The 144,179-nt window shown below is 33.4% G+C and overlaps 2 protein-coding genes across 2 annotated transcripts in view; one reads left to right on the forward strand and one right to left on the reverse strand.

The window, feature by feature from the left end:
• Positions 1 to 22,398: 22,398 nt before the first annotated feature.
• Positions 22,399 to 62,014, reverse strand: LOC106718624 (agrin). The gene is made up of 27 exons (XM_045682535.1): positions 61,938 to 62,014; positions 58,447 to 59,303; positions 48,862 to 48,897; positions 44,675 to 44,884; positions 44,217 to 44,426; positions 41,743 to 41,967; positions 40,299 to 40,514; positions 39,616 to 39,837; positions 36,733 to 36,836; positions 36,432 to 36,546; positions 34,868 to 35,107; positions 34,273 to 34,578; positions 33,884 to 34,036; positions 33,475 to 33,750; positions 33,081 to 33,227; positions 32,580 to 32,713; positions 31,725 to 32,025; positions 28,807 to 29,001; positions 26,873 to 27,236; positions 26,519 to 26,731; positions 25,971 to 26,365; positions 25,649 to 25,895; positions 25,274 to 25,438; positions 24,631 to 24,827; positions 23,957 to 24,143; positions 22,973 to 23,337; positions 22,399 to 22,599 (listed from the first exon to the last, which is right to left on the reverse strand). Exons 2-27 carry the CDS (start codon positions 59,240 to 59,242, stop codon positions 22,454 to 22,456), a joined length of 6,165 nt encoding a protein of 2,054 aa, XP_045538491.1. The 5' UTR covers positions 59,243 to 59,303; positions 61,938 to 62,014; the 3' UTR covers positions 22,399 to 22,453.
• Positions 62,015 to 139,909: 77,895 nt separating this feature from the next.
• LOC106718768 (4-coumarate--CoA ligase 1) overlaps positions 139,910 to 144,179 on the forward strand; it is a 4,617-nt gene continuing 347 nt past the window's right edge. The window contains exons 1-9 of the mRNA XM_014512934.2: positions 139,910 to 140,056; positions 140,717 to 140,924; positions 141,582 to 141,797; positions 141,886 to 141,985; positions 142,078 to 142,234; positions 142,300 to 142,445; positions 142,629 to 142,758; positions 143,216 to 143,437; positions 143,698 to 143,868. Of these exons, the coding sequence (XP_014368420.2) occupies positions 139,949 to 140,056; positions 140,717 to 140,924; positions 141,582 to 141,797; positions 141,886 to 141,985; positions 142,078 to 142,234; positions 142,300 to 142,445; positions 142,629 to 142,758; positions 143,216 to 143,437; positions 143,698 to 143,868 (1,458 nt within the window). The 5' untranslated portion in view covers positions 139,910 to 139,948. The remainder of the gene's footprint in view (positions 140,057 to 140,716; positions 140,925 to 141,581; positions 141,798 to 141,885; positions 141,986 to 142,077; positions 142,235 to 142,299; positions 142,446 to 142,628; positions 142,759 to 143,215; positions 143,438 to 143,697; positions 143,869 to 144,179) is intronic.

A 144,179-nucleotide genomic window follows, 5' to 3' on the forward strand; every position in this document is an offset into this window, starting at 1 on the left:
TAAAAAATAACACGATAAAAGGAATGAAAAGAATTTCAAACAGCACCCGTTTATAAATCCGCTATTTAACTCTTTGGTATTATAAAAAGAATGTAATCCATCCGAGTGTAATTTTATTTCAGCCAGCGTTTTAACAACATCCACACCGCAATTCATTTTTAGTGTTGAAAATTAGGAATTTTTGTTTCTTTTTTACGAGCTTACGTCGTTCTGAGCCTGTAAAAAAGTAATATTTAATAAATGAGCTCTTTATGTCTTTTAATTTTGCTAAAGAGAAAGTAAGTATATTATCAACATTTATTTAGTTTCTAATGCGACAAATTTGACCAAAAAATCTCACAACTACTTTATAGGTAAAAAAAATATTTGTGTTATTCTTCCATGAAAAAAAAAAACAATACATACTCGTAGAAAATAGACATTAAGTGTAGCCACTTTATCTATTTTTGAAATTACGTGTGAAAAGAAGGGACCAGCTTATCCACTCGAATCCTTTATGGTAATGTATTAATTTTTTTTCACCATTATTATAAAAAATATTTGTGATGATTCATATTTCTCTCTCTTACCTTATAAGATGAGATAAATAGCAGAAATTACTCTCATAATTGAACTGGCATAGAGTTAGCCATTCTTTGAGAGCTCCACTGCGTCCGAAGCATTTATCACTTGGCAAAAAATCACGGGTTTACTGAGGCGTGGCGTATCCATTTACAGAGAGTTCGTGGTGAGTGAACCATGAAATAATACTCTTAATCTTATCAAACACAGTCATGTAGAGTTCATGACAAAATTCTGAACAGATTTGTTCTCAAGAAACTACGAATATCTCTGAAACAAAATAATGAATATTTATAAGGATAACTATTAGGTTTCTGAGTTTATATCACAAATATGTAATTGTGTATTTTTATTTTAATAAATTACATTGAAGACATTATTTATGTGTAATACTTCTCAAACCATAGTATCATGCTTGGCCGTTAGATGGCGTTCACGTTATAGTCCAAGTCTAGTCCTATTTTCCCAGGCGTAGTGACACGTGCTACCATATCGGCACGTACGGAATGGAATGTGTTCTTAATGGAACTACATTTGATTAACGATCAGTACGACTCTTTAGTATTCAGCTGTAGATATTTGATTTTGACTTAAGATAGCATTTCCTTTTATAAGTTAAAAGACGTTGAAATAGTTATGTCATTTTGGTAAGTCATTAAAAACTTTAATTTTGTTTATGTAATTTTATTTAATGAAAGAAAAAAAAAACTTTTGACAAAACCGTTTACTTTAAAAAATGTGTACCAAAAACGATTAAATAAACATTGAGCATTTTCATAAGTTAAAGGTCAATTTAGAATACTGGAACAAACTTTTTTTTTATTTACTCAGCCCTAGTATACAAAGCTTTCGCTTAAATTGATTTGGCCAACTTTTTCAATTTAACGTTTAAGGATAAATCGCAGTCTCTTATTTGAACATAGAACTAATATAAATTGCCTAAAAGTTAAGTTAAAAATGCCGCGTCCGTAGGTAGGTACTATGTTGTTTGCTTAGCGGTAACTTTTAACATTTTTAAGTTAAGTTTGTCTTAATCTTAGCACAACTTTACGCAAGTTTGTTGGAAAAGTCTGGTAAGCTTGTATGATTATAAAATAACTGAAAACAAATTGAACATTTAATTATACAAAATGTTTATTTTTCAAAATTGTAGTTTGGAATCAAACATTAAGTACGTAGTATTCGTATAATTTATGGGATATTGATATTCCAACTTATTTAATATTTAGTCAATAAAGGAATAGCGAAATATAATAAGGAAGGATTTGGAATTTGGATTCGTAAATTTCTACCAAAATTTGTATATTATGTTCAAACAAGTTATCTCCAATCTTGCTACTTATTCAAAAAATGTTTATTTTAACGGACTTAAAGTATTTATAACAATACTAGCTTTTACCCGCGTCTCCGTCCGCGCGGAATAAAAAAATAGAAAACGGGGTAAAAATTATCCTACGTCCGTCTCCTAGTTCTAAACTATCTCCCCATCAATTTTAAGCTAAATCAGTTCGACCGATCTTGTGTTATAAATAGTGTAACTAACACGACTTTCTTTTATATATATAGATATTAATTATATTATCTAATCTAATCTATGAATTTATGTTACATGTTACGTTATAAGTTAGATTTGGTTTTTAAAAGACAAGTTTTCTAATAACTAAACTCAGCGAATGTATGGTTGACAAAATAAATCTAATTTTCAAAGGATTTGCCATTTCAACTTCAACGAATGAAAAGTTTTGAATGCGGGCTTACTTGTTAATTAACATTTTGATAGCATACAGTGTTACAGAAATTGTAAAATTATTTTAACTATTTACGCGAATATATATGTATTTACCAAAAACCTTGGGTTCGAATCCCGCCATGTACCAATGTATGTAAGGAAAATAACGTGATGCAACCTGCACATATATGTAAAGAAATTCAATGATATGTGTGAAGTCAACCAACACGTACTGGGCCAACGTGGTTGACTATGGCCTACTCACGCCTTACTTGGGGTAGGCTCCGAGCCCCTCAGTGCGGACGTGTAGTGAGCTGATGATGCTGTATTTACCGGTTACGCTAATATCTATATTAAATGCTAACCTTTAAGTTTCAAAGGAATAAAATAAATAAAATCTCTATCCGTCACAATAGGTGGAACTTCTTGATATGGTCTTGAAATATTCGCGAGTAGTGGATTTTTTTTTGTCATTTATAGGACAATGTTCTTAAAATACATTCAATGGATAAGGATAGTCTCTTACACATTCACCCGCTTACTCATTGTTCATTTCATTCCTACGTTCGTTCATTCAGTTGTTCTTCTGGAATTTAAAGAACTTTTACATTATTTTTTATCTATATGAAAACTAGCTGTCGCTTGCGACTTCGTCCGCGCGGAATAAAAAAATCGTAATAAGTAGCCTATGTGTTCTTCCAGCCTATAATCTACATCTGTGCCAAATTTCATCAAGATCCATTGAGCCGTTTCGAAGATACCTTCAAACAAACATCCATCCATCCATCTAAACATTCGCATTTATAATATTAGTAAGATTATTTCTTTACACTTATATGAAAATATTTAATTAAAGCATGCTACATTAACAGTTTTGACCGTGTTTTCCTAGTTTTGATGTTACATCGATGAGAAATTTGCATTAACAAAACACGACGATAAAACACACTGTTCCCTAGAACCCCAGTCAAATTTAAATTAATATGAATACTAAAGTGTTCGTGTAATAGTTACTTCTCACGCAAACATTGCAATTATTTTAAAAATTGAAAATTTATTTGGCAATTTCTTTACAACTTACAGAAAAAAAAGAAAGAAGTTGGACAACAATTATTATCATCGATCTATAGTAGTTTCTATAATATATTTAATATTTAATTAATTTTAATTTATTATTTAATAATAATATTTAATTTGATTAGTATTGTAACTTACACTGTCCTCAGATACATACTATAAAACATGTATTTGTATCTGACTAATATTATAAAAGCGAATGTTTGGATGGGTGGATGGATGTTTGTTTGAACGTATCTCCAGAACGGCTGCATGGATCTCTATGAAATTTGGCATAGATGTAGATCATAGTTTGGAAGAACACATCGGCTACGTATTGTGTTTTTTTCAATTCCGCGCGAACGGAGTCGCGGCCGACAGCTAGTTAATAATAATTAAACAATTACATGCTAACCTAAATTTCATTCCACAAAATATTACTTTCTCATTTTCAAACAGTAGAACACGAAATTTTAAATTAATATCAACACATGGGTGTACTTAGGACTTAATTGTGTGTAACTATTTACGTTTAATTATTTCTGTATTTAGGTTTTATTAAATAAAATATTCAACGTTTGTGGAATATTTGAAACATATATTTCACATATAATTATGTCATGCTCTATTCAAAATAAAAGAAATTATAGATTTACATTTTTGCATTTATAAGACGTTGGCATTTTATGACGAAATTTCTTATCTCAACATTTCACATTTGAGTAATAAAATTTTGAAGAACATTTCATAACGCTATAAGGTGGTCCATATAAAGTAGCTGTTAACAAACTCGTGTCTTATCATCACTAAGGCAACACATCGCGCCTACCTTGTTACCTGCAAACACATTACGACTTATTAGACCACGCCATACTGTAAGACGATCTTCTGTTATATTTTAGGAACGTAAATTCTTTTGCTTATTACGAGATTGAGATATGATGAGAGAGAGAGAGAGAGATTGAATTGAAACATGTTCTGTTCCCTCTCCTTCGCTTTGATTATCATTATTAGATAGATCATTATTAGTGTAAAATTTGCATTTCTTTCTTCGATAGTAATTTTGTTACGTCCTAACAAATTGATTTAGAGAATTTTCCTTTGATTTTATCTATTAAATTAAATGAAATCGAAAATAAATTGTAAGCGAATAAATAGCATAATAATAGTGTAAGTAAAAAAGGTAAAGATATATTTATATTATCGTATAAAATCTGAAATATGAGGTGAAGCAAAGTTTAACTTAATTTATTAAGCAGTGGCCTATTTACTTGTTCGAATATAAAACTTTGTTCAAAAACTAATATCTTCTCACAACTTAGTTTTTATAACGTTTAGCCACATATTAAATAAATGTTAAACTAATCATGTGATGTTTATTAATCTTTTAGAATTACAATTCGACGATCTGTTAGTATCAATACTTTAAGAAATGTATTAAGATTTTAAAAAAAATAGTGGTATATCACTAATCTTTGCGTATTTTCTTTGTCGCTCTGAGATATATATTTTAAGAAATATTGCAGGAAAATCTCTCAAAGTAATTCAAAATAATGTTACCAATTAACCGCCTGTGAAACTGCCCGAGAGCCTCGAGCTTGTTTTCAATCATCCACTTTCAAACTAAAACTTTCTTCCACTGTATTATATTGTGGTTTGTCTCTTATATGTCTAGCTATGGAACAAATTATCAAGTATCTTTTTTTAGAATAAAATAAATACATATATTTATTCATTTAAGTAACGTCCCAGAGATTTAGGTATATTGGTCTTATGGGATGTTTCCTTATGAAAAATTTTGTTCTCTCCGAAAATCAAACTAAATTATAGATATATAGGTATTTAAACGTTGTACTCAGTAATATATTTCTTAAAAATCCAAAATTAATTCTCACGCATTCTTTTTGAGAAGCAAATTTTTAATTTACTACGTGTGTACCTACGCATTTTATGCTCTCAATATATCAAGATAAAGTAAAAGGCTTATGTAAATTCTAGTCAAAGTTAATGCAGACGTTGTGATTCTTAGATCGATATGTAAAGAAGCTTCATAGTAGAAGAGCTGAGTGCCGACGGAAGTGCATTTTAGAGTAGAGAGAAATCAAGCGTCTTTTGGTTCTGACAGATTTTATGCCTTTTGTATACAAAGGATTGTTTTTAAGTACCTAGATATTTTTATGCATATGACATATTAAATAAGCTCTCTGTGATATATAATAATAAATACTGTAGATCGGCTTAACGCACCATCAGCGACTAAAATAGTACATATCTCGGCTTTACACCTTACTGCAGTTAAACAATACATAATTGGTTACAAAGACTAAGTTACACAGCTACGATTACAACTACGGCTGATTATCGCCTTGCCAGTTTCCGCTGTATTTCGATAAGAGAATACAATTCGCTTTTTTTTTTGTTTTTCTTTATTTCATAAAAATAGAATACATTTAAAACTGTAAAGTTAAAATATTTACAGAATTTCTCTGGTGCATATAACTTGTGATAACATCAACAAACGAATAAATCAAATTCATCCCTGATTCTCTATTATTTATTGCCTGTCGATAACAGATAATAGTTCCAGAACGTTCCTTTCAAATGATTTTAGTATTTGTCACTGTGTCAGTTTATTAATGGAACATTTACAAAGCTAGACAAGAGAAATCTAGATTAATTACAATATTTTCAATTGTAATAATGAATTAATGTCAAAACCAATTGAAAATATTGTGGACATTATTTATTATTTCTTTAAACAACAATTTAATCAAGACTAAATAATTACTTACACAATGCATGATGTATTTTGTATGAAATTTACTTATTTACTGATGGTCCGCCTATATTCTATCAAAGCATAAAAAAACAAGGACGATAAAATTAGAATAACGCTGAATTATTTAAATTTCGTCAAAAATACAACAACGAATCTTGTGGTAACATCAAAATGATGGTGTTATTGAATAAAACCTTTAACTTTATTCCTTTCGACCCCTATAATCCTATCTTCAAGGGTCGTCATCCTTTACGAGATGGAAATGTCAAATATTGTATACATTAATTAATCAACAGAAATAGAATGTAACTTCACATATTTGACAGATATTTTCAATTAGTTTTAAAATAACATATAATGTTAGCATAATTTATAAAATTATATGTAAGTATGATATTCAAAATAAATATGTTGTAATTATTTCTGTCCTCCGTAAAGATTTTCTGGTATCTTGGTGTAGGATAAATTACCAAGGCGATGAGATAGTAAAATAAATTAATTAATTTGTAGAAAGCTATGTTTTGCTACGTACGGTAAACATCGATGACGTAGGTAGGGTAAACAATCCAGTTACCGCACCCGACTAACGCTTTGTGTAGCCGAACGTTGTGGACTTTGCAAACACTGTTGCGTAAGGTGGTCCATTGCAAGATTAATCTATCTTACTAACTTCTGGACTGTATCGGGTATACTTAGACTTAGTAATTGCCATACTCAGAGTCGTAACGTTACTAAACAATACCCTTAGTGCAGAAAGTCTTAATAATGACAAGCATTTTAACATCTTTTAAAACTATCTAGAACCCGTAGGAATCCATGTGAAAATTTAAGAGCATCTGAATTATATAAAAATATTATTGCTACGAATTGCTACGACTACCTACGAGTTTGCTACGAGATTAAAAATGATGTAATGATTTAACACAAAGTATTATATTTTTACGGTAAAATCTAAAAACAAAACACGATGATAATAATGACGTAGGAATAAAAATATTATTTATTTCAACAATGACTTTTATAAAGGAATTATTTCACAAGAACAGCTAATTAACATGGAGGCGTGTTTCGAAGCGAGCTGCCTGCTAAGGCAGATAACGTCATTATTGTATGTGTGTGCATGTATGTGGCTCCGACCTACTTATTGTGCAACTAAGTTTGGAACGCGTCGTATAAGGATTGTTTAAAGATAAATAAATACATATTATTATTACAGCAACAATTATTAGAAGGTTTTTAATGATTTTTTGACCGAATTACTTACTGCAGATTACTGCTTACTGAAGATTCTTGCAGTAACACTTGTATTAAACATATCGTAGAATCTGTCTCTTGATGAATTAAAGGGATAATAATATATTATTTTCATACAAATGTTACGGCAGTGTAATTTTACGGTTACTCATTCAATTACGTTAAGAAACTTTTAGCACATTAAATATCTTTTTCTTACAAATCTGAATCTAATTTATGTTCATACATTTTCTATAGAAAACACAAAATTTCTTTGATGCTAATTTTCAAACGAGGCCAAGGAGATTCATTTTTTATTCATAAGTTTTCCGCTTCAAAGCTTACATTTCTGGAATCCAACTCGTTTGTTGTAATTTTCATCAAACTTATTCATATGAAAAGTTAAAAATTTCTTAGCGCATCGTAGTCTAATTTATTGTTTTCGAGTATCATTTTCATACTCATATACTCAGCGGGTTTTAACTAACCTCTGGATCGAGTTCTTTTCGCTGTTTTGATCAGGCTAACGACTACGAAAGACAACCACATAGACGAATAAATTTATTTTTTATTAATGTAAATAGCATAAAATTATTAATTTACTGTAATTAATTTTTAAATAAATTAAATTTTATTTGATCACAAAGACAACAAGTGTAAAAGAAATAGACGCATTGCCAACATTTTTTACAATTAAGTTACAAGCTCAGGAAAATTAATGGACGTGCGAATTGATTCCGCCTAAAACAACACAATCAAGAGATTCCCGTGGAAATCGGATTGATTAATTAAAACCTACGGTTCTATGAATAATAAAACGTTAAAACAACAAACGTTTCAAATTAAAGTCAACGATTTAGTTAATAGAATAAGCAAACTTTGAAAAGTAATTTTTTTGATGGTAATGATTAGTTTTTAGCTTTAATTTTAGTTGTAATTTGTTTAGAATTTTACAAAGCCTCTGAATCTTGTCAATTTAATAATAATGTTTTAAGTAAATTAATTGAATTTCGTAGTAATTTGTCCAAACTTTGCAGCAAAAAACGTGCGTAAATTATTTTGTTTTTTACCTTTGTTGGACTTAACTTTTTTACACGTTCTATTTCTGACTCTAACCCGTATTGTGTTAATTTATGATATATTTTCCTGTAATAATAACTCCAGGGATTCATAGAGTTCGTGTGTACAGTCCGTGAAAAAGTTACAATAAAGTTTTCAGTTTACACATTTTTAATTTATTACGTAATTCGGTAAGATTTATTTGTTTATTTTCGTTCGCATCAATTCCTATGGGATATTTATTTAAACTACGTTCGAAATTGTAAGAGAATTTTTTTCGAAATTATTTATGATTTATGATAAATTGATGATTCAAACCAAGAGCAATTTAACTTTGAGGTTCATAAACTTTGACGGCTTAGATAATATCATTAATGATAACGTATATACTTCAGACTAGTTCTAAACTTAAGAATGTAAGATTGAATTAAAATAAACTTGTTTGAATCGACTTGACTTATGATTTTAATAGATGTTAGATGTTTTTTATTGAACGAACGATTAATGAACATTTAACTTTTTAAATTAAATTAATTTAACTTATTTCATGATTCTTACTATTTATGAATTAAAAATATAAATCGACCAAACAATACTATTGCAAATCTCTTTACGAATTTATCCCGGTAACCGTATAATCCGTAATAGCTGTTGTAACTTTTAATTTTCTTGTTTTAAGAAAAAAAAAATCATACGAGTGTAAGATTTTCTTCTAATAATAATGATTTATCTTGGTCAGTTTCTTTAATCTTACTAATATTGCGAATGTTTGTATGGATGGATAGATGGATGTGTTATAAGGTACCTCCAGAACGGCTCATCGGATCTCGAAGAAATTTGGCATTTATGTACGAGTAAAACATAGTCTAGAAGAACACATATGGTACTAATCAATTTTTTTTACTTAATATCGCGCGGACAGTGTCGCAGGCGACAACTAGTTTGCCTATATTTTCGTGACCTGAATGTTTTACTATCAGATTTCCACTTTGTTTTCTGTCATCTCCAACGCCAAATTCCTTTGTATGAACATATAAAGCAATTTGCACTAATGTTCCGCAAGGAAGTACGATAAGGAAAAATGGAGGAACGTGACAAAGGAAGCGGTATTTTTGTGGCATGTGCTCTAAGATCGTAGCAAAGTTACTTAATTTAATCAATCTCTTAATTTAATATTAATCGTTTATATTTAATTAAATGTGTTATGAATTTATTAATTACATAATCTTAGTTTATCATAAAACAATTAATAAGCTGCAAAATTGTAAAGAAACTGTTACATAAATTATTTTTAAAGTTGAAGAAAAATATACACGTAAGAGTAAAAACAAAAACTATACACAATGACAGTATAATTTCTGCAGAAGGAAAGATTTAGTTGAATTTATAATAAACTAGAATAATATTATGTACTTATTTGAATTTTAACACAAATGTTGGGTATGAGATTGCTACGAATAAAAATTCCGAGCCTTCGTAATTTACATTTTTCTCTTCAACTAAAGTACTTTATTCATTTGAGGGCATAAATGAAGCTTACATGTGTAAATGAACGTTATTAAAATTGAGTTATTTTACTGCTGCAAATTTTACATGAATATTTCAGAGTTGGAAAAGTTTAAAAAGAATTGAACTTAATTTTTTTATACTGACTTCTGACATGTACATTGTATTGTACGATATTGGTCGAATGCAGTACACTTAATTGACACATATCGATGTCTCTATTTTTTCAAAGGGAATGTGAGGCATGGCAATATGTGTATGCAAGATTAACTGCAGTCGAAAGTCACGGTAAGGAATGCTATATACATATTTGGTTTAATGTAATGTTCAAGAAGGAAGAAAGCAAGGAAATTAGGAATCTGTTCATAAGTACTAAGAGAAGGACAGAAAAATTTATCAATGTTTTTTAAAATACAAACAACGATTTTTATTTATGTCGATATAAAAACTAATATGTACAATACATTTTAATATAAAAACAGACTGTAATACTTGTGTAATCAAAAACATGCACACAAATCTCCCTTGTAAAATAAAAACAATACTTTTATGTACATAATATTACCTTTGTAGCTTTGTGCATTACGGAATTCTAAACAATATTCAAATGCACGTGAATTTGGAGTGCGCTGAACGTGAGTGCATTCCGGCGTTGCAAAAACTAATGAAGCGAGACTACACCTGTATAAACTCACAGCTGCATCTCATTCCGACTCGGATTCTTTTAGAATTTATCTTTCATTTATAAACAAAAATATTTAACATCTTTGTAACCTTGCGACAGCTAGCGCTCGCGACTCTGTCCACGCAGAATAAAAAAAAACTTAGTAGCTTACGTGTTTTTCTAGACTGTGTTCTACATCTATGCCAATTTTTATCGCAATTAGGTGAGCCGTTCTGCACATATCTTCTAACAAACATCCCTCTATCTATCTATCCATCCATTAATCCAAACATTCGCATTTATAATATTAGTAAAATTTCCAATTCAATGCTAAGTAATTGCTAAATTGTGAAAATAACTTCTAAAATCGAATGAACATCGCAATGGAATTAACATACATTCAAATCCGGAATATAAGAACATACTCGCGAATTACCCTCTGATCAGTCGGTGTTTTCTTTAATACTTTTTTTAATACTACAGTATTCAATCTACTACGTTGTATCAATTTTCAACATTCTTGTTTTACTACGAAAAAATCCGAATATGTTCTATGCTATCAATATGCCGACAGTCAGGCAAAACAACACATTATTTCCCAGGAGTACTGGAATTGTTTAGGACGGAAGTATGAGGTCGTGTAAGGACTTTGTGACGTAACAGTCACTATTAGAGAACAATTTTTTCCTTGCATATTTGTTGCCAGATCGTTTGAAATCGAAAAACAAACAACCCAGGAACTATAGTTTACAATACCAGCGTTTAATTATACTACGGACTCTCTAGATCTAGTCAAAAAAATATTTTTAACTGTTATAAAACAGAGACTTCAAAGAGTTTTTTTTATATTATTACGAGGCAAACGAACAAGCGGCCATCTGGTTTCACCGAAATAGCGATGCGACCGCGACCCATAGACATCCGCCATTGTAGATACGTTGGCTACCTTTAATCGATGGAGAAGGGTACGTATAGATTTAGAATGCTTATTCCTCCTCCGTCAAATCCTTTCATTTTCTTCTTCTTATCCTTTCCTTACCAGAAAAAGATGAAATGTATATGAAGAATAATCTTAGGCCGTTGTCACAAGCGGTGTGTAACTATCACAACAACAAAAACCTATTAGAGTTCAGAGTTGTTCAACAGAATAAAGTAAATCGTAGGCACATAGAATCCTCTTAGGCTTACCTTGTCACACTAATGAAGCAATTAGTAGGAGAATCACTGCTGTGAGCTCTTTCTTTTATAACACAAACAACACTGTTCACTTAATAGAACTTTCTTATATTTTTATCTAAATAATTGTTTATTTCTAATTGCTTTCTTTTCTTTCTTAATTACTTTTTTGTAACTGCAATGATTATTAAGAGTGTTATCATTATTTTTACATTGGCATTATCCACTAAAGCGGGTTCACTTTATATCAAACAAAGAAAAACCACACCATCATGGTATTCGATATCAAAATTTCCAAATTATCATTTCTAATTCTTGTTCAGTATTACAAAAGTGCAGCGTCCGCTATAACGAAGAATAAAGCAAATTCTTTGCGGCGTGAACCCACACTCACGTTTTCAAATGTAAGCTCTCCTCTACCGCTCAGGGATGCAGATTTTTCAACGGGATTTGAATACTAATTTCGTCTGAACCGGAATTGTGTAAGCTAGCACGAACTTTTCTAGATATGTTACATTAAGAGTTTGCTCGATTCCACAGAAAATTGTTGATTCCAAAGTGCATAAGGATGGTTACTTGAAGGCAACTGCTTATACTTATCATTTATCAATTATTACATAACGTCGTGCTGTGAATTGAATTTAATTTTTTATTAAAGTTTTCTCAGATAACCATACAAATTAAAGATCCGACTCGAAGGATCGACATGTAAGTAATTAAATTATTAATCTTCGAGTCTATAGGACTTTTTGATAATATTATATATATTTAAATGCATAAATTATTAATTAATTTTTAAAATATTTCACAAGAAAGCATCGTGTGTTTTAATAACCTCAAAAAGAAATGAGTGTAGAGTATTAATCGTTAAATGCTAGTGGACCTTTTTAAGAATCAAATGAAATTGCACTATAAATCAAAGCTCTAACCAAAGTTGTCACAGACGTTGTGATTTCTAAAAATCGATATGTAAATGGCCTGACCGCTACGGAAATGCATTCTGCTCGTTACGGTACGTTCAATTTTATGTTCTGTTTCATATTCCTTTAATATAATTTCTATTTCCGAATGGTTAAGTGGTTGTTTGAATTATTTCTGAATATAGAAAAATGTGTCAATTTCTAGTCTGGAAAATTAAGTTGATTCATATAAATGTATAAATACAGTAAAATTTTCAAATGCTATATATTATTACAAATTTTGTGAATTATGAACGTACATATGTTAATTAGTTTCCTAATCTTTTGTCTCAATGATGTTTGCATAAAATTTGTTCGTTTGTGTCTGCTTCACATCTGCATCTACAAATGCGGATGACTTAAGATAGTGATTTCTTTTTTGCGAATTTAGGTAGCCACTTGTTATTTTGTCACCTAAAAAAATTAAAAACTTTATTTCACTATAAGTTTTAAGTGAAAGATAAAATATAAACTATGAACCGCATTCTCAAATGATAAGGAACTCAGCAATAAAATAAAGTTTTAGACTCAGAAATACTGAGTGATTGAAAACAAACTCGGCGCTCAAACAGTTTGTGGATGGTTTAATTGGTTGCATCCTTTGGAGCTATTTCGATTTTAAAACTTTATCCTTTAATATTTTGCATTTGTTTCTTTCAAATCTTCTTTTAATTCTTTAAAAAATATGATTTACACAATACGTGTATTTTATTTCATTCGATGTCATTTATAAAAACGTAAAAAAATTATCGATTGACAACTTCACACACAACATAACATGCTCTAAACTATATATTTTATTATTAAACTAGCTGTGCCCGCGACTTCGTCCGCGTGAAATACTGTTTTCGTTAAGCATTTTTTTTAAGGATTATTATTTTACTTGACCGACGTGCTATGCGTTGATGTATGGATGTAGACATAGAGATAGGTGTGCCGCGACCGCACCAAATGTAGGTGTTTGGTCTCTACCTATCCCTCTGGGTTACGGGCGTGAATTTAGTTGTTGTTGTTGAGGTATTTTATTTAAACTTATAAAAAATTACAACAAAACAAATGGAACTTACAAAATATTCATTTACTCTTATGCATATTTTCATCCCCTATTCCCTTATTATATTGCAACATTAAGGGTAAAACTTTTACAAACTTTAAATGACCTATTTATTAATATCAAATTAGCAGCCTAAAAAAGTTAGAAGTTAGAACCTTATTCTAACTGTAAAAATGACGATACGTCCATACAAATTTCCACCCCTACTTTTACCCCCTTACAAACGCTCTTTCACGTTAAAAATTAATCTTTGTCCTTTCCCAGGCTCTAAGCTAAATATCAGTAAGTATAATAGTAAAACATATTAAACAAAACATTCATTAAAACCTCACATATTGCGAAACAAATTTTCATCCCCTATTGTTATTTAGCACCCTTACGGGTAAAATTTTAACAAAAATCGAAATTCTTACTTATTTATACCAAATTAGCAGCATAAGAAAGAAGTTTCAAGCTTCTTACTGTAAAAATTACGTTACTTCCATACAAATTACCACCCCCACATTCAACCCCTTACAACCCTTTTTTCGCGTTAAAAAGTAGTCTTTGTTCTTTCTCCGGCTCTAAACTAAATATCGGTAAGGGTAACAGCAAAACATATTAAATAAAACATTCACCTAAACCTCACATATTCCCAAACAAATTTTCATCCCCTATTGTTATTTAGCACCCTTCAGGGTAAAATTTTTACAGAAATTGAATTTCATATTTATTTATATCAAATTAGCAGCCGTAGACAGAAGTTTCATGCTTCTAACTGTAAAAATGACGATACTTCCATACAAATTACCACCCCTACTTTCAACCCCTTACAACCCTTTTTTCGCGTTAAAAAATAGACTATGTTCTTTCTGAGGCCCTAGACTAAATATTCGTAAGGGTAACAGCAAAACATACTAAACAAAACATTCACCAAAGTCTAAAATATTCCCAAACAAAATTTCATCCCCTATAGTTATTTAGCACCCTTGAGGGTAACATTTTTACAAAAATTTTATTTCATATTTATTTCTATCAAATTAGCAGCCTTAGAAAGAAATTTCAAGCTTCTAACTGTTAAAATGACAATACTTCCATACAAATTACCACCCCCACTTTTAACCCCTTACAACCCTGTTTTCGCGTTAAAAAGTAGCCTATGTTATTTCTGAGGCTCTAGAATATCTGTGTACCAAATTTCATTTAAATCGGTTCAGTAAACAATAGTAGGCGACACTTCCATACAAACTTTCACCCCCACTTTCAACCCCTTACAACCCCTTTTTCGCGTTAAAATATAGCCTATGTCCATCCTCAGGCTCTAGACTATATGTGTACCAAATTTCATTTAAATCGGTTCAGTAGTTTTGGCGTGAAAGCGAGACAGACAGACAGACAGACAGACAGACAGACAGAGTTACTTTCGCATTTATAATATTAGTAAGGATTGTGGAAATAAATTATACGTACTCTGACTATGAACTTTTTAACTCACTTGATTTTATTCGGAATGTAAAAACATTCAATGTGGGAAACGAATATTGAAAGAAAAACATATGTTAGATATAACTATTTCACTTTGCCACAAGAACTTGAGCTTGCAAAGGGTGTTTTAAATGAAAACTTAGTTGTGGAAACTTTACCGCATCGCAAGTACGGTGAGCAGAACGGTTTAGCCATATTTACAATTTTCCATTCTACTTTTGTATAGTTTCAGGAATGATCAAGGAACATAAAGTTGAAAATTGAGTGACGCAAAATAAGTATTCTTAACCCGTAATAATGATGACTTGGAGAATTATATCCACATTGAGGAATGTACGTTTGCTATCCTTTATATAATTTCATAAAAAATCCAAAATAATATTCATTTAATAAAAGCAATATGGCTCATCGTTTATTGATGACGCTGTAAATCCATTAGTGGATAGATCGCTTATCTGTCGTTAGGTATGCGAGTGCTTTTATAAAAGCATCCAGTTTTATATTAACGCTGAAAATGTTTATGCAAAATTTGCCATTTTCATTTTAATAGATATTAAAATGTTTATTCTAAGGTAAAGTATATGCAATTCCTAGATGAAAGATGAAATTGGAATCAATTATCTTTAAGACGTAGTCACTAATAAGTTTAGCTAAAAGTAGCTTAAGCAAATCCAATTAAATTTAATCCTAACTTCAATTAGTCTTGCGGTATTCAAACACATTTACCTATGTATGTATAATGTATGTTGAAGTTATTTATCAAAGAATATCATACAATAGAAATAGCTAATTGTATATGCCCATTAATATTTATATGTTATGAATAATTGAAAGTGGTGCTTTAAAATGTTTTGTCACCTTTACAAAGAGCACATTTATCCTAAATTATAAAAATGTAAATTTAAAAGATGATATAAGACTATCTTTTTTATATTTATATAATAGTAAAGCGACCGCTGCCCACAGACATCTAAAATTGCAGACATGTTACCTACCTTTAATCAAAGGAGCTATCTTTAATCTACTTCCCCTTCCCATAATTTTCTTTTAAGAAAAGGATGGGAACGTGGACTAAAATTAGGTCTTTTATAATATAAATATTACAATATACATTTAAAAGATTAATTTTAAATTAATGTTTTAACTTAATACGTAGGGGATAACTATTATGTATTATTATGGATAACATTATGAACTTTGCTGGCAACTAACCAACCGCTCTTTTAGACTAAATAATTGTAGACAGGAGATCTAAGATAACTATACTAAAATATAATTGTGTAGTTGCTCCACACTACCGCGATACATACTTAAAATAAAAAGTTAATTATAAACCTAACTTCACACAGACACCAAGTTGATTTCTTTGTTCATTAAAATCTATAAAATCCCAAAGTAGATAGTGCAGAAATAACTAAAAAAAGTGGTTTGAGATATTGTTACGTATATAAGTCAATTTTTCTTATAAAAAGGACGAATAAATCTAATTGGCGTTGGTCTATTTCGGTTATTTACCTCAATGGGCTGGAAATATTAGGGTCCACGAAGAATTTCTCGACCTTAGCTGATAGCATAGCACATTATGCGCTTGGATAATCACAGTTGGGCATACATTTCGATGACTTATCTTATACCAGTTCTAATCTACATTAAATAATTTATTTCAAAAGTAATTCTTCAGATTATTTATTTCAAGTATCCAAATAAAGGAATACACCATTATTAAATGCACACATACAAAATGTTAAGATATTGTTAACGAACACAGTTAGTAGCAATAAATAAAAGCGACCTATTCTCAATCAATTAACTAACTTTCCGCTTTATAGCTCTGCTAACACGCAAATATTTGTGTAGGTGGGGGGCCTCTGACAAAGATAACTACAATAACACAAACCGACTGACTGGGGAGCTCGAGACCTTGCTAGGCAAATGTTAAGCTTTATGCATGATGTAACGGCTTGCAAATTTAGCAAGGCGGATGTTTCCCGTTGGACCGATCGATTGAATGGCTATTTTTCCCATTGGATCGATTGAAATTATGGATTAGATCGTCCAGCATTGCGTAGCGTCGCATCGGTTGAAAACGAAAGAAAATACTTAGTACATTTTTTCCTATTTAAAAAAGTCTAATTTCTCCAAGAAATCTCTCCGGGAAGTATTACATTTCTATAAAATTAATTAAACTGTGTAAATATTGTAAAATTCAGAAATTATAATCCTATAGTAGGAAGGCAAGTAAGGCAAACAGTCTTAGTTTTACATAAAATAGCAAGTAATAATATTTACTTTGAGTGTACAAGTTTCTTCTTCAGTTCAAATGTTTATGTAACATCGGCAAAGGTTCTGGCCTCAATAAATCTTAATCACGTTAATTAAGAACAGATTACAGTTAGCGTTCCCAAGAAATATCCCTCGTCATTCATGACATGGGTACTTGATTGAAGTATGGATAGTAAAAAAATGTGGTTAAATTAAAATAAATAAATAAACGTACCAACTGAAAAAAATCCTAAGTTAACGCTTTATTAAAGCCTTTACTGTATAAATTGCATTGCGGTATAGAATATTATACTTAATTTTATAATAGAAAAAAAAAGATTTGATTGTTTGTTTGCATTCAATAGTCTCTGAAACTATGGAACCGAGTTGAAAATATTCTACCACTGTTAGGAAGCTACACTATCCCCGGGTGCTATAGGCTATGTTTACTATGTTATTATATTATAGTATTATTATTATATTATAGTATTAGCTCTTAATATATACATTAAGTAGAATTTTATTTAAGTCTAAGCTAAATCATAAATATTATACATATTGTCATCCCTAATCTATATATTGTCTTGCTATGTAAACGGTACCAGTAATTGATAATAAATTTTTCATTCAAAATTTATTGATAATGTCGATTTTGATTTCTTATAATGAGATATCTTAAAATATTATTAATTTAATTTACAAATAAAATATTAGTCGAATACACCCGCAACACCAGAAGAGCTAAACATACGTTGCCAACTTTTAAAGGTGTACGCTCTTTTCACAACTGTTTTGTAAGTTGTCGATAGGAAACAAATATTAGGTTACTTTAATGTTTTTTCAATTAGTTTACATTATACTTAATATTAATTATTGATTGTGTTTTGTCTCACTTTTAATAAATATTATTTTTTATTATAAAATCCGTAATTACCGGTATTAAAGGTAACAAAATTTCAATGAATGTGGGTCTCAACATTCGTCTTATATTAAAGTACAGTTATTTTACTCCGGTCACGTATTTTGAAGAAGGAACAAATTTAATTATTTACTTCTAAAAGATGTTGGTGAAATTAAATTAATAAAAACGCCTCAGAAACGTCGAGTCTTCGTTAAGTAAATTGATTTTGACGTATCGTGATATTAAAACAGAATACGAAAAGAATTCTTGTTTTAAGTTTTTTTTTTTAACTTGCAATAAAGAATTAATAGAATGTCCATATATTGACATTTGACTTTAATTTAATAATATGTTATAGAAGTAAATGAAAGTTCAAGAATAAATTATATTATACTTAGATATTTGACATGATTCACATCCAAAATTATCATACCTTGTTTTAGCGAAGTAATTTACTATAATGCATAGTGTTGTGTTATAGTTTTTTTTTAAGTAAATATGGTCACATTCGATTTCCTAATACACAGCTATAACATCTGTGTAGATGATACTATTAGTAAGAAAGCTACTCTATCTGTGTTGATCTCTGTCCATTTTCGTAACGGATCTTTTTTCAGATTGTGTAATGACTACGATTTGCTACGTATCTCATACAAATCTTTACTTACAGTGTCGGAGTAATACGTCAATTTATTTACTCCCAGGCATACGTTGCCAGAATGTTTTTCATTTGGAAACTTTTCAAGTACATAATATTATTTACTCTTTTTAATTACGGATGATCTATCTGTAAGAGGTTTGCAGCCTTGATTTTATTTCGCCTTATGTATTATTGACGAATTGTAGTTATTATTCTTAATCAAATATATTTGAGTTTAAACACAATTGTTCTTATATAATGAGTTTTTTGCGCTTTCAAATGGTAACTAAAGAAAACAATTTCCAATCTATATGAGTTATAGTTTTTGAAAATTGCAAAGAGCGGTGTATACTCGTACAAAGCGAACACGTTCGATACTTTTGAATGCAAATAGATGGCGTTTTATAATAATATGCTAATTATAGAAAAAAAATCCTTCCAATTAACTGATTCCGAGAAATCGTTCTTAAAAAAATCACATAAGTTTTGTAGTCGTATCAAATTTCTATACCCTATCAATCTGTTCCATATAAAATTACGTACAAAAGACTTACTACTAAGAAAAGAATTACCTTGAAATGTTTTTACGAATCCTGATATCTTGTCCCTTCTTTGCTTTTATATAAATGAAATGTGTTTTTCGATTTACTGTGACCTTATCAATACGTATTTACTATTACAATACGTTCGAACGTAGAAAAAAATTACTATTCAACAAAGTAAATTTATGAATTCATTTCCATCGAGAAGAAATCATCATCAGCCTGTATAACCACTACTGAATAGGTCTGATAAAGAAAGATTAAACTGTCTATTAAAATCTGTCGTTCCATATTTATCATTATGTAACAACAGCACTGATCTATATAAATGGACAGGTCATTGCATGAAAATGACAGCTCTTGCTTTGTTCCGACTTAAACGCGCTTGTTCAAGGTCCCGACAGTTAATTTTATCTATATTATTAGTTCGAATACTCATCTCTGCTAGCAACCGCAACCGTAAGCGCCAAAATGGCGTACATCAAATAGGTACAAAATACCACGGTTTATAGCCTGTCCATTAATCAGTAACCAACGACAATATCAGTTATCGTTCTCGATCCATTTTTGCTTATCCAAGGTAGCATTTTTAATGCATTCACTTCATATTTAATAAATCCACGGTTTATAATAGCAATCTAAAAACCTGATTAAACATCTAGAGGGCGATCAATCCATTTTTTGCTTCTTCCTATACAAACTAATTCTTATCAAATTGATCTTGTGGATCGTTAATTGGGTTCGGTTGCAAAGGAATATGAAAATAAATGCACACAATTAAGTACTGCAGTCTCATTTATTTAATCATTTGTTTTTATTTAAACTAATAAAGGTACATCAAAACACACACTGTATAACAGATTGGAAGATATGTTCTAACCCAGTGACGTCACATATTCAGGCGTTGATACGTTATTGCTGTGCCGCTGCTCACGATTGTTATTTGATATGTGGGTATATTGTAAGCACATTCAAATATAAATGTTAATAGTATATTTCCTAATGAATATTAGGGAGTGTAACCTAAGTCTAGTAGAATTGATAGTATCGTCGGAACACGAAGCACTCCTAACACCAATGTAACTCTTAACCCAGTGTAGATAAATATTAATATTGTCATTGTTTATTTTATATTATTTTTTACGTATAATACTTTACAAGAATACTAGACAGCGAGTAAAAAATTAAAAGCTTTCATAAGATTATAATTTTTAAAGCATATGTCTACATAATTCCGAAAGGAAACTAAAGTTTTTAATTTACGTTAACAGCTGTTATTTTTTTTATAAATTGCCAATTATCAAATTATAAATTAGATATTGAGTTATCAATTATTAACACGTTGTTTAATAACTCACAATTAAAGTATGCCACAATTTTTATTCGCTCTGAGCTACGTTTAACTTTAATTACCCTCTTATAATTTACAATATAATTATTTAAATCTTCTACATTCTGAACGATATATAGAATTTGTGGGATCAATCATTCAAACAGTTAAGCGGCCTTATAAAATGTCTACTTCATACTTCTATGTACATATTTACACAAAATGCCGCGGTTTATTGTAAAAAACATACTTCTAACAAATTTTGTAAATAGTCACTCAATTATTTCAATTGTATTAAAGCAGATTGTAATTAATGATTCTCAGAGTAAATAATAATGTTTTTATATATATTATTGCTTTTCAAATCCGTTACCTTTAATAAACATTTTTGATTTTTAAATGGCATTACATTCAAATTTTCATTGTCGAAAACACAAAGTAATTCAGATGATCAGTTCTTTACTTCTTAAAAGAAAAAATACACAGTACTACGATATAACTATGGCACTTTAAAATATAAAATAATGATTCTTATCATAAATTTAATCACACAAAAATATTACAGTATAAATGTAGTAAATTACATCAATATAAAAATATTAAAAAAAAAAACTTCAAAAATTCGTACAGATTTAACCAGGGAATGTTTTGTAGTTAATTAAAACGTAAGGAAATGTAATTTTAAAATTTACATGGAATGTTTCTATTAAAGCACAGTTATTAATAATTTAATGTTTTGGAAATTCATAAAATATGATAATATAAATATTATTAATAATATTGTTATCATGATCCTGCTCACATATTAGGGAACTATCATATAGCAACCATTTCTACGCTTAATAGTAATAATCTAATTTTTTAACATGTAATACAAACTGTTTTGTTTATCTGTACAAATAATTTTATCCAATATTCATTTTAATTATCTGTGTCGTGTGATCCGAGCACTGATTACATATCGTTAAAGCAATTCAAAATCTATATATACAACTAAAACTATCACGTAACATAATATGGCAACAATCTCTTTTGGTTAAAGATATGAATAATCTCTTTGTCCACTAAATTTATCGGGATGGCTAGGTTAAATAATTTTGTAAGTTTCCTGTGAAATATTGGAAATATTGTTGAAATAAAATACTACATGCATGAAAATCTATGTCCAAATAAATAGTGTAGTAAAAGTGTTGCCCGATAAGAACACTACCTTTACAAATGCTGTCACCCGTTTCATTATTTTTGAAACAGCAGAGATAGCAATTTATTCTTATATACGTATTTAGGCAGTGGAAACTCTCAGCTAGACTTAATAACAAATAGTTGTAAATAAATAGCGTTAAATAAAGATATGTAAATTTCTATATAAAGATGTTTCATTACTTATGTCACAGATAGTGATAAATGGAAAAACACTGTCGTTCGTTTACATTTAATTATTTAATGAAAATTGACATATTTTAAATAATCTTCTATGTCCATCGTGTTCGAAAGATTATAAAGTTTAATTTTTAATAATAGAATGAAAATATTTCATGTTAATCACAATGCCTAATTTTTGTTATCGGTCGTATAGGTGTTTGCAGGTTTAAATATCTTCCGCCGGACTTAATGCTTGAAACACATCCGCGTAGACCCGTGTACAGCGCCGCTGGCAACCCTAGCGGCAGGGATGGAGATCCTCCTTAGAAATAAAATAAAAATAAAAGTTTGCATTGTAAGGTATCGTACTAATAGCAACATCACTACCTCAAGAAAATTTTGAACGTTGATCCTTGGAAACACAATCGTTGCAAGAGTTTTAACCGGTAATTGACATACTTAAAAAAAAAGTTTTAGCAGAGCAGATATCTTGTCTACGGAAATTAGAAGTTTTTGCAAATGTGATGGTAAATAAAGCAAACAAAGGTTTAAATAAAACATTTGGCAAAGAAATGAATTTAAACGACTCAAATCGTCTTTTCTTAATACAACAAAGGTTGTTTCGTTTTATTTATATTCCAAAAATAAAATAATGCTGGTAAATAAACAAATGATATTTAGATAAAAAATCATACCTATCCATAGTTTAGGGTTGGCTTTCGAGGGTACCAATAGTGATTGTGAGTACCCTCTCACAGGGGGCGCGTCGTCAACTTGCAACATGGCCAGTCTCTTCCTCCGCCTCACCGTCGCCGTGTGCCACAAACCGTCGTCCACTCTCACTTTCGACTCAACAGATTGAAACCAGTCCTCGTGAGATACCAAATTCATATCCTTGATATCAGTATCCGTGTAAATTAATTGTAATCGCCCTTCAATAAGTCCTAGGCCGATAAAATCCCGCGGTCGAATCCCTATTTTGCGCCTCCATAATAAAAGTCCTGAGTCATTGTATGTCCGGAACTTTATTTCGTATCTAATACCGCGAATATCACGGTTCCTAAAATAATAAAGATAATAAATTATTACGCTTCCACAGTCTCCCTCAGATAGATAAATCTCTAAAAATTAAGCATTAACAAATATAAAAACAAGTTGGCTACAACGCGTGCACAATAATCTAGCATCTCTGCCCGATGATGCAAAAACGTCAAGATTGCACAGTGTGCAAAAAAGTTTAACATAACGAGACTAACGAACACAGTATAACTTTCGTGCTCATTGTACAAACAGAGGTGTATTCGGGGTGGAGAAGCATGTGTACGCGAGTGCTTTGTAATTCGGTCGAGCTTCCGTATTATTGTGCATACGTGCAAAATTGATGAGTGTTAAAATTAGTTCTATTAATGTTTAAGTTTAAAACACATTTACCTAATCTAATTTACAGCACTGTTGTTAAAAATTATAATTAAAGTTATTTCTGGATTCGTCCGTTTTATGTTATCTTATGTCATATCCTTCACCAACGTCTGTGTTAGTTCGCAAGCTAGAAATATAGAGGTAATGTTAAAAAGAAATGTTATATGGTCATAATTTAGTACAGCTAGTAATTTATCAAGATTTAAAATTGTTAAAATTTATCATAGTGTCGTAGAAGTGTCATTATGAACTTATCTCACCTGCGGCTACCTTTACTTCTGTACGAATAATAATCGTTTCCGTCGAACTTAATAGGCGCACCGTCATTTAGCATCTCTACTTTTAATTGCACCTCGCAATTCCTGCCCTGGTACCCATCGCGACAAATGCATTTATACTCATTTAATAACGGGATGCAGGATCCATTGTTCTTGCACGGAGTCAGACCTAATATCATTTATTTGGATGAACACATTTTAATTTAAATTCAAAGCACACTTAAAATATTTATTTCTGTACTACTGTTAATAATTTCTTAGTTTTAATTTTACGCCACGACGCGACATATTTTGATTTTTTGAAAATCGAATCATAAATTTTGTTTTATGAATAAACCTGAAGGTTATAGTTTAAATAAATAAATAAATATAAAGAGCGATTGCAAATGTTTTATATGCGACTAGCTGACGCCCGGGACTCCGTCCGCGCGGAATTGAAAAAAAAAAAAAAAACTTTATAAGTAGCCTATGTGTTCTTCCAGACTATGCTAGATTTCATCGAGATCCGTTTAGCCATTCTAGAGATACCTTCAAACAAACATCCATATCTAAACATTCGCATTTATAATATTTCGAGCGGTATGATTAACATGTGTAAAATGTTCTTCTATTTATTGATTGATTGTTTTTTTTTTTTTAATATGCACATAACTCACCATCTCCGCAAGGAGGTCCAATATACTTGGTAACTCCGCTCGTAGCACAAGGCAGTCTGTACTCATCTTGTACGAGTGCGCATCTTGCTGTATCAGCATTATACAATACGAGAGGACTGCCGTTCACGAAGACCTGTTGCACGGCGCCTATAAAACTGCTGGTCACTCCCGACATTTTATGCGGACGGATGTATGCTCTGAAAAAAGGGCTCAGATTCAAATATCTTTGCGGGTAGGTATAAGATTGATGGCTTCCTAAGTATGCTTCAACCCTTTGTAGCGAGATTTTAACGTAAAAAAGTTACCAAATGAGGCTAATATTTTGTAACTTTTATATGAGATTTTTTTTATAATAAACGCTGTATGGTTAGTTGATTTTCATTAATAAGCTCAATTTTTTGTCAGTGTGTAGATTCACAGGGGTTGACTTTCAATGTCTATGTAATTTTAAGATCTTTTTAAGTGTCCAAGAATTTTAATTATTATCAACATGATAGACATTGCTATCAAAAGAAACAATAATAAATATTGAAAAAATGTCATACATTTTTTAACAGGTCGCTAAACTTAAAGCAATTAAAAATAAATAATTTTTGCAACTATCTAGGATTTTTTGTGTGAATTTCAAATTAGCTTTACTTACGGCAAGGAGCCAATGAACAGAGGTAGAGTCAGTTCTAGGTTAGTGAGTGGCGGTGCTGAGTGCCCTCTCTGAGTGGGATGGTGGTCGAGCTGCAGGCTACCATGCCGACCCATCCGTGTGATCCGCGCCCGGTGCCATCGACCTTTCGTGATCGGCACTGGCGAACTAAGTAAAGCAAAATAAACTTTTAATTAAGGTACAAAAAATAAGCTTCAAATCCCCGCTATTCGTTGTTGCATTACATATTAAACACATTTTGGATGCACTAGTGTTTGTTATAGCTTTCAAAGTTATGAGTTTTTTTTAGGAAATGAATTTCCAGACAATGACAACAGTTTCAATTATTTCAATGATTAAAATAAAGCTATTACTTACGTGATATTCGCGATTCCGCTGCCTAAATTATACCTAAACTGTAGGTAGCCATTAACTAAGTTAATCGCAATAAAATCCCCCTTGGCTTTATTAGACTGGCCCGTGTAGAGCAGCATTCCCGAGAATCGGTTCGTTAAAAACCAAATTTCAATTCGGAACGCTTTGCCCAAGCCTTCGAGCGGTAATAATTCTATGTAGCTTGTCCCATTAAACTGGGGCGACCAGGTTTCCTGTACTACGCTGACGTCTGTAATTAAATTCTTTTTTATAAGATAAGTCAACGATATTTACTTGATAAAGATGTGAATAGAATATTTTGTACCGTTGCTGCAAGTATTTCCATTAGATCCAATTTCGCCTCCAAACAAACAGCGACAGACGTGTCCGCCGTCGGGACCGACGTCGCACAATAGGCCTTCGTCGTGTCCGCAGGGATTTGACTCGCACGGATCTAATCTCTCGTCACAATTGGCTCCTTGAAATCCGATAGGGCAGATACATGTGTATTCAGTCGCCGATCCGGCCGTAGGCTTACACGTAGCTTCGTTCTTACACGGCATACTCATACAAGGGTTAGGTTGGCACTCCCTTACGTTTTCTATAGCCACGACTAATGAGTCCGGTCGGCCCAATTTCTTTGTCACTTGATGACGTATTATTCTCAAGTATTTCACGCAGCCGACAAAGCCGGCTCGGGTGCCGATATTATCGAATACCCTGAATAAAGGCATTCATTACTTTATGACTGTACGTTGAAAGGAAGTAATTAATAACGTTGATCTGATTACTTTCGTGATGAAAATAGACTTTCAACTTAGAATTCTGGGCTACATACATAGTATTACATACATATATATAGAGTTGACTCACCTGGAAAAATTCGTTGGAACGCTGCCAATGAAGGTATCGTCGGCGAGATCTAAGGCTTTCAAGTTGCCACTAGACTGACCCGCGACGTCTTCCATGCCGTCCACTGATAAAATACCGTCGCGATGATATCGCTTAGCTGATACTTTGTGATATTCATTTAGTGTTATTTTTTCGAGAGACGTTAAAATGATTGCTCCATTACCGAGATTGTATCTATACAAACATACGTAAATAACATAACTTTATTAGTTGCTACGATAATATTAACATCAACTACTAAAATACATTATTAGTACGAGTATCTGTATTTAAATGTAACTTCAACTAGGAACCTACTGTATGTGTATTACCTACCTGAATTCTAAGTATCCATTTACTAAAGCCAATGAAACAAAATCCCCAGTACCATCAGGTTTCTGTTGATTGTACAATATGACTCCGTTCTCAGTGAAGGCTTTAAATTCGATATCGATGTTCAACTTATGGTAGGCTTTCAACGGTTTCAATCGAATGTAAGAGGAGCCGTCGAACGAGGGAGTTTCGATGTATGCACTCGTTAAGCCGTCTTTGATAAGCGTTTCACAGTTAGAACCGGTGTAAAGGCTAGTACAGATGCATGTATACGTAGTACCGGGAAGATCAACGCATGTACCGAGGTTGTGACAAGGATCGGACAGACATGCACTGTATTCCTCAGTTGTGTCTTGTATTATTTCTTCTGTAAGAAAATAATTAAATCACAAATTTGCGCTGTCTAAAAGTAGCTTATCTATAATTGTTATAGAGTTTAACATTGTCTATACATGTGAATGTGACAGGTAACAATCATACGCAGTTGTACACTTATGAAATTTTGATTTCATTTCAAAGACATTTCAAAGATTTATAAATAAGTGTAGAAAATAATTAATGATAGAAAATTGTCTAAAAAGCTCTTCCTAACCACAATTTTGTGTTATTTAATTACTCAATCATATAATTTACAAAGCTAAAGAGAGTTTACTCTCTCTTCATTAAAATGGTCGAAATGAAAGTAAACAGTGACATAATTAATTAGCGATACCGAGCAATAGTCACAACATAATTAACATTTGTACTCTGAGCTCAATGTACGTTTCCACCGTCTCGTTGCAAACTACGGACTCTGTTTAAATAACTTCTTGAGCACACGCCAGAATGAAATAGAACCCCTTTTGACTGCCCTATCACGTATATTTAAAAAATACCTTTCTATTTAAAATCTTAAACATCAAACGAAATTGACTTTAGTTAGTCGAAGTTATTTAGTTTTTAGTAAACAATTGTCATAATATAATATGGTACCAAATTCAACCAAGAATAGACTAATAGTACGCATAACTTTTTTATTTTTTTTAGTCATATTATGAAATTAGGTTATTGGGAAATATTGTCTTATATATAAAAAAAATATATTTGTATAAAGTACATGTAGCTAAGAGAAAATAAGTTATGAAAATATAAGAGAGATTTGAGAGAGAAGGCAACGCGCACATGATCGTAATTTTCACCGGATATGGTGTATGAAGTTCTACGCACGTTCCGCGCTACGCACTGCGACACTCCAATGCTACGCACGATTACATATCCATAACTAGTTCACATAATTACTTCAGATTGCATTTCAGTGCATATGCATCAATGAATATGTTTATTTTGTAAATTATGTTTCAAATGCCTGTATAGTTTGGATATAAATACGTACCATTTTTTTATAGTTAAAAAGTAAACTAGCACAGTTGAATTTTTGTACAGTATTAATTTTATCTGACCCTTGGAAATAAAATTACCCTAGCATTTGCACTATTTTATAAGCAAAGATAATATAAACACGACCGCAATTGAATTTGGATTTATATAAAATGACCGAAGAAGTCTATATTCTTCAACTCTATCTAAAATTATATTGTCTCATGTCGATAACGAAAGAAAATACTGATAAATTGTTTCCAATACGAGGTTGAACTGAAGGATACGAGTCTTGAATATAAAAGGATTGTTTTGTGAAGAATTTTTCAGTTATTAAATCGTAAATCTATAAAGTTATATAGTTTTTGAATTACGATCAATGACCGAGTAGCTTATTGTTATGTGACCATATTCGAAAAAGCTAAAATGGTAGGCCATACGGAAGCAATCAACAGAATATGTGCTCGCTGAGGATCGCATCACGCATCTTACGATTTGTAAGGTTTTGATATCTCCTGCTCCGCTCATTCGTATAAATGCAAGTTCCGTGTTACTAAAAATATATTCTATCTACATCTTACCAATGCAAGCTTTCCTATGAACAGTAGGTGTGAACCCAGGACGGCAGACGCAGCCGCCGCGCGCGCAATATGCTCCTGGCAGCACCTCGCAGTCCACATCATCCGTACATAGGTCACCTAGCAGCGCGCCAACCGCGCCCACCGTGTCCTCAGCCCCCACCGCGCCCACTGTCGCCGTAGTCGCTGTTTGCGAACCTAATGTCATTACTGTGCCTTAGTGTTCACACTACGTTACGTACTATAATGCAATGTGAACACTAAGGCACAGTAATGACATACAAAATATCTATCTCGGTTGACAAAAGTACAAATAAAGTATAATAGCTCTTGAAATTCTTGTCGAATTTAATGCCTTGTCATTGATAGAAATAACAGCTTTAATAGCGTATAGCATCAGACCAGATAAGTTTGCTGGACTATATACAATATTTCGTAAGAAAAAAAACGTATATCTTGATGTTGGCGTGCAAAACAAATTTTGAAAACCGACGTACTAATTACAATAGAAGCTTATCGATATAATTTCTACCTGAAAACTTTAACATTTTAGGCAAATTAATATTTTTAAATAAATACTAGCTTTTACCCGCGACTCCGTCCGCGCGAAATAAAAAATAGAAAACGGGGTAAAAATTATGTCCGTTTCCTGGTTCTAAGTTACCTGCCCACCAATTTTCAGTCAAATCCATTCAGCCGTTCTTGAGTTATAAATAGTGTAACTAACAAGAATTTCTTTTATATATATAGATATTGAATCCAAAAGACCACCTCACTTTTTTAAATTTTATTTTAAAATTGAATACGTTTTAAAATTTATTGAAAATATATAAAAACATTTCTATATCAAATTAGCAGATATTAAAACCTCTAAGTACGGTTGGCTTTGCAAATTATCTTACCACCTACTCATCTTCCTATTTTGCTTTCATATTTTATGTTGCAGAGAGATGTTTTATTCCACGATACAAAGTAGCAAGCCGAGCTTCTTAAGCTCTCAACCTTTGAATAATAAAACTAAAAAGTAAATAGTCAACTTTTATGTTAGTAAATAGCTTCTTTACTTCCCACTCTTGGACAAATGTCGGAATTCATTAAGCACTTAATGGGGCGTAGGTTAACTGTCTCCGATGCAAATCCCTTTGATGGTAAAGTACTCGTAGATATTATACGAGGGGAGGTCCAAAAGTTCGCGGAATGAAAGGGTTGTCAATGAAATATAACAATAAATTTATTTTTCCTTTTCAATATAATCACCCTTAAGTCTAATACATTTATTCGATCTATGAATTAATTTTTCTAAACCATCGAAAAAATATTTTTTGTCTTTGGCCTCAAAATGGGCCGAAATTGCCTCCTTCACTTCATTATCGTCGGAAAATTTCCTTCCCCTTAGCTCTTTTTTAAATTTGGAAATAAATAAAAATCGCTAGGAGCCAGGTCTGGACTGTAGGGTGGGTGAACAAGTGGTTCGAACCCATGTGTGTGCAGAGCAGCCATGGCAACTCGGCTCTTGTGAACCGGCGCGTTGTCTTGCAAAAGCAACACACCCTTGGCCAATTTTCCTCGACGTTTTTCTTTAATTGACTCCTTTAACTTTTCTAATATGAGTGCGTAGTATTCTCCGGTTATAGTGGTACCTTTTTCTTTATAATCAATGAGTAATATTCCCTTACAATCCCAAAAAACAGTGGCCATCAACTTTCCCGCCGATTCTGACACCTTGAATTTTTTGGGAGGTGGTGTACCCTTTTTGTGCCATTGCATGGACTCCTGTTTGGACTCAGGTTCAAAGTGATGAACCCATGTTTCATCTCCAGTAACAATCCGCTCCAAAATCTGCACGGGCTCGTCTCCACACAACTCCAAAAAGTGCTTAGACGCGTCGACGCGCTGCTGTTTTTGAAGCGGCGTGAGCATTCTCGGCACCCATCTTGCACTGACTTTTGTCATGCCCAGGTGGTCGTGCAGGATACGCAAAATAGTTGTATCTGATACTCCAACAAATGCAGATAATTGTTTCTTCTTCAAACGTGTGTCTTCGAGTACAAGTTTTTCGACTTTTTCGACGATGTCTGATGTGGTGGCGTCAGCTGGCCGCCCAGAGCGAGAGTCGTCTTCAATTGAATCTCGACCATGTTTAAAAAGACCATGCCACTTATAAACCATTGTTTTACCAGGGCACTGATCTCCATAAACGGCTTCCATTTCATTTAAAATGGTTTGAACGTTTTTTCCTTGCTTGGTAAGGAATTTTATCACAGCGCGATGTTCAATTTTCTCCATAGTTGCAGTTTGCTTCCGGATTGACTTGTTCAGCAGGCGAGTACTCGTAAACGAATGGCACTATAGGGTTGAAATGTTATATATATACTAATTATGAGTGCCCAATTAGTATGACACTAAGCGAGCTACCCTATCCCCACTCCATCCCCTCCATTCCGCGAACTTTTGGACCTCCCCTCGTATATTTAGAAATGTTAGGAGGATTTAAAAGAAGTTTCAATCGTAATCAAAGTAGAATGCAGCAAATAATTTTAGTCTCTGCTAAAGTCGTTTTAACTAAGATTTTTTTTAATTACAATTACAATTTTATTGGTAATATATAAATTACTGGTAAAAATAAAAAATAAATTCAAAATAATAATAATAATAGTAATTAGATAAAATCTATCTTATGATAACAAAATCTCAATATAAACCAAGAAATTGTTAAGAAAAAATAATTTGATTAAAAATGAGCACACAAATTAATATACACTCAACTCATAAGTTACGATAAATTACTTTTACCTCGAGTTGCTCTCATTACGTAACCCAGTTCTTGTAGTTAGCTTCTTAATTCAATTAAACGTAAACCAAAACTCTACAAAAGATTTTATCGCTGTTGATTTGTCGTGAAACAACAATAATTTGCTTACCTTTAAACTTTTGTCCGTTTAGAGAGCTTTCGAAATCACTTGGCGTTTCCTTCCGATTCCAATCGTATTTATTGTAGTATTTGTCGGGGTTAAGTAAGTGCCTTGTCGATTTGGAGGCGGCGCCGTCGTCCTGTTGTGTAAATTGTATCGGTGAGGAGGGTCTAGGCGGGCCCGCGGTGCCTGGCACCTCCGACAGCTTGCAGGGGCCAAACGCCTGGACCACGATGTCATCCTGCGTGCGACACGCTTGCAGCTTGAGGTGGCACTCTGACTCGTACGTTCTTCCATCGCTACCGCATACCTGTTGGTTTTATTGAAAATCGTGACGACGGCGACTTAAGTGCCGATTCGCACGGAATTTGTCGTGGAACTTCATACTAACATTACAGGATACGAATTTTTATTACGGTTAATGTTATATGTTTTAAGAAAATTACCCGGCTAAACGATAGACCTATTTTGAACGTACATTCTGCATAGACGACTTAAATCCATTTTCTTTCTTTATTAGCTAAATTCTTAGAATTAGACGGTAAAATTACAAGTATAATTTGCTAGTAACTGTTTTACATTATCGACATCACTTCGTTATTACTGGAACACGTTTTATGATAAAGAAAAAATTAATTATAAATTAAAATTAACCGGCGACATAACTGAATACTATACCAATTGGTTTGGTACGGCATTTATATAGACTTTAGGTTTAATATATTTTAGTCGCATTATTTTAAGGAATGTCGTTTCATTTTCTGTAATGTTTGATTTTTTTGTTGTTGCTTCTATTGCTTAACATTATGTACCAGGATTTAAAGGGACATAAATGTATGCATATTATAAATGTGGGTAGGTTACCAGCATGTTAGTATCTGTATCAGGGCAGGGCGCAGCAGCACATTCGCAGCGCGCTCCACCCGTGCGCTCCGTGCACACAGCGCCGAAGTAACACGATAGGTCCACACATGACTCTACCACGCCACCTATTTCAGCTAATGAAACATAAAAATGTTATTTTAGGTTATTACTACAGTACAAATAACAGTGTAGTTAGAAACAACGTGATATTATTGCATGTCTAAATTGATAAAGTTGCTAAAAATGCTACCTAGCTCTCGCAGAAAGCAGAGGATCAACTAACTAAGTTTGATTGTGTACCTCAAATTTTGCGTTATTGATTGGAGATACTTGCGATGCTGAATATATAACTTGATAACGGGAAACAAGGACTTTTCACTATCAGGTTTTTGGTACGAGTACAAACAAATCCTACATTGGTCAATCGTTATGTAAGTTTTTGTAATGCCGCATGTATATTTACGTTTGTCCAATGTAACATTTAAGCAATATAATATTTACGATCGGAGCATCCATTGGGTCCGAGGCGACGCCTGTGGTCAGCGCACACGGTGCACTTCTGGCCCTGCACGGCGGGCCGACACACACAGCGCCCCGTCATTTGCTCGCAGTCCTCGCGCACAGACCCGAATGCAGAACATCCACATGCTACAGGGTAAAATATATAAGGAAGTTAAACATTACCCGAATTTTATTTCTTACTAACATCGGAAAGATGGATGACTGTAAGCATATTAAGGAAATTATTTGTATTCCAGAAAGCCTGTGCCAAAGGTTTACTGTTCTTTTTCGCCAGGAAAATAAAGTTAAAAGTCCAATCGTTTCTTGATCTCCGTCTGTTACCTTTTATGATGTAATAAAACTTTGTAAATAATAGTAATGCTTTATTACTTACGTATGCAGCCAGTATGCCCTGAGCCGATGCGCGGCAAGCCCCAATAGCCTGGCTCGCACCTGTCACACTTGAGTCCGCCGACACCGGGCCGGCAGACGCACTGCCCGTCATCATCACAGCGATCGGACACCGAGCCTAGCCGATTGCAGCCGCACGAACTCGTGATAGGACAACCCTCTTCATGAGGACCACTCGCTGAAGTGGTACCGTCCGAACAACAACCGAACTCTGTTTCCGAGCAGTGCAGTATCTTCTTTTCTTCAGGTTTTGTATCATCTAGCGAAAATTACGTTCTCGAAATAATTATACGTTTATCTGATAGGATCCGTATTGCACATGATTGTATCTACATCTCCTGTCTAGGCAGCTGGTCCTAACATAGCGAGGACGAAAACGATTAAGTACTCACTTTTAGGGCAGCATCTTGCAGCCGAGACGGTGATGTGGCAATAGCTTCCAGAGGGACAGTCTTGACGATGAGGTCCGTTACCGCAGTCGATTTCCAGACCAGTGGTGAAGTCAATCATCGCTTTATTGTTGCCGCACGGTCTTACCTCCATACCTAAGACAACAAAAATGGGTTTGGATTGTGATTTATTTAATATTATTTAATTATTTTCTTTATTTTCCTTCTTGAGTAACTTTTTTTGGGTTGCTTTTTAATTTATTAGTGTTAATGTTTATAAATATGGATGTCATGCTATACGTGAGGTGAAGTGGTCATTTTTAAATTGAGATTATTGACTTCATTTAAAAAATGTTAGTGAATTATTTCCCAAGCACACTCTGGAAACTAACCTTTACACAAGTCAAGTGGTCTCAACCTAAGCTCCAGCTGCTTCTGACAGCCTTCCTTCCGCATTGCGCATAAACTAGGGTAAAGTCTAAAGTCAGAGGCGCACACTGGAAAGTATTCATCGTCGGGCGGACATTCGAAAAGGCAAGAACATCGCGGGTAGCCGTCGTCGCCGAGCTCGCAGCTGGCGCCGAAGTCGCAGCGGATGTCTCGGCACACGGACGGGTTAGCGGTGCCCCCCTCCTCCGTCACCCCCGACCGCTCTGTCGACCCTTCCTCTGCCTCTGTAGTGGTCATCGCGGTCGTCGCTACCCACACCAATTCAAATATTTGCGTGTTAGTCGTGCGATAAAGCGGAAAGTTAGTTAATTGATCGAGCTCGGGTCGCTATATTGGAATTACTGCTAACAACTGAGCCCGTTATCACAGCCCGATAGTTAATATTTTGTTCTAATCTATTTGCAGCACTATTAATATCGATTATAGTTTCCAAACAACATAAATTTGTTAGTTGTATTAAAAAGTTAGTTAATAAAGCATACAACGGTATAGTTATTTACGTTCAAAATATTTATGAAAGAATGTCAATATACGCACTCATTGCTATAGGAGGTACAACAGCAAGCCTGTCCTTGCAATCTCCGTAGAATATGACGTGTAGGGTAGTGGGCGGGAGGAGTCCGCAGGCTGCTTTCTGCAGCTCACACTCGTTGGGGTATGTCTGCATGGTGCTGCCACATACCGGCTCGCGCGGCGCGTCCGTACAGTCAGTTGGACACACACACTCTCCAGCCACGCAATGTGCTCCGAAAGAACATTGCACGCCGTCACAAAGAGCTGCAAGGTTTTCCTTCATAAATATCCTTTGCTTAACCTGAATTATTACTATTTGCTACGAAGTATTGAGTGTCATTTTATTTCAACGATACAAAACAAAGAGAAGAAATACAGGGACAGTACGTTAAAATTATAAAAATACACGTAGTTGTTTCCATCAATTAACAACTCAAGCAGTTAATGAAGGATTTATCCATAAAAATTTTCAGAAAATTGGATAACAGAAACATAAATAACAATATTTTAGGAACACCTTTTAAAATTTCGTATCCGTTCTTGTCGTGCACGAGAGATATTACGAAGTTCACTTTTCCACGATGAGGGATAAAAGAAGACATCCGTGAAAATTTAATAACGATTGTTTACCACTTCTCCGCAAAATGAAAGCCTCGCAGAAGCGGTCGATTACCGCCGGACGAGAAACGTGGAATGCTTTTGCCAGAATTAAAATTCATTTTTTGCCGAGACTTACGGAATATGAAATAAGTCGTTAATTAAAAATTTCAAATACAGTCTTTGTTCAAACAATAAAAGATTCATTTGGCAGCATTAATGTTTTGTAATTGTACAGTTTTTACTATTTAATTTAAATCTAGTTTTTAAAAAATTGTTACGAAATCGCAGCTTTATATGGCTGGCTTGTAAAAAAAGTAAGAAAAATGGATTAATAAATTTCGAGTTAAATGTTCAAATGGTAAAATCTATCAAGAGCCGGTAAAATGGATTAATGTTAACTCAATATGTGATCAGGTCAATAAACGAAATAATAAACTTTATAGCGTTCCATTCAAAGCAGTTTCATTTTGTTTTCCGTGTTATCGAATCGATGGCGCTTTTATTAAACAGCCGGCTAGTAATTAAAATTTTGGCCATTCGGCAATACCATAAAGGCTTATTGTTAAGCCAAGCTCTTTCGCTTCATTTTCTTTCTAAATGTTGCCCCGTGAACCTTTTCACTGTCCCTTTTATGATTTGAAAATAACTCGTTAAACGCATGAATATAATTCAATTCGACTCTTAGAAGGTTATTTTCCATTAATGCTCATTTTATTGTATTCTTTTTAATATGGTTATTTTTTATGCTATTTAGCGATAAGAAACTTCAAAAACTTTACCTATTAAATCATCGGTACACGCTAGAAGTTGGTAATAAAAATTTGACCGTTTTTGTATTATTATTTGCTTTTTCCGGCGGTTTCTGTTTAGAGCAACCATTATTTTTTATATGTAATTAACTTAATTCTAATTGTAGCTCTTTAATAAATAAATCGAAGGATATTTAGAAAGCGTTCGTTAGAGATAATGGTTGGATTACATAACTTACCGCAATCACCTCTGTACGCCAGCCGCAAGTCGCTCTGTTCGCGACATGCAGTCGAGTCGAGCTCGCACTGGGACATGTACGTTTGTCCATCCGTACCGCATACAACTTCTGATTCCTGTTGCGAGTTTTAACACGTGTTTAGCTGTTTTTGATCATAAAATAGATGAATGTAGAGATATATAGGAAAAGGAAATACCATTTTCTTTACATCCTATGTCTGTCTTTTAAAAGTAGGTAACACATCTGCAACCTTCTAACTTATTAAAGATGTAATCTATAAATACTTAACTATAATACTGACCAATGCTTCAGTACAGTTGTGGTTGCATCGACAGACAGGCCGTCCAGTATCAGTGTCCAACACGCAGTCGCCTCCTCCGTGGCACAAGATATCAGCACATGTTTCTATCCAAAGAAATTACTTGCTTATGAAAATTATCATTACCTTTTATCTATGTTAATTGCTACTTTATTTTTAACCGACTTCAAAAATATTATGTTATTCAACGAATTGAAATAACTTGCTGGGTTCAGAAAAAAACTAGGTTCAAAATTTTGTTTGATTGTAAGACAATGTTCATTTCTGAGTATTTCTCAAGTTTACGTAAATCGTCGTGGGAATCGAGTAATTTTTAATAAAGCTAGAAACTTTTATATGAACATATTATGTATAAGTTTCGAGTCATTGACCTATGTCACTGTATAATGCACATATAAATAGGGCAGCTTGTAAAGTAGATAAATCTGATTAGAGCGGGGTTACAACGCTAGATTCCATGGCTTTTTCTCGTATACTAGGTGTAAGTATCGTAATCTTTTGCCCTTGGTAATAGCAAACCTAAACAATTTTTATTGCATAACGCAGTTTGCTTTATTTGTTTTAAACAGATCGTAATTAAATTACGTAAAAGAGTTACTAACTTTCTATTATACCATATTTCATAATAGAGTAAAACAAGCAAAAACAAGAAGAAATTATGAAAAGTTCATAAAATCTTTTACTTTGTAATAAAAGTTTAATTTTGCAATGTTTCCAGCAAATACCATAGAAATACTTAATCCGGTACTAACTCCTCTTTGTCCCTTCGACAAGTTACCTACACTCAATACCGTTCAAGTAAAAAGTTGTGCAATATTTAAGATTGGTTTATAAACCTTTTCTTTTAAAGTTAGTTATTACTTAAGTTTTTTTCTGCAACTACAGTACTTTAAATTTGTAGGCTTCTAAAGAAAACGTAGAGGAAACTGGGGAGAAGATTAAAGGATTAAAGATAATATAATAACGACGTAATCATAATTTTATATCTTTCTATTCTAAGAGACATTAAAAACAATTACACTACTGTAGAATCTCGATATCTCGGATGTCAAGGGATATGGGAAAAAATCACATATGAAGTATTTGACAGGGAATTTCTAATAATAATGTCATTTGGTTGTTGGCTAAGTTCGATTTACATATTCTGATTTTTGAAATACTAGTTCTGGAGTATAAATATGTACTAAAATGACTATGCAGAGAATTAACATTTTGTTCGTGTCTAAATCTAATTAATTCGAAATACCGAGTATTTGAGGGTTCATCAGAATGGAACGCAATTTTTTCAACTAACTGATTATTTCGACTTAACAAGGTTCGATGTATAAAGAGATAGAGACTCCACTGTAGTATGAGTAAAGGTCTATTCCTGCAATCTTCTAACAGGAACAGTAGTTATCCCTTTTTTGACTTAATTATTACTAAACTTTTTTGTTTTTATTAAAAAAACATTAAATTTTATAGGCAAATTGCAAAAAGAAATAAATTGAAATTGAGGCTTGCCACGCAAAATTTATACATATGATATTAAAATAAGCATTCTTTATTACGACGCCGGAATTTCGCAAGCATTTTATTGACAACTTTATAAAAGAAAAAGATTTTGCTCACGGAAAATTGATTGCGATTTCTCTTTGAAAAGGAATTTTATAATTGATTTTGTATTCCGTTTATATTTCACCACAGCGGGAATTCTATTTCGTTTCAAGCCGTGAATGTTTTATGACAAAAATCGTGTAGAAGTAAAATTATAATTTTTTGATTGCTTTTTATAAATTATCAGCAGTTGCCCGGGATTTCATCCACGCGGAATTAAAAAAAAGTAATGATAGCTTATGTCATCCGAGATAGTGTATTTTCCCAATAGTGAAAGGATTTTTGAAATCGATTCTATAATTTTGAAGCCTATTCGATGCAAACAAACAAACAGATCTTTCCTCTTTATAATATTAGTATATATACTGCAATAATTCATAACTTTTAATATACATTAAGCATTATTTACAAGTATTTTATTGAAATATTTGATACACAAACAGAGCCCATATAACTACAAAAAAATAACTTAGAAAAACTCTCGATGTCGAAACTGGCCACAAAATTCTATTTCAAATAAATTTTGGCCTATTTGTTTATTAATCATATAAAATATCTGAACAGACAAATGAAGGTCCTTACCGTAAGGGGATACGGGGCCCCCAAAACCTTTGCCTTTAATTTAGGTTACGGTATTGTCATTACACAAGGCCGCAACGCCAACGTAGAAACAACTTTAATTATAGAACCTTTGTATAAACACACTGGCATTAAATATTTGTATCTCAAGACAAGTGACGTTATAATTACTACATACTGTTTCAATTAAAATAAAATAAAAATAAATTTTGGGATAAAGTTCTAATAATGTACATAACACATAATTTTTATTCTGTGACAATAATCTACTAACATGTAAAGTTAGTAGATTAGTAAGTGGTTAGTAAAAGTTTATAATCTAAAATCTATGTTTATTTACATAATTAAAAATCCTTCATGTCACCTTCCCTTCCAGAAAAATTAGCTAATATTGAAAAGATGTCGCATAAAATATCTAGTCCTACGACCTGCGATTCATATTACAATATAATTTATCTGAAAATCGTTCGCCCTTTTAAAATCCATAAGAAAGCAAAATTATTACTACACAAATGAGTTGGTTTATTATTTAATTCGCCTATATAACTTTTTATTGCCCGTTATTTTATTTATTTACATATAATCATTTTGAACAAGATTAATTAACAAGAATGTCGTTTGGAATTTCACACAGCAATATTTGACCTCAGTCAATCGAACATACAAAATAGAACAAATAAAAACACTTACGACAAGTTCCATTGTAGAGCACTTGCAGATCCTGTTCCTTGATATTGGCCTGACAGGCGTGCATACGCATTTTACACTCGCTACCGTACGTGTTGTGATCGGACGCGCACACCGGCGCTAGTGTTGCATCACACACAGGGCAGGAGCACTGCGCGGCGCCACTGCGCGACAGGCACGCGCCCCCCCATGGACAACTTGCGCGTGCGCAGGGATTCTCTACACCTATCACGTACGAAAATACATTAATTTATTTTTCATCATTTCAATAAATATACAAAATATACAAGAGAGATGTTACCAAAATTAATATTAATTCTTAAATAACTATGTTAGAATATCCTATGCAAGTCCACCCAGTAGATCTCTTTATCGTAGGGTACATTAAAAATGAGATAAAAGTTAACTGCACAAGTAAAGTAACTTAAATTGCTGGACACTTTTTAGTCGACCTCAAAAAGAAGGAGGTTATCAATTCGAGATGTATTAGACATACTTACGTTTATGTCCCTACTTAGGCCGAAACCGACTCCAAAATAACAATGATTATACAATATAGACATGTTACAAGAAAAAAGAGAACTTTCTTAAGAGGGTTTTCATGACATTGTTTAGTTACTTTTTAGTGCATTTCGTTTGAGATTGTTTTTTATGAAATCGGCATTTTTTTGTATGCTTGTACTCACCGCAAGGTCCCATGTAAGCGACGCGTATATCCCTATTCTCTAGACAAGATGTACGATCTAGTGAGCAGGGGTTGTCGTAAGTCCGTCCGTCTGTGCCGCACACGGGGCGTACGAAGTCCTCGCAGGGCGCGCCGCACGCACACACCGCCACGCCGTGTGCATCCAGTAAGCAACGTTCGCGTACACCACACTTCACACTCTCGCAAGGGTGTTGAGCTATTTAAAAGAATAAAAATTATTCTGAATTATTTTTCCACTTTAATTACACACCATCTTCATAGAATAGAAAATGTAACATCATTTTTTTTCATGTTATGACTTCCAGAAGAAGTGACAAGTTATTTTAAAAAAAAGTTTTGGTGTTTTACAGATAGACGTGTGAAATGAGAACTCCTTCTGCCTCTTTTACTTTTTCTACATTATTTTTCTTTATTACCGGGTAACTATTGGCAAATCTAATAAAAGTACCTAAGCTAATCGCGTCTGCACCGCTGTAATTAGCTACTAAGTTTATAAATATCTTTAATAATAACATCAAGTTTTTGCTACTTCGGTATTCAATACTATGTGTACAATTTATTAAATGAAAATACGTACCTGCTATAATTTATAGAAGAAAGTGTACGGATAAAATATGATAGTATAACCATCCAGATCATAAGTTAATAACACTACAAAATTGAATTATTTCGCTCCTGTCGCAATTCCTGAGAGATGCGACGCTTCGATGCTCGTGTCCAATTACATTATTTTAGAACAAAATATCACTCGGTACGGACACCAGTAAACGTGCTTTTTACATTTCTCAATAAAGATTTTACATTAAATTAGGCACTTAAAATTGGGACAGCGATCAATTCTCCGCACGTGAGCCTTGATGAGGAAAAGTCTTAATTTACTTATCCGTTCAAAATAAATAGCTGATTGGTTTTAAAATTCATTGGTATTTTCAGAACGTTGTGATTTAAATGCGGACTCTATATTTAATTTACATTGTAAAAGATCGTGGCAGGATTTGTTCGTCGCATGTTGGCATAAATGAATCCACTTCGTCCCTTGTGCGCCGTAAAAGTCGAGTAAAGAAAAAGCTGCGCAAGGAAAATCCTGTGGGTTTTGGCAGATGAGTAAGGATATTAAATATGCGTGACCTAAACTACGCAAGCCGATAGCTTTGAATTCTATTACTCCAGAAATTCTATGGAAACGATAAAATGACGACGATAAAACTTAGTTGTAGTAGTATTATTATATAATTTAGCAGCAAACTGTTGTAATATGTCAATTGAAAAGTATTCTTGTTAATAGGAAATAAGAACGCAATGGACTAGCCTAACGTCACGTCAACACCGCAGCCCAACACCGCTGAACATCGCTGAACATCTACAACACTAGAGACGCAGGAGCGTTGATGTTATTTAAAAGTATAACTTCATTGTTTGCCTACCTGAAGCGCATTCTCCTCTATAAGCTATAGAGAGCTGCTGCCTCGTGCGACAGGACTCTCGTCTTAAAGCGCACTCATTGGGGTAATCCTTGTAGTCGGAGCCGCATAGCGCAGCGCCAGGCCGGGGGGCAAGCTCGCAAGCAGGCCCACATCGGCACACTGGCGTTCTGGATTCATTCAGCTGACAGATACCTCCGTCCGCACATTCGTGATCTTCGCAGGGGTCTGCGTAAAAATCGTGGTGTTACTTAAATCTGAAAAATGCTCGATCGAAAAAATCGATTTATTATATTCAAAAATAGAATACGGCCCTGTACGGATTAAATTAATACGAATATGTTCGAAATTGATTTGTAAAAATAATAGCTATAGTTATAACTATGTAAAAGTCTAAATTCTGAGTGAAAACCTAAACAATAAGAAAAGGAATCAAAATCCAGATAAACTGTATCGTATTGCACAACTATTTACCATGTAGTAAATAATATAGCGCATTGTTATTCAAATTAAAAGTCAATCTGCTTTCAAGAGTTGAGCATAAAGTCTAAACTAGGCTTAGTGGTACAGCGCAATACCGGGGAGCCGGGGACCAAGGACTTAGCATGCCTTACGATACTGAGTCGTTCACTTAATGCCACTAAAGCAGCCAGCCATTCAAAACCAACGCCGCACGCACGACAAAGCAGTTTACTACCGCTCTATTTATTTAATATCACGATAAATAGATTGTACGATATACTCGCATACAAACGATTCCCTAACGCTCGAAGCATTCGTTAATTTTAATTAACATTTGCGACACCTCGTAATCTAATTTAATTACTCATTTCAATACAAAATTACTCTTTGCTAAATTATCTCATTTCATCAAATAAAATTAGAACATGTTAGTAATATTAAGGTCCCTGGATATATCAGTTGCTTACACACGAGTGTATATAAATGTTCTATACGACCCAACATTATTTTATTCTCCTCGTATAATGTATAGTCTCACTAACCTAATTTATCGCAACATGTTTCGGGTTGGAAAAAATATTTTTTCCATGTGCGTAGAAAGTGGTAATTTTATACACGACAAATGTAAGGCATGAAATGAAAATCATTTAATATAAACACAATTGCAAAATACTAAAGTAAAGAGGGCATTTCACAAAGCAAGTTGGAATATACGGGCATTCGGTCTTGTACAAATTTAGTTGAGATCGAATGTTCCGGGACAAGTTCTGTGAAAAGGGTACGGAGGTACTCTATCCGGAGTATATAAAACACAGTAGATTAAATTACATTTATAAAAGAAACAGGATAACAGATTTGTAAAAATAATCTTTTTATATACATGAATGTTCTAATGAAATTCACTTTCAAGTTTTAAACTTTTGTAACCTATGATAAAATAAAGTAAAACCTTAAAGCAAGCGATACTACTCTATTTCTTTTGCTTCACGTTATTCAATAAGTATATTCGTCAATTTCAGGTCTAAGTGTTAAAAACATAAAAATACTCATTTCTGAAATTTAATGTTATTGTATGTAAGTGAACCCATGGTCCAAGCCACTGCCATTTGCGAGTTAAATTCGCACAGGACGTCGTATCACCTTGTCACCAAGTGATGTCAATTAGTGAGGATATAGTGACAAGTTCGTGCACAAATAGGCAACCTGCTTCACTGCGACTCTACCAATGTGTGTAGCAAAAAGTTTATACGGAGTATAAGCAACTTTAAACTTTAAGATTCTAGTTAAAAATTGCAACATTGCTAGAAACTTGTAAATGCGAGGAACGAAAATAACTTTTCATTTTTCACTTTTTTAATAAAAATATAAACGTAATATAATAAACGTAGATAATAATAATTTAGATTAAATTACCTAATGACAATGTCTTAGAAATAAATTACAGATCCGACTATTAATGTTCAAAAATTTGCCGAAAATATAAAAGAAAATGGTGATTTATATGAATTATTTTCATATTTACTAAACACATAAATAAACAGTGAGGGTGAAATAGAAGGCTTCACGGTTTCTTGGGCCTAAGTAACATAGCAATATTTCTGTGCGGCGTCATCTCATACGGACGAAATGAAATGTTGACCCTTTTTGTACTTCGCATCTATTATTAAGGAGCGACCTCTTCTTAACGAGTTCTATTCATGATTCTCAAACTTGGGGTCCAAAGAAACACGGTCAAACGGCCGCTTTAATTAATTCTTGTCATTAAAAGAACGGAGAATAATACTCCGGCGGCTTATTACTTTTGTTTGTAATTTTAAATATACGTCGTTCGTAACGAATTATCTTGAATAACAAATTTTTTAATTTCTTACTTTACTTTTGATTAACTTGATCCCATGTTAAAATTCGGCTATAGATTAAAGAGTATGGTGTATAGAGTTTTGTATCAATTTCTTGTCTTCCAATTTTAAATTTTGTTATTTCTTAATATTTAGGTTTTTTGCATATGGACTCACCGCATTTTCCATGATAACGTATTGTGATGTTCAGTTGGTTGTCGCACGCGTGCTTATCTAGATGGCAGCTGGAAGGGTACTCCCTGCCGTCGCTACCGCAGACAGGCTTGCGTCGCTGGCAACTGCGCGGACATCTGCACTCCGCTTGGCCGTAGGTAACCGTGCACCGCGCACCCAACGGACAAGTTACAGTCGAGCAGGGATCACCGGCTAAAACAATTTCTTTTTATAAATCACGCGCTGGGCAACTGTCACACTCAAAATGCCCAGATGAAAGACCAAGCGAACAGTTCCGGAAAACAAAATTGAAGAAATATATAATTCCCCAAAACAACTCATATTTTGAAAAGGGTCTACGAGAAAAAAAACGTTTTGGAATCTTTGAGCTAGATTTATGGTATAATGTTACTCGAGTTTAGCCTAAATATTTTGTAGAACTCATATTAATAGGTACTCACCACACTCGCCCTCATGCTTAACGCGTAGATTAAGTCTCCTCTCGCAGGCCTCTTTGCGCAAAAAGCAGTGGTTGCGGTAAGTGCGACCCGCCGTTGAGCACACGGGCACCTGCGTCGCGGGGCACGAGACGGGACAAGCGCAGTGCGCGCGCCCGTCCCCTAGGGACACACATTCTGCGCCCCATCGGCAAAATGTCTTCTCGCAAGCTTCTGTAATACACGGATTTCTTAGTATGTATATAACACTTTTCACGCTTTATATTGATAAGTATTTATGCGCACAATGAGTACTTCGGAAACAACATTTTTAATATAAGAAGGTATGTGTTTGATATTTTAAAAGTTTTGATTAAGCAGAATAGGAGACGCAGTTACAGTTAAGTTTGTATGTTTAGCACTGGTTCTGTTATATTATTTTTATATGAAGGACATACAGATTTTTGACCGGAGCAATACCACGACGACACAGAAAACAGGAGTGAAGTGAAAATAATACCGCGTTTCGTTTCATGAACTTGCGTGACTGAGGCCTTATTTTAGTCCTATTTGCCTAAATACCCTTTTCTTTTAAGAACAAAAAGATATCTCTATAGTGTTCTTAATGTAATTAATTACCATCTAGTGTTAATCGATATCACAAGAATTGTCTTTCACAGTAATGCACACAATATTTAGTATTGACTTTTACTTTCCCGAATGTGGGTATAATTTACAAAATGAGAGAACTATGTAGAATATTGAATATTAAAATGTCAATACTGCCCAACTAAGCGCAAAAGCGGTAACTCAAAGAAAGCGAGTTTTGAGATAATTGAAGTTATGTAAAAATAGTTATATATATACTTTATGTATAGTTTTTTTTATTTGTTAAATATTATTTATATATTATATAGGGTGTATTTGTTATCACATTAGTTAAATTATCAAAAATGTATAATAATGTACTTTATTCATGAGATACGGTTACACCGCTTAGTAAACTATAGAATTAAAATTGAGATACCGCTTTTTCGTTAGCTCTTCTCAAACATGTGTGTATACAAAAAGGAATGTATTTTCTATCGAATAAAATATGTATTATTTGAAAAAAAAAAAACAATTAAAGTATATATATAACGTTTTTTTATTATTAAAATTTGAAATTACATAAAAAAATATTTAAAAACAAACGGTTTTTGGAAGGAATTTTAGTAGTCAAAAGTAGGGAGTTCTCTCCAAAAGGACATTCTATTTTGTGGTATTATATTTTGAAAAGATTTCAAAATATTTTCTTTTTTGTTTCTTGAAATTCCTTCCGGAGCAGTTTTCTTTTTTGGTGGAGGCAAGACATGACTTTTTAAAATTTTTTTTCCTATAATGCTAGCAGTAATTGCATTTTGATCGAATCCTGTTTTGTAGGTGATATCAAAACTGCCTCTTTTAACTTCAACTTCAACCATTTCGCTGACATATGGACGCGGTTTAATTCGAGACAGTGCAAAAGTTGTGTATTTATTTAAGAATTTTAGCGATATTTAAATTTGCGGCTGGTTGCCTACGTAATATTAATATACCTCTAACACCCTTAGTGATATATGGTAAAACTGAGATAGAAAAATCTTTCTTAAGGTTTTTTCATACGTTTTGAACAAGATAGTGCTAAATGGCTTAGTCCAGTAGATGCGTATTTTTTAAAGCTATCCGATGGCATAAAAATCAATTTTACGATTTTTTTTGAGATACCGCTTTTGCGCTTAGCAGGGCAGAATACTGGCTTGAAATATGTTCAACATATTTCTAATCACTCTTGTAAAAGTTACGTCTTAAAATGTATCAAGAATATTTTCACTTTTATTACTTTATGTGCTAGTGTATTAATTATAAAATTTATATACTAATGTCATTATTAATGGTATGTAATATTTACTGAGAAAATAACGTATTTAATTAGATTACTTTTAGTAAAATCGTGTTGAAAGTACAAATAGGTCTAATCAACATGTTTTCGCTCTCTTGTAAAAGCTGCGTCGTTGAATGAGCATCGTTCCTCAAACTCCTAAGAATGACACAATTTCCAATTTTCTACCTGGAAAGACGGAATCGTGACTAAATTATTAAGGAGGACTAAAATAAGATGCGAACATCCGCTTTACCGCCGCATTGTGTTGGAGCAGGCTTCGGGGATTACCGATCGCTATCACCTTGTTAAAATTCTAAGCAGAGATTGCGCGAGTCACACGGCCGCGGTTTACTTAAACTTCATTTATAATTTTGTTCTTCATTCAAAAGAGGTTAATTTCGCCGCGCGAAAATTTGTTGCTCAGCGACGAAATTTTAACTTTTATTAAATGTACCATATAGAAGCGATATTGGAAATAGATGAAAGTCCAAAACATGCCAAACCCATGAGAAGTATGTGTCTCTCAAACATTCTAATTGTTAAATCTTATCTGCGTTTCCGAGCATAACCTCCAAATTAATTGTTTGAAAGATTAAAAGGTAATAAATTTTGCTACTTAATCTGTTTCAACATATTTAAAGATGAATGTTATTTCTAACACGTTTTATTTCTAAATTCTGTATTAAATAACTTCACAATATTACTTTCATTTCTCACTTCAAAGCGAGTTGACTCTTGGAAACATGAAATTCTGTTAATGTTTATTACAGTTACCTCTCTAGAAAGAAGATCAAACGTCACGATTTTTGCCGCAAACTCATTTTCTTGACTTTTATATAAAGACGCTTGACGAATCCGCTTAAAGGAAAGAAAGCAGTCGGAAATAACAATTTCGTTAGAAACAAAATGCCAGAATGCGATTCCCCGTAGAAGGCCGAGATAAATGTTAGCAGGAGGGAAGATAAAAATGATGGCGGATGCTTCGTGAATGAAACAAAATTAGGATATTCACCGCGCCCCTTTTTTAGATAGGTACGCGCAAACTGCTTAAATTATCTATAAGCGCCTGTACTAAATTCCTAGTTATACGGGTAAAAGGTACAAAGGAGGCCTCCCTCGCTATGCCGCGTTTATTAAACTCAAAGCTCGCCAAGGATTTTATACAATATTGCCAAAATAAACCTGACAAACGCCAGTGCCGCTTCATAACCGTAGAAGTCGACGTAATTCACAAGTCGTATGAATCACGCCGCACACACTCGCCATTCTATAATTCACCTTCAAATAATATTAAATTTAAAACGTAACAGGTTCTTCCTTTTGAAATATTATACAAGCAAAAGAAAAAGAAATTTTTAATCTTTCTATATTTGTAGTTTATTAAAAAAAACACACACATTGCTCCGATTGTATTATGCGTTTCATATAAAACAAATTAAGTAATGATAAATTTTCAATAACATTTCTACAAATGTAAAGAGTGAATAACAACCACTTAAAATTTGCGATTTCAATTTAAAACAAATTTAGATTATGAATGACTTCAAAAGTTCTAAAGGTAAACAAATTAGAAGTGAGAAATCGCTTCAAATATAATGCACCCTTAGTCTACTGTCCTCAAAAAATAATAGGGTTGAAATAGTAAATCGACTTCGTCTTTATACTTGTTTCGCACGAGGACGGAGCATTGAGTCAGAACAGTGGACAGTACAGTACTAGACGTTTTGCGTTCAAACAATAGTAGTACTGCACTGTTTACTGCTCTGTTTCACTATTCTGCCCTCGTGTGAAACTATTATAAAGGATCTGCCCTTCGAAAGTCACCGACCAAAGCAATTTCACCGGCAACGACGAACTCGGAATGTCAGCCGCAAAATATAAGAGTGTGGATAATAGATAACTTACTCTTGACTTTGAATCAAGCAATTTTGATTACTGTGATTTTGTTTTCGAGGTTGCAGAATTTATTAAAAGTCTGGTAACTTTTATAAATATTTTATCCAAATACTTTTTTGAATTTTAACTCTTATGTGATTGTTTAATTTTAAATCTTTTTATAAATATTTGTTAAACCTAAAGAGAAACAGAACAAGATAATTCAGAAACAGATTAAGTCTTTAATTCTAAAAAATGTAGATTAGATTAGAAAATGAGTTTAATTTTAAACGTTTGTATTTCCTTGTCTTATAAATGTTGAAACATTGCATTTAGTTAATAAATGTTCTAAGAAAATTTACCTAGTAAACATAGATAAATTGTCAGAGACGGCTCTAATTTTAATCCTAATTAATTATACAATGAAATTTACCTTCCGGAGCAGGTGGCCTCGGTTGATAATGTAAATCTGGAACAATAAAGTTATATTATAATTAGTGGATTATGCGTTAATAGCAAAAAACTCTGTGCTCAGTAATGAGGTTCAGAAAAAATAATACATTTAAATAGTAACATACTAGTGCTCAATACATTCTTGAACATTTATACCACTAAATTTTAGTAACTAATCGTTGGTTTCTGAGACCAGAATCCCGATATATCTTTGACAAAACAGAGATAAGAATATTTTGTATACAGGGATTTCGGTCTCGGAAATCAACGAAATTAGAGATGTCAAGACGTGGTCGTCACTTCAGAACCTTTTTAACTCGATTTTTAATGGTCTTTGAAATAAGATTGTTAAAATCAAACGCTCCTTTAGTACCACCACCTAACGGCTGCAGAGGAACAACTGAAAGGCACTTTTATCCATCGCTTACCATACCCTATGTGAAATTAACTAGCTTCATTGCCATATTAATATGATTTAAAATGTATGCGGAAACCTATGTGTGGCTTTCAAAATTTTTTGTTATCTTTGTTTTTACTAACAGAATGAGAGTAATAGCAATATGTTTTATCCATATTGTTAAATTTCTCAAATAATTCCATTTGTTCAACAATAGACGATATTCATTGACATATTTCATATTTATAGCAATAGTCACGTTATTGAATGGACATTTGAATTGTAAATCCGTTTCGATTCGTTATTTCGAGCGCAAACCGCTCTAATCTAATCATCGAACTGGGTTAAATCAAGTCCGCTATAATTTAACTGAAACAGTCAATTTGTTGAGATAGGAAAAACGATTAATTTGCCACTAGTAACTAATTTTAGTTCTGAATTGTAGTTTTGTACGTTCAATTGGAAATTTGAGGAATTTACCGATTATTATTTGATTAGAATAGTTAGGTATTTAGTGTCAAAATGGGAAGGTAGAAACAATGGAATACCACGTTAAATAAATGAATGTTAGATTTTATTGCCCTAAAGTAAGAATTATTTAGTCCATGGCTATTGATCGATAAGTTTATTTCGAATACTTGCTAATTCTATAAATATACGATAACTACATCATCAAAAACGAAATCAGACTTCAACATAAACTACGATGTCTGGTAGTTGAAATACACTCATGAAGGCCAAAAATCACTCTTAATAATTGTTATAGAACAGTTTCCAATACTCGTTGTCCGTTTAGAAGTGTGAAAAAAATAACAAGCACCATTAGCTAATTGGAAATTCCCATAGTACTATAGTGGTTTATGTCAGTGATTGAGTTCGTTGAAATCTGCAAACACGCCAAATCTGGATACCGTATCATTCGAATGTTGCATGTTTCTAATTAAGTACTTTCAGATTGAGCCGAAAATTAACGAGAGTAAAATAAATCTCTACCATTTGTAAAGAAACTCTTTAATTACTTTTTAAGAGTATAATTATAAATAACTAGCTGTCGCCCGCGACTCTATCCGCGCGGCATTAAAAATATAATAAGTAGCATATGTGTTCTTCCATACTATGTTCTACATCTATGTGTTGAGCCATTACGGAGATACCTTCAAACAAACTTTCATCCATCCATCCATCCATCTAAACATATGCATTTATAATTGTACTAAGGTTACATTATAATCAGTATGTTTATTTCAAATTAATGCATAGTTTAAATTGTTCCAATCCAGCAAATTAAACCAGTGTTGGATTACATTTGGATGAAGTATAACAACACTGGAATGCACTGTGCATATTAATATGCGATTATATAAATGTATTTATCTATTTAAAATTATATAAACCGATTTCAAATACATAGAAACACTTGTAAATTGGAAAATCAGACGTTTCCTGGTAATGTAATAATTATAGACTGGAGACTCGGTCCGTAGGTTTATATCCGATTGAACGACTAATTGTCTAATCGATTATTGAACCATGCGATTATTTATTAGAAAAGGCAATGTAGCTTCGATGAAACTAAAATATAACATTTTATATTCCGACTTACTTTGACTTGATGACTATTGAACACATCACGACATCGGATTCTTCACGCTAAGTTCATAATGAGCCTTAAACTAATCTTACTAATGTTATAAATGTGAATATTTAGATAAATGGATGGATGTTTGTTACAAGGTATCTCTAGAACGACTGCATGAATTTCGATGAAATTTTGCATTGATGTGGAACACAGTCTGGTAGAACACATATGCTACTAATTAAGTTTATTTTTTTAATTCCGCGAGGACAAAGTTGTCAATACTCTGGCTTAAGAAACATTGCCGTGGATAATCCTAGAAGATTTAAGTACGGGCTACATGTCCTTGGTGAAAATAATCATGATATTTGATCACCCATGATGATGAATCTTTATGGTGATATACTCGTATTTTTGTTTTAATTATTTCGCTTCGGTGAAAATAACAAACAAATGAATTGCGAATAATTTATAGAATTTTAATAAATAAAAAGCAAACAGAAACAAAAGCATTAAGTGCTTGCGTACACAGAAAAATATATTAAGTAAATATTTATAAGTTTACATGCACTGAATTCGAATGAATAACTTAAAATTTCTTTATGCAATAAACTAAATGAACGAATATGGAAACTTTAACCTAATTATGTTTTTTGTTTTAATAGTCCGTTGAAGTTTCAGTAATAATTATTCATTATGAATACAATTATTTAAAAAAAAAAACAATTTCTAATATTCCCAAGACTTTATTCTAGTTTACTTACATTTCAATTCGGGTAAAAAAGAGCAAAAGCGTCTAAAACGTAGAGAAAACCTTTATTCAAAAGAAGGATATCTGGCGGTGGGAATTAATTTCGCTTAGGTAGGAAAACATTTGGGAATGTGACAGAGGTTACAGCTAATGGTCCCGCGGTTGGGATAATATAAAATACAAGAGGTCCAGTTGTATCGCGGTACTGGCCCCGTGCACAGTATTGTTTTATTGCAAATTGGTTGGACGCAGACCGCGCCTGTCCTTTACATATACGATCCTATTAAACAACGGCCGGGTGACCAGTCACGTGTTAAACGAATCCGTTCTCTGTATGTACTATGTTAGAGAGATATGGGATGACATGTTACTAAACTACAAACTCGATTGAGTATTTCTCAAAAACGTACGAGTACGTAGTTATCGGTGCTACGTGCAATGCCTGCTACATTGCTACGAACTTACTAAGTGCGTTTAGCGTACCTGTTTGTTGTAGTTACTGGCTACATATAACACGAGCAACTACTTTTATTATTGTCTCACTACTATTGTATTATTTTTTTATTTTACAAGGTAACCTTGACTTTCTCGTCTATCGTCGTTGCATTACTTATTCTGTACTTAGAGTAGTTTTTACGATAGAACATGGCTTTTGGCTAAGTTGATCCAAACGGTAATAATAGTTGAATATTCAGTACTCAGTATTTGTTAAGAAAAGAATTTGCTATTATTTATTATGGACATACCTTGTCTAATACTTAAATAAATCTTTGAAAATAATTGTAGATTGAATTATTCAATTTAAAATGTGAGAAATCGGTGTCGTAAATAAAATAACAACGGCATAACAAATTTCACTATAAGAAAAATTGAACTGATCACTCTTGGACCGACTTCAAACAGTACATTAAAATTCTACGGACTTTAAGCGTCTAGAACATCTCATATATTATGCGCTCGAACTAGAATAACTCAACATTTTTTGTTGAAGTTGGATTTTGTTCCGTACAGTATGTACATATTTTATACGAACATTATTTACATTGTATAAATATTTGTTGCAACATGATTTAATACAAATGCAAATTAAATACGTAGAAATACCGATAAATATCATCAACTTCATTCAGTCTTAATATATTAATTGTGACAATGTGATCTATAGTCGTTTTCCTGAAGAAATTTTCTTACAAGGACATCCTTAAATATTTTCTTTTTCCTAGCTTTTATTTGTAAAGTTTAAAGGGAGACAAAAAGAAAATAAAACACGTACGTATTTAAAACGTAAATCTTTATTTTGGTTCTTCGGAATGCTTACAGGAGTAATATTTTATTGCGTAATTTTTTTTAATGAATTAAAAAAAAATAGTTATGGCGATGATAAGGTAAATAGATGTATTTTCATAAACATAATATATTTATAAAATATAATGTGTATACACATCCACATTCTTAATGAAGAAAAAATTATACAAGCAATTAAAATCAAGCAACAATTAAATAGTTCTTACGTCCCTTTTTGTAACGACGTTAGTAGAAAGTTTGCCAAAGTGTCCGGGAACTATATTTCTATATGGTATATATGATTCTTAATACGAGTATATATGTATGTAAAAATATCTTATACCGAAAGAAAAAAAAAACATTTTTTATTTTGATAAAACCTGACATTAAATAGATATCATGTGCAATATCGAAGGAGCGTTTCAATCGAGAATTTCGAGATTAAGTCCGGTAGGATGTAACGTAAGAGGAAACGAGTGAAATCGATTCAGACAACGAATGAAGCTGGGGCTGATGGCGGCGCAACAAATTGAAATTGATATCATCGGTGGGCAGCGGTGGGCAGCGGTGGGCAATGTTGGACAATGTTGGGCAATGGCAGGGTGGTAGCCGGATATTACGAGTGTCAAACCTAATCACGCACTTGGTCGCTATCTGTATGCCTTGTCATCTTCGTGTGCTCATAACAATTTACTGGCAGAATACATGATGTAAGTGCGATGACATTCGTTTTATTTTTCCAACTCGGTTCCAAGAAAAATATTGATAAATAGTTGTATCAAAATAATCGAATTTCTTATTTCAAAGACTTCTGAAGGAGTTTTCAATTTGAATTGAACAAAACCTTTTGTAATTTCAGTACACTCTGAGAGCTGTAACCGTTTGTTTTTAAATCGTCTTTTATTTATGGATTCCTAATCTCGTCAAGATTGATATCAAAATATCTGAACAATCAACTTGATTTCTATACTTTACGAATTACAACTGAGTCAATAACTATTTGCACATTTATATTTTAAAGCGCAAAGACAGCAATTAATTTTAACAGCACTTTACATGTCCAATTACCACTTATGCTGCTTTTTGTAAACGGCCAGGTGGCACTTATTAAAGTAAAAAGCTGCGTGCCGTCCAACCGTTCGTCATTTTCATTATCGTTTTATAAATTATTGCTTCATACACTTTGACTATAGATAGACGGACTAGGCAAAGAGCCGCAGTAGGCTAGAAAAATTTCGACACATAAAGATGACACAGTTGACAGCTAAAGATCACAAACACAAATGTGCATATTATTTTGACACATTTGTGTTTATGAACAAATACTGACTCAATGTTTTTTACCTTTACACATAACACAAGGAAGCAAGTTTAGAACTTATAATTCGTTATTATTTGACAGCGGGGAATACGTGAGTTTGACAGGTCCTGTCTTTTAAAAATCAAAGTTCATACTCAATTATTTGTCAGAGCAGGACACGGCGCGGGGCTTTGCGTGATTCATAAACTTTGACCTACAACCGAACTACTGCCGACATCTGTTGATAATCTAATAATGTTATCGATTTATTGTAAAGACCGCTAACAATTTTATTGAACGAGTCTTAACGATTTTCATTAGATTGTTCATTGTTATTAGCTTAATTTTTTTAAGGGACATTTTACGGATTTTACATTTTGATATTTTGACGTTTGATTGTAATCTTAACTATGTAAAAAATTGCTTTGTACGGATTAAATACATATCACATATTTTACATATATAGAATTTGTCACCATATAAAGTAAATGGTATATGGTATGGTTCTTAGAACATCTCAAAAACAATGGATTAAATAAGGTGAAAAATGCTTACACCAAAAGGTTCGCCCTGGGATATGGAGATTACTTTTCCTTAGTTGAAAAATTCTCTTCAGCTACAGTATAATTCAATGTTTCTTTAGAAGGGAGTAAGTGAGCCTATTTTGTTTGTTAAAAATACTAGTGTATTCTTTTTATTTACTGCTATGAAACTATTCTAAGCAGATTACACACATATTTTCGGAATATGCGACTATGGTAACGAAGTGATACTGCGTGGTGATGATATTTAGATTATATTTTCAAATGTAATATTTAATAACTATAAAAGTAATGCTCAAAAAACGGTCAATCTGCATATGTCGTTAATAAAGAAAGGAGTCCATTAAATTGAAGAAGTACAAGGAATTATTTTATTTCTTACAATAGCTACCATTGTAATGGATAAACCAATTTCTCGTAAAGATTCTTCGTCAAAATTCAATTATTATCTCTTCGAAATTAAAGGAAATGAAAAAATCTCCCTTCAAGAGCCGTGCAAATTCGTTTTACGAATGTAGCCGAAGTAAACGCGGGTCTATATTTTCCAATCTTAAATTCCATAAGAATTTTGCGTTCAAACGGTGTGAAAATTAACCGATCGATTAGCCATTTGCGCTCAGCTTCCAAAGCTAAAATTGAACGTGACTCGTGAATCAGTCCCCAGCCGCCGCCCGGTGGAAATTAATTCTCTTGATAAAAAAAATACAGTGAACGAATCGTTTCGACTTTTCGACAGTCTATAGCACAGGGCTCAAACAACTCTTCACGCTTTTATTCCGTTGTTACAATTCGTTTATTCGTTTAACAGATCTGCATATCGTAACGAATATTGCGTAGCTGGCACAGTTTAAATTAAAACACGTTATTAGATTTGAAAACGCTATTCCTTTTGTTTGCGTTAGCGAAATGTGCTAGCTTATTTCTTCTTTTTAAAGCGGATTTGTACTTCTATTTTTTACGTGTGTTATTTTTACAATTAAAAATTCTCTTTGTTCTTATTCACATTAGTATTTTATTTGCTTAGTTATTTATAAAATTAATTATTGAAAGATACCAATTAATGTAAGAATTAATAATTTTGTGAAGTGAACTCTACCTATTCCTCTGGGTTACGTTCGTGATTTTTTTGTATTAATTTTCAATTGTTATATAAACAAAGAATTTCTATAATAAACGCTCACCAGTCCGAATAATTGATGAGAAGACGATTTTTATAAATAGATGATCCGAGAAATAAGAAAAAGAAGGAAGGAAAATACGTTAAGCAAATATTATATCAAATGGCGACTGAATATAGATTTAAAGATAAGATTATTATAGAAGTGACTGTTGGCCAAATATCTGTTTTACATTCATAAAATATACCACCCAGAAAGCTCTTGCCTAATGCTTGTGTATGTAATATTCCAAACTTGTGTTGCCTTTTCCATTCTAACAATTTACAGGATCATAGCTGAGCCATGTTATAAAATGAAATTATTTATGAAGTAAATGTTAGTAAATTCACGCGTAAATAAAGCGAGTTATGATTATTTTCGCTACAACGTATTTGTATAAAACCCGCGTTATTTCTAGTTACACTTCGACTACTTTTTTGAATGACGCAGACCTATTCTCGGAGTGGAACGTCACTCATTTTTCAATGAAATATCCATTCAAACTCAAATAGCGTGAAAAGTTCTCTATGTATGTTTTTTTTTCTAAAACAAGTGTGCAACAATATTGTGGTTCTTTTGAATTTATGCCATTAGTTCATTGACTAATTTTAGAAGAATATAAAAAATTTTTTTTTAATTTAAATCTTAACAATTAATTTATTTCTTGTTTAATTATCATTTATAAACATAAATAAAATTATCTCGAAGATAAATAAACATAAAAGACTTTTACAAAAGAAATTAATAATTTTCAATAACTTGAAGGCGCAACATAATTAGTAATAATAAGGAGTGTAAACAAAGCAAAGTTTTCGCTTCAGTAATTAAAAGTTAATCGACGAGTCTCTAAGTAAATGGAGACTGCCAGCAATTTGTGAATTCAAATGAGTACGTGTTCCACGTATAAAGGAGAGGCCACGGAACTAATCAGTATTGTCTAAGTTTGGTGATGAAATTATAAAATAATATCATTTACAATAAAAGGTCTATGTAATAACAATCACCAGTATTAAATCTTAGAAATATTGTAAATGTCAAAGTATACAGGATGGCCTGTTTCTTTTAGAGCTATAAGTTTTTTTTTTATCCAATGCGAAATAATGCTACTTAAATATTACACAGAGGAAAGATTTGATTGTTTGTTTGTTTGTTTTGCATTGTATCAGATCCGAAAATTCTTAACTGATTCGAAAAATTCTTTCTCTCACTATTGGAAAGCTACCCTGTCCCCAGTTGACATAGGACATTTATTGCTAGATATGTTTTAATACCGCGCAGATGAAGTCGCGGGCAACTGCTAGTTTGTAAATTTTAATGAGCATTGCATATATAATATGTCTTTACAGTAATTTCATTGCATAAAATCACACAACTCATTTTCGATTCGGTTCAATTTATTCAATGAATACTTAAACAGCATTCTTAAATCAAATAGTTTAAATGCAATTTGAAAATCCTCTACATAGCACCCGAAGTGGCGCTAAAATAAATGTTCTGTCAAGGAGAAAAACGAGCGGTACGTACCCAGTTACCCTCAACCACGGCCTCAACACACCTCGCTATTTCATTTCAACGAAATCAAAATGAAATAACAGACATAAAGCTATCCACTATCCTTACACTAAATGTATAAGCTATATACTCGTATATGTTAACATCTGCACATTCACATTATACATATTATGTAATTTAATCTTACTTCTTACTTTAATATTAAAAATACGAAAGTTTCGATCATTTGATGTTTCTTTCTTAGGTAGCTCCAGAACAGAATTCGATAGTCGTAGTAATTCAGAAGTCGCGGGCGATAGCTAGTATATTTAATAATTTAGTATGTATTTTTATATATGGTTCTAATAGCCGTGATATAGCTTGGAAATAATTGGAGCTATCAAGTTTTTATCTAAGTAATGCAAATAAGCAGATTGTTACTTCATATAAGAAGCTTAATCAAATAAAAGTTAGAATACATTATTTTATGTTTTTGTAACTCAATATTGATTCTTCCCTTAATCAAAAAAAGATAAATAATACGGAGACCATTATCTTAATCTACTACTGCTACTTCACCTTCTGATGTACGCAGATGATATTAATCATTAAACATTAGAAGAACTACGCAGTGGTAACATCTGTTATGAACTGGGTCGGCCGATTTCACGGTCGTTCCATTTTCTTAGTAGTAGTAAGTAAGTATACCGTACTCCGGCAAAATTCTAGCAGCATAGATTGGAACAACGGAAGAACAATAAGCTAAATTTAGAACAAAAATTTCAACTAAGTACTATAAGGAAAAAAATAACATTTTAAATATGTGATAGTAAAATGTTTTCATAAGATTAATATTAGAAAGACAGTCGTTAACAACATCGCTTAAGAAAATTACGCAAACAAGTAATACGAAATAAATTGCGATAATTTAATGGTTTGAGACATGGACATTAAAAACTAATATTCTAGACTTAATTGTATCAAACTATACATATTTAAACGTGGACAAGCGCTATTAAAAAATACTATTTCTAAACTAACTATTTATAAACTCTTCATATACTTACAATTATTTGTCAATAAAAACCCTGTTGAGACGCCCAGCAATACCAGAAAGAACAATAGGAGTAGAACGATAAGCGCTGGCCTACAGTAATGTATCCAGCAGTAGTCTTCTGAATTAGAAGGGTTCTCATTAGAAGACCAAATGCAACATTTGCCACATGCAGAGTCGGATGACGGAGTCGAACGTATAACAGCACTATTTCCTTGCTGGTTTACAATTACACCTTGAACAGGTGCATCACTCCTTTGCCCAAAAGCTGCATTCTTTTCCGACAATCGTGCGAACCCTGAACTATCTTCATCTTGAGGATTCCCGTAGACTCCGTACGACGCGACTATATCTACTCCGGATAGAGATCTAGTCGTTTCATTGCCAGCGCTATCCTGTACTGCATTATTGTCTGAAGTCGGCCAACACTCACATGAACAACGGTCCTCTTTCCTCCTTTGTCTCGCCTGTGTTCCATCTGTCCTTCTCACTGGCTGGATATCAGCTTTTTTCTCTTCTTCTTTCTTAATTTTTGCTTCTTGAGGTATTGGGTCGTTATTAATATCATAGTTCGGTTGTAGGTTCTTATGGTTTTCTATATACCAATGCCTCTCTTCCGCTCTGAGGGTTGTATCGTTGTTACCCTCGTATACATCTGCGTAATTTGAAAGCGGGTGCGAAGTAGGACTGTAAAGGGGAACCGCTGTAAGTTGCCCATATCCGCGCTCATATTGCGGCGGTCGGTTATTGCTTGTTGCATAATATGTGTTTGTTGCAGGCACTGTATAATCGTAGCCCGGCCTGTTCATCTTTTGTACCCGATCGGTTCATTTGCTGTTATTTCCCTCTAAGTGGGTCATCTTAGCTTAGCTGCAAAAATTGTTTTCCGATACCATGATGCCAAAGAAACTAAAGTTAACATCTAACAATCCTAATACAATCAGATTAATTTAAAGAAAAGCTTTTATCGAACACGAAACAAAGTTCATTGATAGATGATAGTGCAGGAAGGTAGGTTTGTAGTTTGGTAAACTTTGTTGATTTTGTTATTTGTTACACTCGCAAGCGGAAAGTTATAAGGTAGAATATATATTTATCTACATTACTGCTCTTGAATTCGAAGTATTTATCTTTTGTGTAACAAAGGGCACCGTACACGTGGGTAAATAAACGTGCCAAAATTAAATTAGCCGTATACCTATTCTCTTGATTTGATAATCGCAACTTCCATAAAATCGATTTAAGAAGACTCAAGATTTAAAAAAATATGTCGGGATAGTACATACTTTAGTGGAAAATGTATTTCTTTCGAACTAGTTACGTTTATTTTCGTTATTCTATTAAGGTCTTTAGTAACAAGGTCTTCGACCTTTTTGTTGGATCGATACCTAAGTTAGCTTTAAATCCCTGCGATACGTAGTATAATCCGTTCTAATTAATTTAATGAAAAACAAACAAAAGTCATTACATAAAGTTGGGTTTCGTTTGATTCAGATAGAATTACGAACCAAATACGTTTGCTTGTAACATATTGTTTTATCTTTACTCAAATATTACGAGTATAGGCATGGAAAGGTCCCGCTGAAGAATACAAGGATGTCATTTTAACTTTTTGCTATTAAAATTACATACCATCTATTATTTACCCATTCTATATCCTTGAAATATATACATGATTTAATATAATATTAATTATAAAAAGTATCATATACTATGGTGTCCCATATTTATAAGTATTCGGTTTAATGTCATCTATAATCTAGGTCGAAGTTACAAGAATACATAACAAGAATGTATAATATGTATACATCTGATCGCGTGAAAATTTATGCAAATCATTAAACTTTACTGAAGCGCATATTTTATGCACTTTGTTAAAGTGATTATATTATATGTGATGCCAGCGTGAATTGCTAATTAATTTTGCTTTAAATAAACGTAAATTAAAAAATGTTTCATATACTTATGTCTTAAGTGTGTGTACATCATTTAGTTGAATATTTGTTTCGTGTGTATCCTTTATCTTAAGGACATTCATATTATAATTTAAAAACAATTATTATCTTCATTAAAAAATACAAAGAAACAGCTTGTAAAGGTTTGTTTGTAAAAATCAAATTTTAAATTCGAGCAAATATTTAAACATAGTAAACGAACCAACGATGAAAAGTTTAGAAGCAATAGCAAACTCTAACAGTTAGAGTAATTACTCCATAAACTACAGATCTAATTGAATAATCAACTTTATTATAAAACAAAACTTTTCAATCGTGTTACTCCAGAACGTATCTCGGTGTTGCTGCCCCGGGCGAGTTTCAACATTACAATATTTCAATACGCTACCTCGCAGTCTGTTAGGCTACCCTAATTGTTAAGTGCGGTGATTACTGATCTTTTTGTGGTGGGTTCGAATCCTGTTATGTTTTTTGTAGTGAACTATGTCCTAGAACTAGTTGTTATCCGCAATATACACTATATAACTCTACTAATATACTCCCGATATATCAACTACTTTCCATTAAAGTTACTCGTTAAAATTCAATCTCTCAATCTTTGCAAAATTGGTTTTCAGTTATGAGTCAGGGGAGTAAATACTTGTGTGAGCGAAATATAAAAAAAATATTTTAATATTACATACAGACAATACAATTTTATGTATATATAATGTTTAGATGGTTATAAGAAATATTTAAATTTGGAATTGTTTAACATCCAAAAAAGTTTCTAGGATGTTGGTGAGCGATAAAGAGTTATCTTTGTCGAAATAAATGCCCCTTTGTAAGTAGTCCTTATCCATACTCCTAATCATACTGTATGTAACACTTACGTTGATAAGGGTAAGGGGAAAGGTTATGATGAAAGTTAAGGATTAAGATAACTGATTGGCCGGCGATTGACTGCCCGCGAGCCTTCCGCACCAAATCAGAGAACTTTGAAACTGCTTCGTATTTGTCAATTGTTATTAATTTTACATAATTTTTTATTGACTTTTTATATTTTATTATATGTTTGACCAATCGAATCTGTAATTGATAGCATAATTCCATTTCTATTTAAGGTTCTACCAATTTTTTTTATGTATAAATTAAAAAATCTTTCGTTTGTACGTTATAAATGTTTTTTTTAGAAACTAAACAATTATAAGCACAATTTGATAATGTACTGTATATAGTTTTTAAGCCTTATCTAATGCAAAAAGATTTAAGTTATAATCAATTCAATTTTATGAATGAATTAATACAAAATTAACATTAATTTTGCTTAGAAATTGGTGTGTACTCTACTAGTATTACTATAAATATGAATTTATGCACATAAAAACGTTTTACGTTTACGTTTTAAAAATAGGTTTTTTTTAATATTTGTGTATTAAAATATATACACAAACAATTATGCTTTAGTGTAAATGGCACCATGGTAACTTAAAGACTGTTTTCATTGAATATTCTCCCATTTAAATTGTGGTATTTAGACGAGCACTGCACCTGAAACCAACCTACAGACCTATGTCTTCGACATGGCAAATACGAAAAGAAAACACAATCACTGGTATCCACTGTACACAGTCGTGTTATAATAACGTTTCAAGGATACTGTTTCCATAGCAGAGTACAGAAAGGGGTGATACAGTATGTCGAGTTGATATTAAGATACGCGATGTCGAGAGTCGTCCGGCCGAGGACGGCGTTTTGCAACGCAACGTAACCTCGTCGAGACGACGCGGCGCGAACTGCCGGCCGCCCGTACACCGAACCCCGCCCGCCCTCGCGCCCCCAACCCTGTCACCGCTATTCCGCCCAAATCCCGAGTTTTCATTAATGTTGTTATCGGTGTAAAAGTTACCACAAGTCAAACTAAGAACTTGTAGCTTTAATTAACTGTCTGTAAAATAACAGTAAACAACTTAAATCAAAACTTCGCAGTGACATTCGTTCATCCCACCCCCGAACAATGCTCGGTGATTGACTTGTTATACATTATTGTTTGCATTCAGCGACGCGCTCGCAGTTCCTTAATGGTAAATACAAACTACCGTAGTCGAGTAAACATCTACTTAAATATAAAGACTCGTTCCACGAAAGCAAACATCGAGCATAAGTACGTACAAACATAATATACAGACCTATATGTTACGATCCATCGCAGTATTGTTTACGTACTGCCGAGCATTAATGGAAACAATAAGGCTAAGTGTATAAAGCATGCACTGAGTAGATACACTAGTATTTCAGTGACATAAAAATCTTTTATTTCTCGCTATAAAAGATGAAACGTTTACGTGTGTTATATGAACGTAGAAATATACGCACGGGTAAAGCACTGTTTGACCTCAATACATCAAAATGATTCTTCGTAACCTACTTTTTTCAAGTATTCAAGATTGACAAACTACGTCGACATATCATATAGCTCCCAAACGAGACTCAGAAAAATGACAGCCGAATTTCATGGAGCTTCGTGCGTCTGGATGCGAACGGCGCTCGGGGACACATCGCCGATCAGATGTATACAATTGGCACGGGAACCTTCGCATCCCTTGTTTATCGTTTCTAATAAAGCGAACAGTTTCATCGCCACCTATCGATTGAGTGTGAGTGAGAATCGCAAGAATTATTGATATAGATGACGGTACATACAAAAACTTTATAAAAGCAAGTGGAGCGAACAAACTGGCGGCGAACAAACTTTTATGCCGGGATGCGACGAGAACGCGGACGTTACTTATCTGCCGCCGCCGAGCTGACAGCTGCAGATGAAAAATTGAAATTGTGTGAGATAAAACTACCTAACTGCTGCTGCACCGCTGCTCCGCTACCGCTGCGCCGCCCAAACAATGTGCCGACAACAAGAATGCTATAATTTAAAAGTCGCCGTGCATTAACTTAACTTTTTTTATCTAAAAACTCAACAACGTTCTTGCCGTTTTTCATCGCCCTCGCCAACTATGAATAGGTAATGCAAACTGAACGTTGGACTCGAGTTTTCTAAAGATTTATTTGTCGAAAATGTACTTTTATTAAAGAACGCGACGGAAAAGGGTACAAAAAGGGACAATATGCAAATCCTAATACGCGTAATTTCCGCTTCCCATATCAATTCCGTACGACCGATAGGAGTTGAATAGTGCGACGGCGACACGCGGCCCAGACATGCAATAATAACGAACTCTTGGAAAACGTCGAGCCGGGCCTTTCCCTATTTATGGAACTCGGGCATCGTGAAAAGTCTCGCGTAAATCAAAGTCATAAATTCTCCTATCGTGAATGAACATTTCTCTTTCGTGCGGACGTCTACGCCGGCCGAATGGATAACCTCGACCCTCCCTCGCAGGATCACCGCCACGAGTCATTTGCTTTTGTTCGCGGGGCAATTAATAACGGCCAGTGGGGCGGTCTTTGACCGCAGACGCCATCGGCATATCGGTTATAATCTAGCGCGGCACCGCAACCAACCTCGCCTTCCTCTATTGATCATCCTGGGTAACACGAGCGGATTTATGAAATCGCTTCCGGCGAATCTCCATATTCTGCGCGATTTTAAATCACATCAGCTGACTTGCGAACGTCTAAACGCTAATGTATTCCTCTCGCTTTTATTCAAATTCTTTGCTGTTTAAACTTTATAAAGATTCACTCTTGCGGTAAGAAAAGAAGTTTGGAGTTTATTCAAAATTGTTTCTAATTTTTATACATAATTCAAAACGACGAGGCAAATAATGCATGATATGACAAGACCCGTGGAAGAGTTGTACGGTCAAAATAGACATATAGCTTAAAAAATTACAATTATGAAAAATATTTATAAAGAATATTCTGTTACCAGTGGAATATGGTATATTATTTAGCTAGTATTTCACCTCACTCCATATAACATTATGTCTGTGGCAGCGCCTAAACATTGGATAAGTTCTACATTGTTGTTTACTACAAACTGCGAACTTAGCTGGAGCAATTCACCTCGTAAATTTTCGTGTAATAACAGCTCACAGTTTCCCCAGACACTTGTAAGAGCGCCGCAATAAGCTACGGCGCTAAGTAACCGGGTCACCACCGCGTCGCATCGATAGCTTATTCGTTCACATGTTGTATTAATGGCCCCGCTACCGAACTAACTCGCTATAGACGCGACTCATATTTCATCAATATTGTCGAACACCACATACATAAAAGTAGTAGTAACTTTGACACGATGACGTCACACCTACTGTTCCGATATATTATAATTAACACAACTCAGACCTCTATTTGGTTTAGCCAAATGAACCTCCGCAATCCACTTTTCGCCATTTCGGGAGACGGCACGTGACGGGTGGCGAGCCGCGTCGCCGTCTTTTTCTTCCGGAAATTCACAGATATGTGCGGGTTACATCACGATGTTTTCCTTCATCGTACGAATGTCGGATAAATATACATATGTAAATCGAAAATCGAAAACACATTGATACATGGCAGGATTCGAACCCACGACCTGCAGATTACAAGTCAAGTGCTTAACCCCTGAGCCACCAACGTTCCATATTACAATTAAATATACTTCTATTATTATTATGTATACAAAAACGTTTTTATTAAACGAATAAAAAAGTACATTAAAATAACATGCAATCCGAGCCTAATTTAATGTAATAATATTACATTTAAATGTAATAATACCGGTGTTACGTAATTCTCTTATCAGACGTGAAAAGAAATTTAATAGTATTTAAATATGCTTGCCATATAACTCACGCAATTAAGAATTGCTGAACTCATGCTTTACGAGTATTTGATTCTTTAAACCTTATGAAATGTAGAACGACAGCGACTAGTAAGTAATTTGTACTATTTGTCACTTATATAGGTAATTTGTGCCTGTAAATATACAACAAAAAGTAGTAAATTTCTTTCACAACTTTGAGTTCTAATCAGGGCAATACAAGATATAGTAACCGCGTCTAATTTATATCCATATATGAACATACCAAATTGCTTGTTCATATTAAGATTGTTGGACTGGTTTTAATAACATTTAAGGCTTTATGTCAACGTTTACATAACCGTATCGATATCTTGGCTCGTAGTCTGTAAATATTTACTAGACAAACCAGCGAACATTCCATTTTAACTATCAAGTGTAGGCATAACTTACCGTTGGCATAGATTTGTATTTACTCTATCGAAACTCAATTTTGTAATTTGATTCATTGGATATTGGGTAATAGGATTTCAATCTATCTTTGAAGCGATTCGTTTTAAATTGTTTTTACTTCAGATTAAATGTATCAGTTAAAAACTTATTTTCTGAAAACTGTTAATATAAATTAAAGTAGAAAATAATTAAATAATAAATCAAATTACTTAATTGATAGGAAATGGGCGAACATTTTCCTGGAAAATAAAAAACCACACCGAAAAAATAAGATATAAAATAGAATTAATTTTTAAAAAGTAATTCTTATGAATACCTAATTGTAATCTATAAGCTTTATTCTATGAATAACTCTTTCGAAAAAAGTGTGAAATATAAGACTCTACTATATTTTTTACTCGCTAAATATTTAAAACACGTATACCGATCAATTCCTAGGCTACTAAAGTATTTGCACGTGTAAGTGAACTGAAACTTTACACACCTACTCGAAAGAGAATAGCTAAGGAAAAAAGAACCTAATTTGCTTGAACCGTCTAGAATATTGATACTATCCCTAGTAATAACGCTTTTGTTTTGAATCTCTTAGTTTGCTTTATTTTTTTACAACGTGAATACGATATGTAACTGTTCCTAATTCGTTTAATTTGTATAGTGATATCTACTAGTTTTTAAATATAATTTAGCTAGAGAGAAAACGAATAAAGATTATTACTTATCCCAATCAAATTAAGGCTTAATAATAACTGACATAGAATTCAATTTTAAAATATTTATAAAAATAAGTGCTAACCATACCCTTATTTAAATGGCAGACTTTACAAGAATATGTGAGCTTATCGGTGTTACTATGAAAATTATAGAGGAGTTTTAAATTAGCGATAGCATGATAGCTATAATATATTCAGTGACAGTTTTAAGCGGAATTCTCATCTGGCGTGCGGAGCGCCCGCAAACCGCAGCGTAATTAGCTAAATATGACTTTTAAACTAAGAGCGCACCACCAGAAGCCACTTCCTACTTCCAGCCTTTAAGAGTATGGCTATAATTTTATACGAATATTCTGCATTTTCAGTTCAATGCTATTCGTAACTGACGATGGGGCTCCCGTGGATATGGGTCATATATGGTTTCATCAACAACATAACTAACGCCCGTAATCAAAAACGGTGAGCAGAGACCACAGATTTCCATTCGGCGCAGACTTGACACACCTTTCTCACTATTTCTACATTCATATGTATGTTTAAGCATACATGCTCGTCGGATTCGAGTGCTCTATATACCGCCCTATTCTCGGGAAGACGGTAACAAGGTGTGGTCCTGAGTCACCGTAATGAAGTGAGGGCGCGAGAGAGGGTGCTTTACCCTAGGTCGTGCAGAAGCTATGTGCAGAGAGTCCCGGGGCGTTCTTTTGGAGATCCCGGGACTCTTACTAGTTGCACTTGAGGATGGCCACCGAGGGGGTTTAGTGAGTCAATTCTCACATAACCCTGCCTTTCCCCCAGAAGGCTGGGTATCTTTTGAAGATTTCCCCCACGAAAAAAAAAAACAATATATGCCGCCTTCTCTTTCTAATATTTTGATTTCGAAAAATATTAGTACGTCCTGCCACTATTGTTTATATTATATGATTTAGTAATTTGGAGATGTGAGTGTGTGCTAGGGTGAGAGATAATGAAAATAAACAATATTCAGACTGCTTTTTACGAGCAGTAACCCTAAATGCATGTTAATGTTAGAAGTAATTTGACATTTTTGTTAAATAATTTAATTTTAACTCGATGTTGGCACTCCAAATGATTGAAATAACTCTCGACGATCCTTAGCGTACACGAGTAAATTAATGAATAAGCATCGACGACGAATACTTTCCTACAAAATAAGCAAAGTAAAAATTTGTAGCAACGCGTTTAATTTCAAGTCACGTCCGCACCAAGGCACCGGGAGCTGACCGCTATAGGTTCGTGAAGTTTCACTATAAATCATATCGCCATTTCAATTTACCGAGTCTAACACGGCGGTAATAGACCAGGCATTGCCCGTTGCCCTCTGAGCTCAAAGACCTAAATTTGTATTCAACGGACGATACGATCATTAGTTAGTGCAATTTTCTTCGCATCCAGTACACGAATGTCGTTGGCATGGGGAGGAATGGATAATACTCTGTAATTGCTTTCGGGATCTGACTTGGAAATCAAGTTGGCCGACTGGACTTTGATAAGTGGTACTTCCACTTCCATAACAGCGATGATGCGATTCTAGTTAACCGTCGATTATGTGGGGATGCCTTATGAAGATATTCGAAGAGTGTGGTATTCTGATAAGTATATTATTAGCGTATACTCGCCGTCCGTCGTATGGTTAATTAATATGCAAAATTTATCTCTGAGAATATTTTCTCGTTTTGTATGGATAAGCTGATGAAGTATTCAATCGGATTCAAATTAAATGTTAATCTTATAACGTAGTTTTCTACACTTTTTATCGTCAATATTATTTAATTTACAGCAAAGTGTAGAAACAACAATTTTTTAAAGCATTTGTTTAAATGCTTTGGAGTTTTACACAACATATCTTATAAACCGTGTGAAACCAATAAACTCTATATTTTAATAAATATATACGAAACCTACAAACCCATTCCTTACAAGTTTTCCTTAACCCGGAATGTAAACGGTAACTAAAAATACCATGATATACACGTACATAATATATCACTGAGCCAGAATTATTCTTTTTTTTATATCATAACGTGGCAAAGAAGCAAGCGGTCACCTGAGTCCGCCTAAATAGCAAAGCGACCGTTGCCTATAGACACCCACAATTGTAGATAAGTTGCCTACCTTTATTCGACAAAGGAGGAGATATCTTCTCTTGAGATATTTTAAAGAGGACATATCCTCTTCCCATGCGTCCCCTCCTTAGTTAAATCAATTTCCCTTTCCCATCCTTTCCTTATAAAAAGAGAGTGGGAAGGGAACGTGAACTAAAATTAGGCCTCCGGCCTCCACACAAAACGCGGAATTGTTTCCACTTCACAATTGTCTTCTGTGAGGTCGTGGTTTTGCACCGGTTGACCCACCCATTCGTGCACCCAACAAATGTTGTTGTTGCGGGATGTACCACCGTAAAAAATAGAATAATTCAGTAGAAAAAATAATTTAAATTTGTGTTCTATTCATTGAGAATACTAAACAATGTTTACTTTGTCTTGGAATATCGAATGCGACAAGTTATTGACTCAGTGGCGCTAGTAGAAACATTAATTAGCAATTCTATCCAGTCTCAACCAGTAAATGGATCCGAGGATCAGATAATATGCTGCACATAAGAATGACACTTCATTCAAGCGATTTAGATAAAATAATCCTATCAAGTTTTATAATTTTACGCAAATAGGGAATAACTAGAACATTTATGCAGCTACCTTTAAGTGTTTCACTTCGCAGTTATCGAATACTTCCATAAACAGAGTACACGTTATGATTCTGTCACAGTTAAGACAAGCTTGATAGCTAAAATTACTTAGTCTGGTGTGAATTGAATAGTTTAGCTATTCACTTAGCGTTATGATCGACGGTCCCCGGCTGAAGTTTCAGGAAGCACGTACATGTAATATTATTGATTACGGGAGCGGCGTCCAGCCCCATTTGAATTTCCAATGAGCTTGTTACAATTGGCCCGGACACGAGCCTCGAAGAGCCGATAAAAAGTTCATTTCTTTCCAGATGATTGGTTGCGATAAGGACTCAGTTGTACTACAGTAATCATTTCGTTTTGTAAGCGCTTTGTTATCTTAATACAAAGATTGTAGTGGATTAGGTGTTCAAATAATTACGTGGTAGCACATATATTTTTGCATGATAATATTTCGAAGATGCTTACAGAGCAATAATTTAAAAATTGATTGCCGTTGAAATATATATGCAATAGTAATAATAGAAAATAATTTATTGAACATTTATATTAAAGACCGTAATTCGCCGTAAGGAGCGAACGGCCATATACTATTAGTGGAAGTGCTCAATGCGAGGCGCAGGGCACTTGTTCGTTGCACAACTGTTGTAGCACGTAGCGACGGCGGTAGAAAGCGCGGGCGCTGTAGCGAGTCTTAATTAAAGCCCGACGGCAGGGCCTACCGGCAAACTTCGATTGCGCTGTCAAAAATCCGAAGAATTATTCTAGCTGTAAAATAACTTGCGCGATTTTAGGCTTTATCGCACGAGTTCAGGCATATTAGCGAATTTATAGGTTAGGATGCAATATGCCGCCGGTGCCGACCGGTAGTTGGATGTTGCGCTTTTATTAAAAACAGTTTTTATTTATTGACGATCCGAGGCCGCTATACGTATTTCTTGTATACGATCCTAAATCTAAATTGAACTATCGGTCTGGTAGTTTGCAAACAAATATTGACGAAATTATTATTATTATTTTTTTTCAAATTAAATGGCTTCATCTACTTGCAATATACAAGCATATTTGTGGTTTAATTAAAACTAACCTTCAATAAAACTTAAATATGTTAAAGTAATTAGTTGTGGTTTACATTCATAGTATTAGATTTTTATGTCTCATGAGATTCGAAATGATAAGAAGGTGGCAAATTGATACGAAAGTTTAGGATCTGGCAGAAAGGGAATACCCATATCAAAAATATGACATACTCAATAAACCTAGGAGACTGGCTAAGCCTTTATGTTGCGTAACTTTTAGCACGAAATCTCTTATATAATTTTATCATATTTACTGTCAAAAAGATGTAATAAAATATAACTTTGCGTAAATCTCTGCTTTGTAAATTTAGGTATTCCATAACCCATTGGCGTTAATTTTTTTAATAAATCAACTAAATTCTAAGACATTTTATTTGGTTAGCAAAAACAGCCAGTAAAATTTAAATGTAATAAGAACCATTCCATTACTCTCACAAAACATCGCGTAAAACTACTAACAGATAAACAAATCCTTTTCTTGTGTCCTGTTAAAAGGATAGATAAAAGCTGTTAATCAAAAACATATAAAATTATATGACAAGAAAAACATATTCTGCTTCTAATTACCAATTTTACGAGCTATTTTATATAGCCTCTTAGCGACACGCCCGATACGCTTATTTACACCTTTGTGGTAACCATTTTTATATGACCTATGAGAGCTGATCATAATGGTCTTACAAGTACAGAAAATGTACCATGACAATACACTTTCTTATAAGACAAAAAGATCACAATAAAATTGTTAAAGCAACATAATTCAAAGACTGTCAAAACTTTTTTTTTATTGTTTTGAAGTCTGTAGCTATTCTTAACATTATTGCAGTGATCGCTTAAATATTGTTTTCTAATGTCAAATTCAATGACCTACCATAAATAATAGTAAAACTAAATTAATCTAATTCTGTTTAATTTATATTTCACTAGCTGTCGCGCGCCGCGCGGAATTAAAAAAAAAACGTAATGAGTAGACCATGTGTTCTTCCAGACTATGCTCTACATCTGTGCTGTTCCGAAGATATGTCCAAACAAACATCGATCCATACGTCCCTCCATCAGTCCATTTAAACATTCGCATTTATAATATTAGTAAGATTTTGTCTACAAACTTTTGATTACAAAAGTTATACCACTTCGAAATATTAACGACCTTCAAAACAAATTAATATCATCTTGTGTTTATTTCGTATTCAAGTTGATAACTCAAATCCATAACAATCGCGTTCAGCGCCGTACAAAATTCAGCATTAATAAAACGACTCAATTAGCGACCAGTTTGTAAACGATGGCACTTAATTGGCGCCCCGTGAATTATGAAAATTGCAGATAATTTGCAACGATCACAAAACGGCCGCGGTCTCTAATTATACAACTGTCATTTTAACTGTGTACCTGGTTTATTTTCCAAACTTTATAACATGGCTTTGAAACTGGGTTGGCTTAAAAGGGTTCATCTGGGCCGGTTCGACAGTACGTCGGCCGTCGCGTAAGTACTCATAGTGTGTACACTTTACGGCCCCCGCGGAACGGAGCAGGCTCGCGAGACATTGTGCGAGCCTCACCTCCCCCAGCACTCTCTACCTCCCCCCAACCCGCCGCTGGAGCCACACGCTGCCGTCTAAAGCGCGGAATTCTCTATTTTTATTACTGCAACCACCGGTCTACTTATAGCTTATTGTCAACTACGCATTTTCCATGATGCGCGTATTATACGGGACGGAATTGTTTAGTGCTTTACTGATGGTTTGTTTACTGTTTCGATATAAATAGAATATTATCACTAATAGCATTGATTATTTAAATATTACGTTCTATCTGGCTGCTCAGAAATATGGTTTGTAAAAAAATAAATTACCGAAAGTGGACAACATTAGAATATCACGCGAAATCTTTTAGAAACAATGATTGTAATGAGTGCATAAAACATATCTAAAAAACCAAACAGAACCCGAAATCCGAATGGATTTAAGTTCTATTTAAACTCCACCATGATTTATGTGTGTGATTTTTTTATGTGTCAAACTAACTATGTTAAATATAATAAGAAGATATTTGTTATATTGTTGAGCAATAAAAAATCATAATAGTTATAATAATAACTTTAAAATGCAACAACAAACATGTTTTCATAATTAAACAGGTTTTTTTATTTGATGAGGTAAAATTTATTGCAATACAACGATCGCCTGCTGCGAATTACTATGTTCGTGCATCAACGTAATTCACAATTACCATACAATCATGATGCTTGTATATGGGATAGTGTAGTAGGGCGGGCAACTTTAAGTGTCCCCACTTAGCGTCAGGTGGGCTTGTAGAAGCGCTTTGATCTACTCACTTGAAATAAAAAATATAAAAGCTGTATGTCAAGATTTATTGGATTTAAATGCATCTAAATATTTTATGGACGATGCCAACTAGTTCAGCTAATAAAATGTCGAATGCATAACAATGCGTAAAATTTATTACATAACAAACACATTCTACGTAGTTTTATTTTTAAAAGATATCGTTTCTTAAACTTTTTACACAACACCGCACCTTTAAATCCAAGAGGAAGGAAGAAAGAATTGACCATTGTTATTTTCATTTTACCAAGCTTATTAGGAATATGGAAGAAATTAATACTTTTGATGAATTTAAAAGTATCATCACCACCAGCTCACTATTAGTCCCCGTTGAGGGGCTCGGAGCCTACCCTAAGTTAGGGGTGACTAGGCTATAGCAAACCACGCTGGCCCAGTTCGGGTTTTTTGACTTCATACATATCTTTGAATTTCTTCTTATGTGCTGGTTGAATCATGATGTTTTCCTCCATGGTGAGAACGTCGGATAAATGTACATATTTAAATCAAGAATCGAAAAACACATTAGTACATGGCGAGATTTGAACCCAGGATCTGCAGATTCCATGTCAAGTGCTTAACTCCGAACCCACCAACGCGTAAAAAGCATACCAAGTTCAAACTTCAAGTATCTGTAAGTTACACATTGACAGATCTATTCATTTAATTGTAAGTGGAGCCGTGATCTGCCCGGAGGCAGCGGCTTATGTGGGTTAATGAGGTCGCTATTAATTCATGCGACTACGGAAATGACCCCAAGCTATGGAACTCCTTTTGCTCACTCTGTATAAATGGGCTAAGTGGTGCGAAAATATTACCCTTTTTTAATTTGCGGTTGTTTTTTCTTTCTTTTCGACATTCTCTTGTTTCAGAGAAACATACTGAGAGTTTTAGGAAAAGGAACACTCTTGAAAAGGCAAACAAATATTTGAAACTAATATATAACTTTGTTTGTGTTTACTGAATCAACCGGGTTTATCTTGATTCTGCCGATGTCAGTTGTTGGAAATTTATGAACTATGGCGTCCTAGGACATCCTCTTTATCTTTTGATAGGAAACAACGTCCAAGGTGCACATAAATTTTTAATTTCCTAATGAAATTAAATTGAATGCTAATTATCAAAATATTAGGAATCTACAAATTTCGTAAGGATGTAATTTGCGACATTATTGTTTTATTAATTACCCTCATCTCTACTTAACATTCTACGCCATAAATAGTCTTACGTAAGTTAAAGTTGTATAAAAGATAGTGATAGTGTTATAATAATATTCAGAAATGTTAAAATATTGGTAATTCTATATCTGAATTATTAGTTTTTGATGCTTAAACAAATGTAAAAAATGTGGTTGTGTAAAAAAACAAATTAAAAAAAAAGTGTGTTAAATAAAAAAAACTACCATCAACATATGTTAAAAAATAACCATAAGTTTCTATTTAAAAAGTGTATTGGCACTTGATTTTAAATTTATTAACTGTTAAGTATTTAATGTATTTACGCGACGTTTCCGAGTTGACATAAAACCTCCAGCCTAAACGCTAAACGTGGCATTAGTCGAACATTATATCGACCAGTTTGACGACGACATTCTAAACTAGGTCGATGTATAACTTGGAAGCGACGGTCATATGTGAATTAAGTCCAATACGATGTGACATAGAATGTAAACAAATTGACTTTTACCCATATATCTTGCGACATCGACTGCATCGCTATACTATTCTATTCTTACTCGAAACGACCCGAACGACCGACGAATGTGTAAATGATAATAAATTATTATTTTGGAATCGTCAATTTTTTGTGATTAAAATTAATATGTTCACCTTCTATAGTATAGCAGTTGTCTATAAAAATTATAAACAGATAAATTTCAAGACATTTTTAATTAAAAGTGAAATTACTTAATTTAATTAAACAATTTAAAAAACCTCTTTCCCCGAACAATAACAATCTTTTCTTCCAACCAGTAATACAAAAAGTATTAAGCAATTTGAGTAAAAAAATAACTGTTAAATATGGATTGCAGAATAATATAACGTGATAAGAAAATCCAGCTGACTGTCCCCGACGTCGGATCAAGAGGCTTAGTTTAGTCTAGTTCAGACAAGAGCTCTCTTACAACCTTATTACAAGTCTTATAATAACGTTGAAAAATATTAAGTTTCTGTTGTATTACCTGGATGTCGCCGTTGTTCTACATGGCTTTTTAATAATATTAGAATTATTTCATCATTTACTTTTATATATGGTTAATAAACAAGATTTCTATCATATTTTACAGATTTATAGTGTAGATTAAAGAATACCTATATACATATTATGTACTGCTATGTATATCATGATTTTTACATCTGTGTTGACTTGATAGAGTCAGATAATAGACATTTGAACTTGAATTAATTCAATATGAATTACATAAATCTAATATATAAAATTCTCGTGTCACAGTTTTCGTTCCCGTACTCCTCCGAAACGGCTTGACCGATTCTCATGAAATTTTGTGAGCATATTCAGTAGGTCTGAGAATCGGCCAACATCTATTTTTCATAACCCCCCCCCCCCCATTTTTTAACTGCGCGCGGACGGAGTCGCGGGCGACAGCTAGTTAGTATATAATATCATATTGCCATTGTAGTCCTATGAATTATTTTTAACCCCGTGCTTATTATGTTTAAATATTTAATATTTAAATGAACATTTTAACTAACCACAAATGCTTTACTATATCTATTTAATATTCTTCAGGTAATTTTTTTTTATGAAAAAAAGTCTCTATGTTTCTCCCAAAGCTTTGTAGGAGGAAAAATGTATCCTCCTTATAAACTTTCAAAGAACTATACGCGTTAAAGAAAGTATGTTTGTAAAGTAATAAGACGGTTGTTTCAAGACTTAAATGTATTTTAAATTCGTAACTGCATTGATAGTATAGTAACTGCAAACCGGCTATATAAAAAGGGTAGGTTTTTGAACCCTACCACAGGATTTGTCCTTTATATCAAACTAGCTTTTGCCCGCGACTCCATTGGCGCAGATTATAAAAAAAAAAAATTTATTAATTAATTGGTAGCCTATGTGTTCTTCCAGGCTTTGTTCTATATCTATGCCAAATTTCAGCGAGATCCATGCAGCTATTCTGAAGATACCTTGTAACAAACATCCATCCATCCATCCATTATATTAGCATTTATAATATTAATAATATTCGTTTATATAGAAATAAAATTCTTTCTTTTGTATTAAAAAATAATTTTCGAAATACAAATTTCGCCATATTATGTTGTAACTCTGAGAGACTACACGATAAAAATGTAAAAAGATATATGCATGAATACAACTTGATACTTCAAGCTCGATTAACCACCGCAAAAAAAGAGTAGCCATTATGATCATAATTTCAGCTCATTATAGCCCATTCCTGAACAGACCTTTCCCATACAATATTAATAGCTGCTAATAAAAGGTCATTTTCTCTAAATAGCAAGAGTTTTCGAAGTTGCAGAACATTTTAGCACAATCTTTATCATCATCATCTGACGATCATCATTCGCAAGAAATTTATAATATTACGAGTATCTAACCTTAGGTAATAACCTTGCATATAATCTTAGAAGTAACCTAAGAAAGTGCATTTAAATTATAAACATTTTCTTGTTGGTTTAACAATATTCATTTATGTTTATCGTAAATTGTAATAACACAGTTTAGAAGAAGCAAAGAAAATTTTTCATTTATGTATTATATTAGGTTACAAAAAATTATTTGCACAATTCGACGCAAAAACATATTAAATTTAATTCAAAATAATTTATTGTTTATTATACAGAATAATTATTCGTTTTTAAATATATCATACAGATTTTAAGAACTTATTTATGAACACGTACAATCTAAAGTATCTTTAGAATGCATTGAATACCGATACGTATTTTACAATTTGTTCAATGTGATCGCGGTGCTGAGTTTAAACTTTTAATGGATTCTAGACGTGTGCTATATAAGACGAAATAAAAAGCTATTATACTTGTTTTGAGAAAAAGGCAGCAACTTGTTTACTTACTTTTATGATTACAAGAACATGAATATTCAATAATGGTTTATAGAATAATCATGTCTTCATCGAAAGTCGATTCCAATGATGTCTCTTTATAAATTCCACAAGTTGTTTCTTACATGCCATTCCTAAGGTTATTCAATACATATCTATTATTTAATAAAATGCTTAATATTTATAAGAATATGTCAGTGATAAATTGTACATTTATTTGATTCTTTTTTTTTATAAAAGAAGGGAGCAAACAAGCGGCGGAAACACCGAAGTGATCAATGACGTCCTCAACATCAATGGAACTGCAATGCGTTGCAGGCCTTTGTCTGCTAGCACTAAATTAGAAAAACTTTTTTGAAAATCAACGCTCAGGGTGGGTTCGTTTTTCTTCACTTCTTTCATGGCTTATCAATAGTGTTGCCCTTAATATTAATATTATCGAGGAACTGTAAAATAGCAATTTTACGATACAAACGTCTAGTCGTAAAGTAATAAAGCAATTAAATATACTACAGATCGCGAACTACTTACCTGTTGTATTCATAACATATCACATGTCAGTTCTGTAATAAATACATTGTGCAATAAAATTATATTTGCATGAGGTAATTAATTTAAGCTAATTTTGAATCAATGGTATACGTATTAGGATCGATTATCCTTTGAAGAGTTACTATCGGATGTAAATTCTTGATATAATAAACTCCTTGTACCAGTGCGGGATAAAATCTCAAACCTAGTTGGTGTTATTAGCCATATTATGTTTGAAATGTAAACAGTGAACGTGTAGCATTTGTGCTGTAGTCATTTTTACAACGCTCGTATAACTTAGTGGATCGAAGCTGCTATTTACCATTTTAACGACTCACTATCGTGCGTTTTATCTATACAATGTATAAAATAGAGTTACCCAGCAGCTTCTCTAATCAGATAAAACTTGGAACTGCTTAATAGATTTTAATGCCTTTTTCGCCATCACTTTATACGATATTAAGACCATACGATTCAATAGGTTTAAAGTATTAAATATTTGCTACCAGTTTAAAAAGCAATGACACCAGTCATTATGTACTGTACAAATTAATACGGCTTGTAATAAAAACAAGAGATAGCTTGCACTATGAGTACAATTAATTTTGTTTCGAGCATGTATAAGGTTTAATAAACGCATATTTAACTCTAGTTTTTAATGAAACGGCAAATTAATTTTTAAATAAACAAATAACACCCAATAATTAAGAGAGATTTTCAAAATCAAATTATTAGATGTTTTAAAAAAAATTGTTACTAACATTTACTTCTTTATGCTTAACTGTATTCAAACTTAAATTTTGTCGCGATTACAGAATACGTTCGTATTATGAGGCTATCGCAACAGACACATTTTATTCCTCGACGTTTTGAAACGAATTGAAAAATAACAAGCTTGATATTGCAACCATCTCGATAATATTTATCCGTATTCTTTTGTTTCATATATGAAATAATGCGAGTCAAATTTAAATTAAAAACAATATTGTGAGAGTCCCCAACGATGTTTTGATTACAAACTAAATAAATTTTGATGTTTGTTTGCCAGTCACTGTGTTTAACCGTGGGATTTTCGGGACCAAAATCACTGTACCAAACATATCGTCATCCTTGTTATTATAATTGACAAAACTGAGACAACAATACGCTTTAAACGGAGATTTTGATCTTAGAAACCCATAGTAAATCAGGGTAAAATGTATTCAATTTTATTCTGATATATTTACAAGTTTACAATAAATTAAATAAAAGATTAGCAAAGACACAAAAATAATTACAATATGTAATCGTACATTTTCATACAAGTTATATTTCCATTGTGAAGAAAGAAAAAGCTATTCCTCTAACATGTTTTCGGATTTATAAAATGCGAGATAAAAGTTATACGTTCTAGTTTCAGAACCCTCTTGTGCCATCTACGACAAAGTTCAATTTTAAATCCCTAAGCAATGAAGCGTGGGGACGATCTGTTCTTTAAGGACTAAAGCCGTATTACTGTAAAAGTATCGATAGTGCGAATAAGTCTTATCGACCCGGTAAGAATCACGCCTTTACGGAATACCTAATTCCTCCCTCTCCTTTTCTCTAACAGATGTATCGTAGTAATGTTCTTTTGTTTGATATAACATGCATATAAACTATGCCTTTTCCATCTACATTCGTAATATGTAATAAATAGAATTGGAACATGTTGTCGTAGATAGTGTTCTCGAGATAGTATGCTTTAAAGGATATGTTCCTCTTCTGATTTACGAAATACTTTTATCTCAATTAGTTTATTTTGTTCGGAATGTCTTAGATGAGTAAAAGTTGAGAGAAATTCTAAAATCTGTTCACTAAAAGATTCCAAAATTATTTTTTTCTGATCTAGTGATGAATATTTTATAAGTGACAATTGGGAAAATTATATTACGGTAAAATAAAATCTTACCACAATCGAGCAGAGAGACCGATGAAAAATTCTGATAACGAACCATCTCTGCATGTTCTTATTAGCATAAAAGTCAGCGAAACTTGAAGAATTCAGGAAAAAGACAAAAAAGGGTAATAGTCGAAGTGATAAAACAGAAACGCCGGCCTTATTTCCCTAAGAAGATAAGGCACGGACGTGAAAAAGTATACGCGACTTATAAAAGAGTCGTCATCGTGTAAAGTACGCGGCATTCGACGCTCAGACATCCTGCTATCGGCCTGCGGTGCAGCGGCCGAGATAGCATCGTTTCTGACCTAATTTGATTCACCAGGCTCGCCTGCCTCGCCGCCGAGCTCGCCAGAGCCGCAAGCCCCCGCGGAGCCGAGCCCCAACAGGAATGTAACAACCCCTTATCTCCACTTAAACATGCAAACTCGGCTGCGGAACGCGACAATCAATACTTCAATTTCAGCTAGTACTTACAAGACGAAATGTTATCATATTCAATGCTTATTTTGTTTCATTCTTTTAATACTGTTATTTTTGAAAAGTCTGACGTTAAAACCAAACTTAAAACAAACATCCGAGAAATGCACATTGTCAATGAGAGCTAAACGATTGAGCATAATGTGGTAGCTGTTATAAATTCTTGTAGAATTCATTACATCGCCCTCTCTGTAATTATAGTTTAGAGCTTTACGACTTCAAACGCGGAAACGTTCTTTTTGTGAAAATAACCCCCACCGACTGACTCACTGGGTGAAATTAGAGGCAGAGAAACAAATCAAAATTGCGCATCTATTGAGCGCAGTCGGTGGTGACGCTGCGTCGTCGACGTCGTCGGCGTAGCGAGCGGCTCCCACTTCCGCCTCCGTAACGTTCGTGTAATTAATTCAATGATCGTCCGCATAATGACTTGCATGCGGCCACCCCCTTACCAGACTCGAACTAACGCCCGCTAATTCATACTACGTTAATGAAGGGAATTCGCCGCAGGAGGCTTTTTGCTTCCGACGACATACGGTATGAGAGGTCGATATTCTTGGCACTGTCGCTAGCTCGCGTTTAAACGTTCCTACCATTAATCTCTTATTCGCGTAAAGATTGTATTTTAAAGTTTCTGTTTGGGTAGCATTTGCTTGTAATGTTCGCTTCGGCCGTTTCTATATTGGTTATTCATATGAAATAAAGACTTTGCAATTGTTTTGAAACGAAATAAGTTTTCGTATTAGTTGCGACTTCCTGTGCCGAATGCAGTGGTCAAGTCAGCACGGACTTGGAACTCGTTATGCCTCCTTATGCAAAAGGGATTTTCATAACTACGGCGGGGAGACGCAGTGAGGTCGACTGGTTTGGGCTACTTAGAGCGCCATTTACAGCAAAATTGGCCCGACCTACGAGGTAGATTGTCTAACTTTAGAGATAACTACTCTAAACTTAAGACATTGTGAAGCTCCAATACTCGAATAAGGTAAACTGACTGTTTTAATTAAGTAAGACAACATAAAAGCTTTTACGTCGAGCCCGTCTTTATAATGAAGTTTACAATATTAATAAACATGACAGATATAAGATTGTATTGACTGTAATGTTAATGTTACTTTTACTGCGTCTGTGCTTTTATCAATTCACAGATGAAGTTAAAACAAATTAATAAAAAGCTTCTATTGAACACGTCTGTAAAAAAATCGTTAAAATCACCTTTTCTTTCTATGATTAAATGAAAATTCAATTGGAAGAAATTGCTTACGTTTGCTTTTAAAATAAATTTCTTTGTTTCAATGTTTTTGTTTGGAGCTTTCTATTTTTGTTATAATTAAAATTTAAAACATTTGTCTTATTATAGACATATTTTAGTCTTGCTATTAATGTCCATATAAAAGTGTTAGATATTTATTAACAGAACATTGTGAGAAAGAAAAAATAATCACTCAGAAATTGTTTTCCATTAGAGTGGCCACTCAAGTTTTTGCGCGACATGACTTATTAGGATTAGTGTCACGAAATAAAACGATCTTTCGAAATGTCCTTTCATAAATTTAAATGTCTATATTTGTAACTCCACCTAAGTTACGGATTCAGACAAATAAATAAATAATAATCTTACTTCTTATTTTTACTATTATAAATTCAAATGTTTAGATGGATAGCCACATAGGATAATTGTATTTTTTTTTAATACTTGCGTGGACCGGGTCGTTGGTGAAAGCTCGTATCTTCAATTTTTTTGATAGATTTTTGATCATGTGACGTCATCTATTGATATAATTATTTAATTAATGTCTGTATGTATTTTAACGATATTATTTCAACTGTGCAATAGCGAACAAACATAGTTAATTTAAAAGAAAAATTATTTGATTCACAAACTTATAGAATGTTGCGAACAAAGTTTAATATTAAAATAGCAACTGCAGAAATTATAAGAGCATAAGAAAACTGTTTCTTTTCTCAGCGATGTGAAGCCGAGCTATAGTGATTGAAGCGAGCCAATAGAATAACATTCAACGGCAGAGTGGAGAAATCGTTTAATTCTATTGCTTCATTTCAATCTTTTCAAATCGGTTTTGCTTTCGTGAATACATCGCCAGTATCTCAACGGAATTAATTTTATTTAAAACTTGTTAAGCTATTCTATTCCTTTTATATTGCTGATCTGAGCAATTAATGGAAACAGATGTAATAGTTTAATTTCTTCATCATTAAGATATAGTCGTTATATTTTGCTTTCGATAAACCTATGCAATTTAATATTTCTTTTTTATTCAAGGAAAATAAAAGAGATGGTAATATGTTTTATACTGTCACTGTAATCCCACAGTTGTTGAAGTCAGAGACATATAACAAATGGCTTTTTCATAGACAATTTTAAAAACAAATCCGTATTCTATTCTGTTGTTGTAGATAATGAAAAACAAAGCAATAACGTTGCCAGCTCGCCTAGGCCTGTCTAATATTTCTCCGTCACTGACATCCAGTTGATGCGAGGATGAAGCATTTGCGCTGACTAATGAGAGAACAAATCTTTCACTTTATACGCCGCTCATCAGCCGGCGTCTATTAGACTTAACAAGCAACATGATTGCTCAAACATTTAATAACATATTGACGGTAAAATGTATGAAGACAAAGTATCTTGTATTAGTTGTACCAACAAATAGTTTATTGTAAACACTCACACTGATGAATAACAATTTAGTAACTGTACTGATATTCATAAATATTCTTAGATATAATAAAACAGTCAGTGGCACAATCTGCTGACAAATTATTTTAAAAAAATTGATGCCCATTTTGACATATGGAAAGTATATTTTTTATTTAAATTACATACTAAACCTGAGTACTTTTTCATTTATCAAAGCGTAATTTCAATTTTTAAAATGTCTATAAACTAATAGAGTTAAAAATTGTGCCATTAAATTGAAATTATAGAAGCGTTAGTTCAACTATTTGAATGTCTCAACTTGTTTCGCTCGAAATGCTTTCTGCAATTGTGTACTACAAAAAGTTATCAATTGTGACACGGAAGGTTTCTGATTAAAATTCAAGTTTGACGACATAGCCCTAATGACCATGCGGTGCCTCGATGTTGTACAATTTCCGTGAAAGCATTGTATTAAGTCATTACTAACCGTCGTAATCAAGCGGAATATATAAGATAACAGTACAACAACGGACCAATTTTATTTCTGTTTACAAATGAAAACACACAGGGTGAGAAACTAACGCGAACAACCAATTAAAGCTCTGTCCGACTTGTACTTAGTTTCTCTAAGCGCGTTAGCTGTTTAATTTAAATGAACGGACCCAACTAAATTATCGTCTGTGTGTTCTCTCGAGGGTAAAAAATTGTTCCAGGGCTCTTTGTTAAACTACTTCCTATTTTCGAAGCAAAACCTCTCTCGCAGTTAAATACTGTCGAAAACTTTTTTTATTTTAATTACATTTAAAGGAAAAAGCAAATGACGTAATCATTTTTGCTTAATGGAAATGGATTTTAAATAACAAAGAGCTGAAACAAATTTATTTAAGTAAAATAATTATTTAAGTAAATTCATATTCTTTTCAGTATTTATTTAAGTTATAGATTTCTTGGGAGTTATAGTTAGTAAATAAAAATCATTGTTTGTGCTTGTAGTAATAAATGTTAAACTTCTTTTTCCATTAAAAGAAAAAAAAATTACGGTTTAACAAAATGTAAGTCACGTCAAGAAATTGCTGCAATAATCTGTACCATTGGCAGCAACAACTGCCAATGTTTTTGCTCACAGACTAATTTTATTGGCTTGACAAATAGCCCGGTATTGCCATTCGGAAGACGTTATGTTATGTCGATTATTCAAAACAAAATGAACTACCAACAATAGAAGTATCGTAGTTCCAATAGAAACAAACACAATCGTTTCAAACCCAACGGCTAGTGCATGTTTGGCAAATGTTCATGGTATCTTTTAAGCTGTTAAATTAGTCTAAATTCAGGTAGTCTTGTGATAACTTTAGGCTAAATGTAACACGACAATTGAATTTTAGTGAAAGGTCTGAATACAAAAACAGATCTAATGGAAATGAAAATGTATTTTTAATACAGCCAACGTTAAAGTATATACGACTGAATATAAATCTTGTCAAGACAGCGAATAAACCCTCCAGATCTCAACACAAAGCCCTGAAAGCGTATTGTAGAGTATTTCATGAAATCGTTTTCTCAAAAGCAGCGCCTTTTTACAATTTATAACGCTCCTCATCATGATTGCATGAATACAATCCGCATAAGCACACAGCTCTACTTTTTAGTTAGAAGAAAATAACATAACAATGTTCTTACAAGTTTTCGTGCTTATGTTTTTTTTTCAACAACGTAACAAGTCCATAAAAGTATTTTTCCTTAAAATATATTCAATACAATTTTATATAAATTGCGATTTAATTTCTTAACTCGCTACCAAAAATGTGTACGAATATTCTCACTAAATCTTTAAAATGTATATCTGTAATAATTTTAAAAGGAAACCTACCTTTTGTAACATTTAAACGCACGTGAATTAAACCTTAATCGTTAGGAACATTACGAAAACTTGTCCATAAATTCAACACATTAAACGAAGACAAAAAGAAGTCAAGAATTCAGACAATGTCGCTATTAATCAAAAGAACATATAATCCACGGCCATTGCGAGTGACGAAATAAAAGAAATTAATTAACGGGCCAATATAATGGGCGCCGCGGAGTGGCCGGCGCGTGTCTGGCATTTGGCGCCACCAGGAGGCGTGGGCGGACCAGTGATCGACTGCGAACTCCAACAAGCTGTTAACCGTACACCGCATCAAGCTTTAAACTTAATATCTTCTACAGGTAATAGCCTTTAAAATATACCCGGCAATGCTTTCAATCACGCTCAAAAGATTTTCATAATGGTTTGTTTAACCTTTTCTGATTTAAATCTTTTGTTCATTTATATTTGAATCATCAATCGTCACCCTTCGTATTACAACAAGCCTTTTATACAAATTAATTCATGAATTCTCGTCAGCCTCCTTACAACAACTTAATAATTTTAACGATTATCAATTTCTTGATTTGTAGTTTATTGTTTGTTCGGCAACGTTGTTGTTATTAGCTACATCGTTTTGCTATATTCTTTTTCTATTTTATACTAGAGTACAAAATTTATTCTAACTGTAGTCAACTTTCAATAATTAACATTCTAAAAGGGTTGGTATAAAGAATATGATAACGTTGAAAATACGTTACATCTTAATTAATTCAAAGAATTCCACTTCCTATTAAAAAGGTTCATTACTTTTGTTGTTTTTGTTGATGTCGGGACCCCTATTTGAATAAGTGTTGATTCCCCTCAGGCTGTTTTACACTAAATTGAGCTAATTTACACCTTGTTAGGATATCTGAACCTTTAAGTGGATTCAGCGATAATTTTGATAAACACGCAAAAATTGATAAAAGGAAAGAACGTAGTTCTCATTTTACGCGCAGCTTTGAACGTTTTTTTTTATTTATTTCAATTCTCTCGGCTGCTTGATTCTCTGTCAGCAACGTTATTATTTATTTTATAGTTTTATTTTTTAACCAGTACAAAGTTAACTTATTGAAACTTTTTATAAAATTAATTTAGAATTTAAAATGTGTTAGCAACATTTATTCGTTATCTCTGAATCGGGGTCGTGGCTATTTTATTATAAAATATCGATTCTCAATCCGGTTAGGTGTTAATGTTATCAGATTACGAGCAAAATTTAAATCTTTCTCGTCTCGCAATTGATTTAACTCCTTTGAAAAGTGGTAAAATTAAATTACCCCTTTTCCATTTGATTTTTACTTTAATAACTGAGTAACTACTAAAATAAAAAGTGATAAAACCTTCAATAATTATTATGACTAGTTTTAGTATAAAGATTCCATTTATTCATGTAAAGTTGTAAGAATTCACAACTCAAAACAAATTGCAACTGAAACTTTGTTTTAATTTTGTTAGTAACTTACTTCATGAAATAAACTCATGTTAAGTATGTAAGTTAACGCTAGTTACTCTTGTTAAGTTGTTAGGTTACAGGAGGACAAACTGTAAGTGGGTGTTTCGCGTATGCTGCACATTTTTTAGCAATTAAAATATTTTATGTTACCGAGAGTTTAGAAAGTGGCAAAACTGACACGTGCTGTAATAAAAATAATATTGTATTAGGTTTTATAAGCAGTTATGATTAACTAGACTAGTAATACTTTCAGTAGCAATAGAAAACCCTATCCGCTATTATTCAAGTTTTATAATTTTAGCTGGTCACCAAACTGTTCCTGTCACCAAATAGTATGTATATGTGGAAATAGAGATGACTTTTAAATTAACAAGATTCGAAAAACGAAAGTGGTATAAAAGAAACAAACAAGAATCTAAAACGTAATCATAAAAATGTATCGCTTATACGAGTATATATTTCATTTTAATACCACATTTTAAATATAAATCAATTAAATAATGTAATATTATCAATAAAGCATTCTTAGTGGCTTATAAAACTACCATGTTTATAGAATAGACTATTTCTCTGAATACCGCAAGACGTTCTTAAATCCTATTATTGACAAAGGGTTCGAAGTGTTTGCGAGTAGATTGTGCGGTCTGTCGATCGACCGTAATTCTATTGCACTCTCTGTAACCTTATCAAACTCGGTCACCTCGATGTTCAGACGTCTTAGGCCAATACGTGCTCATATCGTCTCAATGGCCAACTTACGACAATGTTTAGTTACACACGTGTTTTAACCCTTTGGCCGCCGATGATTAATATTATGGACGTCAACGTGGTTATAAAACACTATATCACTCATAATATGTATTACCGAAACTGTTCCCTACGCATAATCATGATTTCTGGCAATGTCTAATTACAGCGTGCGATAAAAAAGTTACTGTAATTGAAACACTGTTTAAGTTTTTATGGTTAAGTACAACATTCATTTATTTATGCTATATTCTTTATGTAATTCAACAATATAATATCAAAAAAGCTTTAATCGACAAATTAAATGGCTTAATTATTCTTAGTTAGATAAAATAATACGGCCGAGAATTAATAGGAGGAAGGAACTAAGTAATAAAACTTCAATTGTTTGTACATCATACTATGTATTCTTAGTGTATGTACGAAATATTAAGGCCTTGTTGGCATTTCACGGGCACAAGGCCGTTCCATGCGTCCGGTCGCCGCACCGCAGTTAGCTATACAATTTGTATAGGTATATAAACCGGCTGCGACGTTGGAATACAATCGTTTTTCATTATTCATTAAAGCTATTATGTGTTTTCGTTATATTTTCAGTACTCGTAGTAATTTAGATTATATATTCAAAAACCTTAGCTTGTGGAGTGTTTGTTTCCAAATCTGTCAAAATGTAATTCAATAATTAATTTATATTATTAAAAATAAAGGTTTTTTTTCGATAATAAGTTAACATTAAAGTAAATTGATTAATTAATATATTGACAATTGATATCAGCGTCAGAATAAAGTGGAATCTTGTTCACGTTGAGGTCAGCGGGTTCTAATTATCCACAAAGTCGTGTACTACGATAAAATATTACAAAGTATTGGGATATACTCAGCACAACTACATACAAAAAGAACGGTTAAGTGATTGATAGAAAAAAAATGTACACGGGAATTTTTTTGTCATTTTTATCTTTGTAAACATCTTCGAAATTTCACAAATTAAATATAAGTATCAAGATTAATATAAGTAATGTTAAAAAGGTACTACACACTAATACAAGTAGTAAGGTACAAGACGGAGATTGAATATTAAAATATGCAAAACAGTTATAGCAATGAGAGGTTTCTCTTCGAATTTCTATTTCACTAAAACCTGTCATATGTTTGTCGAGTGTCAAGAGGTACGAGTGGTGCGCTACCGTGGCGCCACTGTCAACATCGCGTCTCTACACGTAAACACGGCCCGGCGAAAGCCAGCCCTTAGGCTCACTTCCAACTTATATTATTTACAAAGAGAACTTCCTACATTTGACTAAACAAGCCTCTGGTTGCGACAGCTACAATAGTTCGTTACACAAAGCCTTTCAACCAATTAAGTATTTTGCTTCATTTAAATTGCTTCAAGTTAAGCTTCCCCTTTTTCTGTCGTGTTTTTTAGCGTAATTAAGGCAATTATAGAGCTGTGTCTAAGTTTAATGTGGTTTTGCATTTGCGTATACTTTAGTCTGAAATTGCCCGCAGATGTTGTAAACATTTACCGCCTATAAAAATGGCACTCAAACCCAATGAATTTTAAGGAAGGTTATGACAAAACCTATAAAACTTCAAGTCTACAAGCTGATCATGAATATTGGAACATATACTTAAGGCTTATTTTTTTATATCACCTAATAATGTTAATAATAAATCTGACGAAAGTATTTAAATCATTTCACCGTCAGAAACTTCTTTCAAGTAACGTATCATTTGGGCGAAGCAGAGACGAGTTATTAGTTCCGGTTTCAAACAATAACTAGTATATGTCGATTACGTCATTGAAGTCTATGATAATTTTTCTTGCCCCCGCATCATTGTGATCGATAAATTTATGCCGGCACTGTAAGTGGGTGTCATCGTTTAAAACATCGTTACGTACTTTTTTCGATACTAATGACGCATTGGTAATAACATGAAATGATTTAGTGTTCGAATACTCATAATGAATGGTATTTGTAGGACCATTCCCTAAAGATGATTTGGGACAAACACTGGCTCACCACTACCACACTGGAGCGCTGGCGCACGTCCGCTTCATACCGCGTTCGTCAATCAACTACTCTCGTTGACAGCTGTCCCTTCCGGTGTGGTACATGAGACAGTGTATTGTATCTATTGCATAGTTACAAACACTACAGTATTATTAAAATATGATGTATGTTTTAAGCTCTAAATATACAATATATTTTTACAGATCTCACCGTGAGTTTCTGAGACCAAAATCTCCGTTTAAACCATATTTTTATCTCTATTTTGTCAAAGATAATAACAGAGATGTCAATATGATTCATACAGAGATTTTGGGCTCATAAACCAATCGTCAAAATTATATTTTAAAGTCATTGTTACGACAAAATTGTGAGGAATTGTCTTACAAATCTCACGATATTTCCCTTAATAGGTTATAGTACAATTATATTGGACAGTTCATGATGTTTAAATCTTTAGAGGCCTTTATTTGGTCTAAATTGAGAAGCACTTTCCGCCTACTTCTTGTCTAATCACAATGAATTTGCGATATTATATTTACTATTCTAAGATCATTTCCACGACAAACGATATAAATTACAAAATGAGTTATTTAAATGGAAATGTACTGAACTTGTCTTATTATTCTAAAAGTTCTTTTTTGAACTAGTTAATAAATTTTTTCTTCCTTTAACTGCCACGCTAAAAGGTGTCACTAAGGATGTTTCACCAAAAAACTGAATACGTAAGTAACAGTAACTTAGTTTGTGATATAATTAATACCACTTTTGTAGGACTAATAAGGAGGCGTCAATTATAACTTTTAACGGACTTAAAACAGTTGAGTATTGTTTTCATGATGTCGTTACATCTATTCCTTAAACAATTATATAACTGCGCAATACTGCTTGACGTAACAACAAGAGATTTTTTGAATCTGATTAAGCTTCTTTTGCAGAAGACTAGTCGTTAAATAGATAATGTTAACATAAATCAATTTGATTGAACCATTTTGACTAAATTGAACATGAGCTTCTTTTTAATACGCTATCAAAAATTTTAATCTTCACATAATTACATTATTATTTACGTATTTAAAAGAAGTCGATCGATATCAACAAACTAATATGAAAAGGTAGTGTTGTGAATGGCTTCACATGATTAATGGTGCACGAAGGCTTGCCATAGCGTCAGCTGTCAAAAATAAATCATTAATTATCAACAATACATAAAGGCGTAAATCAAATCGACGTTCAAACAGAAACGGTAGGTATAAGTGCTACTTTACAATATAATCATTTTGTTCATTAGGTTTTTTTTAACAATTATCAAAAGATAAACAAATATTTATATCACGGGTTAGTTCATAAATTATCGAGCATAATTATAATTTCCTAAATTCACTGTTGTGATCGTTGTCTCTACTTGAAGATTCTTAATTCGATAAAAATTTGGAATGTACACAAAATGTTAACGTGATCAGAAACCAGCTAACTAACCACTTAATAATAATATTTCATAGTTCTCTAAACACCCTTTTTAATACAGCCGTGATCGCCATTTTACTGATATTATCTATGCCTAGAAAGCGTGTCAATCATCAGAGATAAAACAAAGGGAATTTGAATAACTTACCTGCTCCGAGAAATACCAACTCACCCCGGTACAAACAAAAATGGTATAAATAATAAACTCCGACATTCCATTGTGTCAAATAAAAAGACAAAGGTTCGATAATATTTTTTTTGTTACTTTTTATAACAGTTATGTTCCATTTATATTTTGTAGTTAATTAGCGTTTTTATTATAGATCTCTTAATATTCTGATACACAGTAGTAACAAATTGTAGCTTCGCAACAAATTTATAAATAACTTAACAAATTTGCTAACAAAGTTGTTTAAGTTACATTCTTTTGGCGTTTAGACCCAACTAATGAGTAAAACGATGAATAATTTTTATGGATGAAAGTCGTAACTTTAAAACTCAAAAGACCTTCCACTTTAAATTCGTTGGACGTAATTGTATATCAGACATGGCTTTGATAAAAAGATATAAAAAGTCATAAAACAACTTTTATTGGAATTACAGCAAGCTCATCGCAACGTTAAAATGTTTCAAAATTCTTCGTCCAATTCTATTTTCTTACCCTAGTTCAGTTAAACTTATTGCTAACAATGAAATAAGAAAAAAATTAAACTAACAATCGCTAAACGTAGCGTCGCTCGACTGTCGCAATTCTGACCACGAAGATACCACCTGCCTGCGCGGAATATATTACCCAGCAGTAAATTTTAGCGCAAGCACAAAGCCACCCTCATTCTTCCCGCCCTAAGCCGCTATAACGCCCAAACGATAACATCACAAGATACAAATAAAGTGTTTGCTTCAAGGAAGTATAAGATTGTATTAGAACCGAAAACCAGTTCGCTTTTGTTTAAGTACTCAATTTAAGAAAATAATTTTTTTACAATATTTATTCTTTATGCCAACTCGCTTGTAATAGTACTGTTTACAAATAATCAGATTTATGGCCAGTTCGACGTTTAATGGGCATCAGTACACTCTGTTTACCCCATTCGACTACACCATACTATCGCTTAACAATCGAGATTATTACCAACCTTATTTTGGTAGAAGATTAATTACAATAAGATTTCTTTGCAGATAATTACAAGCCACCCCTACTTCATAAACTACTAAATCTTTACGACATGCGGGCGCTCAGACATTGTGGGAGTCGATCGCCCGGCAAAAATATTGTTTTCACGTTTATTTACACTGTGTTTTTATACGCACACAAAATATGATGCGGGTATATGTAATTGCCTTGAACGGTTCCACGAGGTTTACGTGAAGGTACTTAATGGAAATGAGGCAGTTGGAAACAGTGCGCGCTATCCAATTCAATTCGGGAGCGGCGAGCGAGTGACGGCTTTATGACACAGAAACCCCGCACCGCGACGCCTCTCCGCCGCGCCGCTTCTCCGCCACTTTACGATCACCGCAGCCCCCTTCTGTCATTTTGTTCGAAAGTAAGAGGTTAAAGAGACCTTACTACGTAACGACGGACCATCTAATTCTCAACAAAAACTCAAGTATCTCGAATTCTCTTTTTACATTTTAACGACGCCGAAACGATGTCGAAGTTCACGTATAAAATTATACAAGGGTTTCTTTGGCTTGTTTTATTATAATGTACAATTTTAGACCACGGAAATCTTTTTGATGCTCTTATTCGATAATATTCACAGCAAATCCCTAATATAGTGTGGATATTTAATTACATGTTCAATTCCAATAACAATCACATACAACTATATTAATAGTTGAATTAAATAGTTACTTAAATAACTAAAGGCATTCCTTTTATTGATCGAACTGGCCGCTATTTAATTTAATTTTAATTTACGAGGCCTGCGATGCTGTTATACTTTTAACACGTGCAGCGTACAACAAGGAACGTCGTAAACTTCGTTATTGAAGCTATAAAACGTTGTTAAGAATTTCTCATCGTCCTATAGCATAACATTTCGTAGCTAGATGACAAATAAAAGGAGGTTTAGCGTAGAACATTCAAACCCTTGTTTTTTTTTTTTGTAAGGGAACGATTATCTTGACAGTTATTTACTTCTGTCACGAAAGTTGGTTTTGTTTTGTTTTTGTTAAGGTTGGTCATATTTATAAGCTAATCCTTATTAAGTTTATGTTACTGAACTTGCTAAACAAAGTTTAAATCGCTTGATAATTGAATCAGCACAATAAAGGAATTCGAGCATTTTTCATTTTAAACAATTTTTATAAAATAGAAACTGACATAAAAATTTATTAAACTTTAGCAAAAGAATGTTTAGTCGTGTTTAGTTTTATGCAACTCAGGTAAAAAAAAATCAATTTGTCTGAACCTTAATATGAATGATGTAATATAATATTCATTTTCGAATCAAAGGTGGTCTCAATAGACATTAAACAATAGTTACAATATCGTATAATTTCAACCAAACAATAGACAAAGGAATTAGATTCCTAAAATATCATTAGAAATGTAATTTGATAGTAAAATTTACGCGTCATAACCACACCATTGAGTAAGGTTACGTAGGTTATTTGAAACTTTTCGAATATACACTTTGTTACCTGAAAGGGGTTTCATAAAACTGAATTATAGCAATAACCCTAACTCGATCTGAGGACGGACATAAAGCAGGGTACAGGCGCGCAGGACATACGGAGGCTGTTGTTAAATTTTATGAAAACAGGTTCGGTACAATGGAGATATGTAAATTAGGTCAACATTCGATTCGCCGGACTCTAGAGGAGGCATTGAATTTTTACAAGTTCTCACCTTATATCGAGAAAATGGTTATTGGCTATACAAATCGATTATTCGATTATAAGCTCTCGTAAATGTGGAACATTTTATATTAGAAATTTTACCTTCAGTCGACAGGAAGAAAACTAAATGAAAGAAGAAAACGTCTTCAATACAGTTTAGGCAATCAATCAAATTACTAACTGTTCTGTTATAGAAAGCTAAATTTATTTTTATATTTTTAACTTGATATATAACGTCATGGTTACTCTTTTTGTATTTCATTGTCCTTGTAACTATTACATACAAGTTATTTAGTAGTAGGGGCTCAGTTTTCCGCAACTCCACGAAAAGCGCGTATTTTGCGCGATACAAGTTATTTTAAATAATAATTAATTTTAACTTTATGATTTAAAAAAATAAGTGACATATAAAATCTGTTGTAGTGAGTATAAAATTCGCCTTTTTATAAACTACTAAAGTTTTTACAAAACATCGTTTTAGAACAAATCTAAAAACGCTTCTGTATTACTAGCAATTTACATATTTCCCGACAGCCCTCGGTCACTACCTAATACATACTAAAATTGTCACATGGAATTATATCACAACTCTTAAACGAAAGAACGTTGTATTGTGGTTTTCAAATAATTACTACAAATTAAAAAAAAGTGTTGATTGATTACATTTATTACTATCTGAATCGTTATTAATATATCAATAGCTTTTGTTATAAATTCCAACTAGTTTTTAGAAGGTTTCATTATATAAAAACCTATTTTATTTATAAAACACACAGCATAATTTTAATAATATTGAAACGTGTTTATATAAATAACGACATCAATTAACATTATAAAATTCGTAATACTTATCTTTGCTACATCATGTATGCATCGGAATTTACAAAAGATTTTGCTTCTTTTTTTTTATTGTAAAAGAGACTAGTACCGGTGAGCGGTGAAAATGCCCGAGGCCGCTTCGGCGCCATGCATTTTCTCCACACCCACGCTCGTCGGCTTATCTGCCGTGTTCTCACATAGAAATTTACACGTGCTCGCGAGTATCGGCGGCTCGTAATAACGCAGTGGTCGCATTTTATCTGCGGCCAGTCCCGCGCCGCCCGGCCTGCGCCGCCCGGGCCTGCGCCGCCATGCGAAGGTTCCACAACACCCGCGGGACGTGGGCGAGCGGCAACCGTCGCGTTTTATAACCTTTTTATTCCATTGTCACTCTGATGGGGCGACGTAAGCGAGGGAAAAATAAATTTTACCTCTTATCTAAATGTCAAATCGTTTGGTCTCGATCGAATCAGTTTCCAAATAGTTTTAATAAATCTCCTTTTACGGGATAGAGCGGGCGGCGGTCGGCGGTCGACGGTCGACAGCGATATCTGGTCGCATTACAGATTCATGCTGCGAGTTATCGTGTTGTGAGCGGTGTGCCTGTTCACGGCAACAATGGCTTTAATTGAAAGAGTGTCAATAAATTTGTCGCGCGCAGTCCTCCGCGTCGCCGGTGGTCCGGCCGAGTCCGACACACTGGCTCGGCCGACACATCCCGAAACATCAGATCCTTGTTCCGGCGGCCGGCGGCTAGGCCGTTTGTTTTTATCTCCCGCTGGCGTTGTCTTCATTACAATAAATCTTCTTAAAGCTTTATCTCCTATAATCGAACCGGTATCTTGTCTTACCTAATATTGGTAACACCTTAACGCTTCACACTATTTATGTAATCTTTATTTATTTCATTAAAAATAATGAGTGATGTTTCTGGTGTGAAATGTTACAAAAACCTACTGCGATAACCCAGTAGCTTATCGTCAGATTTATTATATTAACGGTCTTACGCACGAATTCCACATAAAGTATTCATTTTTGTACATTTAAAACTATGATTTGAAATCATTAGTTGTATTTCATTTCACTAATCTTTTCAACTATAAAACGTTTCTACCAAACAATCAAGAACAGTTGAAACATTTCTAGGTTTTGTTGACTACCTGCTGAACAATGAGTGTAAATAGCTCTAACAACATGAGTCTTTGATTTAGATCTTTATCGTAAATCTTGCAATATTTTTCAGAAAAAAAGATTAACTGTCGTAGTTGGAACCATAACGAACGCATAAGCTTTATCGTCCTTTGCGTAATTTTGTAACCATCAATTTTAGCATTTCATGTACTTAATATATACATAATTCTGTTTTTAAAAAGTTTAAATGGCGTTCATCAGATCAAGTCTTGGAATTGTTACTCACGAGTAGATACTAGACACCCTTTCCTATTTATAAATATTGTAACCAGATTATTATTCAGAATATTTCCTGTTAGGTCGAATCTCAACCACACAATTTGGGGATTTGTTTTCTCACGGTTCGCCTCCGCCCACGAGTCGCTTCTTCGAACACATTCGACTGCAGAGTGGGACTTTGTATTCATAATTTAGTTGTAACCACGATAAATGAATTACGATGTTCTGGATATGCTATTTGAAATGTATAAAATTAAGATAACAATAAATAGTGGATTTTTCTATTCAAAAGAAAATTATAATATACCTAATCACTATTATTGAAACATTTAAAACATATGACATATAACCTTTACACTAAAAAGTTTATTATTCTTCTAGGAAGTTACGATACAAGAGTTGGATTTTAGTTGAGTAACCAACGTAAATATTTTTCAAATAGAGGGTGATTGAAATAAATAAATGTGATTGAGGCAATTTTGCTCAAATTATTCATTTGATTTATAATATACTAGCTTTTGCCCGAGACTACGTCCGCGCCAAATAAAAAAAAAATTGGTAAGTAACTACTTATGAGTTCTTACAGACTATGTTCTACATGTGTGCCAAACTTCAGCGAGATCCATGCAGCCGTTCTGGAGATGCCTTGTAACACACATTCATCCTAACTTTCGCATTTATTGTATTAGTAAAATTTTCTATTAATATTATTATAATAAACAGGTAGAGTCCAGTTGTAATATTTTTCAGTGGTAGTATACAACTAAGTAATGTAAAACTTATAACTATGATCACCTCCATTGTATAAAACTTTCCTAGCTCCTAGACTTTACAACTGCAGTCCACGTTTGGCCCAAAACAATTCACACCCGATAATCATCTTTGAGATAAAAGGCCGCCGGTACATCACCGTAAAATCACACGGAAATTATTCACACCGCCCGCTTTATACACATCTACCGACCTAAGGGTGAATATTTAAATATATATTCCGAGTTCTAAAATAAAGTCTCAATATATCTTTTATAATCTTCTGATAAGTGATCTTACTCAAACTGACAAATAAATGACTTTTGTATATATTTGTAGTTGTAACTAATAAAAATAAAGAAAAGACATCATAAAAATGTGCCCAAAATCTTTTAACAAATTAATTTAAAAGGATCTAAAAGTCAACTGATAACAGTAATTACTTTCAAGCAACAATGAATATAGAAGTTATATGAGCAATAATTATCAGGTTAAATAAGTACCTTTTATAAGAGCTTTTACTCGACGTACTCTTTGGAGAGAGGAGGGCACTGGATCTGTAATCAATTTCAGCGGCGATACAAAACTGTCACCGCCGAACAGTAGAGCCGCCCAGCCTTGTGAGCCGGCACATTTCTTCCACCGCACCCCTTCAGCGATAATAAACGCACGACTCGATGCATTACTCGTCCTCGTCTCGAAATTCAACAACTCACTCAACTCCTCTATATCACCTTTTAACACACGCCTTACGAACACTTTGAATACATTCCTCGTGTATTTTCCCGCACGTCGTTTATTATGCACACTAGAAATTTTTCCAGTAAAAATGTATTTAGATGCCGCCACAATGCGTCTCAAAGAGTCGACATTTTTAAATAAAGAGTTATTATAATAACACGTCGGTGGGTTCTTGTTTATTTTTATCACGGTATTTCTTTTTCTAACCTTTTCTCTAATTAAAAACTCTGCATATGATGATAACGAAATCGAAAGGAGCACAAGGGATGGGAATAAAATCGATAATTTCATTTTGTTATCGTTTTAAAAGGTTTGTTTTTATTCACTTCCGTAAACATAACTATTAATTTAAATTAACATTTTTATTGAAGTCGAGCGTTATAGTTTTTCGTAAAATATAGGTATAGATGCATGTGAGGTGCGCGCGCGCCGGTCGCCGTACGGATCTCGACTGCAGGCTTTATCGTGCCCTCTGTAACTCGCAGCCTGTTTTTGTTATGTTAATCTTCAAGCTCCTCACGGCCTCCGTGTAAACACTTAATAGAATAAGTGGTTTCGCAAATGTTCAAACACTGATTCATTATTTCACTTCTCTTAAGGCGGCGTTTGTTTTAACTTTTTGTTTTAAGCTCACACCTGAGATAACACGACGAGCAAAGTGAATGTGTCAATTATACAAAATGCTGCGATATTTTTATCTACAAGTTCCCATGTGAATCTTAATGACATGTAAGGCATGAAGATAATTTAAAACGTTTAACTTCTTATTTTTTCTGAATTTTTGAGACTTTGTTACTATAAACTTGGTAGGGTAATAAATCATAAAAACAATATGATTAACTTTTGTTATCTAGAATTATCTACAGAGGTTAAGTTAGTTATTCTACCCTGGTGAGTACACTTGATACACGAGTGTGTAGTTCACAATATTTCTGTTTTAAAGTTCCAGTGGAGAGCTTTGAAACTGTAAGTGAAACGAATAGCGGCGGCGGCGGCGAGGCCGGTACGAATTTATAGTTCAGCCATTACCAATGTAAAACGCATTGCGAATGTAAGGAAAGCAATTTGTCTCCATTGTACGTGTGCTCTGATTACTAAACGAAAAACTATTTGAAAAACAAAATACAACACAATATTTTTTTTTTTGTTTCGTTGTAGAATTTTTCTTATTTTGTTAAAATCTGACCTTTCTAATGACATAATTAGACTACGACACTATACACAGTACATTCAGTACATACATAGAAGTACATATCTCTGTAGGAACACGAGTGTGTCTTAATTCATCCGTACAATTGTAAACCTTACAGACATAATGTCGGAATTTATGACGTAGTTTAATTGACCCTTAACGATTTTTAAGATCGGAGTCATTGGTGATATTATTAAGTTGTCTTTTTTCCTTCGTTTTCCGTTTGTCTTTCGCTAAAATTGTTCTATTCATATATGTGTCACTGTAGCTGTCAGTTTTATTTTTTATTTTATGTAATTTTCAACCCTGATATCAGCGCTTCTCTCACTGGTTCAGATATCCTTGTTTGACTATACTTTTAAATGCACGCCTAAACATACTGTTTGCAAAAATCTCGATCTGTATTTGTTCGAGATGTATATCGGGTGCAGGTCCGTGGTGTGACAAAGTGGCTTGTGGCGTGTGTGAGTGTGCGTGCTCGGCGTGTGTCGGTCGCGTGGGCGGGCGAGTACTAAGCTTGTACTATCCTACAAACACTCGGAAACGACTTACGTTAGTACTTCTGTTAAATGTTTACTTTAAATCAGTTTTAAAACATTTATATTTATCGTCATATATGAATCTTATGTCTGAAAAATAGCATTTTTTCTTGAAACAGCTTAGATGTGTAAAAATATAAAATCGTGGGATATGGATTATTAAATGTTAAGGATCCAAGCTAATTCTAAAAGTTGAAACTTTTTGGAAGGCAATAAGCCTTTGCCTACTTACTATCTCTCCTTATATCATAAATTTCAAAATAACTTACTTACGAATAAGTAAGAACCTAAACAACTAAGATTAGTACTTGGATATAAATAAGTAGAGTTAGGACTCTACCATGTTATAGTTGTGTAAAGTTAAATATTCAATTATGTATTTAAAATATACATCGTATGTCTACATTGTAGGCGGCAATAAACCTTGCGACTTCTTTAAACATATCTAACAAAACAATAACCTCCTACATAAGGACCCATAGAAGGAGCAATGCTAATTTTCACCAAAATATTTTTATAATTTATTATAACATTTTTAACACACGTGTACAAACTTATGAATAACTAGCTGTCGCCCGCGACTACGTCCGCCCGGAATTAATAAAAATATTAGTAGCCTATATATTCTTCCAGACTATGAAATTTGGCATAGATGTAGAGCATCTATGCCAAATTTCATCAAGATCTATTGCGCCGTTCCGGAGATACCTTCAAAGAAACATCCATCCATCCATCCATCTAATCATTCGCATTTATAATATTAGTAAGATATCTTGATATGGTACATAATGTAGACCTATATAATCTGGTTTTCTTGGTAATGTTATGTGAAAATCTTATTAAGTAACTAAGTTATACTTTTAAAACTGTCGACTCATGAACACTCATGAACACTTGAAACTAAAACTATGAAATGAAATAGTAACAGAAAAAAAATCCTTGAAAACATAATATGTAGATAATAACATCGCGGAATAAATGTTATACGAATCGGTAAAAAAATATTTATACAGGAGGTTACATGTTAACATCAAAGGATTAATATCAGGAAAATTATAATATTTCAAGTCATGATATTATATAAATAGTATTTTCCCTATCGAGTTTCCCTTCAAACCAAATGGAGATTTGCTTGGATTTTATTTGTAGCAAAGTTATCCTTTTTGTTGTGATGAAAAACATATCTTCATTTAATTCCCATTTCTTTTACCATTCAACAACGATACGTAACTTAAGTAAAAGAAAATAAACCTACACAAACTTCAAATTCAAACCACACATACAAAGACTTACACACATACACACGTACATAGAAGTACGCATATTTCGTGTTGGTGGAATACAACTCAGACACCCACACATAACGCGCCCCCTGACAGCTGATTCCGAAATTCCTTACCTCGATAACGAGAATGAAGCTATAATTTAGTCGAAAGTACATATCACTTTATCCCAGACAGATTAAACTTTCCAACTCGGCTGATTAACGCAAGTTGAATTTAAACAGCGTCTGACTTTGTTACATAATCTAGTAACAAAGTAGGGAAGAAGAAAACCCATTAAAACTGACTCAATTTATACACCGACAATCGTTGCATGTAGAAAAACCATTTTCACAGTTTAATTACTTTTGAATGGTCTATCTCAACACAAACTATTCACTTGAATCAATATTCATTAGACTTGCTTGTTTTAACAAAGCTTGAGCTGAGTTAAAATATTTTAATATTATATCTTACAAATGTCATAAATTTGAATACTTAGATGGATGGATGGATGTTTCTATAAAGGTAACTTCGGATTATATAAGACTAGCTGTCGTCAGCGACTCCGTCCGCGCGGCATTAAAACAAAGTTTAATAAAGAGCCTATGTGTTCTTCCAGACTGTGTTCTTTTGTTCTTCTTTGTATTTACGCCAAATTTCATCAAGATCCGTTTAACCGTTTCCGAGATACCTTCAAACAAACATCCATCCATCTAAACATTTGCATTTATAATATTACTAACTAATTATATATTTGCACTTATCAATTATCCACAGAACTTGTACAATGATAATCACACTTTTGTCACTGAGGGAAACTACGTGCTGGATGTATTTAGAATACTAAATAACAAAATTATTGATAAGCGTATAGGAAACAAATTATAAAACCTCAGATTAACATCTATATCACGATTCCTTGCAATAGGAGAGAAAATTATTTGTGAAATTGATATCAGAAGCAGATTGAGTACAATTTGACAAATGGAACGTTGTAAGCTCGCAATTCGTCAACAGAGCCCGGTTCGGCGGGTCCGGACCACGGCGGCAGTCGTTGCAGCGCAATGCGATTTGAGCATAGCTGTGGCAGACAGCGGTCGATAATTGCATTCTGTGGTCGCGGGACGCCCCACTTGCCGGCGAACACGCGCGATCGAATGGAACGCAAACAAACTTTAGTTTTCTTCCAGAAATTTCAATCCTATAAACAAGCGGGCTTGAGCTGTGAAAAGCTTTCCTACCTTCTTAAACAGAGTAAACATCGACGTTCGAGTTCTGTTTCAATTATTGGACCGGTATTACGTTCGGATTCCTCTTACCGTGGATACTCCGCAAATGCATTTGACTCATATCTTGTTTCGTAATCCCACAGAGTGCTCTAAATTCTTTTCTATTACATTTCAGGGCAGTTTTCTTCTATTACAAACCATGGCAACGTTTGTCGTAATGTAAATTATACTTTCCACAACCATAACACTATTGACTAATAAAATTAAATGATAGTACAGGCACATCGATAAAAAAATAGAAAAACACGCCTACCTTTTGATCAACCCAATCGACCACTTCATAATTTGTATTTTATTTACTTTAATTTGACAATCGAAATGATTACAAAGTGGTAGCAAAGTTATATCGTTAATCTTGAAGACACAATAACTAACAAAATTGCAATAAACGAAACTAAAACAAGAATTTCTTAATTAAGCTGTAAAGTCCCCAGTTTATGAGAACGTATCGTCGCGTGTAGAGACTTATAACTCTATATAAAGAGGACCCTCCGATGTAATAAGACTAGAAGTTTTGAAATTACGAGCCATGCTTTACATATGAGGTCACAAATGTCAAAAATAAATTTGCACTCTCGTTACTTAGTATTACGACTTTGAAGTTAACGTTCCACAAATATAGTACCTAATTTATATAAAATTAAATATTATATTAAAGAAAGAATGTTGTTGAAAGAAGGTTGTAGCTAATTGTAGGGTTGTCATAAAAAGTAAAAACAAAAAATCTAATTTCTTTTTTAAAGTAGTATCACCCGCGATTAACACCACGCGGAATTAAAAAAAACTTTGCAGCCTATATTTGCCAAATTTCAGCGAGATCAATGCAGCCATTTTGAAGATACCTTCTAAGAGACATCCATCCATCCATCCATTTATACATCCAAGCTTTTGCATTTATAATATTAGTAAGATATACTTGTGTCAAATAAACTTCAGCGCGACTAAACACATCAAAGATATTATTATCTAAGAATAAATTCAATGGAAGAAAATGTACATGAAATTATCTAGGCTGTGCAAGTTCCAAAGCAAAATGCCTTGAAACGATAAAGCAATGTATTTGAATAAATCTTTGATATCAGAATATTTCTCAAAGTCAACACACCTACATGCAAGCCGGATCGAGGCGGCGAAGTCTGCCAAATGCATTGTAGAACAAGATCTTAACATAGTTTTTTTTTTTGTTCTGCCGAATTTTTATATCCTGTAAGAGCTTTGCTGGCAAAAGTAAAACACGTTTGGTGGAATATTGTTGCTTCTGTATAAAATGTCGTGTACTCGTATTATTATTGAATGCTAAAATGTTGACACGGGTAAGTATGTAAATAGGTTAATTCTTACAAAAGGATCTTATTTATCGATGGTTGACGTCAGCTAGATTCGGAGCTTTGTTCCGAAGCATAGGAGAGAGATGTCGGACAAATTGCACGGCGCGACTGCAGCGAAGCCGCTGCACGTTGCCCGCCTCCCGCTGCCCTCCCTGCCCGTTGTCCGGACAATACGCGGCCGCATCAATGGTTATTTTATGCGCAAATGGACGCAGTAACAAAGTACTTGAATTGCCGTTGCGAGAAAAAAAAATTCCGCTTTGCCGCGTTGTTTTCAATGTTCTATACAAATTGTGATAGCCCATTTTCATGCTTTGTGTATCATTTTAAAATGAAATAGTGGATATATTTTTTTAAAGATAACGTTCCTATAATTTTAACTCTTTAATCTTGTTTAGTGCTTCATAGTTGATCAGTAATATATTTAAATGCATTAAATATTCGTGGTATGTCCATATAAATCTTACTTTCCAATCCGCAGAAGTGTCGCGCAACATGCGAGAGAAATGGTCCACAAATTGCGTACGGCTGACTACGACGCGTCGCGTCGGGCGCGCGATAGCACTCCGGGACAGGCCTACATACGCAGTGCATTATATATGGTCGCATTATCATACATTCCTATAACTCTACCCACGTCAAGCCTACCTACATAAAATGCAAGAGCGCCCTGATTATAATGAAGTTCTCCTTGCATATATCTTATTTAATTGCGTATAAAAATTACATGAAATAATAAAACATAAAGTCAAGTGCAATCTATTACGTTGAGCTACTTTAATGGAAAGTATAAATGTCACAACCGATGCGAAGTGTTCAACATAAACGTGAACTTAATAGATCTCTAAAGTTTAAAGCAGAGGAATGCACTACGTTTTAATTTGTTCGTAAATTATTGCACGTATTTAGTTTTATTTCTGCAATTAGTCTGGATTGAAAATCGCGAATTTTTATTAAAATTTACATATTAGACGGAACATAATTGTAAGTAAAAGTTCAAACAGTGTCTTCTCTTTTTAATCTATTTAAGAAAGCAAATTAAAAATATTTTGAACATCAGTATTTCATCTTACGAGTGACGTCCTGGATCTGTTATATTCTTGTCATTCACTATTATAGAGATGCATAATATATAGTTTATGCTTTATAAACAGTGGAAGCGATATCCAATAAAAGTTATGTTATAACATTCCATCTATAATACCAAATAAAATTTTATTAACAAATACGAGTTTCTGAAATAGTTCTAGTTTAACTGCCCTCTTCGAATATTTAGTTTTAAAGCAATTGTCGTTTTATTTCTACTGTTCAAGTATTTGTAATTTACAGCTAAGCCTTACTACTGTTATTATATCTACTTAGCATTAGTTGTTGCCAATTCGCGACTAAAGTACGTTTCTTATATCTTAGTGAAAATACTAAACTTAGACGATTGTGGCTAAGTAGAGCTGGTTACTGGTAAAATTTATAGCGAAGTTTTTATGTCGGATTAATCCTTCTCCTGCAAAATAACATCATGTAAGTACTAAGTGCAAGAAGTATATTTATACCATTCCACAGTAATTTAATATTTAGATTTTCCTACTGAAAACTATGTTATATAGGGATTCTGTCAAGTCGATATGAAATCGGTTATCGAGATGTTAATCGCTTTCCCAAAAATACTATTTAGCTTTTTCATTCGGAGTCTGTAATGTAATTTAATAAAGTATTTGACTTAGGTACGACGAACTTATTACAAAATGTATATTTCATTTTCAAATTAAATAAATTCTTGGTTTAAGTAAACGGCTCGTTTACTTCCTTTCCTTTCATAAATTTTCAATAACAATGAGCAGTTCATCGACATCTAAAACCATTTCTCAGTTCAAACTGCCATTGTAAGCTGGACACGAACAATTTACGATACCGTAGGTTTTGCGCAAAGGCACGTCGATAAATGTAACAAACGAAATCAAGAATGGTTTTTAAAATATACCCGTTGTAACAAACGCCCGCGCGCGGTGCAATTTCTCAAGTGTTCAGTGTCGGCGCTCCGCCGGAATAAACGATTTGTTGGAGACAAATAAACATTTCTGCTTTTGTTATTATTACTCCCTGCTCGCTCTTTTGTTGAACGTACAGTATTCGCATATGTATTATCTATTTTATTTTCTAAAAAAAACATACAACTTCAACAAAATATAGCCACTAGTTTTAGTCTTTTTAGATTTGTCATTTTTACAAATTATTTTTTACTACGTGATTTATTAAATCCGAGAGTTCTTTGGTAACAAATTTTAATTACTTAAACAATTAATTCAATCAAAAAGCTCTGAAAGCTTTTATAAAGACTCTACCAACAAAGACCATACAAACATAATAAAGTCTCATACACAATGGGCTTTATTAGAAAATGTAGCGTTACCTTTTGTAATGCAACCGCGACCTAACAATACGTCGCATGCGAGAATTGTAGGTCTGCATTTGGCATCGATTATCCGATTACCTTTAAACTGGCTTTACTAGTTCACTTTTAATGTGGTCGCCTCTATTTTCAAACTGTTAAGTTTTTTTTTTTATATACGAAGACACGCGATTTAGTATGTATTCAGAGATACCACGACCTAATTACCAGTGGAAAGAGTTTCTTTTTCAAACCAATTTTATGTATTTTTATCAAAAATCTGAAATTATGAGCAAATTTTATAATTAGTCATTTCAGAAAAAAAAATGTTTACAAAACGGCCACAGCAAAAGAGCGCCGGCGAAAAGGCGTTTGTTCGGTGACCGCGTCCGTTCTAAACGAAATGTCAAAGTGAGGAAAAGCAAAGGCAGGCAAAATGATGTTGACACAGTGACCGCGTCGCCGGCGGCAGCGCGGCTCGGCGTTACGGCGTTACAGCGACACGGCGTTGTGGTGCGATCGGGTGGTCCACTACACGAGGCCCACTCCACGACGATTCCAGCGAAGCCTTCATCCGCTGGAATAAGCGGCTCATTATTCACTAAAAGCCCACGGCGTGCCAGCTCGGGTAATTGGAGGCTTTGTTCCTTTACGCTCGGCTTTGACGCTCTCTTGAACTGTGCGAGCGTCGCCGCTCCGTCGGATTATTATTCGCACAATCAACGATGTGCTCGCGGCTTTAGATTAATCTGACAGCTGAGGCATGAATTGTTTAATGTAGCGGATAAATGTCGCAATCATTTTTGCACCGGGCTATACCGCTGCTACTGTCACAGCTCCCTTTAAGGTTATTCCCGACGATCATAGTATTAGTGTGAAAATGGCGTGTTTCATAAAGATTATCTTCCATGACTAAATGTGAGTTTAATTATTTTATCTACATCTCTTCGATTGACACCGTAAAATGTAATGTAAGGTTTGTAAAATTATTTATTTTACACCATCCGACAGTAAATTGTTAGCTGTAACATAAATAATTAGCAATGTACTAAATTTAAAAGTCACATGTGCTAGCAAAAACACAGCATCTTTATACGCAAGCAATCCATCTCAAGTAAGTTGTCGCGGTGAAACATTTATTATGGCGCTCGCTTTCTAATCTAAAGTTGCATGTTGCTTCTTCGTCTCAGGCTCATTCGCTCGTTCCGTACAGTTATTGCAGTGTTCAGTTATGGTCTAATTAATTGTTACGCGGGCGACATCGTCAGTTTAATTACAACTCGTACATCGGCACGTACACTTAGTTGGTACGAGTTTACAGGATATATAGGAAACTATGCTGTATTTATATTATTATGTTTGTTGATACCAAGTCGAAGCTTTGACTGTCTTTTGAGCTTTAAACATTTTTGTTATAAATACTATATAAGAAATATTCGGATTTTTAAAGCGGATTAACATAAACAGAGATGTATGAATATTAACATTTTGATTAAGGCTAAAATTTAAGAGGTAAAAGTATTTTTTTAAAAGTGGCTCGAAAGCAGTTTGTCGCGATCGACGGCGCCCCGTCAACACGAGGGCGCTCGTTATGAAGAGCCCCGCGGCGTAGGCAGCCAACACGCAAATTTAATAACAAGCCTTCGACACCGATTGATATACAATATTCAACCTTAAGCGACATTCGTTACGCGCGCCGACTTTACGTGTACACGCAACCTTAAGGTTGCCAAGGTTTATAACCAGCCTTCCTCATTACGTCTGTCGACGTTATTGCCATCTCTTCGCAACATCAGTAAACGCCGCTCAGGAAAATATTTACGTACATCACTCGTGCAAACATTAAATAGAGAAAGCAAAGGCAAAAAACACATAATTATAGCAAGCTGATCTCGTATTTAACTGTACCGTCGCTCGCTTCTTTCAACAATATTTACTTTGTGTAAAAAAAAAACATAGGGAACATTTACCATTTAGATGCTACTGAAATATAATTTATTTTTTCCTCTAAAGAAGTAATTCTTTAGTGGTCTGCTTTTGAGGCTAGGTTCAGGTGATCAAGTGTGACACTTAACTCACAGGAGCAATTAACAAATCGTGAAGAACCCTGTCCCTTACGATCTTTACGTTAATAATTTATAAAGTTTTTGTAATAGGTTTTTGCAGACAAAGCAAGAATGAGTAATATTTGAGCCTGACAAAAGACGAAATAATATTCCTTTTACTTCTAGAGTAAACAAAGAAAAATTTAAAGCAGTACCATGTTAATACGAAAGCTAACAAACGGTAAACGCCATATCTATAGTTACGTAAGTGAGTGTATCGGTTTCGATATGATGCGATGTCAAAACTACCCTCAACTACGACATACCCACACAGAATCCACTGGCTGTTACGATGCGCTGACGTAGAAGACGTGCTGCGAATCGTAGTGTCTGTAACTTCATACTGCGAGTATACGAGGCATGCCACGCCTTGATACTTGAAGACAGCTCGCACCTACACTGTTTTGAGCAAGATAGTAATAAACAATATTAAAACACATTAAAGCAAAATTTATTGCCCATTGACAGTCATTTGTTTAGTTGAGTTATGTAACTTGTAAGATCGTAAAACGTCAAACAACCGTCTATAGATCGTTATTTGACGTTAAATTTGGAAATAAAATTAATGCGTTAGTTTTAGGCCACTTTTCATTATCTAATGCTCAGACAAACACCGCACAGAACATTGTTTAAAGTGCTGATATAGAATTTAATTCCATTACATGAAGTCTCCGCGGTTGCTCAGAACAAAAGGAAGCTAATCCTATTAAACATTATGTTTGCTGACTCATCTTTACCTGGACTAAATTAATATGGATGTTTTACTTTCGTAATAAATTCGCAAAACATTATTCGTTCTTTCATTATTAATTCATAAAATTGTTAATTTCCAATAGTTTTAAAATAAACATTACATACTTATATTATATATTATACTTAATAATTATTAAAATCAATAAAACGTGCGATTATAAAAAGCGTAGGATTTAAAAAAATAAATCAACATTTAAAGAAAACGTTGTCATGCTACTAATAATTTAAAACATTATCTTACTCGGACGCGCATTCGAAGGATCGACTTAAGAAACAATAGTGACTCCAAGACTTTAAGGATTTCGTGATAACAAAAAAAAATAAACAAATATCTTAAGCAGAACACGGTCACGAAGTCACGTAATCCAAACAGATAGATCTTACTGTCAGTAACGTCGTTGGAATGGGTGTGCCAGTGCGTTCAGGACATGTCAAATAAAAACAAAATATCTCTAAGGAAATGCCACCTATGATTCATCACTTTTAGTGCATTGTTATCGAGCCCCGCTACTAGCCTGTCATTTTGTAATATTATTCAGTAATTGTCGGTATTTATATCGTAAAGGTACTAGGCTTAATCGTTTTATTACAATCAAACAACGATGAAAGTCTTGCTGTGTTATTACTTTAATATAATTATGGCATATTTATGTATGCTCAAGTTATTATTGTAAAAATGTAATCACAAAAATGTGTAGTACATATACTAATGACATGACATAAAATTATTGCAAGTAAATATATTATTAATCGTTATCTAGTAGTAATAATGATATATGATTATCATTTCTGGTGAGTTCTGACATTTCGAGTTTATGTTTTATCGCTTAGAATAATTTGTCATAAAAACAATTGAATACGCGTTTACTAAAATTGACTTAATACTCGTAATTACTATCGTATTTAACATAACTATTTTAAAAAAAGTAAAGTTATTTTATCCATGTATCTTAACTCATAAACGACTCTTAAAATACTGTATAAAATGACAATATAAAAGTAATAACTGACTCTATATCAGAATAAAGTGTGTTAACGTCGTTTCTATTTCGAGATTGAGACATATTTCATGTCAACTACAGTTTTCGTTGTTATTATAATGAAATTCTTATGCATTCTTATAACGTAGAAATACCACGCAAAATGTCGCTCACGAAAGTTAGTGGGTGCGTCCATAAAGAAGTCCCGTGGGCCCGTGGGCGATACTATTCTATGTAGAGCAACGGCTGTTGCACAACACGACAGTGGGAGAAACAATGTCTACAAAATATGTATATTATATTCACAGCTTAGTTTAAATATAGAAACAGTTGTAATCGTTCATAACAAGAATATCTTATTCTTCTTCAAGTTACTCCTCTTTGCATTATTCATCTTGACCTCATGGTCTAACTTAGTCAAGCATAATTTTACAAGTTGTAAAAATCTTAGATTTAATAAAGTACGAAATGGAAGTAGTGGGTAAGGAAAAAAATTCAGTGGTATTTTAAAAAGTACTTGTGACGGTAATCTCTAGGTCTAACTCGAATATTTGCTACATGCGTTTTCGTAACGTCAGCGACAAAATATGTCAAATATTTATATGAAATTTGTCGTTATACATTACGCCCGATACTCAAATGTAATAACAAATTTTGTCGACGACGTTACTAAAATGTTCTCTCCAATATTTGTGATAAGCCCTCATTACCAGAAGCTGTCAAATGATTTCACATTAAGTTGTAAAAACTCACATCATCGAACTGATCTGATCTGGTTTACCATTACGTATAATAAACAGTATAATAAAATACATAACAGAAATCATAACAGCTTTTATTTTGATAAAAATTAAGTTGGTGCACTAAAATGCAGTGTAAATAAGACATCAAAATTAAACATTCATCTATTTAATTGACATTTTACAATGAAGTATCTATTAATTTCTAAAGTTTACGCGTTTATTTAACAACTTTTTAAAGCTTGAAACGCCATCACACCGTTATCCTTTTACATTTAAAGCTTTGGACTTTAAAAAGAAAGAAATGTTTACTTTTTTCGCGTATCCGTATAAAGCTTGTAGAAGTTTCGTGCTATTTGTGTCACCTACTTTGCACAGGCGCTTTATTACATCTTTATCTACATAACTACGTCCACTCGAAGAGGCTTTTGGCTTTTTACGCCAAACGTGTGTGCACTTCGTATTTGTACTTTGAAATTGCAACTACGAAATGTTTTCACGAGAAAATGAACCCTACGGATGGAAACAGTCTAAGATTATGATTAAAATTTCTGTACTAATACATTTAGGGTAATTAGGTAAAGGATAGTTAGTACCATATTAATATTTGTAGATTTTTTTTCTTTTCTGAAATCATTGCGTCAGAGAGGTACTAATTAATTTACAACTCTTTAGTTAGTCTTTAGTAGAAATTTATGAGTTTTTTTTATCATACGATGCAGCAAAACCTACTAAAAGCTATCTCATTCGTGTATTCCTTTCTTTGTTCTACTTGAATATTGTTCAACAATTTCTTATAATATTATACCTGACATGGATGTTATATTAGCCGATCTAACCAAAGTAAGGTACATCGCCTCGAATTATAAGTTTATAAATTTAATAATTACCCTTAACAATATTACATGCAACTATAGGATATGTCGGTTTATACTTTCATAACCTAAATGTACGAGTTCAATGACATTTAACTCGATCACACTTTGTTTCAAATAAAATAGAACAACTTCGATGAATTAATTTCTATCAATTATCTATGTATACGAAGATATCAGGAGTTAACCTTTAATTTTTCCATAGTTTTTGCTCATTGAGCTTATACGTGTACCTACATATGTTAAAGTTTGAAATGGATATCTTCAACTATAAAGATTTGTATTTATTTTACTTTGTACATGCTCTATAATATTAAATTATTATTAATAGCTTGCACCGCTGTGCGGTTCATTTTCAAAAATATAAGCTTTTGAGTGCTTTTTGAGCTTATTTACGAAGTTTCACAACAACTTTTTCAGGCGAAACTAAGAAGTATTTTTGTAATAAGCGGTTAAAATGCAATTTGATAAATCAATAGACTCTGTCCACAACATTATTGAGATAATTAAAGTTACATTTCAAAATAGCCCAAAACAATCGATACGAGTTATTGTTCACTTTATAATTCTTTATAACTTTGTACAGTAAATATTGCATGCTCGAAAGTTACTTTACTGTGAAGTGGAATAAAAAAGAAGTAAAAGTAAGCGTGTATGGAGCTTTTCAATAAAACCAGTGGCGTGAAACTCGGCTATTGGTTTTCTTTGCGCTAGGGTTGCGGCGCTACACCGACTATACTCAGACGTCTACTTTCAAACATTCAGATTGATGGCTCGAAAAAATATCAATGCATGAAAATATTGATACATATTTGTACAGCCTGCTTTTTATCGCAATACGAGTAGATAGATAATACAGTTTCTATTGATTTCAGTATATTTATAAGTTTAACTCGATTGTCATAATCGGTTGTTAAATATTGTAAAACTTTCGCTTTAAACATAATAAGTTATAGAAGATACGCCTTTGCTACTTTTTCATCTCAGCTTGATACATCAAATCTGTTTAAAATGTAAATTTTAATAGACATAGCCATGTTCCAATAATCAAAGTTAACATATAAATGAATGTAATGTACACTATTAATTAAAATGCTATTAATTAAAATTCAAGTAAGCTTTCACTCACCTTTACGATCAATTTATTGAATATTTATTAAGAGTTCTGAGGCTTAGGCGCCTTTTAATCATATCTAATGAAATTTTCAAACGTTTAAACCGGAAAATGTGCAGACAAACATCGAACCTCAAGGTCGAGGCAAACTAAAGGTATAACGAAGCGTCAAACATTTCAAGGTTTGATTCGAAATTGTTACTTATGTTTACACCTTGTCGACTACGCATCGTCAATATAAAATGTCGAAAGAACTGTACCAACAATATTCAAGGAATTTTTGTACGATACCAATTATTTTCTTAAACCAATCTTTCAGAGTATTGATACATTTACTAAGAATTTGCTTATAGTAAACAAGAACAAGTGCTGAGATTAGTTTAATAAATAAATCGTACAAAATGTCTAGTAACGCATAGCCATTCTTCCTGTTAAAGTTTTCTTAAATTCTACAAAGTATCGTTCCACTTTGTATTTATAAAAGAAATAATGAATATTAACAATTTTTTTTTGCATATATATTAGTCTTAATTATAATTTACATAACAAAACTAGTTCAGGAGACCAATGCAACATTGCATGCTTGCTTACTATTGTACAAATGCTACGTCACGCAGCGACAACGCACCGCCGACGTCACATCACCGACCGCACCAACCATGACTCTGCAAATTGTTCACCATTTAAGTTAAATTTTAATACATTACCATAACCATTTACATTGTAAGTCGACCGGTACGAATGCAGCCCTTATTATCGAATCTAATTATTGCTCTTTGTGTTTAAATTCGGAGAGAATTTTATTTAAATCAAGTCACGTTGCGTCGGCGTGAGAACAATGAGGGATAAAAGTGTATTGAGTTGTTAACGCACCTTACGATGTATAAGACTAAATATAACTTCCTGGGCGTATATAAAATGTTTACCGAAACGTTTTCGGAACAATGGTAAGCACTGAACCCTTTTATTTCACGACAAATTTGTTCAACTAATGCCTTTTCAACGTTATTGTTTTTTCGTACGTGTCTTTTAACGATGTATTTTTAAGGATAAAAATTTTTCTCATACTAAACGGTCCCACTAAACTTATATGATATAACTTTAATAACGTTAGTACAGAACAGGCTAACAGCTTACGTAATTATGATTCAATATAAAATATAATTCCATGTTCTAGGTATTTATCACTGTAAATTAATATAATTTTACGATTTAACACAAATTTCTGATTATAAAAGTTGTAAAACGGAATAAGTTACATTGTAAAATAATTTCTACTCTAGTAAAGGAATACATTAAGCGGATACTTACACAACCGCATAAATTCCCCTCTGGCAGAAGTTGTCACATAAACTTGATTTATCTTTTGTGACGTAAGTTAACTCTGTAACAAATCTTATGTTACAATTTACTAGAAAAATATACTGTACCCACGTACATCGTCTAAACGCAAACATAAACATTGTAAGGTCGCAAATATAGTCTTAGTAGTTCTATCGTAACAAGAACTGCTATAAAATCTTTTTAACGTCTGAATATAGCAAGTAATGTCAGATTATCTCGTGGTAATAATTTGTTATACCGAAATTTTTTCTTCGCTAAACATATTCCATGAATCACTTAAAAACAATGTAAGTAACGCACGCTCTAAGCAAAAAGGATCTAAACTTTTGTTATAAGCAGGCGCAAGGCCGCGTTTTACTCGTTCCAATTTCTGATTTCCTATAACACTTTTGCAAAACTTTGACCCTTATCTTCATATTTCACAAAATGGAATATACACATTGCGCGAAGGAAACAAAACTTCCATTTTCAATTTCCGCTTCCCGCGGGCGCTGATTTTGAAAATAACAACATAGTTTAGTCTTTCCAAACACTATTTCTATCGCTCTTTCTTGTTTGTATTAAAGTTTTATATAAAGCCACGCCGTTGTTGAATGAAGCGCATAAATTTGCTTTAAATCTTTATTCTTTAACCGGGAAAATGGAACGCCTTTATAGATTACGTTCACCGCTTTGTGCTATTAGTAGGTGTTTAAGAATAAGAGCATGTACATGGGTTTCATCGCTACGAGCACGGTAGGATATATGTTTGGACGCTACTAAATGGGTATAAATTATACATCATATTTGGAATAGTATGTTAAACTCAATATTATTTTTAATGTTATTACAAACCAATATTTTGTAATAGATCTAGTTACAGGCGTGCAATAATCGATATAGTGGCAGGATCTGTTGAATTAAAGAACATTGAATTCGTAACACTGTAGTTTGCATTCAGGCTTCGTGTTGTACAAGATGTAGAGAGTACGGCGTCTACTAGAACTAGGAATTTATGCTAATAATAAACATCCTGGTAGCTGCAATACTCCCGGTATTGCTAGGGCAGGATAAACTAATGAAATTCGATTTACTTCGTTTCGAAGTGTCTACATCCTAAGTTCTGCTACAGAAATCTAAATGGTTTATAAAATAGTGAGAACTCTCATTGTTTCAATTGTTACACTTGTAGATCAGGATTCCATGGTCGGCAAAATTACATCATTTCAGTTATACTTGGTATACAATTTATGGGGACCCAAAGAAGTGAATAACAACAAGATAAACCTCTAACCTGGTAATATTAAAACTTTAGAAAATGATATATTTTTTTACGTTTACACTTCTTTAATATTTTAATACGGAATTCGACGTCCGAAATCCAGATAATGGTCACGGCGTGTACACACTAATCCTTATGATGAAGATTGAAGGTAACATTTCCAACGTTCTCCTTAATAGCCGCAGTAATAAAACCTATTTTGGGGAAACTAAGAACGTAAAAACATTTTTGCTGTAATTAGTGTCGTCTAAAATTACACATAATAATGAAATTTTACCTGTTAATAAAATTTGTATTATGTTTCCTGAGATGTCCGAAGTCCTTTATGAGAGAGTACATCGCTTCATTCCTTCCGGTGCGCCCCAACTCACGTCACGTGACAGCTCCGCCAGCGCCACTGCCGACACCAGCGCCTCTAGCGGACCTAACCTGCAACTCCAAAACCCGGGAGCACGCCACCAAGCCACCACCTTGTCATTGTTCGACTCATAACCGAATTATTTTGGTGGAATAACCACCAGAAAGCCCTTGTCTGGACTTCGGACATCTCAGGAAACATAATACAAATTTTATTAACAGGTAAAATTTCATTATTATGTGTTCCGTTCGATGTCCGAAGTCCTTTATGAGAGATCTGTTTGTTATCTTCTGGTGGCTTGTGAAATAAGAACGCAACAATGTGATAAAACACTTAATTTTTCGTTAAAAAGATCGTTAGAGGTATTTTGATCACTAATCGCAATTTAATCGATTCGGATGATTTGTATTACTAACCCGGAAAAAAGAATATCCTGATACAAGTAATTGAAAAAGCGATTGCTCCAGTTTTGCTCGGCTATGTAGTACACATATGCTTAGCCTTTTCGTGGCATCATCGTCATTCTCGGGCTCGGAGCCCACCGTAAACTAGGGACGACTAGGCCACAGTCAACCGCCCGGCCCAGTTCGGCTTGGTTGACTTCACGCTATCTTTGAAATTCTATGCAGATTTTCGTGACATCGAATTTCCGTTATGCAGTTGCCAGCACTATTTTCATTACATAAATAAACAGAAAACGTCAAAGTACTATCAGATGCAATTTAACTTACACCAAGATAAACATGTGAAGCTCTTTCGACATATTTAGGAAGATAAGTGGTCCTGAATCAGTCTTTATAATATTATATTATCTGAGAAAACAATAACTTACTCAAACAGTGATAGAAGTAAAATCGTTATTTTCTAAGTAACACGTAGCCATGCGTAAAGCTAATTCGTGAAATTTTAGTTACGTACGACTTAACATGACAAAAAGAAAAGAGAGAATAAAATAAGATTTTGCAATGTTTAAAAGTCAACTGATGACTTATATCCCCGTTTTGATTATCTGTTCAAAGAGTAGAATAAACTAACTACATTCAAACTGTTAGACGGGGAATTACAAGATTGTCGGTACTTAGCATAATTTGTATTATGAACAAAAAATTAATTTCAAGTTAAGCGATTTACGACATTCCACTTTCAGTTAGCTTATTTTAGGTAATGAAACGGCTAAAAAGCAATGAAAACATCTTATCAATATAAGAACACCTATAAATGTATGTTTTCTTATATGTACTGAGATCATATCACAAAATAAAGCGACGTTCAATCTATGAATCTATCAAGCGTTACAGCCCTTCTAGGGGCTAGGTTGGCTCATGACAGTGTGTCGGTGAAACTGACCCAGATGCTTGAAAGGTTTCCATCCAGGAAGTGCCACAACATATAAATTTTTCCGTCACTGTCAAGTGTGTGTTAACGTATACCTATAAATGGCAGCAGCGAAAGCGAAACTTTTCCTGACGAAGTCGTATTCCAAAATCTATTGAAAGAGTTGCGACAACATCTATTCGAGTGTAATAAGTCGGCTGTATTAAAATTTGTTAAGTAGCGAACCGTTATTACCGCATCAGCTTTGCTGTTGTTAAGCTTAACATGCTCTGCGGAGCCTTATTGGTCTGGTGAGCGGTGAGGAGCCGTGAAGTACTATCCAACTTTGAGGGACAAGTACGATGTCTAAAACTTTTTGCTAGAACCGGAAAATACTTTGTCAATCTTGAAGGCTCTACAATTGTACTGTCCTGTTTGAGGGAGCAATACGTGCTATCAGGTCGTTCACCAGTGCAATTACACTTGTCAATCTCTGAAGGTATACATAACGTAATACTGTCCCAGGTTGGGGGAGCAGAACAATATCTAAAGCAGTTCACTCGTGCCAGAAGTACGCTTGTCAATCTAAGACACCTTACAGTCATACTGTCCTAGCTTAAGGGAGCAGTAGGAGCTTCGAGGTGCTTGACTAGTGCCTGAAGTAAGCTTTTCAATCGCCGAAACGTTGCGAATACTACTGTACTCGCATTGGATTGGGTACTGTCCCAGTTTGAGGAAGCAGTATGAGTTTCCATGCTTTCTTTAAGGAAAAACAAGCGTCTGTCGCGCTACAGTTATTGGTAATGCAACTTTCCCCGTGGGGTGATGAAAGTCGCAGAATTGAACATCCTAAGAGGCAGGGCCAGCTCAAGAGGTCAATTGCCAAATGTTAAGCGATCCCATCTCATCTTTTCCCGGGCAAACATTTTGGAAGTCTTGACTTGTTAGCGATACGCGTACGTTACGTAAAACTCTGCGTTCATTCACAATCAAGAAGTCGTTCAGGTATTTTAGTTGACATAAACCGTGGTTGCGAAAACGGACGACCGGCAAAATTGACAGATGTACACAGCATCGGTACAACTGCAGACACGTCATCCGCTAACATATGTGACGTAATGGATTAGCAGAAACGAAGGTCAAGCTTCAATGACAAACGTATGTCACCCATATACAACCGCAATGCACAGTACAAGTTCATTACAACGTGATCTTAAAATATTCACCTTAAAAGCCGAAGTGTGCAGTCTGCGCGACCTTAGCGCCATGAAAATATTGAGCCATCGATAGGCGACAATAAATTTGTAGATATCGAGCATATCTGTAAGGAACCCGAATACTTAGTACCACAAACTATTTCGTATCAAAATAAAACTAAAGGTTGCAACTCGATTAATTGACAACATAGTATTAAGATAATGTTCGCTTTGTCCGTTGTTCTTTGCTACTGAGTGTACGGGTAATAGCGGGTACTTATAAAATTGGAGCTACAATGGCATGACTATCGTTCCATCTTTTTTTTTTTTTTTTTTAATTCTTACACAAATGTGTTCTAAAACTAGTTGATATGATTGTATCACTTCTAGTACAAAGAAAAATCTATACATATATAAAGGAAAGTCGTGTTAGTTACACTATTTACAACTCAAGAAAGGCTGAATCGATTTGACTGAAAATTGGTGGGCTTAGAACCAGGAAACGGATATAGGATAACTTTTACCCAGTTTTCTATTTCTTATTTCGCGCGGACGGAGTCGCGGGTAAATGCTAGTAAAAAATTCATTAAAGGTGATTAATAAATAAAAGGTAATTAACTATGGTTGTTATTAAAACTCTGGATTTTACATGGTGAGATTGCGCCAGACAGCCACCACAAATAACCTATAGTCACCTTGTTTTATCCTAATCCTATTTATTGCCCCTCCCCCTCTTTCTTTTTCGATAATGTCAATATTCGCGACTGTTTTGAGTTTCACACTTGGTACGATTTAGAATAATAACTTCTAAAAGGGGGGTCCAATGACAGCCATTAAAGGAATTTTCATGCAGCTATTCTTAGCAACACTAAATCGGGTGGCGACTCATTGCATGGCATAGACGTACAAATAACTTATTTACGAAGTTAATAATTTGACCGCACTTTGCTAAAGTTATTACTATGCCTCTGTATCAGCGTATGAATCATTAGACAGAAATCTATTTAACAATACGAACAGCACGTACGCGGTACGAGTTTAAACAGCTACAAGACAAGAATGTGTAGTGAACCTAAGAGGGCGTGTCGTGGTGAGCACTGCCAAAAAGGTATCTTGATACACTATTCTATAGCTTCGTATATCGTAGCACTTAAGGTTGAGTGTAATCGACGTACTAAAATTCGTCCAGTACGGTAAGGATTATCCATTTGAAATAAATGTATTTCAATAAATTAACATCTTGGAAACATATGGCACGTAGAATATATTTAAAAAACAAATGACATGTTAACGATCTTGGTTCATTGCAAATTTCGTTATAGACGATTATTACACATGTACCTTGTAATTTTCTTTTTATTTTTTGCTAAGACGGTATATACTTTTTCGGTTTGAACAAAAGAAACACTATGAAATAGCCTTTTCGATTAAGATTATACTGTAAAAACCAAGAGAACAGTGAACTTTTTTACTTGTAATGACAATTATTTAACTAACTATTCTATAATATCGAACTATTTGCGAGGTAGTTGGCTTCGAATTCGGCAATTCGTACGGAGTTTGACACATCCCAACGATTTCCTGATTGTTACAATACGCTTCAGTAATCTCATAATGTACAAATTGACACGTACGCAACATAAAAATAATGGAAGTATTATCGAAGTATTTCAAATAGGTCAATGAACTAGCGTTCCGTAATGTGTAAGGTCAACATAAGTATGTAAAACGACATCGATAACGATATAAAATTTCCATTTCCTCCATGATCTTTAGTATGGAGATAGTGAAGCTGAAGCCGCAGCTCACGCAAGGATCGAGCATCGCTATCGTTAATGCTCGAGCTGCATTTGGGTCTTCGAACCGCACAAACGTCTCGAGGCTCCATCAGAACTTACTCGTTTCGTCCATTTGTTCTGCAGCATTCGGCAACGACGACTTTCCCCGTAGGGTGATGAAAGTCGCCAAGTTGAATACCCTAAGTGGCTGGGGCCAGCTAGAGGGTTCAACAGCCGGCTGTTAACGCTGTTATACTCACGACCGTCGAAGTTTTCTTGTAGACTCTTCTAATATTACGTGACGCACTTCTTCATTTTTTTTTTTTTTTTTTTAACATTACTTTGTAATAAAGAACTTTTTAAAGAACTATTTGTTTGAAAACCTAGGGACGACCGTTCGGTTTGAAAAACGACGCAACAATGACAAGGTGGTGGCTTGGTGGCGTGCTCCCGGGTTTTGGAGTTGCAGGTTAGGTCCGCTAGAGGCGCTGGTGTCGGCAGTGGCGCTGGCGGAGCTGTCACGTGACGTGAGTTGGGGCGCACCGGAAGGAATGAAGCGATGTACTCTCTCATAAAGGACTTCGGACATCGAACGGAACACATAATACTGTGCCATATAGGAAATTATGAAAATAGGGATGCTGTTAACATTACTCGGACGATATCTGGTGTAGGCAGATTAAGATAAATTTTGTGACTGTTTCGTTTTTATCAAAATATATAACTGTGATAAAGAACATATTTTTCAATTAAAAATATCGATTAATTAACAATTTTTATACATATATTTACAAGTAAAATGTTATGACCGTCTTATCAAATGATTATTAAAGATAACTTGGATAAGATGTATTAAAACTATAATCGAATTCAAAATTAAATAAAAGCCCTTTACGAACTGCATTCTAATTTTTTCGCATATCAAATATCAGTTAAAATTAATACATTACAGTTGTGTTTATAGACGTACTATCGAATTAATTGAACACGGAGACATTGAGCTTATTACAAGCGTGTGTCATATATACATAAGTGAAATGTTATTGGGTAATTCGATGTTCTTCTTCGAATGAATATTCATGCGAGATAGTATTGTACAAACAAGGGACGAGTTCCTTCCCATCGGGCGTTTCGTTATTGAAACAGTATTTTAGTTATCATAATACGCGCCGTAAATCCGGATTAAACCGCCCTCAAGCCCATCTTAGTGGCTGTAAAAGACAAATGGAACTAACAGCGCCCATAATTTAACAGCGGCATTGCTTTTTGTGGTACAAAATTAGCAACAAAAAGGGATCAAATATTTTTTTACGCATTTTGATGAAAAGTGCATAGTAAAAGATTTTGAAGAATTTGGAATCGGAGTCAACTGAGTTCAAATTTAGAATAATGTTAAAACTATTATAAGATATTTGATGCAAAAGTGTTTTAAAAGAATTAAACTAACAGCGAAATAATGAATTTAACTCTACTTCATACTAAACCTCGCTGTAGTATAAACTTAACCGAACGTAAGTAAACAAAAATGTCAGACGTTCCGCAATGACGGATGGAAAGAGACTGCCACGAGCAGCATGGCACGCTTCCTTATAAAACCTTTTGTGTGGCTACCCTCAACAGTCCTAACACTATACATAAGAAACAATACTTCTATTAATATTACGCTTTTTCCATAACATAAAATAATTTATAGAAAAAAATTAAACACATCTTAACCCAACCTTCACCTTTTCTACCCTAATAAAAGTAACCCTCGATCCTGCTTTATTACCAGGTGGCAAAAATGAGAAAAATGTAACATTTCGATTTGATTTTTATTTGACAAATAGATATAAACCGTATGCAAACACAATCGTCAATCGAATACAATTTGCCGGTCCGGAAGCAGCGCCGGATGTCGGGGCCCGGCAAAGACATGCTGTCAACTTTATTCCGTCGCCTATTGAACACGTGGAAAATTTGCCACCCTATATATTGGAGCTGATTTGATTTATATTTACCTATATTATTGTCATAAAGTTAATAGTCAAAAAGCCAATGTTAAGTAACGAAAAGAAATTTATTAATACAACAATTTATTCTATTGTTTTTAAACAAACTTATAATAATTTCATTTTGATGTAAACATTAAAAAAATCTAGAGATTGCATAACTTTATCGGTTGTTGAGAATTATTAGGAGAGTACCTATTATCAAAATTCAAAAAAATGATAAATCTATCAGTCGCATGTATCACGTATTATTTTTATCGCACTTAGGTTAGATAAGATTAGATAAACATTTTTTGCACTGAGCGTCATCACTTTTAAAACAAATTTAATTTACTCTCACTGAAATTACAAATAATATGATGTGTTGTTATAACCCAAAAATTTCAAGAAGCAGGAAGGTTATAAGATTATTGGTGAATTGTTTGCGCGTAATGTTATTTCAAATAATTATTATTTTTTAATTGCTCACTAATTTCACATCTCTAACATTTTAGAAGGTATCTATAAGCATTAAAAAGACACGCACACATATAAAAAGTTTTAATATCATAACTTAATCATCAAGCTTTAGAAAAACCGAAATTGATAAATATTTAATCCATGCCATTGTTTTAAAATACTTTAAAAGTCGGCAATGGTTGAACAGTGTCCGGTACCTTACCACAGCCACCCTGGGATTCATCCGTCATAATTAATGTAACCACACCCGCCGCCCATTAACTAAAAAAAAAGTCTGTCGGCCCCCTGTCACTCGTACCACTCAAATTACTCTCCCGCCTTAACCAAATAAGAATTTAATTTTTGAAACTCGACAACAATTATAATTGAGTGTTGAATCGAACGATAACAAGGTACTTTTCTTTTTAACTGTGTACAATTTTGATTTTATTTATTTCTTTTGTGTAAATAAAAATATATCTGACACGAATTAATATCAATAATATCGTAAGTTTTCTTGAACTTTGAACTTTCCTTGAACTTATATTTAAAAAGTTATAATTTAATTTGATTTTAAAATACATTTAGAGTAGATAAAATAAATTCTATTATTATTAGGTCCTTACATATGAAATTGGCGTTTTTCGTACTGGCCACTTTAATCACGAATTTTTCCTCTTTGGTAAGGAATTCCAAATTCAAATTTGTACAGCTATAGACTCATGTATTTGTGGTTCGATGACCGTCATTCATTTGTTTTTTTTCTTCTGTTTTTTTCTGTTTGCGTCACTCATTTTACAAAATGGAGAACTTAAAATATCGCATTATTTACGAGTACGAGTTCTGCCGTGGCACTAGTGCTGCGGAAACGACTCGAAGGGTGAATGATGTGTATGGCGGTCGTGTTGCAAAAGAAAACACAGTTCGTTTTTGGTTCCAGTTTTCGTTCTGGAAATTTCGATCTGCAGAACAAGCCCCGTGGACGGCCTGAGACTCAAGTTGATAATGAAGAGTTGAAGGCTATTGTGGAAGCGGATCCATCGCAAACCACGTCCGAGTTAGCTGCAGGCTGCGATCTTAGTGATAAAACTGTTTTAATTCACTTGAAGCAAATTGGGAAGATTAAAAAGCTTGAAAGGTGGGTACCTCACGAATTGACTGAAGCAAACCGGCAAACGCGCGTCGACTGTTGCGTTACATTACTAAACCGGCACAATAATGAAGGTATTTTAAACCGAATCATTACCTGTGATGAAAAATGGGTTCTTTACGATAATCGGAAGCGCTCAGCGCAATGGTTGGATCCTGGCCAGCCAGCCAAATCCTGCCCCAAGCGAAAAATTAACCCCAAAAAAGTTACTTGTAAGCGTTTGGTGGACTAGTGCCGGTATTGTTCATTACAGTTTTCTCAAATCTGGCCAGACTATTACGGCTGATGTCTATTGTCAGCAATTGCAAACTATGATGGAAAAGCTAGCGGCTAAACAACCTAGGCTGGTCAATCGCTCCACGCCACTGCTGCTTCACGACAACGCTAGACCACACACTGCGCAACAGACGGCTACTAAATTAGCTTCAATTGGAAAGTCTAAGACATCCTCCGTACTCCCTGGACCTTGCTCCAACAGATTACCATTTTTTTTCGAAATTTGGATAACTTCTTGCAAGGGAAAAAATTCAACTCCGATGGGGCAGTCCAAATCGCCTTCAAAGATTTTATTGATTCCCGTCCGACTGGTTTTTTTAGTAAAGGATCAATGAACTACCTATGAGATGGCAAAAGTGCATAGAAAATAATGGTTCATACTTTGATTAATTAAATATATTATATTAAAAAATATTCGAATTTTTGTTCCTCCCATACAAAACGCCAATTTCATATGTAAGGCCCTAATATTATACAGTTAAAGTATTGATGTGACAGAATCAGAATCTCAGAATGAGCTGACGACAATAGAATACATGAGCTCCGCAGATCTGGAGAGAAACTGACTTGAGAATAATTTAACGTGAAAATAAGCTTTTTAGCGAGCACCTCACCTAGTACGTTGAAATTGTTCCAAGAAATAAAACTAAGTAATAACAATACTTTTTCAGAAAATTTCTAATGTTAAGTCTTATGTGACAATATACATTACAAAACATATTAATATTTTACACATCAATACAATAGCAATAGCTAAATAAAAAAAATCTAACGTTTTGAAGCAAAAAGAATACAAAAAAAAATTGCTCCAAATGTTCGAAATTATCACACAGGTAAAGGCAAATTACATAAACCTCAAACCTACCTTTTAGTAAGCAAAACTTTAAATTGTTTCCTAAAGGGATAATATCAAATTGTAATACACGTATAAACTTAACAGTATTTTGTATTGTAAGTAGATCAACAAACGTGGCATTCCAAATAGAAATAAGGTATAAAAAGTTTATATTCACCGTAAATACGACTCTATATTCCCAAATGAGGAATAAAATGTATTTTACAAGTTACGAGACACGTATCGTGACCCTAACACTAAAATATTGAAAGTAAAATCCTAATAAAATAAGACCGTCATCAGAGAATATATTGATATGATATACGTGTAATTTATTATCGGAGTACTCGAGATCTCTTTTCCCCTTCCACTCCCCCTCGGCCGTAAACCACTTCGCCCAACTGTGTCCTGATACAATTGAACACTGAACGTTGACTTAATATACAATATGATGTATACGTCACCAACTGATAATGAATCCCGCCCATTTGTAATTTCCCTAGGCAAATTGTAAAATGTCTGCAAATTGCATAAACAAGTGCACGGAGTGACGTATTATGTTTTGATAATTTGAGCTCCGATTGGTTTAAACTAAGACCCAGCGACAACTCATTTGCTACCATCTGTACAGTCAATAAAGTGTCGCAGGCAGGTGGTCAAATTATAAACTTCCAGCATTCACGATCGCTCCGTAACATATATAAATGGCGCCAATAATCGAAATCAGGAACAAGCGCTCGTAAAGATCTTATTTCGCATTTAACCCATCATAATACAAGATTTAAACTGTTTATTGTGTAATAAATAATGTCGACCATATCGCCGACATGACACGGTCGGGGGTAATTTAAGAAAAATAAAACAATTAACTACTACAACCTCGGTGATCCTTTATGGTGAAGTTAAAAAAAATAACTCGCAAGACCTAATAACTCAAATAGGTTGATCAGACAAAGTCCGTACGACTATAAACTATATGTAATTTTTTTCACACGCAAAAATATTACAAAGTTGTGTCAATTAAATGCACTAGTTAAGTTAAGCAAAGTAAAAGTTAAGTAAGACTAGACGCAATTAAACCCATACATTAGTTTAGTTTTATATTAGTCCTGAAGTAAGCCTTGTGCTAGAAATTTTTAAAATCTTCAGCCACTCAAATCCGTATACGTCGTCAGTTTTGGGGGAAAATAAAAATTTAAAAACATCCCCCGTGTAGAATGTGCTTTTGTTCCTTAAAATTATAATGTTTCGAATGAAGCTTGCATTGCTATATATGCAAATTGTGTGTACTGTGTACAATGTAATGCGAAGTGTGTAATGTGTACAGATTGTACACTCGCCACGCGCAATGCAGTCACCCCGACTTAGTCAATTTTTAATCCCTGCCCGTACGGGGACTAGCACCGAAGGAAAACTGCTGCTGTGGTTCAATTGTTAACTTTTAGCGCAACGTTCTACTTTTATCGTTCAACCCAACATATACCTTACTTCTATCACAAACCAGGGAATAAGTATACAAAAATTTTAACAAGTTATTTTTTATTTCTTGCAAATTTCTTATTATATTTTTCTATAAAATTACGAGTATAAAAAAAAAAAAAAGGTAGCAAAAAAGTAAATTATTACGTTATAACTTACATGTTTTTATTCCAGAAAGATAATCAAAGTACAGATACAAGTATTTATTGAATATTATCATCAACTCTCTATTTTAATTCACACCTTCATTCCAATATTAAATTTAATAGCTGCTTGTTTGCGGTTTAACAAGCGAAAGGCATGCCTTGAACAGTTTATAGAAGGTTAAATATTAACCGTGTCTCGTACAGGATACAGGGTTGTAAGTAATTGAACGATCTATACTAATTGAGTTAGTTAGCTGTAATAACACTGTATCGGTATTTGCTCCAACATCATTAGCTTAATGATCAGATTGTAGTTACGGTTTCGAAGTTGACTTATTAACTATACATTTCCAAGAATATTAACGTATTCCTATATTGCTTGAGCATTAATAACCGTGTGGATATCACAGGGAATGTCGTCGAACCTTCTATAGTGAAACTTGTTTTTATCACAGTCAACAACATCTTCAATCATCTCACGACGTTCGCACTAATCGATGTTTTCAGATATGGAATGACGTTCGTCATAACTTTCATAAAATAATTTTTAAAAGGTAAGAACTACATTTTTTAAGGTTTAAATAGTATTATTACATGAGATGAAGTTGTGGAATCTAACAAGACCAATGTAGATTGAATGACTGTAACCATAAGTTATTTAGAAGTTGTAACGTAGGTTTTATTTCCGATTCTAGAACTTGGATTATAATCATCCTCCGTATATAGACAGTTCGCGTGAGAATATCTATTAAAATACCCTATCCCTTAGCCTCCTGGGTCGCTTTACATTGGTAATTACCCAATTAATTAGGCGACATAAAATGTATGTTACAGTACTATACGTTGGTACGTTACAGTAACACTCGCACGTTATTTATTACAAAGTCGCACGGAATAAGCTTTGACGTGTACTAGAGATAGACTCGTAAGAAATACGAGGGCGGCTCTAAAGTCAGAATACATTATACGCGTGCGATGCGGCAAATAGTTCGTAAAGAAAATACGTCAAATATTCTTTCGCTTTCTACTTCGACTTTGTCATATTAATGTCATGATACTTTGTTGTTTAGATAAAAAACTTGTTCTTGTTCAAAACAATACCACAATTTAATTTTTGTAATATTATTTAAATAGTTTGGGAAACAATAATTACTAAGATAAAACGTCATTCCAACTAACATTAATTATTGATAATTAAAATAAATAGAATTGGTAACAAGGATTTCAAACTACACTATTATACAGAAAACGTTCCAGTTTCTAATCTAGAGTAATTCTATAGTTACCTTAACAGCTGTAACGCCTTGAATTGGCAGATTATTGCTCAATATCTGAAGGTTCACCCTTCGCCGTCGCGTCGGTGCCCTTAGGGTAAATTACAATATCATTCTACAGTATTCTAAAATTACCTGTTAATTTTGCAGACTGTAGACTTGAAAAATGTAAATTAAAGAATTTCTCCATCACATACAGAAAATCATATTTTGTTACGTAAACTTTAAGGTACCCACATAACCAGATTGAGTATATAGGTCCAGTCTGTCTGTGAAACGACTATGCTAAAATTAAAATTGTACAAGAAGACATCGTACACTTCAAAAAAAGTCACGTCATTTTGGAACCAAGAACAATGATAATGGACATACATACAAACAGACACGAAAAACATTACCTATCAGCCGTACAAAAAAAAAGAAAACGCAGATCATTTAGGGATATGTGGTAAACACAGAGAGTGTAGTTTGAATGGTAGGTCGGTGCGGTTTGGAACACGTTGTGCATCGGTCCGTTTTAGTACAATGTGGGCATGTTCAATGTACCGCGCCATTTTATTGCCATTCCCTGTGAACTGGCCGATGCGCGATTCTATTCCATCAATGTAGTTCAAAATCAAAGCGAATTTCAAATCAAATATGTTATTAAACAGAATTTATTAACTCTTCAAATACGTAATACTCTTCATATACTTCTATGTCTTATTTCTCCTGCTAAGGACTGATGATAAGGTAAATTAAGCGCGGGCGATTTAAGCGGAATTATCATTTGATATAATCTAATATATAAAATTCTCGTGTCACAGTTTTCGTCACCGTACTCCTCCGAAACGGCTTGACCGATTCTCATGAAATTTTGTGAGCATATTCAGTAGGTCTGAGAATCGGCCAACATCTGTTTTTCATTTTTTTTTTACTGCGCGCGGACGGAGTCGCGGGCGACAGCTAGTATTTCTATAAAAAGTGTGTCAAAGGATACATTTCTGCAAACGATAAGTTTCTATCTGATACAAACCGATCTCTTTGTATATACGTTTTTATTCATAATTCAATATTTTTAAATTTAGAACATTTTCATATTTTTCTTCTTTTTCATTCAAAAATATACCAGTTGTAAATAAATATATTCCTTCGAGTGATTGCTAATCGTTTCTTTTTATTATTTAATTATTTTCATTTCCCTTTTATATTCTTTTCCAAATTATTCTAAATTACCGCTCGTGTCTTTTCTTCCTCTACACTAACTTAGTACATTGGTATAAAAAATAGCAGGTTTAATGTTTTCTAATGCCTACTTTTAACATTCAGATAAGGTCTCCATCATCCGTCTAAATGCACAAAATCAGTATCTAAAAAAAATACAAATTCTTGTCTTTTACCTATAAATGTGGAAATCGTGACTAAAAGAACAAAATTATAAATACACCGACCATTTCTTGATAGAATTATTCAAGGGGAAAAATATAATTTATTAAATCTATTACAAGGATATAGTGAAGTGTGCGCAAGTCTCATTTACACGGGTGATATACGAGTTCACACACGGGGTCCGATCTCACTTAGCAATGATTTATGCGGTACATCGCAGCCTGCCGGGTTAAGCGCATTATCGGAACGCCTGCCCTATCAACTTTGTACGCGCTCTAAACATCGTGCCTTGTTCGCCACACGTGCATCGTGCTACCAAAATATTATATTGAGCTATTTGGTTAACTACATCGAGCTCTGTGCTTCGCAACGTACCTATTTATACACAACAAATTAAAAATTCGTGTGCTTGTAGTGAGTGCCTGGATATTAATTACACTGGTTAGCTACTACCACCGCCATTTAAGTATAAAAAAGTTAACTTCAAATTTAGAAATATAACGTTAATTTAATTAAAAACAAAATAAAATACTCCACCTACTCATGGATTTATTAATGATGATGGAAAAATTAAAAAAGTCTTTACTACAACTTTACTGTTTACGTTAATAATAATAGATTTTATTTTGATCTTAAATAATACTAATAATATTTTAAATAATACTATTTTTGCTTTCATTTAATGCAATACATTAAATAAAAGCAAAAATTAAACTACTCATGATATCACAGAATAGATAACTCTAGCCGAGCATGAAATTCATGCCTAACGAAATATTACAATCATAAATCTTATGTGGTTATATGCAAATAGTTGAGTAATTGCGTAGGACTGTTTACGGTAGCGAATGTGGGTAAATATATTCTGTTAAAGCGTTCGTTCTATATACAAACTTTCCTCGAATATCGCCAGACTCGTTAAGAGCGCTTTTGATGTAATTTATTTTGCTACAAAATTCAGCAAAACCTAACATGCGCGATACTATGGCGGTAATGACACAAATATTTGCAAAGACTAGTTTATACTTTCATGTCATGTCGAATCGTGTCATTTTCGGCCGCTTTGTCACGTTTGTCATGCACTCAGGTTCAACAACTGGTTATTTTGCACATACAACACGCGCGTGCATACAACATTAAACATACAAAGGTGATGACAGTCGGGTCATTCTCACGTATCTCAGAGAACTTAATTTAGCTGCATAAATTTCATACATAATTCATTATGACATGCTTATATTTTAACGTGCGCACCGCTTCAATCGTATGAATTTATGATGTCCTGGTACTTATGCGAGAATTGCTAACAAGCAATATTTGCGTAGTGTCTTTATTATGTGGTTATTTAATTGATAAAATGTTTATTCTTTGTTATTTCACTAGTAGGTAAACTGTTCCATACTAGTATATATTTCAGTAGTCGCCAAGAGATCTAAGATGCAATCAATTGGTAGTAAGTGGGCCTCCGGTACCCCTTAATTAACTACTGGGTCCGTACACCGGTAATTCACGACGGTAAGCCGCCGGGGCTTCCTCCTTCGAAGCTTGACAATTTCCGCTATAAATATTTTTAACATTGCACACAGTATTGTTACTGATGAAAATAGCCACAGAATGGAAACTATTACTAAAAAAAGCTTCTAAACTTATCGCCATGTAACTTCCCTTTTTATTAAAAAATTATCGTTAGTACCAGCCTTAATCTGTCCTAAGTTCTTTTCCATTACTCGTATTTAGTATATTTATAATAATGTATCAAGAAAGATAAAAGAATTTTGGTGTAGTGTTTACATTAACAATAAATATATTAACAGACACGAATGTGAAAGTTTCGCCTCTTGAAATGCTTTTAGCGACCGCAGTTTACTTACGTTATCCTGCGCCATTACGGCGCAGCGTGTAATGCCCAGTAATACATTTAGCCGCTTTCCTAATTCGGTTTGTACGGCGATGAGCACAATTCACGCGGCGTTAATTCGTTTCACACTCGCAGCGACCTCTTGACCCTGTTGTTCCGAATGAACGTTGTACTCTGTATATCGTGAAATTGTGTTATTATTACAGAAATAATATTTGTATGGAAAAATAAATAAATATTTTACTAATGAAACCAAGTGTAAAATGATTGATGCATAAATAAATATAGGAGAATATAAAAATAAAAAAATAATTAAAAAGTAGTTTGCGGACGTGCTCTAAAACAAGTCTGTAACAATGTACGATAAAGAAATTTCTCATTAGTTGGTGGAAAGGCTTGACACATATCGACGTTCGTGTGGTTAGCTTAATTTTCCGGGTCAGGCGGGTCGTCGGGCGGACGACGAGCGGTCGTACGGGTGAATTCAATCAGATGCGACAACCTAAGCAATCTCGTCGGCAGTCAAAACGATTGCCGCGACGAGTGCGCATTGAGTCGCCGTCGGTCGAGTGTCGCTCGAAAGCACTCACCGATGCCACAAAACTCGCGCCCGACAACTACTATTTTTCGCCAACAAAATCTATAACATGAAAACCTCTTTTGAAGTTAAAAAAAACACAAAACGTATTCTTTTTTAACATTTCGTTTGAAACTATAATAAATTGATGAAGGATTAATATTTTACTTAGCTACATTTAATTTCAGGTATTTTATTTGAGTCTTTATAATCTGTACAAATTTGTTCAAATGCAATCTTAGTTCTAGCTATTTTCTTAGTCTTTACTGAAACTCTAAGTTACCAACTTTCATGTTTTAGTACACGAGTTGGCCAATATTCTGTGAAGAGTAGCTGGGGGATTTTTTTTGGAGTGAAATAGATAAAGACCATCGTACAAATTTTGGTCAATCATAATATACTCGATTGTAATTTCCTAATGGTGTTGCCAGTACAAAAACTTGTCACTATACCTCTTTTATTGTAAATAACAAAGATAGCAATATGTTTTGGCACAAGTTTTTGAGCAGCGGAGAACCATGATCATTGTTCGACTTGAACAATTGGAGTACAAGTTAAGTACTGCAGATCTAATTGAGTATGGAATCCCAAATAATAAACAACAATAAGCAAAGAGAAATATAAAAAGTTTATCTAAATGAACGGCAACAAACCGTGACATTTAAATTGTCGCCACGAATCGCCATGCCGTTTGGACAATGATCGATAAATTGAACCAATTAGTTTATAAAAAAATATTCTCGTCACATCGGTGTGACATCCCTTGATACATTTATAGTAGGAGTAAAACAATTTAAAAATAAAATTCTATCTTTTTCACGTTGCTATTTAATTTACACGTATAAAATATCTGATATCGAAATAAATAATTATTTAAAATTGACTTTATTGATTTACTAGCTGTCGCCTGCGACACCGTCTGTTCGGAATAAAAGAAACATAGTAGCCTATGTGTTTTTCCAGACTATGTTCTACATGAATGCCAAATTCCATCGAGATCCATTGAACCGTTCTGGAGATACCTTCAAACAAACATCCATCCATCTAAGCATTCGCATTTACAATATTAGTATGATTATCTTATTTCTAGAACTTCTACAAATTAATTGTGTAATTTAATATTTACCTTATTTGTCTTCTTGTAAAAGAAACACCACGTACCTGAAAAAATAAAAAAAAATCGGTAAAATTCTGTGCTAAATTTCATTAAGATCCGTTCAGCCTTTCCGAAGATGCCTTCAAACAAACATCTATCCAACCAAACATTCACATTTATAATATTATATAGTAAGAAGTAAGATATGCGAAATAGAACTTTGTCTATATTATTCACTTCATGTTAGGCGGTAAACAAGAATGGATTATAAAGAAGTGTGTTCTAGTAAATAGCTTTGAAGCCTCTAGAAACGAGTACGTCATTACAGCGTACGCAACCTCAAAGAAAGTTCATCTTTAAAGGACATGTGCTGATAAATTCTTATATTTTCTCTTGGCGTTAGTATTTTCTAGTTGAAAGTTAATAATAAAAGACTTCTATTTAACATATATATTTTTTTAATTAGTCATTCTAGCACGTTACAGTTACCACAGTTTTAATTTATTAACTAAAATAATAGTACTAAAATGAATAAAAAATAACTCGTAAAGAATATAAGAAAACTAGAAATAAGAACAATAAAAACAATAGAAATAAATGTACTGTTAAATTAAGTTTATTGTACTTTTCATAAAAAGAACAAACGTCAAAAATGATGAGGGCAATAACTTTATTTAAATCGGGAGCATAATAAAACTTAAGCTGATTCTGACTTGTTCGATTCGAATAGTAAAATTTTATAGAGCTCAAAAAATGTAGACATATTCGCCGCACAGTGCGGGACCACCTACGTTATTGGTTTTATTATCGCATCGCAGAGGTCCGGCATTGTGACGGCACTAAAACGGCATGAAAAATAGAATACAACTGTTTCACAACGGCATAACATCGCTGCCCGTAATTTCTCGTTACATTCGACTTGAATCGCGCGCTCAAAGACCTCGGTACATTGTACCAACTCTTGGTTACGCTATAATCTGAGAGATGCAGAATTATAAGAATCATGTTTCTATTTATTTTATTTTATCCAATCATCGTTTCAACATTTATTGTAAGCACAAAGCAAATAAACTGGCCAGAACACTGAACGTATTTTAATCTAAACTAAGGTAATTTGAAAAGCAAATATCAAATTAACCTTATCTAAATTCCTTTCTAAGGTTTCAGTCAAGAAAAAAATTTAATAGGCAGCTTCATGCCGCATAGTCTCAAGTACAATTTAAGAAACTTTTATATCTAACTAGCCATTGTAAAATTTCATTTGCTACCAAGCAATTGAAATTGTTAGTAGAATACAGTTTGCTCGCAAAAATAAATAAACAAGGGAATGAAATAAGGATACATACAGTAAGCCGCTATACCAGAGACTGATTGACATAATTGTTCTCTCGGATAGAACCGTTTAAAAGAATGAGCGAGGGAAGTGCTTGCATCCGGTAAGTAAAACTAAGCGTTTCTTTAAAAAAAGGCAAGATCGGTTCTTGCATTTCCCCCTCTGGCTAATTACAGATTTTAATAGAGAATCATTTGCCAAGAAAACGTAGGTATAACAGAATTTTATTATTACTGTTCGTGTTGTAAAACAATCTCGACTTCAGTATGATATGATATTAAGAATGATAAATGTAGTTAAAAGTTAATTAAATATATTGATTAGTAGATTACCTATATTTTACTACTTTTATTTATTTTAAAACTAAATATAAAACAATATACAGTATTTATATTCCAAAATCATGTTATCAAAGTTTTCTTCAAATTATATCATGAAAGTGGCTCATCCGTAAAATTCAGTTTAAATTGGTTTAGTGATCACAGAACCATGAAATAGAGAGCTTTGTAATTATGCCCACAAAGAATTATGACGGCTCTCTATACGCGCTGCTTGTTTAACTATCACAGACATATTACAAATACTAAATAGATATTTTTATAGTTTAATTTTACAAAAAGAAGTTAACTTTAACATGGCAATTGAAGACTTGTAAAATATCTATTAGATAATTATTCATTTCCCATATTGTCGTTTGCATTTGTTCGCTGAATACTTTTGAAGTGTGTATTTCAATTATCACCTCGAATTTGAATATTGTTAATTTTAATTAAACAACAAAACGTTACATGTAACCGCTTGGAAATCGCTTGATTAATGTTAAATCCGCGAATTGCCACAATTTCTATGTTCAACCGCTCACATGGGCACATCGAGATTTACATGTGGATGTAATTTATTCAATTCGTTCATAAAACGGTCCGGATTCGGGGCGGTTTAAAGCCAACTAATTTGGTTAATGTTAATGATCAAAATTTGTGCCAGGAACGTTCTCGCCGCCCCTAATATATGGAACTGACTCGTCGGATTTAAGTTGGAAATGGGTTTAAACGTTTTGCACGCTAGTCTCATTAATCTTGTCCAGTTTATCTTGCACGGAATAGCAATTTAGTCACGCGGTTATAGATAGGTGTTTGATATGCTTGGACCAGAACACACCTTCGTACCGTCGCATGAATTATGTCTCTACTTCCGATTGATTCGCCTGTTAACTTTCACAAATCATCCCCAGCAATTGCAAGAAGAGAACTCATTCGGATGCCAAACGTTTTAAAATACGTAATCCATGTTCATATAATTCACTCAATAGATTGGCTGTATAAAATTTTCAAAAATGCATCTTAGAAAATTTATGAAAGTTGCAGTAGTTACTACACTGGTACTTACACTTCTTAATGTTAGATTGTAATTAAAAATTAAGGATATATATTTTTTTTCAATACTAGTGGAAGTATTTATTGTCATATGTACTAGGTTGGTGTACCGATTTAATTCCGTCCGGCCGTGATGACTGCTACCGCAAATCATTACCTAACTGCCGCTCACTAATGAATCCTCACATTTTACTAACATCAATTCAACCAGCATTATTTTAAATATCACAGCGTGATTTGAAATAAATATATTTATGCTGTCCCACAGTAGACGACAGATGATTCCTACGTTTAACCGAATCTTTGTATAATCAAGTGTTTTGCAAACAGTGCTCAATAACACAGGTAACAAACTCTAATGTTGTTACGTCTTTTAGAAATCTAGACTGAACAAACTTTAATTGTGAAACCGAAGCTTTAACGTGGTTTTCACTACCGAAACACTTATACAAAATCGTGTTGCTATCCCACTTGTTATCTTTGAAACATAGAGATAACTATATGTTGTCGTAGTGTTGTTTTAGTAGTGTAAACCCACTGTTAGTCGGCTAACACACAGCAAAGCTAGAAGATAGCATGCAAGCTGGTTAGTTGTTAGTTCAATGCTTAGCTAATCCTGATCGCTAACTCTCTATTGAATTAAACATACCAAGAATTCGTGTCGAAAAGACAACTTCACTATACTTTAATAAATTCCGTTCCCTTCTTTTGATATTCGCTCAATAATGTCATTGATTTATTAATAAAAATACTTATGATAAAGTAAATGTTCAAGGAGATTTTACATATGATTTACACATTTAAAATAAACTTAACTTTTTGTAGAAACATGTATTGAGAAAAATGAATAGAAAAGACAACTAAAGTTGTAAACCATTGTAAATTCTTCTTTTTTAATGCCACTTCACCAATAATATATAAAAACTCCTTGAACAATAAAAATAATTTTGGGTCGTTCTTATTTCTTCTCATTATGAATATTAAGTTTAACATTTTAATAAAGGTGTATTAAATTTTTTCAATATTCTGACCAAAATAATAACATCATTACAAGACCTTAACTAGACGTTAGCTTCGCTCTTAATGATATTAAAGTACCCCCGCCCCGTATACCTAATACTTCAAGCAACGAAAATCGGCCGAAACAACTTCTAATGACTCTTTATTAAGTCTTTGTTTTTAATTTTGAAAATATCATAAATATATTTGATCGTCATGAATTTAACTATACAAAAACAGTATTTAAATATAAACTTACAGATCAGCCGACATGAAAATAGAGTTCGTAAATAGCAGTGTTTCTAAATAACAGATGAATTGCCTATTTGTTTCATCTATAGAACAATTCTTTAAATTTATAACTATGTATCTTGCGAACATTTTACATAGCATTACATTAATATAACATTTTCACCATAAATGTGATGTAAAATATATTATGATTCCTTAAAATAAAATAAGACTATCCATTAGAGGCATCTTCAATTCTTTACGAAAGGAGACGTTAACGCGACACTGCCTATTTATTTCTCACGCTCGCACCCGCCTACACTTTGACACTTACAGCCAAAAGCAAATGCAGCTTTAATATGTACGACCTGCGAACTCCTGGGAAATCCTAACAGTGTGAACTTGAAAATGTGTTAATTTGTTATTCGCACAAGACTGTAAAGGAAATACACTGTAGCGTGAATTTACTGGTTATAACTACGCACTAAGAAATAACGAACAGACAATTTGTAAAGTAATCAAAGATACTAAGTAACACTTTCATGTCCCATTCTAGTCTCTTTCTCCTTCTTTCCTTTTTTGTTATTGAATTCCAAAAGAATAGTTAAATTATAACAAACTCAGGCCAATTTTCCACTTATCGATTACTAGGACTCCTTTTGTTTAAATGAATTTAATACATCTTAGTAATATTGTAAATGCGATAGTATAGATCGATGGATGGATGTTTGTTTGAAGGTATCTACAGAACGGTTCAACGGATCTTGACGAAAAATGGCATGGATACAGAATATAGACTGGAAGAACACATAGACTACATGTTAAGTTTTTTTTTTAATTCCACGTAGACGGAGTCGCGTGAGACAGATAGTACAAAAATATTATCAGAAATTTGAATTAAGATTTTCACTTGTCTCTTGTACATTAAGCTACGAAACTACTAATTCCAAGCATCATTATTGACACTAATAGCATCAATTGGAACTTTGTAAGTTAGCCGACTGTGAAGCTAAGTAATTACGACGTTTGGTGGCCGCTGCCCATCCGACTTCCGCACTTACCCATCTCGGTAAGTGACTTCCCACTTAGGGACACGCTAAAACACCATAATAACTGTCCACTACTTCCACTTATAGATCGAACAAATACTAATGTGTACAACGATAATAGCTTATTCCTAATAAAGTTAGATGCGTATTTATTTTCACGTAAACATATGTGGTATTCAATTTATTAACGATTTATTGTAAATATGTATACAGTTTATATACATACGTTCACATGTTTATTCAATTTGTATACTTTTACTGACTTGTTATGTATCCAAGACTCTCATAATTTATTTGTAAGGAGTTAATTAATTACTAGTGCTAAGTAATTAATTAATACGATATTATACATAAATATACATACATATAATATGTGTACAACTTATGTAATACATAGCGAAATAAACTTAAGCGTACTAGGAAATAGTTTTGAAGAATCTAATTTGTCACTAAATAATAATCATTAATTTTTAAATAAACATTTTTAATTGTAAATTTTGGATAATCGCGTTTTATTTCATAAAACTAATTAATTTTCTGTGAAAACTTCGTTAAACTAAAAGGTACTGTTATCCTCTAATTAAAACATTTTAGCGAAATTTAATTAATTAAACTTATAATTATAAATAAGATTGCTACGAGTATATTAATGTACCGCTTACAGCAAACTATTTCAAGATCTTGGGAAAAGTTTTACTACGTTAATAAAACCACAAAATGTTCTTGTTATAATAAAATGTCTGTCTAGAGATATACTAACTAGAATATCTTACTTCTTACTAATATTATAAATGCGAATGTTTAGATGGATGAATGGATAAATGTTTTTTTGAAGGTATCTCCGGAACGGCTCATCGGATCTTGATGAAATTTGGCACAGGTATACAACATAGTCTGGAAGAACACATAGGCTACATATTACGTTTTTTTATACCAAACTGACGGAGTCGCGGGCGACAGCTAGCATTAGCATAAAGAAGTGAAACCTTGTAAAATTTTTAAATTTTTCGTAAGATAATAAGGAGTAGGCTGATATAATACTAATATGATTATCCTGTTCATTTAAACAGTGACAGTAAATGCCCGTGGGCTGTAATCACTATTATATAGTAACTTTAGGTGGATCTGGAACATAATACGTGTGTTTATGCTTCATTGTACAATGTGGGCATAATATCTTGTTGATCTAAATCGAATCTATGGTATTGTAAGCTTGTATCACAATATCGTAGAAGCTTAACGTATTAACTATATTCCCAAAACTATACAATGGCTTCAATATTGATAAATTATATTGATAACAAATTATTATTACGAAAGCAGTTAATAAGACAATTTTTCTTTTACCTTTTTTTGTAAATAAGATAACGTTATAATTGTCATAAAGTAATCTCTCTATTTTACCTTACTAATATTATAAATGGGAATGTTTAAATGGATGGAGTGATGTTTGTTAAAAGGTATCTCCAGAACGGCTGAACGGATCTTGCTGAAATTTGACATAGGTGTAGAACATAGTCTGAAAGTCTCATAGGATACTAATTAAGTTTTTTGTAATCCAGCGCAGACGGTGTCTCTCGAATTTCATTTTTAGACATATTATGCGAGACAGATTTCTGCATTTCAAGTTATTATTTCTTAAAAACCTAGTCGTTTATTGACACTAAACTTAATTTTATTTTAAAGAAATGTAAAACTAAAACTAATTATTAATTCCAAGTGGAATATATCTTTACTACCGCAATCCTATACTGGATAATATTATTTTTAAAAAATTATTTTATCGAATGTGATATGTCTTTCAAACATTTATTACATTCGCTATAAAACATAATCTCTGACATTTATAGCCGCAATGATGAGCTACGGGAAACTTATTGTTATTTTAATGTATCTTCACACGTGCGTATTTCACAACACAATCCGAAGACTAACACGTGTGAGAGATCCCTTACAGCTAGATGGTCACTAATTGATTATTTAACGATGCTACACAGTAAGCGGATGATAGTCTAATGAATCAGAACGTTAATGTTGGCAACCGGTCGGCCGCTGTTACCATGAATTGTCCCAACTCAACAGGGGGTCTTTTTATTGAGAAAACGTGGGTCACTACTAACGGTCTAACCTTAAAGGCGAAACGGAAACTAGCCCATTCAATACTTAAAGGATCATAATAGAAGAAATAAAAACTCCTTTTGTCCGACGGTGTCAAGTGGCACGATCTTGTTTGTCCTTAACTGTTGTTTTATCTTACGAGTCGATACATTAACCTTATTTTTGTTTAGAGGCATTAAAAATATAATAAAAAACTTTCCCTAGGTTAAAAAAATATTCTTCACTTAGATAAGATTTTATTGCGCATTTTATTAAGGACCTCGATAGGCTTACGACTGGTTGTAACTTACTAAGAAATGGACAATGATTAGAAACACATTTAAGTAAGCATTAGTAAGAATAATTAATTGATCCTGACACCTAAGAACTTTTTTGTCGTAAAACTTCTTTTTTCTCTAATTTCGATAAACGATAGTCCTTTGTTTCGCTTAGAAGGTTACAATTATTTAATTTATACCAGTTTATCAAGAAGTTTTATTTTTTGTTCCGATAATTCAATAGGAATTGTTTCGAAGTATCTAATTATGGGCTGTTACTTAACATCCGTTAGTCGATTATCGGCATTGTGAATATAATGCTGAATTATTATGGGGTTATGAGTCACATAGCCGTGAGAAGAGGCTCCAAGCGAAGCAGCGCGGCGGCGTGTGGGCGATCCAGTCGCATACAGCCGTTCCAACAAATTACCTTTACCCACTTCTGAGTACAACACTTCGTGTTAACTCGTACTACGACCGGCGCGAAACTCTGTGTGCATAATACTCTAGCATAAAAATAATAAAACACTTCACCCAACAAGTTTCGTACCTACCGCAATAAAAAGGCGTAGAAAGACAACGAGTAACCTTGACATTACCTTTTGTTTGATAATAGTTATGTTTTGAATCTTGTATTTATCACTGATAAAATGTGTTTCATTTTATTGTAAATTCGATTGTAACTCTCTTGGATTTTTGATAAATTTATTGCAAATAAATCATGTTGTTAAATAATGCGAAATATTATTTTTTTTCGATGTACATACCGACATTTTGACTCATTGTGCAGTTGAAATATACAGAAAAATAAAAATAAAAAGAATCGTGGAAATAACTGTCCATAACTGGTACAGGAATAAATACCGCTCACAAACACACGGCAGTTCCACCTGACGCGGCTACAAATTCGTATAAAACATATCCGTGTAGCCACGACGGAATCGCAGTACTGGCATTCGTTTTCATTTAAATTTCTGCCACGCCACTTCCGAATACACTTTTGTATACCATTTTTTAAACGACAGCAAACTAATGTTTTTCACTCGCATTTACGTAGTTTCTTTGTCATGTCCAACAGATTAAATAGCTTGTTTACGTCATTAGAACAATTTAACACTGGTAGAGCCAGCAACAACAACGTACGATGTATTTGGCGAAGGAAATATCTCCTTTCTATGGGATCCTTCCTATTTCGTTTAAAGGCACACAACAAATCTGTAAATGCGAATGTCTAGAGGCAACGGTCACTTCACTATTTATCGTATATTTAAGTACCTAGTGAGACATGAAAGATAGTAATCAAAAGACAGGAACCTGAACAACAAACTATAAGCAGGTGACATAGTACTTACTCAACATATTCAATTAAAAAAATGTAGTTGAGTGTAGTAACAACAAGGAAATGCTTGTCAGGAGTGATATGTCATAAAAAAACTTACTTTTGTTATTATTGAAGAGGAAAACGTGCAAAAATCTGCGGCAGATTATAATAATTGTGATAAAGAAAACCGTGGGGTAATTCGTGATAACACTGAATTGTTATCAGTAAACATTTCACTATCAGAGATATATTTTATCAATGTTTTATATAATGTTATCGGAATTAGAAAACATGGGTGACGTGATAAAGTGAAATAACTTTTTTTTACAAAAAAAAACATGACTATCGATCATAGTTTGATTTCAAATGTGGAACAAAAATATATTTTTTGTCAAATAGGATTTACTTTTCTTATGAGTTATTTAACCATATATTGCATTTGTAAGCAGACATAACATTTTGTTAAATTATTATTTGAATTTGAACATGAATAAAATTGTTGAAGTAGAGTCAGCAAATGAAGTAAATTGAAATATATATAATTATTATTATCTATGGATAAAAAAGGCTTGCATAATTTCAATAAATTATATGCTAAATGTAAAATAGGGCCATTTACATTGATGTGTTACAATTCTTATTTAATATTTAAATTAATGTTCAAAACATAAATTAATGTATATCGAGATAAAAAAGAGCCTTGAAATTAAAACAACAAAATGTGTAGTTGATAAAAAATGTTCAGTTGAATTGCGTTCGTCTTTCTAATCGCACTACAATGAACGGCATAATTTATGGTGATCAAAACATTTTCTTGCCATCTCATGGTAATTTTGGCAGATACTTATTGGATAATATTTTAAAATTTAAGGATAAAATTGCTTTGGTATGTACGAATATTTTATATTTATGTTGTATTTGTTAAAATGTTTTCTCGTTTGATATCTGTCAGGATGATAAGTTTCAAATGTTTCCTTTGAGGTGTTTTGTAAAAGTATAAGCATAACAGAAGTACTAAACAATATGTTTCTCAATCTAAAAGATACCCTCATTTCAATTTTGGTAACAATTGAATTGTGATCGCAATTTACAAGCTGGCTTAACTTTAAACGTATCGAAATAAAAACGGAATTAATCTGAGTCGAATGGAGCAATCTAACGAAGACTTAACTTTGAAAGGTCGTCCCGAAATGAATGGACTCTTTCAATTATTTGAACAGAACGAAAGACCGAATACTTAATTTTCTTTCTATAAGCACCAAGATTGGTTCTGTCGGCAAACGTTCTATCTTGAAAAGTTCTGTGTTCGATTCCGAATTTTTTTATAATTAATTCTGAAACTAACTTGACCTGGCTAGAAAAGAGTAACGATTTAAATTAACAATTTTTTAGACGGCTTGTTATCTCCGGAGTAAGTCTGCCTATTTTACTTACGTCAAAAATTTCTCAAGAGAAAAAAATGTATTACGTTTATTTTTAACCTTATGCATTGTCTTTTTCTGGTCTGGACGATATTATTATTAAATTAATCTTTAAATCTTAATAGATAAATGGAGCCTCCGACGAAAAAATCACTTTTATTGAATTAGCTCAGAGGGCAGTGAATTTTACATCCTACTTAAAAGAACAAGGAGTGAAGCAAAATGATGTTGTAGCCTTGTGCAGTGAAAACAGGATAGAATTTATGGTGACTGTGATAGCTGTGTTTTCTTCAGGGGCTACTTTGGCGTGTATTAATAACACATACAGTGATGGTACGTATTGGTTGAAAACATGATGTAACAAAATGTCGTGAAATGAAATTAAAAATAAGTACTGGAAAATAAATTATTAGAAAGCGTCTTTTAGAAAGAAGTTATGTTTTCCAAGAAATAAGTAATACCCAATAATAAATAACTAGTTACAGTCGTACCCGTAGTAGTAACAGTATTGAAGTTGTGTCGTTCAATTAGAAGAATATCGTTCGGTAAATTAACTTAAAAGAGTCTTTAGTATTATAAAGAGAAACGATAATGGGATGGGGAAGTGGATTTGACGGAGGAAGGATTTTGAAAGGCCCTCATGGTAATTTTGGTAGATCAGATACGCTACGATGTAGTGCCTGAGATGATGATGTTGATAATACATCGAAAGAAGATATATGTTCTTTTACTGTGTATCCCCTCCTCCATCGTTTAAAAGTAGGCGAGGTCGCTTCGCTATTTCGGCGTATTCAGGTGACCGCTTGCTCATTTGCCACCTAATGAAATAAATAAAAAAACAAGATCGAAGATATTTATAATAACTTTTTTTTTTCAATCATTTTGAAAAATATGCAATTTGAGAAAGAGAAGGTGAGAGGACAAATCCGTAACATGGATTAAAAGAGCAAGAAAGTATTTTACGAACATTAATAATGTTAATATTTTCAGATGAAATGACACATTCCCTCGATATAGCTAAGCCTAAGTACATAGTTCTATCACCCGTAACACATCAAAAGTATGATAAAATCATAAAAAGCAGAAAAGATATTGAAAAAATAATTGTCTTTGAAAATACCAAGAATACCGACATAATTAATTTTGACGATATAGTCACGAAAAGAAATGTAGATGTGAATACGTACAAGCACGTAGATTTAAAAGGTAAGTGAAAATTAAATACTATACTCTAATACTTAGTAACATTTATATCCAGTATTATGAATAAATTACTTTTAATACTTGTTTATAGGTGGAACGGCTTTAATTTTATATTCATCGGGAACAACAGGCCTTGCTAAAGGTGCAAAAATAACCCATACTAATTTAATAACATCAGCTCAACAACCACTGTAAGTTCATTTTAAATAACAGCCACATGCGTTATAATATTATATTTATCGACCTTCCAGTGTATTTGACTGAATTAATATTACTTCAACAGACCATCGACTAGAGACCTTAGCACAATATTTGTGGCACCCTGGTCTAGTACTATGGGACTAATTTGCTCGCTCCGTGAAATCGTTAAAGGCAAAACCATAGCATTTCTTTCAAGGTTCAACGAAAGGCACTATTTAAATGCTATACAGAAATATAAGGTAGAATTCTTCAAAATATTGTTTTTGGGAAAATTCTGTTTCTTTAAAAACATCTTTTATTTCAGATAGCAATCTTAACAGTAGCCCCACCTGTGGTCGTGATACTTTGTAAGTCGACTATTGCAAAAGAATACGATATCAGTTCTGTGGAAATTATCCATTGTGGCGGTGCTCCTTTAAATAAGTCAGTCATAACGGAACTCAAATCTAAGTAAGTATTCTGAATGCCGCCATAGCTGTTTTAACATTTTACATTTGAAGATCTTAGTTAATTAATTGATATATCTAAGCATTGCAAGATTTTTTAGCAATGCACAAGCTCGTCTGCTTTGTTATTTTTCGTTGTGAGAGATCTAAACTGAATTTCAAATACGTATTCTTTTTTTTTGTGCAGGTATCCACATATAAAGTATTTACTGCAGGGGTACGGTATGACAGAAGCGACGGGTTCAATCACAGCTGAAACCGAAGATGAATTTAAAGAAGGAAGTGTTGGTAAAATTGTACCTGGAAATATAATTAAGGTACCTACTATGAATCAATTCATGAGTCACACAACAATTATTTACATTATTACAACCTTTGCCCGCGACTTCGTCCGCGCGGACTGAAAAAGAAAAACTTTTTAATAAGTTAACTTAATAATAATATACTATATGTGTTCTTAAAACTATGTTCTACATCTATGTCAAATTTCAGCAATATCTCTTTTTTCGTTCTGAAAATATCTTCAAACAAACATTCAAAAATTTATATTTTCAGGTCAGACACATTTTCTTTGTACACGAAAAGTTATGGTATATAAAACAAAGTCAAAATATTTTATTAATAGGAGTTGTGTTCAAATTGGTATAGCATTTCGTTGGAAAAACACAAATATTTTTTTACGTATGATTTCTCAAAATAACACTAAAAGCAGACACAAAAGGCCAACCTTTCGGACAACCGAAATGTATTTTTATTCTTTATTTTTACATTTAGATAGTTGATGTCGAGACTCGTAAAATATTGGGTCCCGGTCAGACAGGGGAAGTTTGTGTGAAAGGCGCCGCACAGTTCGATGGTTATATTGGAAAAGATTCTAAAGACGAATTTGATGAGGACGGCTTCTATAAAACTGGCGACATCGCTTACTACGACGAAGATGGTTACTTCTACGTAGTCGATAGAATTAAGGAACTTATTAAATATAAGGCTTGGCAGGTTAGTATTGATAAAATCTAACGACTTTGAAATGCATATAATGCTACACTTCCGCCCACTACCGTTTCAATCTCCCGTAACTGGCTTGTTTGCAAAAGAAACGACGTCATCGGAGTCTGGTTGAACAGACATCATAACTGTCATTCTAATGCATTGAGTATGATTAGCTCTTTAGGTTTCTCATACTAAAGCTACAATAAGCGACCTTGGTGACCCAGTGACAATTTTGTGCGGCAGTCAAACTCTTTAAAAATCCATAGGTACCTCCTTCAGAATTAGAAGACCTGTTACTACAACACCCGGCTGTAAAAGACGCTGCAGTATCTGCTCTCCCCGATGTACTCGCTGGGGAACTGCCAATCGCTTTTATTGTTAAACAAACAAACGCAAAGGTTACAGAAAGGGATATAGTGGAATTTATCGATAAAAAGGTCAGTACAGAATATCAGTATTTTAACACTAATGGCTCGCACGTTGGATTGCCATTGTCCAGATGAAAATCTTGATTATATTTCTCTTTTTGTATGAGAGAAGGGATGATATATGCCGACTGTGTTAGTACGTAGATAATGTCAGTGTAACTGTGTCAAAAATAGATATAAGTTCGGGTCTATTCAACCGTATACGAAACTGAAAACCCTTAAATTATGCATATAGAGTTTAAAGTCCCTTTCAGTTCCGTTACAGTGAAAATATAAACATTATTCCCACGAGAGGTCGGGAAAATAACAATACAATTTTC

Source organism: Papilio machaon, chromosome 2 (assembly GCF_912999745.1).
Source record: "Papilio machaon chromosome 2, ilPapMach1.1, whole genome shotgun sequence".
Classification (NCBI taxonomy): Eukaryota; Metazoa; Arthropoda; class Insecta; order Lepidoptera; family Papilionidae; genus Papilio; species Papilio machaon.

Bases quoted from the DNA above. Each gene is read 5' to 3' on its own strand.
- LOC106718624 (XM_045682535.1), bottom strand. From the start codon at position 59,242: ATGAACAGGCCGGGCTACGATTATACAGTGCCTGCAACAAACACATAT. The intron at 26,732-26,872 runs GTAGGTAATACA...ATGTTTGTATAG, and splicing joins AATGGATACTTAGAATTCAG to ATACAATCTCGGTAATGGAG. The intron at 24,144-24,630 runs GTGAGTTATGTG...AAATGATATTAG, and splicing joins TGGACCTCCTTGCGGAGATG to GTCTGACTCCGTGCAAGAAC.